This window comes from Lagopus leucura, unplaced genomic scaffold (genome assembly GCF_019238085.1).
Source record: "Lagopus leucura isolate 7727_CA_CO unplaced genomic scaffold, USGS_WTPT01 Super-Scaffold_73, whole genome shotgun sequence".
Lineage (NCBI taxonomy): Eukaryota > Metazoa > Chordata > Aves > Galliformes > Phasianidae > Lagopus > Lagopus leucura.
In genome coordinates this window covers 53769485-53913663 of record NW_024962252.1, presented here as the reverse complement: position 1 = coordinate 53913663, position 144179 = coordinate 53769485, and the positions used below count along the sequence as shown (strand labels likewise).

At 38.5% G+C, this 144179-nt stretch overlaps 2 protein-coding genes across 4 annotated transcripts; one reads left to right on the top strand and one right to left on the bottom strand.

Moving 5' to 3' along the window:
- Nucleotides 1-31497: 31497 nt before the first annotated feature.
- On the top strand, nucleotides 31498-53717 carry OPRM1 (opioid receptor mu 1). 2 transcript variants are annotated; one of them, XM_042884083.1, is made up of 4 exons: nucleotides 31498-31835; nucleotides 45441-45793; nucleotides 46822-47342; nucleotides 53580-53717. In XM_042884083.1, exons 1-4 carry the CDS (start codon nucleotides 31498-31500, stop codon nucleotides 53715-53717), a joined length of 1350 nt encoding a protein of 449 aa, XP_042740017.1. The 2 variants fall into 2 exon arrangements, with proteins under 2 accessions (XP_042740017.1, XP_042740026.1); XM_042884092.1 differs by lacking the exon at nucleotides 53580-53717 and adding an exon at nucleotides 53071-53109.
- Nucleotides 53718-65704: 11987 nt separating this feature from the next.
- IPCEF1 (interaction protein for cytohesin exchange factors 1) lies at nucleotides 65705-127826 on the bottom strand. Of its 2 annotated transcripts, none has more exons than XM_042880170.1 (11): nucleotides 127611-127826; nucleotides 107714-107764; nucleotides 103477-103513; nucleotides 102645-102814; nucleotides 95204-95277; nucleotides 92592-92663; nucleotides 89705-89766; nucleotides 87892-87980; nucleotides 82175-82532; nucleotides 71866-72056; nucleotides 65705-68835 (listed from the first exon to the last, which is right to left on the bottom strand). In XM_042880170.1, exons 2-11 carry the CDS (start codon nucleotides 107735-107737, stop codon nucleotides 68635-68637), a joined length of 1278 nt encoding a protein of 425 aa, XP_042736104.1. In that variant the 5' UTR covers nucleotides 107738-107764; nucleotides 127611-127826; the 3' UTR covers nucleotides 65705-68634. The 2 variants fall into 2 exon arrangements, with proteins under 2 accessions (XP_042736104.1, XP_042736116.1); XM_042880182.1 differs by having other exon boundaries at nucleotides 82175-82529.
- Between the last annotated feature and the right edge of the window lie 16353 nt (nucleotides 127827-144179).

The window sequence follows — 144179 nt, the reverse complement described above, 5'->3', positions numbered from 1 at the left end:
AATGATGGAGGATGCTCCTCAATGATCCTTCAGTAAGATATTCTGCTTTCCTTATTTCTCTGCCTTCTATCCTCCTTGAATCAGAAGCTGACCTAGAAAGACACGTATAATGTGCCAATTGGGAAATGCCTTGGAAAGTCTACTTCTCACTCTCAGAATACTTCTGATCTATTACTTCTATTGGGAACACAGTAGGATGTGTATAGGATCTACATAACTCATATATATCTGTTCTGAAAATGCAGTAACATAATAGCAGAGGCACTGAAAGGAGTGAAGATTGGAATAAGAGGTACGAAATTAAATAAAGCTATTAACATTAGGATGAAAAAAATTATCACAATATGGGAATTTAAACTCTAAGTTCTGCATTAAATATCATTCATAACCCTATTCTAAATGCAACTACTTCCTTCCTATAGAAATCTTCCATCTGAGCAGCATGAAGAGAAATCTCCAGTTATTTTTGTGTTTTCCTTGTGGAATTCTTCCCCTCCATTAGAAATTTCTAACTGCTCATTCAATGACTCCAAAGTTAGTTAACTTCATTTATTGAAAACCTGATGAAAGTGCAGTATGAGAACATCAACCTGGCTTGCTGATTAGCTAAGCAGTCCTCATCTCCAAGGGGAAAAATTATGCTAATAAAACAAAAAATTCAGATAATCTAAACTATTTTTGATAACAAAAGGCAGGTAAATAAGGAGAGTTCATTAACTCTGTAAACATCTCTGATTACTCTTGGGATATTTGATTAGCTCTGTTTTTAATTCACGTACTGATAAAGCGTCACATTTCTATAGTGGCTTATATTACCTATGGAAATACTGTGATTTAGTGTTCTTTTCACAGTAAAAATAATGCACAATGTGTCCTTTAAATGGATTCTGTTCAACATAGCTTTTAAACAAATATTTACATTAGCGATGCTATGTGTACAAAACAACAGTATACATTTCCTATATTTCCAAAGTGATTATTGAAATATCTATTTAAACAGGAACATTTCCAAGAAAAAATATGCATTACAAAACCAACCCCAATCCAAAGCCACACAAAGACAGAAAGCTTTGCACTGCTGCCCAGCACACACATGTTCCCTGGACATTATATGGAGTGCAAACAATACCACAACTCATCCTACCATGAATCCCATTGAACAACGTATCAACAATCAGTGGTGTACCATCCATGTGCTGGAAAGTGAGGGGTTGGGCACAGAATGTTGTATTGGCTTCTACTTGTTTGCAACTAATCCAAAAACATCTTGCTAAATACCTCATGGCACGATAAAAGAAATGATGAAATAAATAAATAAATGGTGAAATAAATAAATAAATAGACAAAAGATGTTCAATACCTCTGGGTTTCTTTGTTGCCTATTAATGATACCTGTGGCCAGACAGACAATGCAAATAATATCTCAACTCTATCAATTTTCCGTAACGGGTAATGTTTCAACACAAAAGCACAAGCAGCTAAGAACAGAAAAATGGATTGGGGATTTTTGTTAAACACTTATCCATTTTTGAAAAGGTAAAAAAAAAAAAAAAAAAAAAAACCACCCTAGAAATCCAGGATAGCTTGTTTTCCCATGAGCCAAAGGCATCAGCTCTTGTCTTTCCATGTCATCTTGCTATCAATATGCTGTTGCTAGGATGTGACTGTTTCCATGGAAATAAGTGAACTCTTCAGCTTCACTAACAGCTCTGTTACCCCCATCCCTTCTCTCTCCTTCCTGTTTATTTTTTCTTATTTCTGGAGCCAATATGGAAATGGAAACAGAACAAGATGGCCAAATCCCAGCACAGCCCAAGGACTTCCTTATGATTTCCCACAATATCACTGATTATGGTCTCAGACATAGTTTGAGGCTGCTTTGTTCTATTTCAGATTTCTGGCATGGAGAAGAGCACTGCATCATGTTCAGAAAATGGCCTGAAATCCGAAATGGAGCAGTGTGTTAAGTGCCAGCACTCTCCTTCTTCTGACGGCCTTGCTGGGTCTAGAACAGTTTGGGAGGCAGAAGCTCTCGTGCAGATGCTCTGCCGAGGTGGAGGCCAAGCTATGATTGCCACCTGTTGGGTATGGTATTGCAATTGCAGGGCTGGCAGCAGGGCTGGAGCCCGGGGAGAGGAATGAGTCTGAGCAGTGCAAGAGCACATGCAGTCATCTGTGTCCTCCTGGTCTGCAGGGGGCAAGGATAACTGCTATCATAATTATTCTAAAATAATACATATGTTAAATATTATTAAAAATATGGATAATCTATCTCCCTGACTGAGGTCAGGAAAAGGCACAGCCAACAAGGCAGCTGGTGCTCCAGACTGGCTGAACAGATTCTGTATCAAAAACCTCCACGCAACTTTCCATGCTTACTTCCTTTCAGAGCTGACTGTTTTCCTGCACAGTTTGCTTGGTTCTGGCTTGCTGTCCCCACAACCTCACACCTACCGTCTGCATCAACAGCAAGTGTACTTCCTCTCTGGGTGAAGAGGAATCACCTGGGGCACTCACTTATCCAGCATTCAGAGTAGATCATGTTTCAGTTTGGTTGGCAGGTGTCAATTATTGTTTGACAAGCTACTCAAACAGACAAACATTGTGTCAGTAGTAGGTGTCAAAAGACAAGCAGTTTCTTTACTTCTCTTCTTCTCTCTATTTTTTAAAGGAGGAAAAAAATCAGAAGGAAGTTCATATACTGAAAATCTTGAGGCAACTGACATAAAGGGCCAAAGCTCTCACTTCTGTCTCTCCTCTTGCTCTATCATCTATAGGATGAAACAGAGGAAGATATAAATGATAAAAAAAGAGAAACAGAAGTAACCCTTCTTGGCTTGCTGCTGAGTGTCTTAAGTACACTGGGAGCAGCAGGCAGCACCATAAGGTAGATCTAAATCCTGACCACATAGCCAACAAAACTTCAGACTGAGTTGCCCTGATACTCCTTTCAGGAGACTTGCAGCCCATCTAAATGCTCAGTCATTATCTTCATCCTGTCCAATTAGTCACCCTTGGTTCAATTTTGAATATTTTTTAGCTGAAGGGTAAAATCAGAAGGCAGATGAAGGTAAAAGCTGACATAAGAATACTACGCACACACACAAAAAAAATAGGAATAAGCTAGAAATTTTGATTTCACATGTAAGCAGTTCTAGATAAAGCAATCAATGAAATTCTGATCTTCTTTGCTTGCATTCATCAGATGACTTGCTAGGAAATAATATATGCCTTTGTGGTCTTCAAGCTGGTGGAGTCCAAGGGCAAAGACCAGCCATTCAAGGAGGGAGACTAAGAAACTAAATAAAACAGAGATCTCTAGGATGGATAACCTTGGTCAAAAATGAGAGGTGCATTTACTCTTTTTTTCCCCCCATAACAGAAGGGAAATATATCTTCAGTGACTAATCCATGAACTTTCTACATCCTATACCTTCTGTCTCAGAATAGTTGTGTTAAAAATTGTGCTAGATCATTAAATACACTGATTTTTGGTTTTGTTTTCATTTGTTGATGATGTTTTGTGCTTGTTTGTAGGTGAGTTTTTTGTTTTACTGTTTCTGTTTTGTTTTAGGAGTCACGTATAAATATTACTGGCACTGAGTACTTTGTTTGCCCAGCGGCTTCTGACAGCACTCCTTGATTATGAGACATTTGTCTTTAAATTACTCCATTTTCTAGACAGCCACCTTAGGCACAGAGTTTCCCACAATAACAAAAAAAAACATCTTTATGAGACTACACTGTTAAAATATTAATGGCCTGATGTTGAGAGTTTGGCTGCTGCCTTGCTTTCTGCAGTCACTTCTGCTCAGCTGAGACACCCCCAGTCAGAGGCTCATCACAGACACACAGCCCGAGCTCTCCTCAGTACCAGTAAATTTATCTCCTGATAACCACTGCCTTCTCTTACTTTGATAAATTTGCCTTTGCACTGAAGATGGTTTCTAGTGCCACGCTGGAAGTTGAAGTGTTTTTCAGTGGTTCATCTCAAGAGGCCAATGCATTAAAAGTACATCAAATTCAGACCCACATTTTCATTTGAAATGTTTATAACCCTGAAAGTACTGTTGCCCAAGCTGCAAAGTTAGCACAGGTGCTGTGACTGTTACCAGTAACAGCAACACTGATCTTACCTGGCCACTTGGCAACATTAATCAATTTCTCATAGGCACTGCCTTTGCAGTTAGCATAAGGCTGTCTATTATGACAAACATCTCCTGAGAATTCAGATTTATACCATCTGCTATTGCATAGCAGATAGGTCATGATGAAGAAAATGTTGATAAGGTAAGTTATATGATGGTGAGGTAGCACATCATGCATAATCAGGTTGCTAAAAATCTGGAAATGCAGATGCAAGATAAATGCAGAACACTCTCAGAATTGCCAATGCATTATGTAGTTAAATGTATTTAGATCCTTTCAACAACTTAGTAAAATTTTATATGCTTTCAGCCAATCTGATCTGAAAAAAGTAGGTCAGTTTAAGACGTTATGTAACTTACGCTCACAGGCAGCCATTTATAGTGCAGATAAAACTTACAGGCTGAAATCTGGTCTAAAATCCTGCAATAGACTTCGATGATCTTTGGAATTCTCTTTACAATGGAATCAGCAGTATTGAAGATAGGAAGAAGAAGACACTAAGCACTAAATTTTTGAAAGGAATAAACCAAAGGCTTATATTACGTGACTAAGCACTAGCTACACATGAAATTCAAATGCAAAAAGCACCAACTTGTCTCTCAAGTCTCTTACCTTTCTGTCAGTACCAGTGATTTTCAGGGGGCAATGGATATCGCTTGACAGTAGATCAACAATGTGAAAGCCCCTCTGGGCCCTGAACCAACTTCATACCCCAGCACACTGGGAAAACAGTTGGGAGAACCCAAAGTTGTCCTTCTAGGCAAAAGATAACAAGTGAATAGCAAAGCAGTTACAATATGCAGTTCCCACAACTGCAGTGCTGCTCCAGATCACAAAATAGTTTCAAGCAAACATGATGAGTGCTTTCAGCTACCACTGCACCACAGGGCTTAAAAATACGACTTTCCATTCCAACTTGCAGTTCTCATCTTTCATCTCCGGAACATGGTGCTAAAACATCTCTTTGTGAGCTAGCAGAACGTATTCACAAAATTGTCTGAGGTACAAACAAAACATTTTCCCTTTGGCTCCCCCAGATCTGTGCCATGTTTTCTTAGCCTCTTAAAACAACATCAACAGAGAGAGAGAGAGGACAAAACAGTATGAGATTTAAAAATTAGCAGTCTCAATGAATTTAGATCAATAAACATTAAAATTACCTCAGTACTATCTTGTAGAATTTGCTCAATATAACTATGAATAAAATCGATATTTCTGCTAGAAGTAGTAATTTCAGTGTTGAATAAAGAAAAAGTGGAAGCATTAGCTGAACTATTTGAAACTTTATTAGTGAACAGGATTATAATCTTTAAACCAACCAAGAATTTGGAAAGGTTTAAAAAGGGAATACTAGCACCCCAGCTCAGTTAAATACATGGTCTTATATCTTCTAATGTTCAGATTCATGCAACCAACTAAAAAATTCCCTTAGTTTCTTACTTATGATTGGAGAATTAATTGCAACAGTTTTTAAATATTTTTAAATGTATTTCAGCTTAAACCACGTTTAAGTTTATCAATGTTTACCAACCTCAGTTTCACTTATATTTTTGCCTGTGGATGTCAAAAAAGCTTGAAACTATTCACAGTACTCTTATTAAGAGATGGAATAATATCAACGTGAATGAAGATAGGCCCAAAAAATAAAAAGAAAAATACAAAGCAAACGTACACAAAACATGTTTCTACTCTACATTACTTTCAGCATTAATTTGTCTTTCTTGAGTATTTTACTTCCTGCAGTCAAGCTAGTTTGTGCAAGATAAATTTAATGTTGCTATACTGCCAAGCAGCCTGACGTGCATTTATTTGTTTTCTGTATATTTACCTCTTACCTGTTTCATTTCCTCATCCAGGTAGCCACTACCTAATAACTCATTTTATCTGTATCTAGGGATATTTATGTCTTGCATACACACAAGACAGTTGACTTCTTACTTTTGTTGCTGCTAATAAAGCTTGTTTTCTTCAACAGCTTTACTCATGAAACATCTTTATTTCACCAATGAGAAATGTAAAGCTATACCTAAATAGGAGGTATGGAACATCAGAAAATCTGGACTGAAGTTTAAATTGAGCAAGAACCAGCACGTAACATGATTAAGCATATGCTGAATGGAAGATTTCTGTCCTTTCAGAGCACTGAGCTCTTCCTCACATTTGAAAGCTACGTTATAATCTGCATTAATTTCCCAGGGATTCATCCCCATCACTTAACATCGTTTTGGCAGCATTTGAGAAGTGATTGTGTATCACGAGGACATAGTATGGAGAAGAGATAGGCTTAGAAAGCTTGTTGGTGGCATCAAATTATCAGAAGAAATTGCCTCTGGGCCAACAAGGCTGGCTGTTGACCCAACTCTGATGGCATCACTTACAAGTGGGAATGGCTTCGGCAGAGGTGATGTAAGGAGTTCCCACAAGCAACAAGGCAGCATCAAGTGATCATAAACTAAATACTTCCTTTCCCCAGGTTATGGCCCTGGAAAGTCAGGTTAGCTTATGAGAGAGCTGATGAGGAAGAAAGTGATGGTCATGACATTATTCTGTTCAACATTCTCTCCAAAGAAGCTGCTCAGCTGCCCCTGTCTTGGCCTTCACCCCATTCTCTACACATTTTTTCATTTTATCTCACAGCTTTCATTTTTTCTGTCTACCCAAGCCAAGCTTTTTCATGCCTTCTCAGTAAGTGTTCTCTCTTACCCTACCCCTCACTATAGTGGTCCCTCTCAGCCCGTGTGAGGACTTTCCAAAATGCAGTATTCTAGAGCAACTCCATAGTGCCTTTTAAAAGGCACTTTTTAATTAATCTGAGAATTACAGAACGGTCGTTGTACTCTGCAGGACATTTTCAATTCATAGTCACTCCATAACTAAGTGGTATAACTGGGTCTTCCTCTGTAATTTCCAAGTGATGAATTCCAAGCTTGTCATGGCAACTCTTTTTATTAGTTCCAAAATTCATGACACTGAGTTTTATATAATTAGATTTCATCATATTTCTAGCACTATACCCTTCAGGCTCATCTAAAATCCTCTGTATGAAATTGTGCTTCCTCCTTGTTTTCATGCTAGGCACAGTCCTGCTCTTTCAGTAGCCCTCTACTTTTTACCATTTGCCCTTACTCAAAATGTAGTTCTGTAAGATAAATAATACTGATTCACCTTATCTTTGGAACTAGGGAAGGTTGGAATTAATCTTACTGCACATTTCTTCTGCTGCTAGTGCAGAATAGCTGATTATGGGAAATTTTAAGCAGTTCTTCTATTCTGTAGAACTGTTTAAAATACAGTACTCTTCATTTGGAAAAATTAGATTTGCTTGATGACTAGAATAGTAGAAACATCTCAGTCTACCCTCTGCTCTACTTGCTACTGACCTTCTACATGACCTCAGGCCAGACAACTCATCACTGGAGATTTCAGAAAAGGAGAGACAAACTTTCAGAAGTGAATTCTGTACATTGAGCTCTGTCTGGAGGCTGACGTTGATGAACTTAGTATGTTCCCAAGGCTTCTTCCAGTCTCAGATATCTGTAGAATAAATCTAATCCTCTGTACACACATTTTCATTCCACTCAGGTCTTTATTATTGTATTTACCTGTAAGCTCTCATGATCAACAAATCTTGTTTACCTATTTTTGGTGCAGTAGTTTACATGCAGACCTATGTGAGGCTTTTAGGCCCTATATTTCAGCACAACCATTTCTTCAGCTCCTGTACAATTGACATACTTTCTATAGGTAACATAAAGTGAATGTAGATTAAGGTAAATAGTGTTTTCATAGACTACTATACAATACTGTACTATTTCAGTGAATCTGGAGTTCTGATGCACTTCAGTCACCAGTATCAGTTTATCTACAGTGACTCAGATAATTATTATGTTTCTCATAGCAGTTCAATAAAAAGACTTATTGTATAAGTTCTTGCTTTGAAAGACATCTTATCTGGATACTGTTGGCAAGTTTGGCTTTTTTCTACTCTGCATTCTATTATTAGTGTAGAAGTCAGCTCTTGCTTTTTATCTGATTCGATATAGTTTGTAAATTGCTTACTGAATGCAATCTCTGGAAAAAGGATATTAAAGATGAATTAGAAGCCAAGATAGAATGTTAGCAAGAATGTGGCTTGGTAGTTTAGTAATTTGAGTACTCAAATTAAAGCAAGCAGCCCAAAGTTCCCTTCTCTGGTTTGTGTATTCTAGCTACTGTCTATTTGATTCAAAATAGGCAAGTGTCTGTTGAAACAGGAGTTCCAAGCTTTTTATCTTCCAGGTAAACATCTTGAACATGTGGCTGAAGATCAGATCATTCCTTTTAGCTTATGTCGCTAGTTCCCTTTGCTCTTTTATGAGTGGCTCCATAACCTGGCACCTGGTAGCATTTTCCTAAGACAAGAGCAGAATTACTGGACAAGGAAAACATTGATGCCTGCTTACAGGAGGAAGGGGCCAGTGATGGCAGGTGATGCAGAACTCCACATACGTGTTGTAACCATGGAGCTCTCACTCAGCAAGAGAATGTCTGCTTAGAGACTGAGCAGCGGTCACTGCAACTCGTCTGCTACCCCAGCAGTGTGATCTGAAATTGCTCACAAGATCAGACCTCTCAGTCTAGACATGTAGAGGAATGCTTACAGTGGCATCTTATATGGACTTCCTTTAGTTTACAGTAAAGTAGAAATTTCACACTGTCTGTAGCAGCACCTTGGCAGAGATAAAAGCTGCTAACAATGCAGGGGTAGCAGTCAGATGCCAGTTTTATTCAGTATTCTCTGGTTGCTATCAACAGGGGTGGCTGCAAAGACAGTAAGCAGCAAAGTTCAACCTCAATTCTTGATTTAGGCATCTGTAATTCTTTTACAGCTCTTACAGCAACCTGGCATTACTGCAATATGTACACCTCCATACAATATAATCTCTGAATGAAGCACAACACCTAATTATAGTGGCCAGCAAGTCTTCCTTTTCCCACTTTTTGGGAACATGTCACAGCCAAAGAAAACTGGGCTTACAGGTGTTTTACAAAAATCAATCAGAAAATCAAACAAATCAAACAGAATGACGTCCTTTCCATCTATAATTTCTGCTACATTAAACAGACTACAAACACTGAACTGCCTGTCAAAAACATCAGCTTTCTCTGATACTAAAATATGAAAAACAACAGCAAATATCTCAGCTGAAACAAACTACTAAGTCTTTATCTTACGTTAGAAAAATATTAATTTCAGATAACTACATGCACTTAATTGTAGGAGCTTAAAAACAGATAAGTATTTAAAGCAGTTTGACATGTAGACAAAGAAATAGTTTGCAAGGTTATCAGTTTTTGTTGTTTTCTTTTTTTTAAACAAGTTTCTCTTGCAGTGAATATAGAATATTATTTGTCTAGCCTTCTTTTTACACACAGAGTAGATTTCAAAGCAGAACTCACAGTTTTCTTTTCATATTTCCTTATTGTTTAGATGTAATGAGGTAGCAATGCACATCTTACTTATGAAGATGCATTTGAAGGACTTTTAGCCTTTGTTATCACACATACCAAAGACCTGATTTGGCAAAATTTTTATAAAAGCTATAATTTATTAAAAGCATCCATTCTTTGTGACAGCTGGAATGTCTCAGAGATGCCTGGTGCTTCGCACAGCAGCTTACAACTTTTGGCAAAACTAAGCTGGTTTCCACAGCTTTATGTATCTTTGAAAAAGGATGGAAGGTTATGGAAATATAAAGAATAAAATTAATGTGTGACAAACAAATAAACCTATTAGCCATTCTTAGGGAAGCAGTTAGAAGAGCTTGATTTCTATACCCAGAATTCTACTCCACTGAAAATATTTTAAGTATCAAAGTATTACGTAGTAAACTTAACATCCTAATTTAATTATATATCTCATCCATCTCTACTGTTCTCTATTTATTAATATAACTGAGTTTATGCTGCATTCTTTGCAGTACTAAAATTTGTGTTTGTTTATCAACCAGTAGAATGCCTTTGAGAGCTCTTCCCCTCTATACAGCCTGGCTCTCAAGCTCATGAATTACTACAACTGAAGAAATATGAAGTCTAATTCCCTTAGAAAAATTAAGGAAACCTATTAATTTTAGATGGTATGTGGAAAGCAGTTATTTTAAACTCAGCTGAGACAAGTCCACAATACTGCCCGAGGCTTTGTGCTTCTCTGGAAATAATAAATGCACCATTCTACCATGAACAAAAGTTTTGCAGAGTGTGATACTGTTAGTTAGATGTTACCAACTGCCATCAGCTAATTACTGGGGTGAAGGATAGATTCAAATCTGGTTCTAAGTAATAATTTCAGTAAGCAGCCTTTCCTTGGGCTAAATCAAAGGAAGAAATAACTCCCTTGACAATATAGTGCAGTAGCTACATGAAGCAGAGCCATCCAGTGCTCAGTGCTAAAGGTGAGTATTGAGAACATCAAGCTCAGGGAGTGGCCAAGGTGATGATTTCTGAACCTTGAAAATTGCAGTGGTGATTCAGCACTGCTGTGTTCTGTAACAGGGGGAATATTTGGTATGAAGAACAAGGGGGGAAAAAAAAAATGAAGCCAAAACTTCTTCAACAGTTGCACATAATCTTATACACACACACACACAAAAAAAAAAAAGTAGTTTAGCCTGGAAGGGACCCAAGGAGGCCTTCTGGTGAAACTGAAGAATTACAGCAGGGATTACTTTAACAACTGACTAGGTTGATCCAAGCCTTGTCCCACCGTTAATTATATTGCATAGCATTAATCTTATTACATCCTTCAAATGGAAAGCATGACACAGTCGAAGAACAAGCCAACTGTCTTGGCCTGAGAGACAGCAATAATGAGTTCTGGTGCTGGATGCTTTTATAATTTTTCTCCAGTGATCTTACATTAATGCACTTTCAATGTGAAAATTTGCTTCCTACTAACAAAACCCATATGAAAAGAAGAAAAAGATGACATATATTTTTAGTCTGCTGAATAAAATGTCATAAAGCATAGGGCATAGTATCAGTATTTCTCTTTCAGATGTCACAGTGTTTAGTTTAACTCTTTTCAAATTTTTCCCCATGTGGAAACTGCATCCCCTGCTACCAGAACAAGGCCCATTACTGTCCTCAATGCTTGGACTGAAACTTCTGGGAAGACTGAACCATCAGTATCTAAAGTCTATATGCTGAAGAAGAAAGAAGGAATCTTTTAATTTTCCTTACCATTTTTCTCTAAATTGTATATGTTTGATGTCATAAAATCTTCAGGCATTGCATATGAAAATTAGAAGTTGGAGACAAAAATCTTTTAAGGTAGTCTATGGTTATCTCTGTTTTTGAGCAACATAAAACCCTACATTATGGAAAACAGGTATCAAAATGACTGAATAGAGGACGAGAGGAAAAAAAAAAAAAAAAAAAAAAAAGAAGATTTAACCAAAAGCAACAGTAAGAACAGAAGCTCTTCTAACATATGCCTCCCTAATCAGGATTAGTTGTTGACTGATTATGGGTGGGTTGCCCTCTAATTGAAGATCCCATGAGTTCCCTAGGAAAGGGAGACACTGCACCTCAGGACCAGAGAATTGCTTCAGCTCCAGAGCATTACTCCGAGATCAGCTTTACACTTTGATACATTATGCACTTTAAAAAGAGATAGGCTATTATAGTATAAATCAGATATGAGATTGGACCTTTGGAACAAAACCAAGTATCCTCCCTTGACCTGTTTGACATCCTGTGTTTGATTCAAGCCTACAGATTAGGCAGGGCTGAAACAAGAATCTCACCATACTGAATGCAGTAAATTGATATCAATTATACCTATGATTAGGCTACTTAAGTGATTTAGTGATAGAGGTAAACTACAAGAGTGTTCCTTCCCTCTTGTTGCGGTTTAACACAGCAGGCAGCTAAGCACTGCACAGCTGTTCACTCACTCTGTCCTTCTCAGCAGGATGAGAGAGAGAACTGGGAACTAAACAGAACTCGAGGGTTGAGATAAAAAGCTATTTACTAAAGACAGAAGAGGAAGATAGAAACAAAAATCCAATCATAATTATATAGTTACATACATATATACCCACAATGCAATTACTTGCCACCTGCCGCTCAGCTAATAATACAACTGCTCACTGATCAATGCCCCACTAGTAATGCAACGTCTCACCACTCACTGATGGATGCCCATAAGTGAATGTGTACATAACCACTGAAGTATGTCTTTTTCTTAACTTCATTTTTGTTTAAATTTAGGAGTCATATTTAAGGTTAACTTCTTAAGGTGAAATATTTTGCCTAAGATCAGGGGAAAGTTTCAAGATGGTTTCTGGAATATTGGGAAACTCAGCATGTATACAATGATCAGAGGAGCAGCACTTTGCCAGAGGACTATTCTTTTCTGATCTAAATCAATAATGTAAAGTAAGCCACCTTAATCTATGTAAAGCAAAATAACCTAGAATGTGTTTGCTGTATCTTTAATAAAGAAAATAGTTCTACTGACATTTTTCTAGATGGAAATCCCTGACTCACTTCGTCATACCTCATGGTTTCCCAGTCATCTGATTTTCAGCATCAGTAAAGCTATGCCGATATAAATCACTTGAAATGGTTGCTCATTGTCAAGGGTTTATGGGCTGGTCCAGCCCAGTTCCGTGACCAGCAGGGCGGAGGGATCTGCGGATCCGCGCCTCTGGGAAAGGGGAAGCAGGGGACCCCAAAATACTTGAAAACAACAGCACTGATCTGAGGTGGAACAAATGATTTTACTAAATATAGTATTAGTAAAATACAATGAGAGAGAGAGAGAGAGAGAGAGAGTCTGTTTGAATTGTATAGACCTCACCACAATGCTGGGGTGAGAAGTGCAGTCCAGTTGAGTGACTGAAGTACAGACGGCGAAGTGCAGATGGCGAAGCGCAGACAGCGAAGAGCAGGCGAAGAAGAAGGATCAGGTGACCTTGCTTGGAGTTATATCCCCTTGCTGACCGCAAAGTCTCCTGGGGAAATGTAGTTCTTCTCCGACGGACGAACATTCGGCAGATATCAAACCCCACCCCCAATGCATACATGATGTTATGGTGTGGAATACTGATGACCAAAAAATCATAAAACCATGACACTCATATATGCTGCTCATCTACATATGCTGTAGTGGTTAACATGTACATACCATTTCCCACATTACCTGACAATAACTGCTACTGTTAAGTCTGATAGAACAATGTTTTGAGCGCATAAATACTGTAAGTGTGTAGTTTATTTTTAGAGCCAGCCCTGATTTTAATTAACCTAAATCATGTAGTTCAAATAGGAAGTGAATGCACGGATAACTTTCAGGCTGAAATGCAAATCAGGAATTCATGTAGTAAGATCACAGCTTTCTCAGCATTCATAGAACATGTCTTCAGGTTTGATTTTAATTCTTCAAACATGACAGCAATTCCAGTAACATTAAAAATTAATCCATCACTGCCTTCTTTGTTCAACACTTCCTGAGAAGAAATCCAGTGAGGTAAAACTTATAGTCCTAAACCAGTTGGTTTAGGTTTTCACAAGCTGTGAGACAAGGACAAAGAAAAAAAATTAAGAGCTCACCTTTCCTGTTTGAACATTGAATACATTTTTTTTTTATTTTTATTTATTTATTTTTACAGCCCTTAGATTCATTGCCTTTCGATGCCTTGTCTCACTAGTTTTCTTAACGAAGAGCACACACCTATGAAGTTTATCCAGGTTCAATGTAGTAAAAGACAATACTGAGCAAAGACTTGGTGCAGCTTTAACAACAAAGGTAACTAACTATCTGACTGCATGAATTATGAAAAAGAGAAACACATTTCCACTTCAGGAACTCTTTACAATGATAGTACTAGCTGCATATGTAAAGTAAGCTAAGGAACTGGATGGATGGGCTGTTTGTGCACCATCACTCAGGAAACTCCTCCATCCTACAAACACCACCTGGAAGCACATCAGCCTGAGCCCTTAGAGTCAGTCTCAGTGGTGCAAGACTCTTCCAGCCTCAGCAGTCTTGTCTGAGCATTTTCAAAGCCAAAACTACCTAAGGAAATAAACATTCTTTCACATCTGCAGTATCTCAGTTCATAACTGACACTGAAACTGTGAATAAGGAGTGGTTCTTCACTGTTACATTCATTACAGTACAAACGTCCTGCAGCACTGCCTTGAAATGCTGGATTTTTATTTTTTTTTTAAACTGCTACAAGCTTGAAGATGTACACAAACCAGAAAATCTAAACACTGGCATCTTTCCAAAGTCAATAAATTAAGTTCAAATTTGACAGTGGCATGACATCAGATTAATCAGAAAACAAATTAAAGGTCAGCAAGTCACTGTTAAGAATGCACATACAGTGGATGGCAAGCTGGCAGAAAAAAAAGCAACGCATCATATAAAAAGATGCTTTAATTTCAGAAAATGTCTTCAGACCTACTATTATAACATTATATATTTAAAAATCATGCAACTCCATCCTCAATTACATTGCCTACTGCTAACTGTGATGCATTGATCGAAGAGGCATTGACATCTGGAAATATTGCATTAAATACAGAAGGGTGTTAAATGTGTTTCAGATAGGACGCAGCAAAATACAAAATGACTACAATACAATTCTGTTATTTACAGCTGACAGTTCATGTGTATATATATATATATACATATATATATATATATATCTTATAACTCCTGCGATTTCTTTTCAAGTACAGTTACCAAGCTCAAAATGAGCAAAAGGACATTTCTCTCATTGCTAAATTACCACTGAATGCTGCAGATGTTAAGAGGTTGCATAGGTTCAATAAGGATCAGAAAAAAAATAAGTCAGAGTTAGCAAATGTGAAGATACCCTTCCTGTTTTGTCAAATCCCCAGGTGAAAAATGAGGAAGTCAGAAGGAACTCTGAGAAAAGACTGGAACTGGAGGCTCTGTGGATGCTAAAACATACCAGAGCAAGATGACTGTGGTGCAAACTGGTTATGATTCCAACTTTTTCTTTTAAAATTACAATGAGAGGTGAGGCAAGGAAAAAGAAGCCTCCTTTTGCTCTATGCAAAATTATTTTTTTCTGAAAATTTTCTTGGGAAATTAAGAGTCATTTGTTATATATAACTAGAATGATAGCAAATTATAAAAACTGTGGAATTTGATGAGAAAAGGAATTTCTGTTGTGTGTTTCAAAGGGATTCTGCACAGGCTTAGAAAACTTACACAAGAACAAGTTATTTAAGGAGACAGGAAAAGTAGCAAGTTAAAGTGCATTACTGAAATTCACACTACTGGGTAATTTAAAACCAAATTGTCTTTCAGCTTTTAACATTTTCCTGAAGGCCAGTTTTGTGGTCAAGATTGAGACAGAGAAGGCAGTAGGTATTTCTGTCTTTTCACTGTCCCACATAACCAAGCCTCCTGCTTCCCTCAAGAGAGAGCACACTTTTCACTTAGACCTCTTTTTGTCACTGAGGTAGATACTTGCAGAAGCATTCACTGAATCTGGCCGAGGACATTACGGGCAACAATTCTATCTCACAGGAATTAATGAAATTAAAATCCGCATTCATTTTGCATATATTTAGGCTTGTAACAGGAGGCATCTGTGTTAGGAATTTCAATGTCCAGTGTAGTCCACCTTAGATACAGTCATCAGAATGATAGAGGATACATCCAGAGGGAGAAATTCCTCTCACACAGAGCAATGTACTTCCCGCTCTGCCACTAGCTATCATTCCTCCCCACTTAGCTTTGTTTTCTGTCCTTCTAATTCATTCTGCAGGGCTTGGACATTTTCTTCAGTGCCATATTGTGATGGGCTAGGATAACAGCAGGTACAAAAAGAGAAGTAACACCATAAATTGCTGCGCTCTTATGATACCCAAATCCCAAAATAACACTTTCCTAGCAAGACCTAGAAGGGAAGAAACAAGTTCACTAGCTTGATGAGTTATTTATTAGAGCCAGATCCTCAGCTGCTATTAACTCTTCTGTATTATAGTTGAAGGACTGTCTGCCTTTGCTTTATTTTTGCTTTTGTGCTGTAACCCTAAATCACTTCTGATGGTACAATGCTGCACTGGGTGCTCGTGTTTTGAGAGCTCCATCAGAAAAGCCACTGACTAATCAAGTGGGCTATCGGAAAGCACAGATCACTGGGTTCTCTGAAACCAGCTTTGTCACACGTGCATATAAAAAGCCTCTATTTATTTAAAGAGAGCAGCCTGACTTCAGCCCTTCTTCTGTGCAAACTATTAATTCCAGAACTAATGAAACTTCAAGGTTTTGGTAATCCATCCACCCACAATGTGCCATATCAAAGGACAAACTTACAGTGATGATCAGAACACTAAATTCATATTCTAATTACTGTGCCTATTCTACTTGATCTTAGAAACAGTGAATGGGCTGCAAAGACATTCCTGCATGACAGATGAAATCTTTACAATAGTAGAATCACGGTTCCTGCCTCTTAGACTTCTTTTCCTTTCTGCTTCTCAGGAATTGTAGGACTGAAAATTTGTAAGATTTTCACATACAATCTTGAACAATGATTTATCACTCTCCCTTTAATTATGAATGATTTTAATAAGCAAAAGACTTCACACTTCCTAAAGCTATATTTAACCACTACACTTGAACAAGTTCAAGTGGTCTTTTAACAAAAAAAGAATACTTTTATCCAAGAGTAATTTGATGAAAGACATACACTCATGAAAAATTATGCATTCAATGGGTAATAACCATTTTGTGTGCTTTCACTGTACATGTCACCTGAGGATTGCAGAACACTTCTCAAATGCCTATTGAACTTTATAATATCCTTCTGAGATACATAAAAGATGTAACAGATGCTTCGGCTCCTCACTAAAATGCAATAGCTTCCAGAGAGAACCTAGACATTATCTGACAGTATATAAGCACTTGAAAAGGAAGTGAGGAATGGCAGCACATAGGAATGGAATAAAATAAAAGAGATTCAGGAAAAGTTTAATCTGAAATTCTAGGGTGTTATCTTGTATCTAGAGACAATGAATCACAAATGAACGCAAGATTGAAAAATCATTTTTCTCTCGTATTAAGCAACTAATATTTAGGTGTCAAAAGTGCCCAAAGGCTCCTTTCGAAGTATGGATGCAGTAACAATTTTGCCAAAAAGCACTGTTCATTGTATCTATTCTCAACTTCCTTTGGCATTTGATAACACTATATCAAGTATAGCTCCTGTACAACCTTCCAAACTTGTGGGCCCTGACATGACAGCAGAAGGCAATGTGGCCCCATGCATCACTAACTAGGTTTGAAGGGCTTCTCGTTGCTGCCCTCCTTTCTCCTTGGCAGCCCCAGTCCATGGGACCAAAGCTCTGGTGACATAATTTGCCACAACCCTTTGCCCTGGTGGCTCCACACAGTCATAAGCCAAAGGAAGATATCTGCCCTACAACTTGAAGTATGAGTAAATCCTTGTACCAGGCAAAATACATTCTCCCAGATAAAGGTGTTTGACAACAAGTCTTTCCTCTATTTCCTGTTGCCCAGTGCAGCTCCACAGTTTCCAGTAAAATTCTGTCTTACTCTAGTAGTATCACAGCCAAATTAAACTCACAATTTCCTTTCTGATTGATTTATATTAGATAAAGCTAGAAGCATCCGCAAAAGGAAAAGTTCTACTGTCTGAATGCAATACTAAGATTAGCATACCTAGAACAGGCAAGGATAAGGTAGCACAAAGACTAATTTGATGGGCTTGAAATGATAGCATATAAGATAAAAAATAATTAGGAACTGTTGTAGTTTCCCTTGTTTGTTCTTAAATTATCTATTATGCAACTTTCCATTGCATTCCCCATGTGCTTAAATCAGGCAAAAATGCATGCATTTCTTCACTCTCTTAATTATTCCAGAGAAAGAAAACGTCAGTCACGCTTCAGAAGTGACAAAATATCAACTTAATACACTACAGCTTTTCTATTGGAGAAAGAAATTAAAACATTTTCTAAAACAATTGTAATACTTTCCATATTATTTTTTTTTTTATCTTTTACAACTCTGAGAACAAAAAAAGAAAAAGTATTTTTTCTTTCACTTCAAATGCCAATGTGCCTCCACAGCTCACTTTCCTGTTGCTAGTTGCTGCTAGCATCCAGAATTTTTGTGACAATTTAATGGTCATCTTTCTATATCTCATCTCCTACTTCAAATCACTTCAGCAATCGCTAATTGATGAGAAATTACAATTGCTTATTATATAGCCAAGTGTGAAAGCTTCAATTGAAGTCATTTTCTTTCTACAATTGCGTTGTTTTGGAAATGAATCATCTCCTATGTTTTCTTTTTAGTAACTGCATGCTACTTATAAATAAGCAGAAAATAGAAAAGGAAGAATGCACAAAAATCAGAAATGTTTATTTCAAATTTTAGTTTCTATGACACTTTAAAAAAAAAAAACATGAACGCAGGACACATAGCCCTTCATCCTGCTATAAGTAGTACTATTATCTATCCAATAGAAATTTGAAAACTATGACTTAGATAAGTTGTGTAGCTGGCTCTGTAATGCCTTTGATAAAAAGGCTTAATAATTCACTGAACAGAGTCTATGCATATTCACATCCATTCACTACACAACTATCTAATGGCACCTTGAATGCAATAATACATCTTCATGTTCCTCTGAAATCCTAAGCCACACGGCATCAATATTACTACATGTTCATAATTTGTCACTTGGGCTTCCTTCAAAGAAATAAGCTGAGAAGGTAAGCCTCTACTGGGGAAAGAGCAAACAAATAGAAAAACTCTTATCTTCCAGCAACATCTTATTTCACTAAGTTCATCATTCAGAACAGAGTAGCAAGACAACAAGGCTACCACTCTCTCCCTCTTTCCTCAGCCCATAAGCTGGAAAGCCACTGTTAAATGAAGAATCATCCTAAAATAATTCTGCTTTATAAGGCAACAAATAGAAGAGTTAAGAAGTTTAAGAACCTTCCTTTGGAGCGTTATTTAGAGACACAATCCTTCTAAGTTGTAACATTGAGCTTTTAATAAAGATACATCAAGGATAAATGCATATAAGTAAGCTCAGAGAGAGAAGTGTTGTGTTTTCTGTCATAAATCTAAACTGAAGCTTGGGAGACTACATCAGCCTCTCAAGTACTCTCTTTAGACAGTGTTAGTACCTGGCAACACTCATCTTTATAGACAGTATGCTGGTTTGAATTCAAATCCAGAAGTTTCCTTATAGCAAGCATTTGGAAAAATTAAAGGAAATCTGAGCACCAAAATCAGCAGTTCTGTTCAGGACTGAAGCTCCCTAACCCTGCACTTCAGAAACATGCCATTCTCCAGACTGAAATTACAGCTCTTACTTCTTCCACTGTTTGGTGTTTATCTCCATGGCATTTCATAAATTGCAGTTGACTGCTGCAATGCTTCTTCCCTCATACATCGTTGCCGGATCCTCAATAACAAGAATACCTGCACAGGTCCAGGAAGGCCTAAACCCTCAGCACTGTATTGATTTAAGACTTAAACACAATTTTTCAACAGAATGCCTGAAGAGTAGAAGCTAGTTTGTGGAAGAGAGGGAGAAAAGAGGAAGTGAAAGCTCTCTCTTTTTGGAAGCTGCTTCCCTTATTTTGTATAAGAAGCCATTCACTTAGCCAGAGCAAGAATTGAACAATAATTCTTAATTCTGCAATTAAGAAGCTTTCCTTTCTCAGATGAACTTAAGTACTAGCTCCTATTCTAGCAAACACTATGTAGATTAAATACTTAACAACAAATAATAAATGAGAGATAATTGAAGTCTGGAACTTCACATTTTTGAAAGGTTTATGATTCAATGATTGAGCAGCTAAATCCCTTGGTCAAACTGACTTCTCATGAAACTGATACCTGACCTTTATTAATTCAAGCTAGGCTGAATTACACTTCTTGGCAATTGTTCCCAGTGTCCACCAACCGGTGACCTAAACCAAGGTTCAGGAGCCAGCACAACTTGCTAGGTGTAACACCATAATGTAACGAAAAGTATTTTAATAATAACAAGGTCACAAAATCTCTGGCTACAGCAAATGAGGGTGAGCCCAAATGCAGCAGCCAATGACACAGAAATGAAAGAAAAGAGCTGCTTACCTTGGGAAGGCCTCCAGTAGACAGGAACCTCCAGCAAGAGGCTCTTGCTTCCACTGCCAACTCTTAAATGAGATCTGGGAAGGGGTGGATCCTGGCTCCACCCCTTCCAGTCACTCAGGTGCATTGCTTGCACCTGAGCTCCCCTGGGTTGGCCCTACCTTCCCACCAGGTGCTCAATCACTATTTCAGGCCTTTTCTTAGCATTTCCACTGCACTGAGGTTCCTATGACTGTATCTGGTGTATATGAGAAGCCAAATCCTGAAGCTGAACAGCTTATGGAATCTTTTCTAGTATGTGTCTTCCTTTTCTGTTGTTTATATTTTTGCTTAGTTTTTAGTCCTGCTTCTGTCTTTCAGTTTATATCAGTTAAGTGCAAGTTTTAAAGCATAGTTCTTCAGTACAGAAAACAGGCAGTCTTTCAAACCAATTTCAAAAGAATCAAGGTATACTGCCTGCAGTATGAGTGCACGCAAATATTTCAAGGAGCATTTTGAGTATTCATCATCACAGAAGACAAATTGGGCAGGAAACAACACTTACTGTCATGAACTGGCAAACAGCTGACTTTTATTTACACCAGTTAATACTTACTGAGAAGACAAAGGAGAGATTAATTCACCTCATAATATCCAGTTACTGTGGAAAGCTTGCAAGGAATTATCTCAGTCATCTTTGTCACTGGTCCCTTTTGCAAGAAATGTTGAGGACACTGCTTTTGTGATTTGTTTGAGTCTCTAAAATTTTCTCCTATAAATCACTGTAAATATGGTGGAGAAGTGTGGATCTGTGTATGCTGAAGAGTAGAGAGATAAAGTCTGTGAGGAAGTGTGCTGAATTTTTATTTCTCATCTCTATCTTGTGCTTAACATTCCTAATATGAGCATGTGAAGGGCTCATCAACAGTTTTCTCTTTATTCCCATTTAATGTATTTCATTCAGCTTAACCTGAAAAGAAAACATGTTCTGAACTTCTCCATAAATGCTAAGAAGAGATCATAAGATTTAAATTTAAAACATTCTCTCTACTAATTATTCAAATCCAAAGGGCTGTTTTAGAGGCAAGATTCAGACGTAAAGACTGAAAACTCTGAAAGACTGACTTAATCACAGAATCACAGAATCACCCGGGTTGGAAGGGACCTCAAGGATCATGTAGTTCCAACCCCCCTGCCTGGCAGGGCCACCAAACATACACATTCAGATCAGGTTGCCCAGGACCCCGTCCAACCTGGCCTTAAACACGTCCAGGGACGGGGCATCCACAACCTCCCTGGGCAGCCCGTTCCAGGGCCTAACCACTCTCCTTGTAAAGAACTTCCCCCTAACATCCAACCTAAATCTTCCCTCCTTCAACTTAGATCCATTTCCCCCTAGTCCTGCTGTTGTCAGCCCTTTTGAAGAGTTTACTCCCCTCCTGGGTGTAGGTTCCTTTCAGGTATTGATAGGCTGCAATGAGGTCACCCCGCAGCCTTCTCTTCTCCAGGCTGAACAAGCCCAACTCCCTCAGCCTGTCCTCATAGGGGAGGTGCTCCAGCCCCCTGATCATCTTAGTCGCCCTCCTCTGGACCCTTTCCAAAATCTCAATGTCTTTCTTGTACTGAGGGCTCCACACCTGGACACAGTACTCCAGATGGGGCCTCACAAGAGCCGAGTAGAGAGGGACAATCACCTCCCCCTCCCTGCTGACCACCCCTCTCCTGATGGAGCCCAGGATCCCATTTGCCTTTCGAGCTGCCAGGGCGCACTGCTGGCTCATATTCAGTCTCTCGTCCATCAGGACCCCCAGGTCCTTCTCTGCCGAGCTGCTCTCAAGGACCACTCCTCCCAGCCTGTACAGGTGCCTGGGGTTCTTCCGGCCCAAATGCAAAACCTTGCACTTTGCCGTGTTGAGCCTCATTAGGTTCACCCGAGCCCAGCCCTCCAGCCTGTCAAGGTCCCTCTGAATGGCATCCCTTCCTTCCACCGTATCAACCGCACCACTCAGCTTGGTGTCGTCAGCAAACTTGCTGAGGGTGCACTCAATTCCCTCATCGATGTCATTAATAAAGATGTTAAAGAGCACCGGTCCCAAGACAGACCCTTGGGGGACACCACTTGTTACCGGCCTCCACCTGGACATAGAGCCATTGACCACCACCCTCTGTCTGCGGCCTTTCAACCAATTGCTTATCCATTGGGTCGTCCACCCATCAAATCCACTTCCCTCCAATTTGGAGATGAGGATGTGGTGGGGGACCATCTCAAAGGCCTTGCTCAGGTCCAGGTAAATGACATCGGTCGCCTTCCCTTCGTCCACCAATGCCGTCACTCCATCATAGAAGGCCACAAGATTAGTTAGGCATGACCTTCCTTTGGTGAAGCCGTGCTGGCTGTCTCGGATCACATGCTCATTCTTTATGTGACCGAGCATGTTGTCCAGGAGGATCTGTTCCATGATCTTCCCAGGCACGGAGGTGAGACTCACCGGCCTGTAGTTCCCCGGGTCCTCCCTGCTCCCCTTCTTGTATATGGGAGTGACGTGACCCTTCCTCCAGTCATCTGGGACCTCACCTGACAGCCACGACTTCTCAAATATGATGGAGAGCGGCTCGGCAACCACCTCAGCCAGCTCCTTCAGGACCCTGGGATGCACGCCATCCAGCCCCGTAGACTTGTATTCATTCAGTCTAAGGAGGCACTTAACTGGTATTAAGTTGATCACCTGGTCCAGTTGTTGAAGCATGAACACAGAGACCAGGGCTCAAGAACAGCAGGTTCCCACTGCACCAAACAAGCTGATTTAGGCTCTTCTGGGTGAGATCCATCAAATTCTACCTACCCCTTAAGGAACTGACCCATTAAATTAACCAACATGAAAATGTGAAGACAATGGTATGACACTGTGCCCTTATCAGTGCCACTGAGATTAAAAAAAAAAATTATGGCCTTCCATCAGTCTTTCGCCTGATCTCTGTTAAGAAAAGATAAGCTTTTTCTTTAAAAATAAAGCTAAAGGTATTTATTTTAGACAACAGATAACAGTTTAGAATGACAATAGAGACAGGTTCAAATTCTTCCTTCACTCTGTGGGATTAACCTCAACAGTACACCAAAGTATGTGAAATAATGGAAAGTAGCCTACTATTTACATGAAGATTCTCAGATCTACAGAATAAAATTAGAAGACTAAGCAGATGAAGAGGAAAGTAGGCACCTAAGCCTATAAACTAATAATCAGATCATAGAGAAAAACCTCCCCTTAGAAAGAAATATATTCTAAGCACTTATTATTTTATACAAAATGTAGAAACAGTCTTTGCAGCAGGACTCACAGCCCAGAAATCTCCTGAGAGCAAATAGTCTTACCAAAGAATCCTCTCTCAGAATGAGGTGTGCCTTAGTACAAGCAACAGATTTCTGAACAATTTTGAATGTGAAAATCTGTGTATCTATGGGTCTCTGATTTCTCCAGAATTAGCTAGCAGCTGTTAGGTTAATAATTTTGAACTTTAGAGCTTGAAGTATGCTGACATCCCACTGATAGAGATCTAGATATTTGCTAGTTTTGTCCATGGTGTGATGCTTTTGGTGTTCATTTAAGATAAATTAAAACTCCTAAGTTAAATGTATTGAAACTGAAGGAGTATATCTAAATGGACTGAGAACACAAAAGACTGAACTCACTAATCTCAGTTAAGCTTGCAAGACATCCAGAGTCCCTTACATAAAAACAGAACTCTTAAATCATTTAAGAACAGAGTATCCACTTATGTAAAACATTATCAGGCTCACCCACTAGGATGCAAAACCTGCTAAAGATCAGAGCACCTAACACTGAAATCTAACTTACCCTTAAAGTCTGTCTTATTTGCAAATGTGAAAAACTCTATATCTTCAATGCAGGTAAGCTGCTGACACTGCACTGTCATCCGTCAGCTTCAGCAGTGTAATTTTTTCAGCACTTTCATCTTGTTTCAGAGTATTTAGCCCTTGTGAATAAACAGCAGCAAAAACACAATAAGGTAGAAATATGATAACAGAAAAAAAGCAGGATGGCAGTATCAAAAGTGGAAAGAAAATTTGGCAAAAGAATATATCAACAAAATATTGCTCTTGAGGGGTAACAGTTCCTCTTATCAAAAACTAAAAATAATTTTGATAGCCAAAAGGAACTTGTCAACTTAGTTTTAATGTGGTCTTTCCATCTTATATAATGAAGCTATTTTCACCATGGTGCTTTTAAAATAATATGATATATGATTTTTTTTCTCCAGTTGCATAAACTAAAAATCAGAATAACAAACAGATACTCAAATCTTGGCCAGCGGAGGGAGGAGTAATTCCAAAAGTCAGACCCATACTGAGAAGTGGAAATTGAAAATCCTCTATGAAAGATGTATGAATAACTGTGACTGAATGGCTTACTGCTTGTGCTTTTTGGACTTTTGACTTCACTGGTGCAATTCAAAAGAGAAGGCTGAGCATCTGAATAAATCTGACTAAAAGAGGTGTCAACAAAGACAAATGTGCTCAGTGATACAAGGGGAGCTGCCCCAGGCCTAAGTTAATTGTCTGTTTATATCAAATCCTGTATCTTCTTCTATCTACATCTCTTCAGTAGCCAAGATTCAAATATTTCCAGTTTTCCAACCCTAGAAGCTTACCACTGGGTTTCCTGAGAGCTGAACTGCACTGAGATTAAGCTGCCACACCGCTATACCTAAGCTTCAGAAAACTGAGATTCATATCTGAAATTACCATTATGGCATCCTATTTTACTTTCACAACTTTAAGTTGTGAAATTTTAGAGATACAAGAAGATGCAGTTCATGGTGTATTGTTCTCAAGTGTATTGTTTTGTTCCCTGCACAAGATTCAGACAAGAAAGGAGCTCTATAAAGGAAGGAAAATGAGCATTGTTTTCTGCATTGCTTTCTGGTAATGCTTATTTAAGACATGCTCCTCTGCACATCCACTGAAATTAGGTACGCTGAGCTTTACAGATGTAAACAAGCTTTCTTTAAGATAAACAATAGCCATAGAATGGGTCTCAGAAAAAAAGGAAAAGAGGATCCCACATGTCATAAGATTTAATGCTCAAGCAAAAGAGAACAATAAAGCTGACATAGCAATTTGTCCTATCTCAATGTAGCATCAGAGCAAAATGCTTTGTAGAGGGGTAGAGGGACAAAACTCCAGCAATGATGTGGATAACCATCCAGCACATCTGTTCCCATGCATATAAATACGCCTGTACAATTTAGAAATAACCCACAATTTCAACCTGCAGTTCTTTGGGCAGTTCTAAGGGGAATTCAGATCCAGATTAAGAGTCTTATATTTCACTATCAATATATGCATTTTGCCTAAGCCTCTATTATAATCAATGGAGATTTTATCCACAGAATCTAAAGAGAGCTCATTTCACACCACACCCCAAGATTTGGTCAGCTGAACCTGTTGATTACAGCAGCACATTGAATATAACGGGTCATTAACAAAACTTCCACATAAAAATCTGAATATATATTGGAATCCCACCCACGCACGAAAACTACTGACTCCACTTCAAAATCATACTTATTAAATTAATGTTAAACTAACACAAAAGCTTATTCAGCATTCCTTGTAATACCTTGTTTTAAATCCTTCCATGCAGGTAATTTTTCTTAAATAATAATAATAAGTAATATTATACATTGTATAACACACAATATATATTATACATTTATATATTTATAGTACATAATATATAATTTGTGATAGATATAATTTATAATATATTTATGTGCATATTTATCTGTTATCCTAAACCTAGATTTCTAGAGTAAATTCATAAGGATTACATTATGAAAGAATTCAAGCATCCAGTGAAGACAGGCAGTCTACTGGACCTCATGCTAACAAACCAAGAACAGGTGAAGGATATGAAGGCAGATAGCTGCATTGATTGCAGTGACCAGAAGATGCTGGAGTTCAGGAGGACACAAAGAAAATAGTAGAATCACAGTTCTGGTCTTCAGGAGAGCAAAGTTGCATGTTCCTCTGACCAACAGTGAGGTTCAGGTCTGAACTGCTGCAGCAACAAGCCTCCCATAATCAAAAATATGGGGAATAAACTGTGCTTGGACAGATGTTTTCAGCCAAGGAACAACTGACTTTTTTTTAACATGAAAGAATTATTAGGATAGTAACGATAATAATAAAATGATGGAAATTTATTTAAGCTACCTTATTATTACTCCCTTACTATTACTAGTATTAAATAAAGAGTTTTCATATTGGAAAGGGAATTATAGCAATTCTATCAGTAGAGTTACATTGAGCACAAGATTTCCCCATGGTAGATTAAATGTACTTTTTCTTAGAACTTCTTATAATTGCTGCAGAAGAAACAAGAAACAAGACAGGATTTGAAAGGATACAGGAACCTGAAGGATGGAATAGGTCATGCAGTCCTGAAAATGATCCATAAAGGCTGCTCAGGCAAAAAGTTTCAGAAATGTAAGCAGGTAAAGACAATTAAACGTTAAGATTTATAAAACTGGTTTTTCAGGAAAGAAAATACCAGACGTAGGTTTTACACAAGGAATTATAAGCTCACACTTCACACAGGACCAAATTCAGAGCATTTTCTTATCTGAAAATAAGCAGAGCTTACAAGATTTTGAATTCTGTAGCTTTTAACTGTTCCAAAAAAATAACAAACATGGGAAAGCACACTATATATATATACATATATATATATATGTATATATATAGTCAATGCCTTTCCTTTGTTTTATTTCTGAAATGAATTTGTTTCTGAAAATAAAATGACATGGAGAAAAAAAAAATTGGCATCACTATGCCCATTCTATAGCAATTTCACTAGTGTTCTTCCACATCAATAAACAAATTCATCTCCTCATTCTGCAATAAAGCATTATTTCATTTCATTAAATAAATAATGCATAGAAATTGCTAAGTATTACATCAAGCTCAACTTTCAGTACTACCATAATGGCATTAAACTGTGATTCAGAAGTTATATCTGTTACAGAACAATTTATTATGGCTCTTAAGAGTCTTCTAGTTAATTCATAACTCTTAGTGGAACCTATGAGTCCCATAACAAGTACTTTACTATCCTATTCTGAGGATTTCCTAAAATTGCATTGCTCTTTAAAAATTGACTATATGAATCTCTTCTCTTACCAAAAGCCTATTGTTTCATCACATACCTAATGCTGTCCTTCTTGCATCTCAGAACAATATTTAATATTTAGATTACCAAAACCACCTCTTATGTTATAAGATAAAAGCTCATCTGCACATCCACAAGGAGCACAGAGTGACAACAGAAGCTGAGTGATCCTAAATAATGCTATGTCAGACTACCGATTTACCTTACCCCTCTGACATTTGCTTGTACTGAACACTTAAACCAAGTTGTTGTTTTTCTTTCACTCCATTAGCACCTGTCCATCTTGCCTTTAATAACGCACACGACCCAAGTCTCTTATGTCCTGGATATTTCCTTCTTTACTACCTCCCCACTTCAGCCTCCTTACATTTGCCCTCAACTCGTCTGCTGGCTATCTCTTATGGACCTGCTGCCGAAGTCCATTTAACTATTTTCTTTCTCTAAAGATAAGAAGCAGAATTTTCAAGAGAATATAGGCCAATGTTAAATATTTTTACAAATCCTGAAGTTATGTAAAAAAAGAGTTGAAATGTACAATTCTAAATTATGTGTATTTGCAGTGTTTATACAGTATCTATATAAAAATCATACCTAAGATCTTTATGCACTGAGCAATGGTGGTTTGGATTTCTTCAGGGAGGAAAAAAGGTTTTGTATAAAACAGTGCAACTGAAACTAAGGAGATGGAGACATGCTGATCTCTATTAGTACAACTTTGGGTAAATAGCTTAAAAAAAAAAAACAAAAAACAGAGAAGTTATCTGAGCTATGTCAGATAAAATAATATCTAATATTGCCAGAGTAGCCCCTTCTGGCCATTGAAATAATATTAATTAAAGGGCTTACCCATAAATTTTAAATTGCATTGTCCATGTCACACATTCCTTGCATTGCATGATGAGTAGAGCTGACTACTCTGACACAACTAGGAGATGTAAGAGCTTAGCTTTCTTTTGTCCATCACCTTATGCTATTATTTGCACATGGTAGAATTCCAGCACAAATTTTGCATAGTTCAAAGTTATGTAAATAAGGAACTAAGAGATGAGGACCACATTTAGTCTGTTCTACACATAAACAGGCTCTGCTCAAACACCAGCCAAAGCTGAAGCCAAGTCACACAGCCTGTTAGTATGCTACATTGATTTAAAACAGCCTTCACAGAACTGCTACCAAAACACTACGACTGTATCACCTAGAGAATGTCTTTATCAGGTGATAGGAGGATCTATCTTTAATGCAGTTCACAGCCAGATGAAGAGAGATCAACTGACAACAACTTCTCCTTGCTCTGCTGGGATATGTGGATGAGTAAAGGCTCTTGGCTAACATTCTGCAAGGAGAGGGAATACTTCCACCAGCAAGGCTAAAGAAGAGGACAGCCTGCATCTAGACTCCTTCTTTGCCTGATCATATAAGAAACAAGTCCCACTGCTACGCTACTAGTATATAGGCTATCTTTATAAAGGGCAGAGTCGATCTCTCAGTCCTATTTGCTAACTAGACTGTATGTTTACTGTTTTCACCCTAAAATTCTCTTCAATTCTTGAGATTTTCTCAAAGTTTGAGCCCATCAATTTTTAATTATAGCCTTGAGAGTTTATCTGTCCTAGTACTAAGGCTAAAAAAAGAGACATACAAAAATCTGTTTTGTGTTGGAAGCTGTGATTCTGGCCCCAGCCTGATGTTAAGGCAACCATTTAAGACGTACATATCTTAAAGCTCTGTATTTCCCTTTTCTACATGTGCCATATTACTACCCACAGGATTACTGATCTGGAACTATGCAAACTTATTTTCAGCAGAATCTTCACAATGCAGCCCTCCATGATCTGAAGTTATCTGTAGAAAGAGTCTTACACATTACTATACTTAAAATGTCCTTCACCATCTGAAAGTATCATTGCGAAGATTTATTGCATGCTGCCTTTGTCCTTGAGCAATAACATCTGTAATAACATTGGAAAGAGCTGCATTTACTATCATTCTCTTACCTCTGAAATGTCACTTAATGAGGCCTATCTTAAATAGGCACAACTCCCAAGGCTTATTGCCAATTCTCTCTGAGCCTGAGTTTTCATCTGCCAGAAGGTTGATTTAATAGGAAAAATAATTCTTCTATCTTTAATAATAAAGCCTTGTATATAACACTAGATTTACCTGGGCATCCTTTTTTAAAACTTTTTGAAGACATTGATTTTTAATCCATTAAAGGTCCTTCTGATAGCTAAAATGGTGCAAAGCTGAGTTCAACACAGGATACATCAAAAAAAGCTGTAGCAGCCTTGATTTTTGGTTCCCATCTGCCCTACTCCTTTCACAGCCATGCACAGGTGTATTCAAAAGGCCAAACATTGACTGTGGCTAGGCTTATATTAAACTATTTTGATGGCTTTGGTGGAACAAAGGGGAAGAAGTGAGAGAGGCTCCTGCATTATGCACAGTACCCAGAGATAAAATTCTTTGGGGATGGTCCAGTTTTAAAGCCCTGTTCCTCCTGTTCTGTGTATGACAGAATATGCTACACTTCAAGAGGCAGTGAATTTCACCATGAGAAGTCTCCGAGTACTTTCATTTCTGCCTGTCCACAAATGTTTTCAATTCTGAACCTTTCTTCTTTTTCTGAATATGATGCTAAATAGCTCTCCCATCAATAAATGCTGAAAATACTCTCTCTAGCCACCAAGTAGTATGTGCTATCTACACAAAGAACCTGTTAACAGCCTTTCTCGATTTTCTTCCTCTAATCCATTGTATCTTGGTGAGATTCAAAAACACGTAGCTTTAAAAATATGAACATCTATTACTCAAATCTACATCCATCTCAAAGTCCAGTGACACTCCATTTTAGTTTTCACTGTTTTCCCACCTCAATGCTAAAGATCAGAGATACTTTAGAAGAGTGTGTGGTCTTCTACTGTTACTCAGCCTAACCAGCACTGGCTGCCATTACTTCTGACACAAAAGCTCAGGAAATCCTTGATCTAAATTGCCTGTATTTTTGCATCTTTCTGGCAGTTTGCAACTCATCTCTTCTTCTTCACTTCTGCCATTATCACTCCTGAAATAGCAGGACATGCTCTGCCTGTGGTAAGCAGAGATATTGAGTACAAGTCTGTGATGAGGCAACAGGGGCAATCACTGCCACTCCATCTGCTTCCTGATCACTGGTATTTCTCCTGCCTTATCAAGGAACCCTTCTGATTTCATTGATGAAGCAGTAAAAGAAACGGGTCCTGGTAATTAGTGATCAGCCACCCTACCAGCAATGTCTCTCTACACATAGAAGAGTGCAAATAAGCAGCAGGCAAGTCAAGCACCTGGTACAGTGTATGGACATTGCCTTCCAGTTAAGAAAACTGGTGTCCATATCTTTCTTTTTTGAATGCTATCACATCTGACAACAATCACACCAACATCTAGGGGAGAGGGCTCTTGTAGGTCTGGAGTGGAAATACCTGTGAAAACTGTGAGGATACAGGAGATCCAAATCATTTCCAAAGCACAATTCTGTCCAGTGTGCTACCACACAGTTTCCCACGTTTTACTTTTAGTGCCAGCTACCCTTTCCCCAAGCCACAGAATCAGGGAGGGCACAGTCTGGTCAATATCCTTGACTCACCACATTAATCAGCTGCACGCTGACCCCCTGCTCCACTCAGGCAACACTGCCAGACATTTCTCCCTACCCCCACTTCCCTGGGGAAGCAAACGCTTTAAGCGCTACCCAGCCCGAGAAGCACAGCAAAGCAGACTCCGCTACAGCCGCGCACCCCTACCCCCAGGAAATGCTTCACTTGACACTTCATGAAGACCTCAGAGGGGAGTGAAGCTCCACCTCCCCCCGCCCGCGTCTTCCCCGCCGTCACAACCCTTCCTACCGCCCCGCCCGCCACACACGTGCCTGCAGCTAGCGCCCGGGCGCGCCGTCGGGGCGGGTGGGAGCCGCCGCCTCCCCGGCACCGCCTGCGCTGCGCGTCGCTCGCAGTCGGACGCGAGGAGCCGGTGGCCGTTCTGACGCCGCCGCGTACCATGGCCGTCGCCTACCTCCTGGGCAACGGCTCCGCGCCGCTCCTCGCCGGCGCCCTGGAGGTCCCCTTCGGAGCCAACGGCTCTGCCGCCGCCGCCTGCCGCCCCGCCGTGCCTCCTTGTGTGGCCGCGCCGCCAGGCTCCTGGGGTAACAACACGGCGGGCTGGAACCGCTCTGAGCCTTGCGGCGGTGCCAACGGCAGCGCGGGCGGCGGGCCATGCGCTCCTGCGGGCGGCGGCGGCCCCTCTGTGGTTACGGCTATCGCCATCATGGCCCTCTACTCTGTAGTGTGCGTCGTGGGGCTTTTCGGCAACTTCTTGGTCATGTACGTCATCATCAGGTGAGTGCCGCCGTCGGGCTGCGGAACGGAATTCCGCCGGCGGCGGGATGCTACGGAGCCGGTGCGTGCGAGGGACTTCTGCCTCCTGAGTGCGGGGTATTTGAATGGAAGAGGTTTTGGGAAGGCGTCGGAGCGAGAGATCGCGGAGGGGAAAAGCGGCGGGGCCGAGCGCCCCGTCGGAGATGCTCCACGGGCCTCTAGGGATGCAGCACCCGGCAGCGCTCCGACAGCGGAGCCCGACTCTCGCAGCTGTCCGCTGCTGAGGGAAGGTGGAAGGGGACCGCGGCCACCGCGTGTGCGAGTGTACGCACAGCATTCAGCACGCGTCTGTCCCCAAACCTGTGCCAACACAAAAGCAAAATATAAATGGCATCGCGGCTTAATGCTTCTCTCTACCTGGAATTATAGATCCTCTATCTTGAGTATTGATATGCGTGTTTTATGCTCGTATACATCTGTGTCTGTGTAAGCGTATATACATCCACGCGTACGCACTGGATCCTGTCAGTTCACCAGGCTCCCAGCTGCGCTGCAGCACTGAGCAACATTGTTACCCGCAGGTCCTTCACAAATGTGCCTTTCACGCACGAGGAATCTCATACCCGTAAACCGGCGGCAAGCGGGTGCCAGCGAGATGAAACAGGCTTCGGCGGGGCCCGGGTCGGGTGGTCGGATTCCGTGGAGGAACAGTGCCACCTCCCGGGGGCGGCGAGTCGAAGCTGCCCTCGAATGCCCCGGTTCGGAGCTGGCCCGGTCCTGACTTCCCCCGGGCAGCTGGCCTTTCCGAGCCATGCTTCTGCAGGGGGGCCCTTGGAGAGTGCTTCTTCCTTGCCGCAGGATTTGCAGTTCCCCCCTGTTCCGCCGGGGAGGCGCTGCGTGGGGCTCGGGGGCGGCTGTAACAAGCTGGGGTGATGCTCCGATGATTCCTTCAGTGTACAGCATAACAGCAGCTTTTGGGGATATCTCTGCAAAGCCCATACAACTAAACCTAATGGGAACACAACTTACATTCACCAATGGTTCAGACTATTCCTACTGCTTTTAACCATACTTTAGAGGCAGAATTGAGAAGATTCTTTGTGCCATGTGGATTTGGAAAAGCTCAGATCCAAGTTGTCTGTGTGAGAAGTGCTCTTGAACAGGAACATGACCGCAATGGTTTGAGCAAGCGGTGAATGCCTTCCTCTGGGAGAAGAAGCAGATGCACAATGTAACAGAACCGGGATGGTTGTCAGCAGTGTGTACGTTACAAGTTTTCCATGGAATTGTAAATTTATACCAGCCATAACCTGTTCTGGGTTCATATTTCTTATATTAATTAATTCAATTATACTTACACCACAAAGCCAAATTGAATGATGCACCTGCATTCAGCTTTCTATCTTGAGACAATCTTTCCCAGAGATTAAAGCTTAATACAAAAACCAGAAGCAATAGAAGGCAAAAAATATGTTTTAATTTACAGAGGAAGACATAAATCAGTTAAATGACCTCCCTAAAACCACTCGAATTCTGCAGCAAAGACAGGATTGAGTCCAGATCGTCCAGATTCCATATGACATAATTCCTTCTCAATTAACATCATACACCTATTTCGCATTTTAGGATGAAAAAAAGCTTGTTATGATTGAATAGAGTCTGTCATTTAAGCATCACAGAAATGCCTTTCCTTTCTGTGCTTCTATATAGGTTTGGTGTGCTTGGGCAGCAGTAAGGAACTTCTTGAGATTTTTCCTGTTGCAGGCTATGCTAACATGAGGGCATTGCCAAATTGTATCATATGCATATATGGAGCAATGAGCTTATATGCTCGTATTCATGAAACCTTAGATCCCACTAAAGATAGGAGGCAAACCTTTCCCTGGATCAAATTTGGCATACTATAAATCACCTTGTCTTTGTCCACCTTTCATACAGCAACTGCTCAAGAAAAAGAAAGTTCTAAAGTTTGTGTTAATTTTAGGTGAATTAATACTACAAGAAAGAAGATTTGAAAGTGATATTGGCAGCTTGTTTACCTTGAAAATGCCAGGAGCAGAGAGGGAAGATGGTTGGATGTCTGAAACTGTCCCTACTCACCTCTTAGAGTCCAGTGAAAGTTTAGAGTGCATGCTAATACATCACACTCAGCTTCTTTGGAAACATTTTTTTGAATAGCTATTAAGTTATTTCTATAAGCAGGCGACTTTAAAGCCCCATCCGGTTGTCCCATCTCCTCCAAGTGAAGCAGATCCGTGGGCCTGGAGCCAGAGCTGTGTAGATGCTTGCCTGATGTGTAACTGTCATTTTCAATATACAGTGTCATGGGCTTTGTACGCCTGTACATGATTATTAACGCAATCTCAACCGCCCTCCTCATTCTCCCAAATGGTTTCTGTTCAGCTGAGTTATTTCTTCCTTGAATTATTATTTACAACACATTGTATCTACAGTGTGTGAAACTGAACCCCATGTTACCAACGTGTTTCCTTTGTGAAGTATGAAAAATGCCTTCTAAGTGACAGCAATAATAGTCAGGTTTTACTGCCAGCCACAGATTTCATTATCTATTTTCCTCGTATGTTTTGTTTAAGCATGAACTACTAATACAAACACAGTGTCATTACGGCTACATTAACAGCAAATGCTACTGCTAGTTGCTGCAGAGTACAAGACAGTGTACAATTAGTATCATCATGTGGCATTGAATTAATTTCACATCAATCTATAGGCTTTTCTTGCTTTCAAGACAAGTCAGTGGGATATGATGAGAGGGGGAAGAAGAATATGTCTTGTGATTAAGGAGGTGTGCACAGTGCTAGTGAGCTGTGATAGATCACAGCTAAACATCTTTGGCATCACAAGAGTGGAGAAGCTGAGGCCCCAGCCCTGCACTGGGTGAAATGCCCTGAGAGGGCTGCAATGTCATCAATAGATGCTGTCAACACTCAAGGCAAGAGCAATGCCTTAATTGCTGCGCTGATTGTTTTGTCACATATCATAAATAAAGGAGCCTGGGGTGCCCCGTGGTCCTTCACAAGATAAGGGAAATGCCTTGTTTCATTAGAGTAAATGATTATACTAGCATTTATATTTTTTTTAAAGTCCACAAAATTAAAATAAGGAAAGAAGTCTGCTTTGTGGTAAAGAGCTTTTTTGCATTTCTCAGGGCAATAACTATGTTTTGGGAAAAAAAAAATTATGATTGAATCATCATCTGATTTGGGAAGATTGCACATTCTACTGAAACCTTTGCTTACTTCAGCCTGGTTCACTTGTGCTTTGGGAATACTTTTTTAGTAAGAAAGGAATTTGGCATGTAATTTCAATTGTAGGAAGAATGGATGTCTCCAGAGGAATACTCTGACTTGTAAAGAAAAGGAAAAGTAAGGAGTTCATAAAGTGGACATAGCACATGGGGTGGAGAGAGTCTGATTTTTGTTAAGTAAGCTGAGAATGACCCACTGAAAATGATCAGAGGTTTAAACAGGCTGAAGCAAAGACTTTTTCCAGAAAAGCCAGAAGCTCTTCTTTGCAAAGCAACATGGAGTTATGGATGCAGTGTGAAAGAAGATCCATGGCACGCCTTGTGTCAGCATAGATTGGGGAATTTAGAAACCTAGAAATCCATAAAATTTGTTTCCTGCCCACAGCAATGTGAATTTCTCTTCATTTGGATGGCACTGCATCTGTCATCTCCAGGGAACCTAACAGTGGCCTTTCAGTATCTGATGGGGGGTTATAAGAAAGGGGACAGACTCTTTACCAGGTTCTGGTAAGGGTTGTGACAGGACAAGGGGAAATGGTTTCAAACTAAAAGAAGGGAGATTTAAAGCTGGCATAAGGAAGAAGTTTTTTACAGTAAGAATGCTGAGACACTGGAACAGTTTGCCCAGAGAAGTGGTGGAGGCCCAATTCTTGGAGACAGTCAAGTTTTGAGGAAATCTGAGGAGGCAAGACCAGCCCAGAAGCTGAGTTCAAAGACAGGTGCAGTGAGATGACGACTCTCAGCACACCACTTTACACAGAGGCATAAGTTTCATTTGCACACTGCTTGCAATAAAAATTTACCAACCTCTAGTAGAGAATAAATGGTTGACTACTAAGGTGCTTCCCTCTCCTCCAGGATCAAGAGGAGTAGATTAGATAAAATGCTATGTATACTTTTATATTTTTGTTTGTTTAAGTTATACTGAAACAGCCATGGTTGACAACAACATCAGAATGTCCCTGGTCTCTCTGAGCTGAAGGCAAGGTCAGGGTGCCCAGCCAGCTCCCACCTGCAGAACATGGGGCTGCCCCTGCAGCACCTCCATCCCTGGGCAGAGGTATGCTGAAAACTTCGCCCCTCACTGAATTTCCTCATAAAAGTCAGTCTAATTGCACTGACTATTCATGGCATCAGTAAAACTAGAACATATTATAAGAGCATATTATTCATATTTCAATCGCTAGCAAACTAATGAGTTAATGTGAGCTAGCATAATCCCAAAATACTATTTTGTTTCATTTTAACTTGCACTGTTTTGTTTTCAAATCATCAGTCATAGCTTTTAATGAATATGGTTGAAAAACTTTTCTTTTTGAATTCTCCTTCAGCAAAAAATGACATACAAAAATCTTAAACAAAACATGATGTAAGCCAAACAGTCTTAAAATCATTAGCTCTTTTCCAGGCATAGACAGTAACTGGTGTATAGACAAAGAGAAGAAGAAAGAGAAGCGTCCCTGTGTGAGACTCCTTCTAACAGCCTATTGTACTGCAGACAGACTTCTGGGCTGCATTTTACATCACCATTTTTTCAGTATCTTTCTGTGGACATTCTTCTATGCAGCAGTCCCAAGAATATCTGAATCTAAAATAAGGTTGGAAATAATATGTTGGAAATACTGTTACCTTTCAACAAAGCAGTTTCAAAGCAGTTATTTTCTAAAGTAAAATTTGAGAATTCTGAAACATTGTTAAAGATTCTAAATTAGTTATTTTTAAGTCTGGATGCTCTGAGAGAGTGTGGTAAGGATTCTGTCTAATGGGCACTTTCATGAAGAAAGATCTTTTTAAATGGGGTTTCCTGTGAAAATGTGTTTTTAATCCTTGATTGTTTTCTTCAAAATGCAAAGCTACTCACTGTATCTATGTTTCAGAAAAATCTGAGAGAAACTATTTAGTGAGTTGTTTTTAGGCTCATCTCAAGCAAACATCTTACAATCATCTGTTTGGCTTATACTGTGGAATTTGGCTTTCCTGTTGTGTTAATAGGGACTCTATCATTATCTTTCAAAGACCTTGCTCCTCTTAAAATTGGCTTCTAAGGGTATTCTCTAGCGTTCCACAGCTTAGCCTAACTGTGTTAAGTACCATTCATCTGCTTAATGTTAAACATTCTTTATTTATATTTCCCTTTGAATTTGAGTGAAAAAAGGTAAAGATGATAGGTGATAAGCTGTAGCTAGTCAAGTAACTGTGAAGGACATGAAATAGCATGTTTTTCCACCTTCTCACTGAGAAGTGTTCAATTATCAGCTATGAGATCTTATGTCTCAGATCAGGAATAAAACTTCAAAACAAAACTGTTTGTGTAGAATGGGATATATGGCACAGAGCAATTCCAGCATGAGAGAATTTGCTTTCTTGAAGGAGAGAGCAGCAGTTATGGTCTTTTCCTCTTCCCCGCTTGCACACTGCTGACCTCCATGTCAGCTCTGGGATGTGCTGCTTCAGTAGAAAAACATCCAAGGAGCCAGTTTCCCAAATTCTTCTCATAAACTGATGATGTCAGTTTCTCCCTCAGAGCCCCAGTTCGAGATGCAAACTCGTTCTTTTCACATGGTACCAAATTCATGTTTGCTAGTACTCTACATGCAGTCTTCTCAAAACATACAGTCACACTTCCTCTTTCTGTCATGCCTTCCTTCTTCACCTCCAGCTTTCCCCATTCTGCCCTCTTCACAGCCGTGTCCTCCTCCCTGTTCATCCTCTCTCCTGTCCCTTTGTCTCACCTTTTTTCCAGATCACACTCAACACTTTCACAGATCCTGATCTCTTACACACAAGAGACTGTACCCTGCATATTTAGCAAAATTCTTCTCTGTGTGGCCTCTGGCATTGCCTTGAGCCCCATGCTGCTGCTATGAAAGCATTTTACCATGGAGGATTGCCACTGCTGTTCCCCATCACTTCTCTGTGGATTCCACATCTGCTAGCAGTAAAACTGTCCTCAAAAGCTTCCCTTCCAGCTTCTTTGCCAAGCAGGGGATCTGTCATGTGCATTCTTCACCTGAGGAGATCAGTCTACAAATCGGGAAGATTTGTGGAAGATCTCTTTATCTTCCGAAAATAGGGAAAATAGCTGTTAACTTCCCTCTCCTGTAAAAATGTATCCTCAGTTGTCACTGATGTAGTCCTGATCACTTCCCTGAATGCACAGGGGAGAAAGTTAAGATGCTGACATCTTTTCTTTGCATGGGCAAAACAAAAAAATTCTGCAATAAGCAGAAGCACTCACTGCTGGATAATGGCAATATATTGGAGTTACCATTTTTAACACCATTGATTTATTTCTCAAAGATGTGTTACACAATAACTGCAAAAACAGCAGCCATTACTGGAGACTCATATGTGCTTCAGTGTCAAACTTGCAGAGATTGATCTAGAGATGGTTTAATAAACAGACCAGAATGAGTCCAGGAATAATTTGCAGATAATGTTTCCTTTATTTAACTAGATTGAGGGGAACAATTCAGTATACCAGCAGCTGACTGCACAAGAATTGCAGCATACATGTTGCTGTCATTTCTTCTTATCATAAAATTGCTCTTTGTGGCTTCTGGGAAAAGAAAAAAGAAATTGGGTTGATAGGAATTATAAAACATTGCAACATCTTAAATATTTGCCTGGCAAGTAGGTATGAATATATTTGAACACCTATCAGTTAATTCCAAGGATATTTTGCATAAACATGTAATTTAAAAAAAAAAAAAAAAGAAAGAAAAAGAAAAAGAAAAATAATGAAAGAATGATGATAATAAAATAATTACCTGTTAGAACTACTGTGGAATTTGTGTGTTCTGTCTAGAATAATCTTCTTGCTAGTAAAATCTTTCAGTCACACCTGAAGTGAAAGGACCAGCTTTCTGCTGGTAAGTAGCTATTTTTTCCCGAAGATGGAAGCTTATTTTGTTTCCTCTGTGGAGGGACTAAGCTCACTAATACAAACCAAACAGCAGAAAAAAGACCTCTACAGAACCCTCTTTGTAGAAAGAAAAAAAAAAAAAGAAAAAAAAAAAGCCAGCAGGAAAAGCCATTAAGGAAAGCAGCAAGTGAGTTTTAGCCCAAAGCCCAACACATTATTGTAATTAATTGAAAACAGGATGAGTCAGACGCCCTCATGACTCTCTGTCACTGGCACCATGTAATTCCTGAAAGGGCTGGTACTGGAACCTCACAGGCTTTTGTTCAGCTTTCCTGCACCATGGCTGAGATCTGAGTGAAGCTGCTATTTGGTTCTGAGTACAGAAGAAACCTGAGTAGATGCGCCTGCATGAATCCTTCCTTCCTTACCTGGTACGTGTAAGCAAATACCACCAAATGGTGGATCTGCAAACACCTTAACATAGACCAATATGGGGAAAAGGCACAGTAGGATGACAAAGATAGGAAGCTAGTTCTACGCTATATATAAATTTTTATATAGTTGCTGCATTCCCCACCATGTATGTCACATAAGTAGGCCCCACAGTGCCAGGCTTAGCACACCACTGCCAAACTATGCCATGCTTTGGCACCTGAAGTGAGGCATGGTACATTCATGTTTTTTTTTTAAATCCTTCTAATTAACCCACCAATGCACTCTTCTGTCTCAGAGCTCTGGCAGTTTTTGCTCACTTACAAATGTAAAATTTGGTGGATAAGCCAGATAAATTTTGTCTTTAGGCAACGGAGATCTTCCTGTTGCTCTGTGTTCACTGACTGACTTCAGCATTTACACTCCAATCTCCTTAACAGCAGTGACTGGCAGAGGCTTCAACAGGAACAGCCACTGCCTCTGTCTGTGTCAATAGCAGGAAATTTTGTACCCTTCTCCAGTTTTTGCCACAAACTGAGTCAGTACAGAATGTAAATAAATGTGCTTGCAGTAGCACAGTTTTACTGTAACATTTTCTGCTATAATTGCTGTACCTGCTAGAGTTGTCTTTGTTTCTATTTGGTGTTTGGATGCTTCTCCTGAGATACTGTTATTTTTGAATTACATCCGTGTATATGATCTCCTATTGAAAGCATAAATCAAAAGCACAAGTTGACTGTTAGCCAGTGTGTCATTTGCAGTCAAGGTGGACTGATTGCATATTAATGCATTGCCCAAATTTATTGTGATATAGAGCTTGTGCTTAATGGCTTACAGCATTCTTGAGTATTCCTGAAAAGGAAAATCAAAGACTAGATCTTCAAGCTGATGAAACTGTGTGCTCTGTGACAGGTAGATTAGGCTCATATGGAATATACATGACTTTCAAAGCTCTAATCAGTAGCAGGCTGTTACAGTACCACAGCTGTGGCTGAGATCCTTTGAAAGTCTTTTACTCTGTAGAGAAAGATGCACTATAGTGCAAAAGAAAAGAAAGAAAAAGGAAAATTAGACAGGATGGCCATCAGTTAGTTCTATTACATGAGACCAAAGGTACATTCCAGGTTATGGCTGGGAGTCAAACATACTCATTGGATTAATTGAGGAAAGAAAGAGTTATCCAGACCAGCGTGAACTGTTGTCCAGTAAAAACTGAAAGTACTAGATATCTTATGAAAGCACACATGAAAAGAACAGTTTTTCTTTCTGTTTTTGGATTGCATATAGAAAATGTACCTGAAGAGCCATGGAAATAAATGTTCATTTAAATTAGTTCAACTAGTCATGCTTCACATGTCTTAATCTTTCCACCCAAGGAGACCTCAACAAATCTAATGCATGCACACAATGATTCTTCATTTGTTTAACAAGTCACTTATGCAAGAAGAATATGAATTTAAATGCTAACCAAATCTCATCCAGAATCAACAAGAATTATGTCGGGTTGTCTGAATGCAAGACCTAATTGCTGGCCCTTGTGTCTTTGAACAGCCAAGCCAGATTCATGAACGACTGCTTTCTGCAATAAATCTCCTGTAATTAATTAGGTTTTCAGATATTTTGCACTGTACATAGATCAATTGTCTCCCAATTAGCTTTGGATGAACAAAAGCTTGTATGCCTTTGTGTTGCTGAAAGTCATTGTTACCAATATATCACTGTTCCACCTGTCTCCTAAGTGCAAAAGACTTGTTTCTGCTTCTCACCGTTTTCAAATGAATTTGTAATGGCATGTATTGCTCTATTCACTGGGCTAAATGTGAACACATCTCTACCTTCTTTGCACCAAAGATGGTACAAATGTGGTGTAAGACTGATGTGTTACAGGACTTAAAAATCTGGAAGAGAATATGTTTCATCAGTCCATATGGATGTAAATGGCTTCTCCAATAAGTGGTATGAACAAGAGTCAGATAGCAGTATATCAGCAATGTCTGTTAGGCTTAGAAAAAGCAACTGTGTACTAAAAATGTAATGCATTGTTTGGTTTTCTTTTTAAGAAAATGTGAGTCATGTTATTTGTTCTTTTCATTTGAGCCATTGAGGCTTAAAACACTTTTCAAAAAATCGATCACCTCCAAAGGTGATCGGCTGAAGACGTCACTTCTGGAGTGGGCAAGACAGAAACAGAACTGTAGTGTGTCTTGCAGCAAGAGGGAGAAGCACAAGGATGCACACATCACTTTCCTCTGGTGTGTCTGGGAGCTAAACAGGGAGATGCTCATGGCCTCTGCTCAAGGTGCTATTACACTTTCTGAAATTGAGGCAGGGTCTTTTTATGTTCTATAATTCAATAATTCTAGTTTGATGATTTTTTTGATGGGTTTGCAAACTACAGCTGGCCCATGGCCTACCAGTCTAAGGCTTTTACGTTTCCTTGAATGTCAGGAACTTAGTGACTATTTCAGTAGAATTGTCATGTTTTTCCTTATTGCTTTCTTCTTACTGCAAGCAAATTCCAGTTGAGTGGATCTTTACAGCTCAAATCTTCAAACTTCAGATATATTTTAAATCTTTGCTGGATAGAACAGTGATAAGACAAGGCTGAATATGACCTACAGAATTAGACAGACTTGAAGCTGTGAATCTAACCTGTCATATCATAGTATATATTAAGAAAAAAAACTTAATACAAATTAGTATTTTATGCTACAAAGTCTACTCTGACGAGATAGAAAACGTGTACTAGTGGGTATCTGAATTATGATGAGCATAATTAATTTTAATATTAAGAGCAATCCAGAGATAAATGTTCACCACTGTATGGTGGCCTTGAATCGCACTGCAAAAGCAGTAATATTTAAAATATTGTATTTATACACACAGTGCTGTTGGTGTTATAAGAAAGTTTTACTGGTAGCCCATGACTTCAGTTGCATAGAATATCCAATCCCCCTGAAGTATATTTCATCACATACACAGCTGTGTTCGTATGATGGAAATGTTTGCTCTCCTTCTTCAAATAGATAGACTGATAACTTAGCAAAAGGTAAAAAAATAGCTAAGATCAAGACTTTGAAGAGCTTCATTTTCAGGACTGTTATTTTTCATGCTGTTAAAATCAGTTCTGTCAATATTTATTTTTTCATACAAAAGAAAAAAATCCTAGCGACACTGATAATCTACTTATTTGGAGAAATAAACCGTCAACAAAATGCACTTTTTAGCAGTAATGTCTTTATAAAATCTTGAAATATTCAGTACAGAGAAATACCCAGATCCCATAAAAGTCACTGAAAAGAATATTGTGAATTGCAATAGGCTTTTGTTCATGAAGCAATTGTGGAGGTAAATACTTTCTAGCACCACAAAAGCTCTACTTCCTTTCTTTGTAAGAAGGGCATGATTATAAATGTGTAGGTTACAAGAGTACATCAAGCAGGATTTTTCATTAATAGTCTCCAGAGCCTATTATGTGAAATTACTATGTGAAATAATGGAAAGCCTCAGAACTTTTAAGCTTAAATTTGTGTAGCAGTAAGTGAAGCCCATGGTAGTATCAGCGAAGAAATGCTATTCCATTTATTTAGAGCTTTTCTCTGCCCTTCCTCTAGCACGCTAAACTGAAAGTGATTTACCTATTGGCTGATATAATTTTTTTGCTATGTCAAGCACTGTCTTTAAAGTATTGGAATGGCTTTAACTGCAGATAAAAAAATCGTTATTATGAGTTGATGATTATGTGATTTCTAGACAGAATTTCTACTGAATCAGATATGAGGGCAGTGACACTGAGCTGCATACCTAAGCTTGTATATTCTGCTCCAGCCGTGAAAACAGTGATCACTACAGAGCTGAGAATGGTCCAGTAGCATGGGTGAGGGTGCTGAGTCTGCATTAGTTTTTTCTCAGCTTCTGAGGGTTCAGAGCCATTGCCACTCTTCAGCCATCATTGCTATTGCTGCCTGAGCCAATCAGGCTGGAGCAAGCTGTGCGTGTCTGCTCACACTGACATCAAACATGCAAGTTTACTCTCTGGATGGAGCATTAGCTAATCTAGGAACTGTTGTAAGGCCTGTAAAAAACACATTCAATTTTGATAAACAGCAAGAGAGATAACAGAGGGCTTAGTGCATCTTTTTTTCTTCCTTAGTAAAGTCACTATTGAAATATTCCTATTTTTATTATCTTCTCCGAGGTTCTTCAACAAATTTCCTTCCAAATATTTTCTCCACCTTCCTAAATCGCTTTTAGAGCTGCAGCTCATTGTGCCTCTCCTTCACTGCAATCCTTTGCATTTTTTTTTTCTAAATTATTCCCAGCAGATAGAGGCACAGATGCTTGTAGCAACTATGTCTTCCTAAATTGCTGTTACAGTCTGTTGGATAAAGGGAGTACTCCCCTAAGAAAAGTTTGCAGGGTACATTAAGTTCAAAGAATAGATTTTATTTAAAACTTGGAAGATCATAGTTCTCAACACAGCAGTCAAGCAGCAGCTCGGGTCTACTCAAAAAACGTTTAAAAGAACACCTTGGTTGTTATTTGTATCCTCATGCACAGTACGATGAGATGAGAACAAAAACAGCATAAACTTCATCAGATGTTCATCATAAAAGTTATCTAGTTGCATCCAGGATGAAATCTGCATTCCCCCACCCCTGACAAAAAGTTACAAAGATGTGCTCCGTTTGTAGCCCTGTCATGAGCTCTTTGCAGCTGACTCGTGTTCTGAAGAGATCAGGGAGAAAAAAAAAAAAAACGAAAACATTTAATACTGTATTTTACACTTTGTCTTCTTTGTCTTCTCCAACAAATTGCCCAAAGGGTCTTTTTAAAGGACTGTTCCATTTGCAAATCTGTCTATACAATATAAAATGTCTGATCAATTACTTTGCAGAATCAAAGGGGAATTTCATCAAAAGAGCAAACCATCTAACCCCCAAAATTTTGGCCTCAGTGCCTAGCAACCTCAGCAGCAATTGGGACAAACTAGCCAGGAGTGATTACTTGGAATGAAATGTTCATTGTGCCATTGGAAAATATATCATCCTCACAGATAGTGGATGTCAGATGCTACTGATGTGACGCAAGGGCTTGAAACTGTAAAGGGCTCTTGAAAAGAAAAAATGGATGAAACAAAGGAATAATTTTAATTCCACATTTAGGAATGCAAACACAGAGCATATAAAGTGTCCCTGCCCAGCTGTGGTTGGTGTGACGTATTTAAAGTTCAGAAAGTGTTTTTTGTGTTAGTGCCACAGACTTAAGACGGGAGTTCAAAACAGTTTGAAGTCTCACCTGTCAAAATCGACACTATGGAGCAGAGCAGTGCATGCATACCTACTTTAAGCAACGGGGCTAAGCATCCACACAGGGCTGGTGGTTTTATTGATGTGCTTAGTTCATGTGGCCGATAGCATCTGTCTTCTCATTCAGTTGGAATATCTATCCAGTTTGTAGAGGAACCTGAGATCAGGGTAGTAGTAACCCTAGTAGTAACCATAATAATGGTAACCATCATAACAAATTATTTTTAAATTATTTGATTACAAGCAGGTAAGTTAGTCTTAAAACAAAAGCCTGAATTTTCACACTTATTCCATAAGTAATTAATCATTACTGTTTCACAACCAAGAAATGCTGTGTGCTCCATTGCTGTAGACTACAGTTCTGATTCTTGACATGTCATGAGAAGATACACAAAATCTGTTCATTTAGTACAGTGACCAGTGTGCACAAACGTTTCTTTCCAGCTCCATTAGTGGTTCTTTAGCAATCATAATATTGTTTCTTCTATGTATGTCCTTTCCGCACAAATTAATTTAGTGTTTTCTTACCCTTCTTATACCTGTTAGGTAATGTCTGACTGATTTATAAACATCATTGTAGATAAACCAGAGCAAGATAATTTGATTTAAAGGTGAGCAGTAGAGGAGATGATCTTTAATACCACTTTGCATGTTATTTCGTGGAAGTAACTTGTAGATGGTGCACTGGCCTCAATTTTGTTTAATGTTGTTAGTTGTAGTCATTCACTTTCTTTGCTGATTTTTTTTTCTAGATACACAAAAATGAAGACTGCCACCAATATCTATATTTTCAATCTTGCATTGGCAGATGCACTAGCAACAAGTACTTTGCCATTCCAGAGTGTGAATTACTTGATGGGAACATGGCCATTTGGTACGATTCTTTGTAAGATTGTTATATCCATAGACTACTACAATATGTTCACCAGTATCTTTACGCTCTGCACCATGAGTGTGGATCGCTACGTAGCCGTTTGCCACCCAGTCAAGGCCCTTGATTTCCGTACCCCCAGAAATGCCAAAATTGTCAATGTCTGCAACTGGATTCTTTCTTCTGCCATTGGTCTCCCAGTTATGTTTATGGCAACTACTAAATACAGACATGGTAAGTCTTGTTTTTCATTCTCAAATTGAATAATTCAATGTTTGAACTCCTTTCTGCATTGTTTCTTTTTATTGTAGAGGTGTTGAACTAATTTCTGACCTGCAGACTGTATAAAGTTATGCCAAAAGCCATCTTTAACAATTTTGCAGCTAGCCCTACTTGACCTGACACAGCATTGCATGTGATCAGTCTTTGATGACTGGCAGCTCCAGCAGGATCCATGAGAATCCTGCTCCACACAATTACTGCTGTGTTTGGAAAAGCATCTGTGCCCACCCTTCTGGACAAGAGGGCCAGTGGTATCTGGCATGCATTAAAAAAAGTGTGGCCAGTGGATCAAGAGATCCTCTTCCTCTCCTCTTCCTTGGTATGGCTGCATCTGGAGTACAGTATCAGTACTGCACAGAAGGCATTGTTATACCCATATTCCTGCTGAATATACCATATTCCTGCTGAATTTGGCAGTTGCAGATAATGGCTGTATATTTTCAACTTTGCCTGGCAGAAGTCAGAGCATGTTCTGGAGCACTAGTGCTCAGAGATCTTCCTTCAAATGACCGCATTTCAACATATATCAAAAACACTCCATGTTTTTGGTATAGTAACCACTAGTGCGTGGTTACCAAGCATCATATCATCCTCTTCCCTTTTGCCCTGAAATGCCCAAATCTGCTGCAGATATGGTGGTTAAATCATCAGCAGGTTTTATATCAGAAGCAAGCCAAAGTTTAGACATTTATGACAATTCAGCTCTTTTTCTTCTGAAATTCTACACAGAATTCCAAGTGATGTAATGCAGAGGAGAACATGTTACTTTTTGGTTTTTTTTCTAACTGAAGCTTCCCGCATGTTTTGCAACACTGTGTCCTATCGCTCTTTGTCCCAATGACAGATATCAAATTGTTTTGTTTTAGTTATTTACATAACAAAAATCTATTTGCTTACAGTATTTAATATATATATATATTTAAAGGAAAGCAAATATAAAACTGACTGTCTTGTTCTCTGCTGTTTTCTTCTTTCCCTAGGATCTATTGACTGCACGCTTACATTCTCTCACCCTGCTTGGTACTGGGAAAACCTACTGAAAATTTGTGTGTTCATCTTTGCCTTCATCATGCCAGTCCTGATCATTACTGTGTGCTATGGGCTGATGATTTTACGCCTCAAGAGTGTCCGCATGTTATCTGGCTCTAAAGAGAAGGACAGGAACCTGCGGAGGATCACAAGGATGGTTCTTGTAGTGGTGGCAGTGTTCATCATCTGCTGGACTCCTATCCATATTTATGTCATCATTAAAGCCCTGGTCAACATCCCAGAAACTACTTTCCAGACTGTGTCCTGGCACTTTTGTATTGCTCTAGGGTATATAAATAGCTGCCTCAATCCAGTCCTGTATGCATTTCTAGATGAGAATTTCAAAAGGTGTTTCAGAGAGTTCTGCATCCCCACCTCCTCAACCATTGAGCAGCAAAACTCCACAAGGGTCCGACAAAATACTCGTGACCATGCTTCCACTGCCAACACTGTGGACAGGACTAACCATCAGGTATGACTAGCAGTGGAAATGTCATCTCTGGATCCGGGCCTCCCGCTTGGAGATGACATGTATTCTGAAGTTACGGTTTATACTGATTTGTAGCTGTTTAAAGGTCTGACCACCTTAGAGGCTACATTTGAAGCCAGTGTATTCATACACAGAGTCCCCAATCATGCACTGTGTCCTTTCTAGTCTAGTTGATGCCCAGAAGCTGAGCACTTTGCTTTCAAAGGTACCTTGCGTGGTTGGGTCCAGTGTGCATGGGTACACGCAGCATCCAAAACAGAGTGTTTCATTTGCAAAATGTTTACAATAGGTGAATGTTTTGAACAGATTTCTCTATTCATACTCCTTGTTTTCTCCTATAAGATGGCTACGTCTCTCTCCTGCTGTTTTATCAGTGAATTGAAAAGAGAAAAAGCTGTGCATATACACTTTTTGATTGGATGGAAGGAAGGCATACAAGCCCTGTTTCTGCTGGAAAGATGTAAAAAGTAGACAAAAGTCTTCTGCATGCAGTTCTTGTGCTAGATCATCATCTATGTTGACTAGTGTGGGTTTTTATATATATATATATATATAAAAATACGCTTTCATGTTAAGGAGTGTTGTACCATTTTGCCATTTAAGGTGTACAGAGCACTCCTTTTCTATGTAGAAAAAGCCTTTGAGGAGTAGAAATTTTGTAGCACAGCAGATACCAAGAGAAAAATATCAAAAATCTCATTTTAATTCAAACTGTATTTTCTTAGCTTTTGCAAAAAAGTTTTTTTGTTACATATTTAACATCCATGGTCCTGTGATAATTCCCAAGTTGCCAAACCACATTCCTCAGTGAACATCAAGCAAAACATAAAAGCAAATTGTAGCATTCTAGCAAAGCATGTATTAGAAAGGGTTTCAATCTTCTTTGGAATTCACTGAAGAGAGGAAAGGCACAAGACTAGTTCATTCCTTGCCACATCACCTTTTTTTTGGAACATCAGCAGTATACATCAGTTGCTCCTACATGAGCTTCTTGGTTGCCCTTTCAGCCACAAACTAAGCACCTTTTTGAGGTGCAGCAGTAGTAATTACACCAGAAAAGAGGAAGTAGCAGGCTGTAGGGAGAAGAATAAGGTGTATTAAGCATTTGCAGTTGTTGATGTCATTCACAAGCACGTGATTCGTACATGGTAGGCTGTGGCCTGTGAAGTCAGTTAGCACCTGCTTGGTCTTTGACAGAAAATATTAAGACTTCACCTTCATTGTCCAAAGAACTGATCCAGTTTCAGATTCTTGCTTTTTCTCACACAGAACAGGTTCTCATTTGGAAATGGGAGTGATTTCACAAGGGAAAGCTGTGATTGTGTTATCAGTCTTACCCACACTTCAGTGGTAGAGCAGTATGGCCAAACGTGTCATGAACCAATACATGTATGTATGTATGTACATAGTATTCATTATATGAAGCAAAAGTTTATTTGATAGGTTCAGCTCTCAACAGTGCATATGTGATCCTCAGTGGAGTCAATTTTGTGCACGTCTGACAACAGAATTCAGTCTTTACCTAGTAAGTGTCCATCATTCTACAGTGTAGCTTAGAGGCATATATCTTCAACATTTACTTATAAATCTTTTTATAAATTTTAGAAGAGCTGTAACCTTCTAAATTTCTACCCTTACCAAAAATTATTATGGTACTGGCAAAGGCTAATTAAAATAAAGCCTGTTTTGGTGTGCGCAGAGCAAACACAGAACAGAAGATGATCCTTCCCAGAAAAATATTACAATCTACATCAAGGAAGGGTGACACCTGAGGTAGGGACAGAAGTTAACTTTTTAATGGCAGTAAGAAGCAAGCTAATCACACAGTTGGAATTTTGGCTGATTGGTTTTACTTGTTAGCATCAGTGAGTAACAGTGGAATTAGTTAAGAAGAGATAAAACATACTGAAGAGAAGTGAAAAGGAAGGTGCTGAAGGGAAATGGAGCTGACCAGAAGAATGCAAAAGAGAGAGGGGAACATCAGGAATAACATCAGAGGCAGAGAGGAAGGAAACTGAAGCAAAGAGATTATGTACATGTAACAAAAGTGTGTTCGCAAGTGTAAGAAACTATGTGACTTCCCAGCTTTCACTGCCTCTGTAACTCTTCCTAGCAACTTACTAGCAGGTTTCCCTGAGGCCACGAAGAATAAGACTTACTTGGAGACTCCTGTCCTCATAGACTTATTTGCATAGTCTGGTATTTGAAAGAATTTGAAGTGGCCACAAATGGGTCCAATCATTTCTCTCACTACCACCCAGCAGTCCTTGCTTTGGCAGATGCTGCCACTGGTTTCTTTCTGCCACACACACTCTCCAGATCGGACCTGAATCTTCTTACTGTGGCACTCCCTGGGCGCAGCACACCAGCTAGCAGCAGCAATATTTTTCATCCTCCACAGAGGCAATGGAATACATGCACAGCAAGCCATGTTCACAGCTGAATATAAATCTTCATTTTTATATTTTCTTCCACGATGAACTTTTCCATAAGAGACAAAATTTTTGGTGTCTCTTATCATCAAAATGACAGAAAGGTTGTAGAACTTCTATTATGAGGAGCTTCTCTGAGTAGTGCTGACAAATGTAATTTGTATTTATTTATTTTAGACAGAAAAAGCCCTAGGGTGAATGCAGCTTTTTCTCTCAGAAAATGTAAAAAAGCACTTTGCTCAAACAGTTGGTGAGCTTCTGTAAATTCTATTGACAGGACATTCTTTTCACAGGTAAGTGCTTTCTGTATGGGCAAGCCTAGCCAGCATATCTGTATTGATCTAAGTATACTGACAAGCTCTCTCTTGTATATATAAGGCCTTGGAGAGCATTTGCTATGAATTCTATTTGCACAACTGTATAGTTGTGGACACAGTTCACGTTATTTTCAAAGAAACAGATGTTCTGCAAGCTGCTTTTTTTGCCAAGTGAGAATTCTTACTCCTGCTAAAGGTAATGAGAATTGCAGACACTCAATTGCAGAACAGCTTGGGGCCTCACACTCTTAAAGCACTTTAAATAACCATTCACTTGTGGAAATAATAGTTGTGTTTTCTATCAGTGCAAAAGCAGGAACAGCAAACGCAAACGTTCATATTACTCTGAGTTTAGATATTTTCCTTTGGCTTATTTCATGGGTCTTTGAGATTGCTGAAAGATTTTTCTGCATTCAGAATTTCATTACTGTTTTATCAGCATTTAGGGAAAGTACAAAACAAGTTCTGACATCCCCCAGAAACAGCACTGATGGTATGAGCATTTATGAAAATTGTACATGCTCAGTGGAGCAACTTGTTCGTGAGGGAGAAAAGACTGGTGGCTAGTCAAGCATTTAGATATAGAAATACAAAGGATATTGGAGTAAAGAAAAACTATTTCTAGGTTGAAACAAGAAAAAAAATTAAAACTGGTTTAACTGAAAAAAAAAAAAAAGGATTCTCTTACAGGTTAGTTTTCCTAATATTCTGTGACAGCTTACAAACAAATACGGGGAGTACTGGTGAGTCATGTGCAGAAACCTGATACAAGCTGTACAGATTCTATAACTTCAATTTTTTTCAGGTTTCGCGTCTACTTGTTTTAATGAAGAGGAACCTTTCTATGTGTTATTAGAAAGTTGGCATATGTCCATTGCATGTAATATGGTGCTCAATGATAAAACATTGATTTCTTATAAAAACTATTTCTGTCAAGAATTCTACAAGCTTGTATTAATTTAGCAGATTCATCCTTTTGTGTCTGAGTTGCACTGGCATGGGACCCTTATAAATCTTCTACGTAGCAGAGAAAACAGAATGTTTTCCACACAATTTAATTAAAGGAGTTTACAAGCATAAACAATGCTATGAGGACTGAAACCAATTAAATCAATCCTAAAGCTGCATATTTTTGTGATGCATTCCTTAAACTGAAAGTCAGAATAAATGGACAGCAGAACATTTCATTTTTTTCCATAAGAGCTGAATATTCTATTACAGTATCACAGAATTGTAGTGGTTGGAAGGCATCACTGGACATCACCTAGTTCTCCAGCCCCCTGCTAAAGCAGAGTCACAAAGGAAACCATCCAAGAACGTTTTGAATGTCTCCAAGGAGACTCCACAACATCTCTGGACAACCTGTTCCAGTACTCTATCACCATCACAGTAAATAACTTCTTCCTCATGTTCATATGAATCTTCCTTTGTTCCAGTTTTTGCCCTTTGCCCCTTGTCCTGTCACTGGGCAATTAAAAGAGTCCAGCCCCATCCACTTGACTCCTGCCCACTAGATATTTATAAGCATTTATCAGAGCTCATCTCAGAGCCTTTCCAGACTGAACAGTCCCGGCTTCTTAGCCTTTCCTCATAAGGGAAGCTTTCCAGGCCCCTCTGTTGGACTCTCTTTAGATAATCCCTGTTTTTCTTGAACTGAAGAGCCCAGAAGTGGACACAGTACTCCAGGTATGGCCTCACCAGGGAACAGAAGAGGGGTAGGATCATCTCCCTCAACCTGCTGGCTACACTTTTGCACCCCATTGGCCCAGGGTATCTCTGGGCTTCTTGGTCATAAGGTCACACTGCTGGCTTATGGCCAACCTGTTGTCTATCAAGACACATAGGACTTTCAATGCAGAGTTCCTCTCCAGCAGGTAATTCCTTTCCAGCAGGTGATTCAACTGAGAAGTGAAATTAAATTTATAATTCAGTTCTGGATCTGGACTTCTCCAAAAGACAGATATTCGGATTCAAAATCAAGTCATTTTCTAATAAAAAGTTGATGAAAAGGAACTTTCTCAATGTAGAATAAAGAAAGCCCCTAAATATATTATGCTGAATTAAACAAGCATTTAAGTTATGTTTTGGCTTTGGATAAATATATCTCCAATTAGTATTTCTAACAGATGTCACTTCTGAAACTGCCTGGAAAACAGAGCAGTTAGAAAATAAACTTTCTCCTCACTCCAAAATCCCTAAACAGATGCAACACGTGGCCCTCTCTTCACAGTTCATCTGTGACTCTGCTTTCCATAAATAAACACCTTACAATATCTCCCTATTTTTGACAATTTCTGATTGCTGAGCAGTAAAAAGGGTTGCAGGTTTTCAGGATGTGATGTATAGTAAGCAGATATTCTTGGTGAAAATTTCTGTATTGATATCATGCCCGTACATGAATAAGCATGGATACTATGGGCATCCAGGGCAGAGGGACAGACAGTTGTGATTAATTCCTGATGTAACACCATCTCACACAGAATGTAAACTGGATTTTTAAATTCAAATCCAGGAGTTAGCCAATATACTGATGTGAACAGAGAAAGCATGCTAACATAGCATCTAAAATACCAGCATCTGCAATTGCTACAAAAGAATACAGGGAGTGAGTTAAATCCTTTTTTACAAGTGAAACTCACAGAGGGTTCCCATCTAGAAGGAAAACAGCTATGAAACAGACTCTCGTGCAAACGTGACAGCACTGAAGATTTGTTTCTGTGTCGTTAAAGGTCAGACACAAATTTTTTCTTTTACCATTCTCTCTTCCTTGTTGTATTATGACAAAAACTCATCCTCACCCTGCTGCCTGGGCTACCAGCTCAGCTTTATAGGGCAGGATAAAGCTGCAAATGAGATGTAAATACCTCTTTAAAAAACACACACTGTAAACACAAACTGGTGGGGGGTTGGAGGTATAAATCAAGTAATTGCTCATTGTATTTGCAATTTCTTTCCTTTCAGTTGGAACTCCAAGAAGCTGAAACCACCCCACTGCCGTGACAGGGTCTGCTGCAGTATAGCTCTCAAAGCAATTACAAACCAGTGTTTCTGTGCAGTCCACTATGGGAAGGCATAGGATACGCTTTCCCTCAAAAAAGAAATAAAAACAATGATAAAAGAATAAATATAGAGGAAAGTGCCTGCTTTTCCAATCTGTCAAAAATTGCTTCTGCAGCACTTCTACATTGCTCATAACAGAAGCATGAAACTCAGTGGCAAGCAGAGCCAAGAGGTATGGGGGCTTTCCAAGCTCCACTGTTCAAAACAGTCATTAACCAGGAATACATCTGTTAGTCTAAAAGCAAAGCTATCTGATATGCTCTGGCAAGTTACAATGGCGTTAAACAGGTTGGAAACAAAAGTTCAAGAGACAGACAACTTTTGAAAAAAAAAGTTGTCAAGCTTTTAAGGACAGGAAATAATGGGAAATGAAGTTGGGTACTTGATTTGCATATAAGTTTTTTTTGTAGAGGTGTTTTCTGTGTGGGCTGTTTGTGTGCCAAAGTCTCACAGGATCATCTAGAACAACACGTTGGAAATTCAAGAGTTCTTCACTTATAAAGATTGCATGTTCAATAACTTCAAAGGGAAAATATTTCCTTCAGTGATCATTTACAGAAAAAAAACCTCCAAGCAACACCATTCTCTTCTACTTCTCACATAAGAACTAGACTTTTACAATCAAAACGATGAGGTATCAGTTCACCTAATAGAGTAAATGTCAGTATCCCATGCTGTTATTGGTAGAATTATCCCCAAAAAAGCATTGACTCTGTTATTGTAAACTCCAGTGCAAATAGATGTACAACTATAAGCTTGTCAGAGCTGGCACAGGCAACCAATGAATTCTCTTTAGATTCCCAAATTTCTACTGCCCTGTCAGCAATATCTCAAACTTGGAAGTCAACAACAGTCCCTGTGTGAAGTGTTTGGAAGAGTTAGCACATCAGAGCTGCTTTAAAAAAAAAAAAAAAAAAGTTACATTTTGATAGAAATATTTTTTTTCTTAACCAAACACATATGTTTGTTTTTCTAACTAACTTAATACAGTCTGCATTTCCATTTTGTGTTAGTTAGTAAAACACATGAAGATTTATGAAAGAAACATCATACTGGAGTAAATATCATCCTAGTAAATGTCATCCTGTCTAGGTTTTAGTATGAAAAATAGAGATATCAGTGTAGATAACTTGTGGTGCAATAGTATTTTCTAGCCATTGTTTGTTACTTGCTTATAAATAAACCATCAGTAGTTAAGTGGGGGGGGAGGGGGGGACAGTATACTAAAGTGTACTCTAAAATACAGTTCTATGGAACAGGGTTTTCTTCATTTTATTTCTTATTTATTTCTTACTTTCACTGTTAAAATCTGTGTAACTGAATATACTTTTAGTGGAAAATCATTTGTCTCTGCCTTGGACTATGTAATAAAGACTGAAAGCCAAATCCTTGTGTGTTGTAAATTGAAGTAATACTATTCTTGTTTCATGAGTGTGATGTGGCTAAATATGTATATCAGCATAATATGAAACTACTCATAGCAGAAGTGCCTTTTTTCCATTTTCTGTTGAAAATTTTGCCATGCTGTCATAGAGATTCCATATTTAATTTTGTATTAGTCTAGCAAGATTTCCTCATGGTCATCATTAAAGTTTAAACCAGATCTGTCATCATCTAACTTATAAAAAAGCATGGGATAGGAACTTGAAAAAAAATTGGATGTGTTATTTTGCACTACACAGCAGTATTATTGAACTAACAAGAAGAACATAAACTAAAGAAGAAATGCAAGTTAAGTAGAGCTGTCCAACAGCACTGATTCTAGCAAGATCTGAACATCTATCATGCTAACATACAACAAGCTGAAATACAGTGAACAAGTATTGCAAAAGCCTTCAGCAGTAAATCAAGAAGAAAACTAAGGTCATAGTTTAATGTCTAGTTTGAAGTACCTTAGCTGTTACAGAATTTGCATAATGAGCTGAAAACATCATTTCTGTACTAGGAACGTAACAAAGCTCATGGGTAAAATCCCTTGATTTGCTAACAGCCTAAAATTTGAAAAGATATTTTAGGCTTCTACAGTCCAATAATTAATTGAGCAACCTGACTGCAAATATCTTTAGTAGGACTAATGTTGTATTGTAGGCATAATGGTCTGAGGATATGAGGAAGCAAATTTTATTAGTAGAACATTAGCAAAAATAAGTTAAATGCTCTGTTTGTTTATCAAAAGACATGGATGTTCGCTGCGGAGAAAGTATCAAGTTGTTACACAATCTGTATATTTTCATTGTAATCCTTTAATAAAAATGTTTGTGTTTCTTGTGTACTTGCACATACTATATTCACATCACAGTATACATTGATCATCATGCCCTTTTTTAATAGCTCAGCTCTAGAAAATGCTGTGCTATCTATCAACCAATACCAACAAATCACCTTGGAGGTTTTTGATTATCTGACTGCATTAAAGAACACCTACCTAAAAAAGGAGAACATGCAGATAGTTCATTTCTTTTTAATAACAGGCATACATATCCATTCCTATGATTCTGTAATGCATACACACAGAATGCATAGTACAGCACAGAGGACCTCAGTGAAGTTTTATATATAGAAGAAAGCAAATAAATCTTCAAAATTAACGGCCCTTCTGTATGTCCCTTATGCATACAAATTTCTTGATGAGTACAAGTGAGCTAAAGCAAGCCAGCAGCTGCTCTCAGCCTGTTCCCAGCCTATGCAAGTCCCTCAAAAACCCTGTTGTCCTCAAGGAATGTATCTGCTGCCACCAGTAGTCCTACTAGCCCAATTACACAAGGCAACAGAATCCCAAAGCAATCCCAAAGCAAAACTGCATCAAACCCCATGTTCCACTTGTCTCATAGACACCATCAAGCCACAAAACAATTGAGATTAGCAGAACACATGCTGATGTCAGGAAAAGACTGGGAGGTAATGTGAACATACCAGAGTATGTTCACTTCCCAGTGACATATTTGGATGTAGAAGACATTCATAATAAGTAAGTTCACTGTGTCTGAACTGTAGAGGCTGACCTGAACTGTGATGGACAGTACTGGCAACTCAGCCAGCCTTCAATCTTACTGCAATTTTGTCTGCAAGGAAGAAAAATGAAAACTCACAATACCAACTTAGAGCTTCCCTGATCACTGTTCACATCTCAGACAGACAGCAGGGCTAATTCTATTTATGATCCTAGGTACAGTGTAAGAACACTGCACAGATCCCCAATAAGATATAGCTGACCACTGAGATGTAGAGCCACATACAGTCCCCAAAAGGCCACAGCAAAATAACTCATCAAATTAAGAGCAGGACCTGATACTTTTCTAAGCACAGGAATCTTTACAGCCATCCCCTATTCCTACTCTCTCTGTTATACTTCACAGTAAGGATCAGCACAACTATGCACGTAGATCTGCATTCAGCTTCTGCACTCAACATCAAATTAATTTCTCAGAAACAAATGCAGTTTTGGGGTGATGTGAAATGGCAAGTTAAATCCCTAAATGCTGCCTTTGTGAGAACTATAAATGTAGCATGAAGATAAAAGACAGACATTTATTGTACATTACTCCAATTAATCACTCTAATTCAACATCCTTTTCTGGAGTGCACACAAATTTGCATATACCCATAGATGCTTAAATAAAAGTATATTATTGAATGTTTACAGTACCTTTTGCTGTACGATACTTCTTAGATAATGTTTTACTTCACTATTATTTTCATCATCGTTACAAAGGGAAAAACAATACTTCTCTTTTCACTTATCAAAATCCCAAAAATAAACATCAGTTACACTAGAAGAAACTATGCATTTAAGAAGAATAATCTAGAAAGGAGCACAAATGGAAAAAAAAAAAAAATTATGCAATAAGCAGAAGATTGTTGTTATTTTGGGCAATAAAGAGCAGTAGGGTAACTGAGTTTTCACCAGACAGGAGGTAATACAGCAACTACAAAGCAAAGGCAGAAATTTTAAAGAAAAAAGCAGGGAGAACATAGGGAGTATTGGAGGAGAGGGAGAAGCTTATTACAGCAGCCTGTGGAGGTAACCCCCTACATGACTTCTGAAAATTTCTATGATGGGTTTTATTCAATTGTAGGTATTTCTGATTTCACTGAATTTCCATACAGTGCTCTGGTTCTTCTGTGGGTTTCTGTGGTTTTGTTTTGTTACTTTTCATTTTGTTTTGTTTTTTGTTTCTTTGTTTGTTTGTTTTGTCTTTTTTCCCCAACGCACTTCTAAGTTATTTCATACTCCTGATGTATGTTTATTCAGGACCTGTAAGAGATTTGCTGAAGTTTTACAGTGATTATATAAATATTTCTGCTATTAGTACTATTTCTTTAAAACAAAAATACTCTGAAGATTTTTCTAACAGGGTTTTGCTCATCCCTTACAGGTAGATTCATCAATCCATAGATTTGAAGGCAAAAAACAAATGCTATGATCTTCTGTTACAACTTTTTACGTAACCACTCTGCTAGATGATTTAATCTAGACCACTGTGTAATGTAATGAAAATAAGTGCATGATGTAGTCTTGATAATTTCTTTCTTTTAATTTTATATTTTATTTTAGGGATGGGAGGGGTGGTGTTCCTGATTTAATGAGTTTAAAGTTCAAAAACCCCCATGATACTTTGGTTCAAAACATATATCTGCTACATATGTTTTAAAAGTGAAGCTACTTGAACTGGGCAGTGCTTAACTTCCTATCTGTTCTGACAATTTCTGTGGGAGTTCAAGGACTGCCTGCTGTTAGAAACCACTTCCATGCATATGGGAATTTTTTTTTAAGTTTGTGCTTGTAAGATACAGTTCTTACAGGGATTAATTTGATCTTTTCCCTTGAGTAAAATCAAGGCAGAGAGGCAGGCTCCTTCAGGCAATCCAGAGCATTTACCAGCTGGGTACTTCATCTGAATCAGGATGACATTCAACATCATTAGGAAAAAAAGAGATCATATCAAAACCTTCCTAATTCTCTGAAGAAATTAAACGAGACATTTTTAATTTCTCAGTATTCTCCATACAAGGCACAGTTTTCACATTTTCTACTCATGATGTATTACTTACTGCCAACTAGCCATCTTTTCAGTGTTGGTGAAGAGAACCAAAGTTCCAAACACATGCATGTCATTTCATTAATGTGTTCATATACTGACCTCTGTCCTTCCTGAAAAAATACATGTATGGGGGCAATGTTCTTCCAAGAGTCGTATTCTCCAAGGGCTTTATTTACTTTTCCGGCATAATCCCAGTAGCTCCTACTCATTTAATTATTTGCTGTTATCTATGAAGGTGTCACAGTTACCTTCCTTAAGCATATATTTTTGTTCCCAAATCCATGCCTTGGTATCTATGTGCATTAAGACATACACAGATAAATTCAAGGAGCATTCAAACATGAGTTTAAACATGAAGTTGAAACAAACTCTCCAATCTCTTTAAAACTATCCTACTATTAAATAGTAAGAAGATATATATTTCAATAAAAAACACCTCAGTTAGCTATTCACATTCAAATTTAAAACTTCCACTGCAGCACATCTAGTAGACAAAAACACAGACAGTGTGTCTGTGAATGTGTAATTATGCTGCTAATTCTCCTAAATACACATTATACAGTGAACACAGAGTGTCTATGCTACCTCTACAGCATAGCTTGTTTAGGAGCAAAAAAAAGCCTTCCCACGTCTGAATTTCCAATGACAGGGATAATGATGGCAATATTAAAAGACAATGTAAATTCTATATCAAATACTTAAAAAAAAAAATTAGTCTTATTGCTCTGTAATGAACTGTATTATTCCAGAGGCCATAAACAGAGAGGGAGATTATAGTTATCAGTGTCAGCAATAGAAGGCCTCCTGTTCAGAATTCATTTATGGACAATGCTTGTCCTCTCTATTAACAAGAAATTCATGTTATTACATAAAGCAAATATTCAGTAAAAAGGTTTAGTATGTACGTTCACAGACCCATTGAACAGTTATATAGAATTGGAAGAAAACTCAAGGAGGGGAGTTGAAAGTTATGGTTCTGTACTAGGTTAAAATTCAGTGAAAATATATGAAAGTACAAGTAGTTTCACCTTTATTCTATTTGCAAGAAACAGATTGAAAAAGAGAATATTTTGATGTTCAGGAGAAATAATTGAGTCAAATTAGAAGCTACATACCAAAGGAGGGTACATTGTCCATCTTGTTTTCTTGATTGCAGACTTCAGTGTTGACAATGTCATATATAATACAGTATAGTATTTAACTTATTTTCTCCAATCGGTTGTCAGTCTGCCACAAGAGCAATCAGTTTGATCCTAGATAATGTAGGTAAAAGGTTTTTTTTTTTTTTTTTATAAAAAACAGATATTGAAAGGAAGCTTGTTAGCTTGTAGTAGAAGGCTCTCAAGAGAACTCAGCAGAACATTAATATCATAATTCTGAGAAAATCAAATAACTTAGATGAGAGTTACCAGTAAAATTATTGAATTGCCTCTGGATAACTGTAGCTAATATTTTTGTATTATTTTTTTCAAAACACAGGCCCTATACCTAAATTTTTTGTTGTTGTTGTTCAAAAAACAGTAAATGCCAAGTAGCAAGAGGAACAGAAACACCCCTAAGGGGACTGTGACTGCAGGCAACCTACATTTGGGCAGAGAAACAACCAAGGTTACCAAGGTCCAAGAGTACTTGGATCACTGTGGTTGTAGATTATTTCCAGAAAACCTGAATCCCAAAATGTAAATTTGCAGTGAAGTAAGCAAAGTATTCCTGAGACTGGAGTTTACACTCATATGGTTGCATGGTTTGTGCAAATGCATTTCCGACTGCACACAGCTATATTTTGGCTTGAGAAGAGACAAAGTCACTCAAGCAATATCTGGTTTATGGACTCTAACTCTTCAGATAGTAAACGGTGGTTATCATCATGTCTAGGATGAAATTCCTCTTGACAGAAGGGATGCTTGAAGAGGAAATCTCTATCTTTCCTCTTGCAGTAGACACCTTTCCCCCAGCAAATCATCAGTCCTCAAGATATGAAAAATACAATGTTATCATTGACTGTCACAGTCTACATTGGCAACCCCATGTCATCACCTGTTTGATTAGTAGAGCGGAATGCTGGAATTAATTCACAAAGCAGCTCTCAGCAGTAAGCACTTATCATCATGTTACAAATGGGGTTGAATCACTGGATAGGAGTGATTTAATCAAAATCATATTATCATCTGTGAATGGAAAACAAGTTAGGTACCTCAAATGTACATTCAAACTACCCTCTAAGCTTTGTCATAGGATAATAATATAGATCAAGGATAAGAAGGGTATTAAGAGGATAATAATACAGATAAAGATACAGATAATAATCTGCACCTTTAGCTCTCATTATGCCAAACCAAAACCAACCACAGGGACAAATTTCAGTCTACTCTGGACCTCCTACCTGGAATTGAACCCATTTGGTCATGGATGACCTATAATAGAGATCCTAAATTATTTTTCTCCTGAATCCTGATATTTTGTAAGCCTGCATTCAAATACCTTCTTAGTAGATACCAGGTTTTGCTAGAAGCAAAGCAAAGATAGGTGCACGATGCAGTGATCTCTGATGTCTGTAACGTCTTATACATCCAGTATTCACTCAAACATTCTCATCTTAACTTTAAAACTGTCACCAAAACCAACCAACATGAGGTACCTGATATATTTCTATATCTGGACTTTGTTCCCAGGAGTTATTTCATGCTCAAAGTTTTGTATGGCTAGTGCTGCCACACAAATTCTATCTTCATCACTCCTCTGAATCCCCAAGAATAAAGAAAGGGTTCTTTGTTTAATAAGTGGGATATCTGCCCCCATTTTCAAGACATTTTTGCCTCCAAAGTGCAGATGTTTTCTTGCTGCCTCAGCCCTGAGTACTCTCACCTGCTTCTTCCAGCCAGTGTCAGCATCATAATTCATTTTTTTTCTTGTATTAGAAACCCATTTTGGAACCAACACATAAGGTGTAGCTACCTGCAATTCTTCAATTTGTCATCAGCGAGTTTACTAGAATAAATAATTTCACAGCAAATAAATAACGCTCTTGCTGAAATATCACATCAATCTGGAAAGGTGATATTTGTGTTTTACAGCAATACGGAATTTTACTTTTACATTCCGTATGCTATTCATCCTTCTGGCATTTGTAGAGTGAAATTCTCAAATCACACAGAAAAGAACACCACCACCTGGGCCATTTTCACCAGTGCTATAATTTATGAACTTAAGTGCTAGCCAAGAATTTACTGCCTGTAATATAAATAGGAGTTAAGAAAATGCACACCTTAGAAATGTACCCTATACTTTAGCAGCAGATGTGTAAGAACACAAATAATCCAGTAGATGATTGGAAGATGGTTTCCTTTGCAAGGACAATGACAAGTGGAGATTCCTCTAAATTTTAATCTGTCTTTGTGTGCCATATCATCACGGCTGTGGTTTTGGATTTTATGAGACTGCACAGATATTACATGCCATTGTCCTTAACATCACCATATGAATATTTTTGACAAAACAACCTATGACTTTTCAACTCTGATTTTTTAGGGTGGTCTACAGAACTAGCTGAAATTCATTGATGTTAAATAACTAGATAATAAAAATCATCCACACTAAGATATGAATTTGATGACAGGTTTTGTCTCCCATTCTAAATGCAATCATTTCACAGAATCATAGAATCATAGAATCACAAAGTTGGAAACGACCTACAAGATCATCTAGTCCAACCGTCCCCTCATCACCATTGCCACCACTAGCACTAAACCATATCATGCTGCACATCATCCACTGAACACTGCTTTCCTTTCCCCTCCCAGAAATATTTTCCCTCTCTTTCTGACATCCACTTCTGCATGGAACATTTTCCCCTTTGGACTGCACTTTGCTTGAATTTACTGCTATTAGCTCAGATCTACAGTGGGCTGGTGTGCCAGACAGCATCTCCACTTTCCCACCTGCAGTAATCACTTTCACCTCATCTAGAACTTGTTCTACAGGAAAGCGAGACCATTACACCTACAGCAGTAATACAATCACTTCCCCTCTCACGTGTAATTGTGCACATTTATATTTTGCTTGCTATCTCACTGACAGCCAGCAGGCTGTGCTGAGGGATCAGTTTTCTCTATCAGAAAAAATGCTGAGAACTATTTTCCCAAAGGCACTGCAGAGAGAACCCGCATGTCTGCCAGAGAAAAGCACCTGTCTGCCCAGGATTGAGAAGAGGAAAGATGTACATTTCCACATCAAAATAAAAGAGCAGCTTGTTACCTTGGGCATTATTCCATGTGCTATCAGAGTTTGTATCACACAATTTTATATACCTCTAGTAGCAACAACTAAAATATTTCTTGAACACAAAATGATAATATAGGTATTTTCCCCTTGATAGCTAGCAGTAAGTACTTACTTACTTCCAGCCTATGATAACGTCAGAAGAATTACAACCCCTTTCCAAAAAATGAAATAATCAAACACGACAATTGAGAAGCCAGGAATGGAATGAGATGGCCATGTCCTCTCTTTGTCACTGGTAAACATCTCATCTTCAACCCCACTGAGAAAGTCTGAATGCCAAGGAAAACCCAGTATTTTTATTTTTATTTTTAAGCTGATATAAAACAAGTACCTGAATCATAATGAGAAATTTTATTTCTCTTTTTATAGAACTTCAGAAACTATTACATATTTTGTGCTACAACAGAAGGTTTCTCTCACTTGCCTGCATATCAGAATTCCCCTCATATCAGAATTCCTGCAGCAAGTATGCAAGGAAAGATCCTAAGGAAACAGCTCTAGTTTTTGTAGGATTTTGGCTTACATATCCAGAAATAAAAGAGGTAGCAGAAACACTTGGTTCTGTGTGAAGCAGGGAAAGTAAAAGCACAGGCTGAGATCAGATTAAATCTCACTTGGAATTTGGTGCCTCATGTTGTTTTCACAACCACATGTTGCAAAGTAAAAGAAAAACAAAACCATCACTTGGTGAAAGTAAAGTTTTGTGGGAAGCAGCATCAAGACAGTGCTCTCCTTCTATGAGGAAGAGATCCCCTTCTTTTCTCCCACTTATTCAGCTCCCTCTTCCTTCTTTGCCTGCCCACACAATATATCTTCCTCCCTTGTAATAGCTCTGGCAGCTACTGAACTTCTCTATAAGCCAATGTTACTCAGTATTGCCATAGAAAGTTATCCATCTTGTTGGGTCTGTTCCTTGCTGCCTGACACTACTGAGTTAACAGAGGTGCTAAGAAATGAGCAGAGCAACATGAGGCAACAAGTGGGAGCATGTAGGATGCTGGGGGAAGAGAAGGTGCACTTCTTTCTGTGCAGCTGTAGAGATGAGCTCACTTCATAGGAAACACCCCTCTGTGGTGCTCTGTCTGCTTGGCCTGGACAGCTAAACTGAAACTTTTTACAAAGATCCCAATTCCTTCTTAATTGAAACTGGCTGCACTGAGAGTTGAAAAAATCCAACCATGCCTCACACCTTTCAGAAGAAAGCATAAAGCATGAGGTATCCTTCCTTAGTGGTAGCTACAGCAAGCAATGGAAGAGAATTAGCTAATTTTAAAACAGAACTCCCAAAACTGCATTGCCAGACAGTGGAAAGCGTTTCTCACTCAAACCACTCTTTGATTCTTCCTGGCTCCAAATTACTCAGTTTACTATTAATAATAGTCCCAAGAAGAATTAACTTGTTTTTAGGAACCAGCAGGTCCTATCTTATTATGTAGCAGCAAATTGAAAAAAATCTGCAGTGAAAAAAAAAAAAATGATAAGCAAAATACTCCTTCGTTTCAACTTTAATTGACAAGTGCAAACATAAGGCTCTCGTTCCCCAAGCTGTGAGCATCGCTACATTAAAATCAAGTCACACATGTGGGCAACAAGCAGGGAAAAGGCAGTGCTGAGTTCAAACACTGTGCCTTGAGTTTGCAAGTAGTGAATCAAATAGATTTAGAAGATAGAGTATTAAATTAGTACCTGCCTACTGTTGCAGGCCCTCTCCCTGCATAGTTGATATCCTTGAGGATATTCCTTTAGGTATGGCTATCCCTGTCTACACAGAGTTTAACGGAGTAGGCTCATCAATTCCTCTTTTTAGCTGTTCTTCAACACTGAAAGCTTTACACGACAGCATTGCCATTATTACGCACACGTGGCATTTCATCAGGAGAGTAATTATGCTAAGCATTCAGGAGTAAAGTACCTAAATATTTCCTAGATTGGCATTAGTCTGCTTTCACATGATAGTGAAATGTTTTCCAATCTTCTTTTCTTTATATTAAGGTTGGAAAAGTAAAACAATCATAAGCAACTTCAAGATCCAGAATAATGTGTGCAGGTCCTAAGGCATCTAGGACCCAGGGAGCACTAAAATTCATACAATTCCTAAGGTACGATCTAATCATATAAGCAGTATGCCCTTTAGAAATGCAACAAACTTACATTCTCAAAATGGACCTCATATGTACCAGATGGGATGGATAAGCCCCTGACACTGTGGTAGCTAGCACAGTTTCCCAAGGAAATGAATTTTCAGTGTTAAAGGCTGAGTAACATGAAATCAGTCATTTCATGGTAATGCATCAAGGATGATGAACTTTCAAGGAATTACATGCGTATTCTATTTTTAAGTTTCTGCCAGCTCATAAGCCACTCCCCTAGATTTTTACCACAAAGAAATAAAATAGAAAAACAATAATTTTTCCAGAGCTGACAGATTTTGCAACTTTACTCACTGCAAATTTCAAGACATTTAGTACTCTCTTTAACACCTATCAACCTTTTCTTCCATATTGGATTGCCTAGCTTTTGGCAAGGTTAGTTCCTGTCAGTCTTATGCACAGAAACAAGAATTTCATAGATCATAGCTGAGAGAATTTTGGTCCTGTTTGCCACCTCAATTTTTATTTCATTTAGTAGAGGACCTAGTTCTTGAAAAAGAAAGAACATGGAAGCTTGGAGCAGATCAAAATAGGATAAGTCAAATGTTCAAGGAATGCTGAATGACATCTTAAAATGTCTGCTGCTTCAAAATGTCTCACACGAAACAGGAAATACCATTCTGGCACTTTAACTACAAGAAAACCACTTCGGTTTCCTGCTAACAGAAAGGCATTTCTTACATAAATAAGGCTAGCAAGGCTCTCATTGCAATTAGTCACTCCTGTGTCACCAAAATATATAGGGAGGTAGGAAGGGGAAATTTCCACCACAGCTCAAGAATTTTCCTTACACGGATTTCCTTGATACTTTAAGAGACAGAAAATACAAGTTTTTATATTAAGTTTGTAGGAGACAACTAAGCTCACAGGCTTCCATATGAGAAACAGCATGCTTATACTTTTTTTTTTTTTCTAGTGAAAACTGATTTAAAATTCCCACATTCTACACAGTTTTAAGCCAAATATCACCTTTTTTCCCCCGCATTCCTGACTGACATAAAGCATTTTTTTTTCCCATATGAACGTTTCCTCCAAAAAGAAAATTATCTCCAGAAAAGGAGGTTATATTACATAATTTATTCCTGTTTCCACTGCAACTCAGTATTGAGTAAATCACCAGAATTATATGCAGAAGCAATTCTCAAACCCAGCACGACACTTTTCCTATCTTAGGCAAAGAAATGTGATCTCAACTCACTCCGGTAGCTCATGAGATCTACAGCCTCAAAACAAAGAGATCTGATTTCCAGAAAAGCTACCAGAGACAAACGTAACACCTCCCCACAGTATGAGTCAGTAATGCAGTCCTTCCAAATTGAGACCAATCAAATATATGCTCAGGTACCAGTTATCCTAAATATGACTGAGCAGAGCAAACAGTTGTCCAAGCTTCTCCTGCTGACAATGGCTCCCTGTCACGTCCACCAGTTACAGCCGTTGTCCCATGTATTGTTCTTCTCCATCTGTGTCTCTCACATTGCTGAATGGATGAATTGATTGATGAATCCAGGTGAGAAATGTTGCATTAATTAATAATGCTAGAAAATTAATCCCATTTTATTAACATTTTCACTTCTTATTTCCCATGCTTTCCATTTGTTTGGGGTCTAAAAAGCAGCCGAAGAGAAAGAAGAGAACACTGCACTTGCATAAAACCCATATATTTTTCTTGAACACACAGGAATTCTCTAAAATAATATCTGAATTAGAAGTAACCCTGATCAATAATTTTCTGCTCTTTTCTAAGAGGGTGATATAACCCATCCTGAGATTTCCAAAAACTCAGTAGCTCAACAATAATTACCTACTAACCAATGAAAAGAGAGTAATTTAAAGTCATTTTAGGCTATTTTAACGAAGTCAAAAAAAAAAAAAAAAAAAATAGTAGAATTCAGGCAGTCTGAGGACATTTGTCTCTGCATTTAAGAAACCCGTTTTGCATATCATGGTATAAACTGTGTGAAAAAACGTTGTATAGGCTCCCTACTTCTTTCCGTAGTGTGATTCAGACGTACTTTAGCAAATGGAGTTGGCTAGGAATTTATGCAGAACTGCAGGGCACTGACTAGTGCAGTCAGCAACAGAGCAGTTAAGCATGTCTTTGTTCATAAGATCTAACTATCTAACTATTGAAGATGCTTTTGAAAAGAAATTGCATTACACGCCTTGCTTCTGCATGGTCAGAAATTATCACTTATACGATGGTTTCCTAGTAATATCAGCTTTTGAATAACCTCAGGTTTTTACCTGCTTCCCCATTTAGTCCTTGCTACCCACTTCCAGGTATCATCTAACTTCTAATCCCCACCAACAAATTAACTAACTCCAGTCATTAAGTCCTATGCCAACACTGTTCCTGACCCTCACATTCCTAAAACCTTTTATAATTGAGGCAATGATGCAATCCTGAGAGCAGCTCTGCATTCAACCAGCTACTATCTGCTCAAGTATCCTTCTCCAGTAATGTCTATATCAAAGGAAATCTGTTGACTGTTAACATTGCAACATTAACAATTGGAATTACTGCTTAGTAGGCGGAAAATATTTCATGTTACTACTATTTGTTTTCTTGATCAAGATACAATAAAATATATCTCTGATAAGAACAGGTGAATATGCTGTATTTTGCTTTAAAAGATAAACCCCATTAAAAACTAATGACAGTATCTTTACAAGATAGCAAACAGAAGAGCAGATTCCCACATTACTTGTAGTGGCATCATTTGGAGTATGGTGGGTTAATTCTTGCTTTTCAAAACTCTGAAAAGTTCCTCCTACTTGCATTAATGCTGAATATGGAAAAGCAAAAAACAAACCCTTGCCTTAAAATACACAGATTTTCTTCATCTGAATCACAAAGCTAGGTTGAAAACAGAATAAGCAGTTACAGTAGAAGTATCAAGGTACTCTCCATTCAAGAGCCCTTTCAGTGATTTATACTGGAACAAAGAGGCATTTCAAGTCAACATGCAAACACTCTCATCTAAGTGAGTCTGGTCCATGTCATCCTATCAACATTAGGAAATTCAGCATATATAAATATATAAATAAAACATATATACAGTACATAGTCACATTCATACAAGCCATAAAATGACATATATTTACAAAAACATTTGCAGCTATGCTTTATGTTTTCAGTTCCACTTAAATCAGGAATTTAAGTTTTTAGCTTCTGCCTTGGAGACTTGATCACCTTGCTTGATTTGAGAGTTTGGAATGAACTTGTACCCTATCTACTCATGCTTCTTTAAAACATGGAAGAAGCAAGTAGCCTTCCAGGAAGTTCTGCCAAATCCATAAGAGAAGTTGAAATATGTTGAGATATTATTTACCTCACTGAAGAGCGATTTACATGTAACCAAACACAGAGAGACCTTCTGTTCTTGAAGAATGGCAGTACTTTGGTCTGGTCCATAAATAAATGTCAGTGTCATACAACATTAGGCATTACAAAACTGGGTGTCTGAGAGTGGTGTGTAGTAAAAATTTATGCATAATTTCTACTCATTTTTTCTTGGTTTAGACTGGTAGAGCAGTCAAAGTGAATGAACGTAGAGATGAAAAAAATATATAAATTTTGAGTTACCATACAGGGTCAAAAGGTAGATAGAAGATTACATATTGTTGGCATTGTTGTAGCTTCTTTTATCAGTAAGTTCAATGATTAATACAACCCCAATGATCTGACATTTATATAGTCCATATTATACAGCACTGTGACTTCCAGGAATTGCACATTTACCACTTCTCCTAGTATGGAAAAATATTTGTTCACTGCTTCATAAAACATTCTTCTTAACCCAGATTCAAGCATCCTTTTTTTGATTTAGAGGAATTTACAAAAGGAAATAAAGTTTTGCAGGAGGGGCTGTTTAACTTATGAAGAACACTTGACAAAAAAATCAACCTCACAATGCAGCAGTTTAAAGTGTCTGTATGTGAAGACTCTTGGGGAAAAAAATCTTGCAGTCAACTGTCAATCCATGGCTTCATATAGCACTTTCAGTGACAGGCAGTGGAGTTGTCTCTTGCTCCTCACTGTTCTCTGTAGACACATCCTGGACCTCCTGCTGCTGATAGATGTCTTGAACTAGCATGATGTTTGTGTTCCTCCACTCTCTGTATTTCATCGCCGTCAACTTTGGGTCCTCTAACAACTGGTTAATTGTAGCCAAGTCATGTTCCTTACACTAGGAAGAGATCAAGAGGTTATTTCTCATAAACACTGTCAAGATCACCATCCATAACAAATCACCCTTGGAACATTACAGAACCATGTCACAGGGAGATGGACAATGATCCATTCTCTTGGCAACTTGTTCTAATTTTTATAATCAAGGTTATTGAAGTCAAGTCCACAGCAAAAATTCCTCCTGGTTGAAGGAGAGATTATGATTTTATGCAGTTGTTTTGTTTTGCTTTGCTTTTATAGGATTCTTAGCAAAACTTTATGAACGAAAAGTTGAGAAAATTAGACACTGGTTCATATGCTGGCAGTGTAGCCTTTAAGTAGTTAGTGTACATGTGGGTGCTAATACATTAGTCACCGGATCTTAACAAATCTGGCCTCTACTTCCAGACAGGAGCAGCCTAGACTGTATAATGTGAATACCCTGGTTCAGTTGAAAAACAGGAGTAGTCATGTCATGATACAGGGAGGCTAAGAGACTTGATGTCACAGAATCACAGAATGGTTGAGGTTGGCAGAGATCATTTGGTTCAACTCCTACTCAAGCAGGGTTGCCCAGAGCAGGGTGCCTAGAACCACGTTCAGGCAGCTTTTGAATAACTTCAGCGATGGAAAGTCTACCAATAATACAGGTAACCTGTGCCAGTGCTGTTACCCAAAATACACTTACATTCACATGGAACTTCCTGTGATTCCTTTTATGTCCACTGTCCCTTGTCCTCTCACTGTGTACCTCTGAAAATAGTCTAGTTCTATCCTCTTTTCATATTTCTTTCTTCTCTATTGCTGAGTGTTTCATCATACCTGAGAAAACTATGCCTACAATTGGCTTCAAAACTCCTTGTCAACACATACATATTCAGAATACTTTCTGACTGTAGCAATAGGCTGCCATCACATCCATATCCCACTGCTATTCTAATCAACAATTTTAACACCTCTGAACTTTTCAAGTAGAAAAAATCATTAAACTGTTGGTTTACATTGGTCCTATCTTCAAAACCAATCCTTGTATGAGAGCTTCTGGCATCAGTGTGTAGATACACTGGTAGCCTAAGAGCTAAAGAATAAATAAGGAAAAAGAAGGGAGGAGTGTTTACAATGCACAGACATGATGGCAAAAAGCCATACTGCAGATTTTTTCTGCAGCACTAAATCTATTTTCCCACATTCATTAAGATTGTGACGCATTTGCACACAGCTTCTTTCTCTTCTTAACAACCCAAAGTATGTCTTGTTAATGATATATCATGGCAGAAACATTTATCTGTCATTTAAAAAAATTGTGTCAAAAGACAAAAATTAAGATTACACTGAATGTTGCATTAATCTTTTGCCTCAAAACTAAGAGGTTTCTGTCTAAAGCACTGTAAATATGGATCAGATGCAAAGCTTCTCTGATCTTGAAATTTCCAGTAGATCATTTCAAATTATCTCATGCCTCACGTTTTATGTTAATATGATTGCCTTTAAAAGCACATCATCCTACTGATGCAAAGAATATAGCACATTCCCACTACAAGCATTTTCTTTTCAGACAGGCAATGACTGCTGTGCATAGAACTCTGTTTGTGTCTGTCAGACACTGCACTATATTTGTCTTGTCAATACTCCAATCCCTTAACTTGAAGAAAGAAAAGAAATCAACACATTTTATGCATTGTGAACAGTCCAAAAATGATTTTTCCATACTAAATACAAATGTTAGACAAGTCTAAGTTTGTAGGCACTGCTAATGACAGTTTATACGATACTCCTGGGTTAAATTGTTGTAAAGCTATTCTCCTTGCTCATGTCTGACAGAAAGGCTTCTAGGTTTGCATTCAGATCCAAACTAATAAAATAGATTACTGCACAGCATACAACTCCATTGTGTACTAACTGGTTCTTATGTTTATTAGGGAGGTTCATATTAGGGAAAGACTTAGATACATGCTTCCATATTTGTTTTCCTGTGTCATAAAATAGGTGTGTTTTTTGAACTTTCTGTTTTATAATAAGCTGAACTGCATTCCTGATGCAGAAGGATAATATGGTTATACCATGTCATAAGAGACTTGTTTATCCTGAGGAGAAACTTCACTAGGTCTCATACGGAGCCTGGAAGTCCTGAAAAAGGCAGGACATCTGCACTCCAATTTGACTTTTAGACTGTGTTTTCAGAAAGTTTAAGACAAGCCTGGTTGCCAAAGCCAAGCCTCTTGTTGAAAGTAATCACTGATTGTGATGATCAGAGAAGTTTTTACGCGAACTTCTTCGGGGTGCTATGTCTGAAGCCAAATACTCTTACCAAAAATATGAAAATCGAATCCTATTTCTAGCAAAGCCCTTATTTGGCATTTATTCTTTCTCTTTAGAACTTAAATGTTACAGCTATGCTTTCTGTTTGATTGAATACCATTCATAAGCAGGTTTTGAATTCCCATGGCATTCAAAATGATACTGGGTAAGCAGTCTCATAAATCTTCATATTCCAGACAAATTTACTGGCCTTTTCATGGAATGTTCCCCTAATCCCTCCACCCCTTCAGTCCACAGTACGCTTGCAACATAAAAGCAGGATGCTTTTGTTATTAAATATATTTGTTATAGGAGGTCTTTACAAAGGCTTTGGCACATCCTGTACATTCCCCAGTAATCACAAAGAAATCTTTTCTGGCTCATGGTCATTTTTGTGTCCATCATCAAGGTACTTTTTCTGCTCTTCCTTTTTTAAGGCTCCCTTGTTTATGGCATTCAGCTGAGCTTGCAGGTTTCCCAGCTAACTAAGAGAGATGTTCTTTATTAAATTCTCCAAATGGGCTGGAATTTATACAAAAAGGTCCCTTCTGAACTATTGCCTCCGCTCCCAGATCAAGTTTAACAACAAAACACAGACCACAATTCTGACTAAAAGAGAAAACAATTTCAGAAACTTAACAAACTCTCTGGAGCTTAAAGTTAGTCTGTAATTAGAGTTTGGCTTTATTCTTTTCTCGGCCAAACTATTTCTTTCTCTCAGGCTTTTCCTTGGCTCAATCTGTAATCTCACCTTTAGTGTGCTGTTCAGCATTCGAATTTTGTGGAGTTTCTCATTAATGGAGGGGTTTTTGCTGCGTTTGATAAATGACTTCCTAAGCTCCTTCTTGGTTGACAGCCGGCGATCACCAATGGGAGACAGACTTGCTTGTTCTAATGACTTGTAAAGTCTCTCCATCTCATCATCATCACATTTTTCATGATCTGCAAAGTAAAAAATAAATTGTGTATGAGAATATGAATATGGCAGCAGATAACAGAAACATTATGTTCAGCAATTAGAAAGACTCAGCCAAGTCAAAAAGTAATGGTACTATAATCAAAACCAAGGGCAGTTCTAAGGGTAATCATGCAGATGAGAATGACATACAGCCAAACTCAAATGTTTTTAACAATCAGGTTATGATTCATACAGATATGAGCATATGTTTTCACTGTTCAAGTGTTTCTTTAATGCTCTATACACACCACAGACTTTGAATAACTGTCAGTAGTGCTACACTCAAATAGCAAGCTAATTTGATAGCATCTACACCGATTTACCTTTCCCTTTCATGCTGCACACAGTTAAGCACACTTCTAGCTAACAATATACATGCCAGATTCTGTTTGGTACACCAACTTCTTGTCAGGTATTGATAATTATTGAAAACACAGCAAAGAAGTGAAACACAGAAATACGTCAGAGGCTACAAGAGAAGATACCTAGGAAACAGATTAAAACAGGACACCTTGGGTCACCTAATGCCTAAATCTCAAGCTTCACAGTGCACAGCACAAAATTTGCTTGTGGTGCCTCAGAGTAAAGCCTTAATTACCCCTCGCTCAATTGCTTTGACAGTTTTGAAGCTGCAGCATCATATTCCATGTCAGACAGGACACAAAAGGAAAAGTTAGCAAGCAGCTGAGAATAGAACAGGATAAAATAAGATTTAACAAAATGAAGCAAAGACCTTTTTTCAGAATAAAACAACTTTAGAATGAACAAGCAGGAGCTCAAAATGTGCCAAGCACTGACTGAGGCTTTTGACAGAAGGCCATTTTCAGCAAAAAGCTGTACCACTTCTTCCTCAGAGCACATTGAAGTTTTTTCTATTCCAATATTTGCTAAAGGAAAATCTTAATGTCATTGGTGTTCTCAGGATGCCAGTGAGTACCTCAAGAGCCACTGGGATGATTTTCATGTTTATTACACTGGAGACAGTGGTTTCAGTTCTTCTTAAATGCAGCCCTCCATGTGCCAGCTGAACTGGCAGCATGTTTTTTCTTTTAATTGAAAGTTAAACATTGACTTTTCTAAAGCATCCTTAGTCAGCAAACATAAGGAAAATGTGCTCCCTCCTATTGCAGCAAAAAGACTTCTCCAGCTTCCAGTGCACTCAGAAAGGAGTCTGCTCCTTATCTTTTCCATATTTTAAGAAGTACAGCATCCTCCTACATTCCTCTCTTTTCTAAATATTTAGGTTACAAGAAAGGTTTATGACATGCTACAAATATTTGCCTTCACTCTGTTGCTGGCCTTTTTTTCACCACTTTGTGATTCTAAAAAGGCTGCTGTAATTTGACAAGGACTAAATATAGCTTCCATCACTGGTACAGTGCAGAGAGAGGAAAAAGAGAACTGTTGTATATTTAACAAGCTGTGGGAAATAGGAAAAAAAAAAAAAAAAAAAAAAAAAAAAAAGTGTAAGGCATAATACACTGCAGTAGTATTTCCTGAAAACTGTTGGCTCATGCCATGAGGCTCGTAATTATAACTAGCTTCCTGCTTTCTTACTTGGGATGAAGCAGCTGTTTGTTCCATTAGCCAGTTCCTGCACAGCACTGGCTCAGTCATGTTGCAGACCTCACCCATCAAGACTGCACACCGTATCATTTGCAAATGTAAGCTGTTCTTTATCAGATATCCAAGAGCATACCAACAGAAAATAATTTATTGACCAGACAAATACAAAGTCAGTGTTCCATTTATTTTTTGAGTCTAACTCACAGTGCTAACCTTAAAAATGTTACAAAGCAGCAGCCATGAGAAAACACCTCTCTGAATATGTTTCTTCTGTCAGGTACTGACAGTAGAGGTTAAGTACTCTTATATCTTCTGTGCATTTGTGGGTGAAGGTAAGGAGGACAGGACACTCAGCACAGAAAAAGAAGCAGGAACTAGTGTAAGAAGAACCTAGCAGAAGGCTCCCTGATCATGCATATGATCAGTACTGTGCACTTAGCTCCTGTATTTTACAAGTTTGCAGCCTCAAACTCCTCTCCTATTACTTATTCTTCCACTACTCCCATTCCCAGAAGGAATCAGGTAATTTCGGAGGGAGAGGAAACTCTGAATTCTTCAGATAAAGTGTGGATTAAAGGAATGACAGTGAAGCCAAACAGAATTTCAGGAAACAGCTGGAAAAAAAGGGTGAGTGAAATCTACAGGCAGAGTGGAACCGGGTGTGAGCCATACAAAGCTTTGGTCTCCACCTTCATTTATACTGGTGGGTAGAAAGCTTCTTCTGTAACAAGTGAAGAATAACAAAACAGTATCTTAAAACTGCTTTTGTAAAGAAGATACTGTTGCATTGACAAAGAGTACATCTGCCAATAAACTGAGGCCAGACTGACACAAATTTAACTCCGCTGCCCTGAGTTCCCCTGAGCTAAATTCAGAAAACAAACACCCATGTTTCACAGGTTTGAAGCCATTAGTGAGTGTACTAGTTTCGTGGTGTGAATTTTAGGGGCAAGGGCTAATGGAGAAAGAAGAGAGGCATTATGTCTAGCAATCAATTAACAAAATCAATAGAATGATCAGTGATTAAAAACAACAAAAAAATCATATTTCTTCTTAATCCTAGAACTGTGCAGTGCAGTACTTTACAAGCCTCTTAATGGAAGGAAACTTAGCAACGCGCTACCCATAGATTGTCCCACAAAACACCTGAAATAAAATTAATGCTTGATAACAGAAATAAGGTAATGTGACTCGAGGTTTAACATGGACTGGGATTTTTTTCTCTGGATTCAGACATTCACAACACACTTGCTCAGAATTCTGTGTTGCTTATTTCCTTCTGCATCTCAGAACAGACCCCTAACCTGTCCATCAGCAAGTCTAAGAGAAAGCTCAGGCATTCCTGTACCTGGTTTGTATTTCTAGTCATAAGTGATTCAGACTCCTATAAAATCTGGCCTGTCTAGACCTACTATTGAATTGTTACAAAATATTTGCTTTCCATCACAAAGTGAAAATTCATGCAAAAAGCACATAGCACTCAAGCTCGGGCATCAGTGTAAAAACAGATTTGTGTGTCAGGCTCCCAAAAAAAAAAAAAAAAAAAAAAAAAAAAATGAGCTGCCCCTTTGCTGAGTTTTATTAATCTCATAAGATTTATGATGATGGATATATATAGTCTGTTAAACAAAAACTTATGTTGCTGTGAAAGTAATTCTTCCTGTTTATTTCCATGGAAACAACAACAGATACAAAGAGCACAATTGCACTATTTGATTAATTCTCAGCTACAAAACACTGTTTCTTGACACTACCACCACCACTAACATTTTTACCAGGAATGTACAAGAGCTGGTATGCCATGCTTACAAAAATCTTAATGGCTGTCTGGAACGTGGCTAGTCTTTCACCTTACTGACACCATTAGTGAAACACAACACTCACTGCCCCACATCCCCCACAGTGCTCACATCCACTGTTCTATCTCCAGAAATGTTCAGTAATGTCAGTGGATGTCAATAGCTGTCAATTTTTTTTCCTCATGGAGGAGTTCAGTTCCACATCTTTGCTTCATATGCACTTCCATGGCAGATACCACTCTGTCATAGTGTCCCTCCGCTGCCATCTGTTCCATGGCAACAAAATTTAATGGAATATTGGCTGGAAGGTTCAACCACTACTGCCATACCATCTGCCTCTGATGTGATGGGCCAACATAATAAGATTGGAGGCATTACTTTCAGAGCAGTCTTAATTAAATGGGCAAGTTGGTCCTCACTAGTACTGCTCTGAAATGAGGTGCTGGAGCAGGTCCAAAGAAGGGCAGTAAGGCTTGTGAAGGACTTGGAGAATATGCCCTACAAGGACAGACTGAAGGAACTGGGACTGTTTAGTCTGGGGGAAAGGAGGCTGAGGGGAGACCTTATTGCTTTCTCCAAGTATCTGAAAGGTGCTCACAGCAAGAGTGGGATTGGTCTCTTCTCACTGGTGACAAGACAAGGGGAAATGGCCTCAAATTGTGCCAGGGTAAGTTTAGGTTGGATATCAGGAAAAACTTTCTTACAGAAAGGGTTGTTAAGCACTGGAATAGGCTTCCCAGGGAGGTGGTTGAGTCACCATCCCTGGATGTGTTTAAAAGCTGTTTGGATGTGGTGCTCAGGGACATGATTTAGTGGAAGACTGTTAGTGTTAGGGTAGTATGGTTAAGTTGTGGTTGGACTCAATGATCTTTAAGGTCTTTTCCAACCTGAGGAATTCTATGATGCAGCTCTCTTAACTTTGTTGAACTCCATAGTCGGGAAAGTGGAAAGGAACCAGGAGTGACCCCAAAAAAGTAAAGTCCTGCGCTGAGGTATTTTAACATTGCAGGGAAACAGTCTGTTTATGCTGAGACAATGAAAATGAAGTGAGATTTCAGGCTGGCCAGAACTTCTTACGAACTCCATTTCAAGAGGAGTAAAACACATCTTGTGGCTCAAAGCCACAAAGGAATTTTCACCAATTTGGAATTTTCCTCTACCTAACAGGAGATACCACAGACAAGAGCATGTTGCCAGAGGCACAGCACATCCGTTTTGCATGCCTCAACTTTCAGCTTCTGCATCCATGTCAGTCAACTTGCCACAGGTGGGCGATATTACAGTATAGAGACTCCCCACTCTGCAGCAGTAACGCAGGAGCCTGTCTGAAAACTTTCAGATATAAGACTATTTAAGCCCAAAAAAGTGAAATTATCCAGAAGTTTTCAGGCAGCAGCTGTGAAAAATCAAGCTGATTGCTTCCCAGTGGTGAAGAAATAGAAATTGGCAATGATTTGCATGAAGAATATTTTGTATTGAAAATCATCCCCAACAGAATATATATTACTAACTCTAATCTGAACCCCAGAAATTTAAGTACTTATTCTTCCATTCTCTAACTGGGATGTCATAGCTCTCCAGCTGTGCATTAATCCCAGGAAAAAAAATCTTCTTCTTTCTCCTGTCTTTGCTATACTTACAAGCTTCTTGTGGCTGTGCCAACTCTCCTGTTCCTGAATCTGCCAGAACATTTGATACCAAGAGCACTGTATAAACTCAGGCTGGAGAGAGGAGATGAAAGCATTACAACCCACTTATGCCCTTACCAATCCCCAGTATACTCCCTATCCATTCTCCATATTAGTAGTCTTTCCAAAGGGAAATGACATGTTAGGGAAATCACATTTCTGAAAGAGCTACAGACCAGGAAATACACAAATTAAAAGGATCTGTCTTTGACCAACTCCTCATTGGCTAATGCAGAACTATAAAACCAAGAGACATGAGAGAGTGGGAGCAGTAATGGGAAAATTACATTAACACTGAGAGCTTTTGATTACAACAATACAGCGAGTTCAGCAGAGAGGGGTGACATTTTTAACAGACTCCAAACTCTTCTAAACTGGAAACAGCACAAATAAGTATCTCTATTTTCAAGGTCAGAAAATGTAACAGCATAATTTTCACTGTGATTCCTAAAGTGTTTTTAATCTGAAGCAAAATGATCATTCAAATACAGCTGTTCTTCCACGCAGCGCAATATAGGCGTGCCTGTTGGATAGTCTCAGCCACAATACAGCATTTACTATAACTTATGCAGAAGGAACAAAGAGGCCAGAGTACACCAGAAGATCTGTTGTGGCTATTACTGGCACAGGCAGACTCAAGAGGGGAAAAGGATGTAAGTTCTGAGAAAAGAAGGAATTGACCACATCTAGTTTCTATGTAACCAACTCCTTCTCGCAAAAACAATCCACATAAAATTCAAATTGTTTTCAAGAAGCTTCCCAGGTTTCCCAAAATATCAGTGCACATCAGCTCTTTCGCCAGCTATTATGAATGAGCCAGAGTGAAATAAATAAACCAGAGGTGGTACCGTAAAATTTTCTTGCCAAGATGCATTAAGATCATGTGATGGTGATTATAAAACCCTCAGGAACCACAAGGAAGAAGGATGTTATTGCTACAGTGGAAGATACCCAAATAAATAAAAACACACATTCCTGTTGACCTCTCAATTTCTACAGCTTCCTTTTGTTATCATTGTTTTTGATGGTAGTGGTGGTGCTGTGTCATGGTCTGATACTTTCTGTTCCAATGGTTGCCAGAAGAAACACAAAAGATGGAGTTTGGCTGCAGTGTGTCTAGCCATCCCGGATGGGGCAAGAACAGCTTCTGTACACAGAGCACGTAGTCACATATTTGTTTGTATTCTTTACTGTTTCTTGTTTACCCGTCAACTTCTTTGTGTCAGCACTGAATCCTCTATCACTGTTCATGTAAAAGGCTGTAACACTGAAGTATTAAATTATTCCCATTAAGTAAATGGAAATACAATCCTTTTTTTCTATACTTTTGTGCCACTCTCTGGTATGTAACCTCTGCCCAGTAATCAGAGCTGAGCAATAAGTCTGAGACTGCTCATAACACTGAGAGCTGCTGGAAAGTTTCTTCAAATATTATTTGGTACATCTCCTCATTCAAGATGTGTACAATTGCTCAGCAGATCTCCCTAAATGATTTTCACTGAGAGAAAGAAAAAAAAAGCCTATAATCACTTAGCTGAACCTGTTGCTTCCTTTACAGGGTTTCACCCATTTTCCTCTTTGAGAAATCTCTGTCTATTTTACCACTACAGGTTCCTTTCTCACAGAACCACAGAATGGCCAGGGTTGGAAGGGACTTCGAGGATCATGAATCTCCAACCCCCTCAGCACATGCAGGGCCACCAACCTCCCCATTTAATACTAACCCAGGCTGCCCAGGGCCCCATCCAATCTGCCTTAAACACCTCCAGGGACGAGGCATCCACAACCTCTCTGGGCAGCCTGTTCCAGCACATCACCACTCTCTCTGTAAAGAATTTCCCCCTGACATCCAACCTAAATCTTCCCTCCCTCAACTTAAAAACATTTCCCCTTGTCTGCAGCTATCAACCCTTTCAAAGAGTTGATTCCCCTCCTGTTTGTAGGCTCCCTTTAAGTACTGAGAGGCTGTAATGAGGTCACCCCGCAGCCTTCTTTTCTCCAGGCTGAACAACTCCATCTCCCTCAGCCTGTCTTCATAGGGGAGGTGCTCCAGTCCCCTGATCATCTTTGTGGCTCTCCTCTGGACCCACTCCAACAGCTCCCTGTCTTTCTTGTACTGGGGGCTCCAGACCTGGACACAGTACTCCAGATGGGGCCTTACAAGAGCAGAGTAGTTAGAGACAGTCATCTCCCTCCTTACTTTACTTGTATTTACATGAAAAGTTCTTCCCACTGAGGCACAGCTATTCTTTCTTCTTTCAAGGTAACAACTTTTCTCCTATCAACTTCCATGCCTGACTTTTGCCAGGAAAAACGCTCTTTGGTTCTTGGAAAACTTCTCCCCTAGGTCTTGGCTGCTAACAGCTACAGCTAACAGCTCCTCATGGGATTTTTCTAAGCAGAGCATGGCTGCTGCAAAGCAGAGTGCATGACAGGAGATTTTCTATTTTTACAAGGAAAAGGAAAGTGTATATACATGCAAAAGCTCTGCGGGCAGAGAGTTCAGAGACCGTAGGATTGTTCTGATACGTCCAGGGGACATGCACTTTAAGAACATGCACCAGTGCAAGGTGTACCCTGCTCCTTCTGGGTGTAATCGCATTACACTGAAACACGAAGAGCTGCAAACAACATACTGTTCAGAAGCACTGAAAAGTAAATAAGATGTACTACACTGGCAAATCACCAAAGTATGCCCTCTTGTTCCACATCAGATAACAGTGGTGTTCTTGGTAGTTACTGTAAATCATGAGGTTTTGCAGATAGATATCCCCCAACTTGAAATTATCTCACAGTATTTGTGCATGTCCTTATCAACTAGCTGCAGAGGGAAATTCTTGAGGTATAAGCCACAGATAGAGAATTATGGGTTCTTTTTGATAATTTCCATTTGGAATTGAATTGCTACTTTAATTAATCCTTTTTTCACCTCAATCTCAAATTGAAATAGCTTAAGTAATCTCCTTACAAATTACTTCATTTAGTATTTCAGCATCCATTACAAGAAAAAAACATTACCAACATTCTCCATCTTCTCATACTATGCAGAGTGATAAAGAATAACAAATGTATGGTATACATCTTACTTGCTCAACAACAGTTATCATGCAGATAGTAACTTATGAGGTTATACAGTTTCTATAGTGACTGTCTCACTAAAATCATCTATTTCTGTAATTCTATCACAGATAAGCAGCATGGTTAAAACTGATGTGTTCTGCAGTCAGGGCTGGCTTACCAGTGAACAGTGAATGAATTTGTTTCCCCAAGAATATTTTTGGAACAATTAAACTATCTTGCAAATGGCAGAAACATACCAAAATATGCCTTGATTTACATTTACTACATCATCATACAAACCTATAAAATTCTTCTTTAAATGATTACGATTGCATCTCACTAAATCTGTCAGCATCCATAAAACTACCTGTCACCCTTACAGTTATGATAGAAAGCTTTAGCCTGAGCATTACTGCAGAAACATTGACAATATCAGAGTATCATATTCTGAGCAAAGGCTGAAGTTTATACTACTAAAAAGCAACCACTGAATCTTTCTCAGTGGGATCGAGAAGCCACCATACTCTCTACGGCTTACAATCCAACAGTCCACCTGAATGCAATCAAATATGAACTCCTGTGTACACATATAACCTGAGACACACACACAAGCAGTGTGTCTCTTGGTCCATTCTAAGAATATTTTCCAAAGAGATTAATTGGTCAGATTTAACCCTAATATTCAAATTACAGAACATGTGCTATATACTTGTCACAGATCTTTTTAGGGTCCAATGTACAGCCTTTTCACTACTTTCAATGCCAAGACAGAAAAATTTGTAATCAGATTTCTCAGGAACTCTTCTAAAACATTTATTTTCTTCAACATCATTGAAATAAGACATTTACTCACTCTCAGTTTTAATTCTTACTGACTTTCATTGCTTCAGAAAACTCTAGCAGGGCAGCTTCATAATTAAGCTGAGTGCAAAATACTCTGACATTAATTTTCACTTTGTCTGAAGCTTCTACTTAGATCAATTTTCAATATCTTGGTGGGTTATTTTCTTTTTTTTTTTTTTTTTTGCTTTGTTTTGTTTTATTTCGTAAAATCATATAACAAAACAAAGGTGTGCTAACTGTTGATAATTGTAAAACAATTGAAAGTGACAATGTAACTGATGTGCCTTACACTACTTTAAGTGATTCAGCTCCTTGCTTTCTGTTCACCTACAAAGATAGGTGAACATAGGTAATGGACTGAGAATCTTCTCATTTTCAGTATGATGTATGCAAGAAATACCTTTTAAACTTCAACAGTTCTTTAAGCATGGAGAGAAGCTTTGTTCAAAAGGCAAGATATACAGTCTTGCTATGACTGTGTTAATACTAACAACAAGCAAATTTTGTTACTGTACCGCGTTTTTTTGTTTGTTTGTTTAACAGTATATTTCAGTAGAAGATACCTATGGAGATACTCACACTCTTAAACAAAATCCAGCCTTTAAGGACTTTCTGATTCAGGACTGCACTTGTTTTCTCTTGTTTACAATGAAGTTCAATGAAATGAATAATGCATACATAGCGGAAGTGAACACAACTGTTGACATTTTTATAGGTAAGGTGATCTAACTTCTCATTTATCACTTCTTACAGACAGTGTTTTTCTCAGAGTTCAGTTTTGTGGCACTGCATATACTGTGATTCCACCTTTATGTCATGAAACTTTCTTAACACTTGGATTCAACTCTAATTAATAAACGACAGCTATCCTGAAACAGATGAAGTTAGTAAAAACACATTAGGATTTTATACAGAGGCTATGATCTTAACCTATATATAAAATTTGAGAAAAATTCTAAATATACTTACCAATTCAATAGTGAGTTGTATATTTAAGGCACAATAAACCAAATATTTGTCGTAAAAAAAAAAAAAAAAAAAAAAAAAAAAAACCATGCCATTTTAAAACTCTTCAACAGAAATATGATGAAAGAGAGAGGAAAGGAAGTTATGGGAAAATCCCAGACAAAACTCTCATTATCTCACCTTTGGCGAGTGTTATCTGTCCTGCTGCATCTGGCACAGTTAGGCAATGTGCATCCAGACCTAAGAAAGTGTTTTCAGGTCCACCACCAGGACAGATCTGACTTTCTGCTTTTTCTCCACAGTCTACTTCTGTCTGCTCATCAGATTGAATCTGTACACAGAAAGTTAAAGGCTGATCACTCTCTTCCATGGCAGAGTTGTTAACGAAGTCAAGCAGAGACTGCCTCTCAGAATAAACCACTTTGGACGTTAAGGAAGATGATGATTCTTGGGAATTGAAAGTGCTTTCAGGAGAGGAAAGAGAACAAGATGCTTCGCTTGACAGAGTTGATGTCAAAGAGGATTTCTGTTGATCCTGCTTTCCAAAAACAAACAAGAAAAAAAAAAAGAAAAAATTTTTTTCCAAGTTATTATTTTTTCCAGGTTCTACACCTCATAGATATACAACTGAAGTGACAACTAACCAAAAACTAACATAATATTATAACATTTCTTGTGTTGTCTATATGTGGTTATGGCATTGGTGGATTTATTGAATACTTCAAAGTAGCTTTATGTTCTATGGTTCAATGCCTCATTTGGGGTTCTTTTGATGAGAGAAATAAAGTGAATGGAAAAACAGTGAAAATGACTATGAGACAAAAAGGATGTGTTCAACATGGTATTATTTTCTTGCTTTGTTGTTTCTAGGCCTTCAAAACTTTTTTATTTTTTATTTCTAGTTTCCTTGTGACTTAGGTTCTGAAGTTGTGAGAGGTTGGTTGCCTTGCTTCAAGTTTGTTTGTATCTGTGTGATAATATGGTTGATTATCCATCCAAACAAATAATAAAATAAATAATAAAAAAATAAAAAAGTAATAAATAATAAAATAAAAAATAAAAAAGTTTTGAAGGCCTAGAAACAACAAAGCAAGAAAATAATACCATGTTGAACACATCCTTTTTGTCTCATAGTCATTTTCACTGTTTTTCCATTCACTTTATTTCTCTCATCAAAAGAACCCCAAATGAGGCATTGAACCATAGAACATAAAGCTACTTTGAAGTATTCAATAAATCCACCAATGCCATAACCACATATAGACAACACAAGAAATGTTAAAGCAGAATTGAAATGACCTCAGCAACCAAAACCATTTTATCCCATCCATTCTAGGGACTAAATATTTGCCAAGAAGGCTGAACAAGTACTGGTGGAAAGAAAAAACAGGCAGTCATGGAGCAGATGGCATAGAAATTGGAATGGTACAAGATCTGTGCTGCTCATTCACTTGCCAAGATTTATATTTGAGGAAATGAATCTGAAAACGGATCCATATTTCATTAGAGATGCATCAGAATTAAGCACATCTTAGGGTTCTTCATACTGTACTCATCACTCTGCCTCACAAATAATGAGGGCACAGAGACAGCTAACCTATGGGAGCAGCAAGTGAGAGAGGGTATAATAGATGCATGATTCCATATAAGGAAAAGTTAGAGAAGAAAAAGTTCTGAGAAATACGTAGTTTCTCAAACAAGCAAATATATCTTTGCTCACAAAGCTCACAGGCTAACAACTCTCTCTACAGCATGCATTTGCATTGACTGATTTGTACTATTATCTGTTAATGAAAATCAACAAGAACTAACACTACTCTGTTTTCTACCTACAAAAAACCACTAGCATATAAGCCAAGATAGTCAATTGCATAAGTAACACACGGACAAGCACATAAATATACGCACAAATTAATTAGAAGATGATCTATTAACAAATAAAATAATTGAAGGCATAAGGAAATAAAGATTCAGATTGCAACCCTTAGTGGAAACCATGAGGAGGTATAAGACAAAAGCCAAATATTTTTTGTCTGCTACTTCAGAAATTTCCTGAAGTAAATTTCCTGCAGATGATCCACTACTGGCCAGACTCAGAATCAGAATACAAAACTTGATGGAGAGTTTTATGTTTGCCACACATATGCAGAATAAATCTCCTTAAGTATTAAAATAGATGATAACTAAACTGGAAGTACTGATAATTAGCAAAATGGTGTTGCTAGGGAAACCCAAACAAGCTGCAAACACAATAAAGGAGCAAGGCTGGAATATCTATCAATAATTCACTGGTAAATTAGAAATAAAATGTATTCATATAAAATAAACCAAGAGGGATTTTTTTTTGGATTATGCTATAAAAGCTTCTGTAATTCATTTGTTGCTGTAAGGTATACTAATTCCTTTCTACATTAAGAAATGTGAGTGCATTTCCCTGAGTTTCTAGTCTAGTAGTCTCAAGTAGCTATTAATCACTTCATAAGATGAGATGACTGTGGCTCACCATTTGTTTGTAGCACATTCTTTATTTCTCTAAATATTCAAAGTTATTCTTCCAGACTGTTGTAAACTCTGCAGGACTACATCTTATTTATATCCCTATTACAATAAGTGTGACACTGTGTTTTAGTTGCATGTTTGATTTTAAAAAGGAATTCTTCACATACTCACTCTAAAGCAGTGGGCAAGAAGGCATCTTTTTGATCTACGCATGATGTAGTTCAAGATGCCCATGTGAGCACAAGTGACCTGTTCATCTATCCAGGAGTTCATACTGAAAAAACAAATTGTTGAATCATAGAATTGTTCAGTTGGAAAAGACCTTAAAGATCATCAAATCCAGCCACAACCTAACCATACTACCCTAACAACCCACTGCTTAATCATGTCTCTGAGCACCGCATAGCGTTCATACAGTCAAATAGACCAAAAATTAAAAGCCGTTGTTCATACGGTGTTGATAGTCTGTCTAATTTCACTTATTTAAAGTCTTAAGAGCAAGATGTTAGATCTCACCTCTAATTTTACTGGCATTCTTACATTAGAAGAAAAAGAAAGTGATGCTGAAATGAAAACTGCCTCAATGAATGGAATTTCTTGTTTCTATTACATATTTTTGTTTTCATTTTCATTTTTTGTTAAATAAAAAAAAAACTGTGAAAGAATAAAACAGACTACCACAACATATTTCCCTTTTTCAACACATTATGTATACATGTTTTTCTTGGCATGACAAATGTTTACGTGAGTGACAGAGTCATTCCTTTGGAAGTTTTGTAATCATACATGTAATAATAAAAACTATATATGGAGACACTTTCAAAAGCAGATGCCTAAGCTGGCAGATCATAAGGATTCCACTGCAGATCAGTGTGTCTCTAGGTATTTATTTAGAGAAAAAAATTATCACCATGAAACACCTCAGCAGCTATTTTGGAGTTGCTGCAATCTATTTACTCAATTGAGCTGCTGATTTTTGAGCCATTCTCATGCAGAGAAATTAACACAGATGATCAGTTAAGCTCTTGTCCTACAGATGTTTAAGTGTATTTGTTCTTCCCTTGCTTTTTTCTTTCCCTACAAAACCTGCAAAAACACATAAAACTAGAAAGCTTATAATCACTACTTTTGCTTTTAAAGTTTCAAAACTGTTTTATCGCAGAGAACTAACAGCAGCTGAAGTTTTTTTCAGGAAGTGCAAAGTGTTTACTGCTCTAAAACGTAATGTAACAGAATCTGCACCTGGATGGCTGTTCCAGACTAACAGTTTCCAAGCCGGAGTGGATCTCAAGAAGCTTGGATGCCCTCCTACTTCAGACATCATACATTTAATTTTCCAAAATGTCCATAGCTCCTAGTTCCTATTTTGCAAAATGCCTTTGGCATTTGGAAGACAGAATTATAACTTATAAAAAAAAAAAAAAAAGAAAAGATATTTCCAGTCTGAGTTTCCAGCATAGATGTGTTTGCCAGTTGCAAATTGCTGCCAGAGCATAGAGCAGAGCAGTGGCAGCTGGAGCTCTTTCCAGTTTCCATTCCTTGGGGTGAAAATTTGACTGATTGGAGATACCAACATTCATCCACAGGAGTGGGGAAAAGGGAAATCAGCAGCTAGACATAGTTACTGTACTATGACCTTCTAGACCTTGACTAGAAGATGACCTTCAAGAGGAAGGGTGGAGGAAACAACACCCCTCAAGCACCTGCACTGTTGCCTGCCTCCCACATGTTCCATGCTAAAACGTTGAAGGCAGCTCTTAAGAGAAGCATACAGAAGGAAGGCAACCAGAGATCACCTCTGCAGCTACAGGCTGAGAAGTAGCAGGAAGCCAGAAAAACAGCAAACTGAAAAATAGCACCTGCTTAAAACTCATCATCTGGAAAGATGCCTGTGTTCACTCCGAGGTGAGCAGATGGGAAAGTCATTTACTGTCTCCTGAAGCCGATCCATTGAGGTATAAATTTCAAGATGCTTCATTATCGGCCTTCAGCCCAGAATAACTCTTGGAGATATATTGTCAAGTTTCCTGTATTCTCCAATATTTATAGCCACTTGGCCACATTTAACTTTCAGTTAATACGGGCAATAAAGAATCCTATTATATAGAGCATCCTCTGAGTGCCAGGTGAACTGTTTTACAGTGATTCATGAAGCACAACTGTTTAAGGAGAGGAAGTGAAGACTGACTTATCTGACAGAAACAGACGGGGCAAATAGATGACAATACAACACAGAGACCAAGCTTAATGTTAGCTATCTAAAAATTGACCGTGTTCATGCAAGCTTCTCCAGCTCATCTATGTTTTTCAGATTTTCTCTTTCTTCACTGCCTACATGACCACCAAACCAATGGATGTCATTTTAAAGTACCATTGCAAGAACCTCTACTACACCAACAGGGTAGCTACTACATTTTTTATTCATCCATGAGATGCAATAATCACAGAATCACAGATTCTGATCAAGAAGATTATTTGGTAACAAGTATATTACTGAACATGCCTAGATTTAACTTTCAGCTGGGAGAGTGAAAGGCTTGAAGTCAGGATTCTTCATTTCAGCTGTATTACCCTCCCAAACTGAATTACTCATGTCCTAATGCAGAATTAGTTAAACCTTGTACCTTGAACAAGTACCTTCATATGAGAAGAAATGAGATCACTGTGAAGAACATCAATAGTAAGGCTAGACTAACAGATCAAGAACTGGCTTATAAATAGGAGAAGCACTTGATTACACACACGAGGGTTCATGCTATTTATTCCAATTTCTGTAAAAAAGCGAGGTGGTAGTGAATATTCTGGACATGCTCCACAATGAGGTAGAAGGACAACATAGATTTTGGGAGTATAATTATTTTCTTTTTTCTAATGTCTTTTTCAGAGTCATAAAAGGAAAGAACTGACATAATCCCTGTTAGAAAACACCTCTTGCCTTTTACCTCTCCTCTTTGCCACAAAAGCATTTTCAAATTCAGTCTTCTAAAGAACAGCTCAGTCGAATACATAAATCTGTTGTATAATGCTACCAACATCACCAAACAAAAGATTTCGGATTGAATGAAGAAATATAAATATTGTGAAGACTAGGTTACAGTTGCATGTTAAAAACCTCATAAAGACACAACACACTTATGAAGCACAGTAACACCTTCCATTCTCAAACAGAGTGAATATGCTTTCCCTTGAAGGAGGTATTCTTGTCAGTGTGAGGCGCTGAGCAGCATGGGCTACAGTGCTTGCATGAAAAATCACTGGGCAGAGGTGAGAGGAAACAGTGCATCCATATCTCACAGGCGCACAGCGAGAAAGTCTCCAGTCTAACTGGTAGCTCACCACCTGGAGAATGATTTGTTTCAACCATTGAGCAAGTAAAACCTAATTATGGTAATACTTACTAACTGAGGAGGTGGTGGCTGGGCCACATATGAGGGAGGCAGTGTGTCTGTTATTTCTGGGTCATCATGTTCACTTTCACTATAGCATTCTGAGGCAGACATGGAAAATAAGCAAATATAAAGTGTTAAACCAAAACTCATTTATTCCTCACAGTTGCTCATCAAAGTTCCCCAAGCAAAATGTTGTGGTCTATAAGATGTTAGTGCCTCCTATGCTGAAAATTAACCCACTCTTGATAATGCTCTGCTGCTTCATAGCAACATTTTCTTCTATTATTTTTTAAATAAACTTGCTATAGATGACAACACTAGGTGTCGCTGCTCCAGATAGCTTTACCACTAAGAAGTGGTTCTTTTTTCGTCCCTTCACAGCCTTTAAATGAAATGCTACACAGTCTGTGACAGAACTTGCAGAGACCTGTTGCATGTAGCAGATGCTGTCTCTTATTCTCTGTAACTAGTAAATTCTCCTGGAGCTGGCAACCAGCACTGGAGTTTTGGCTACAATTCTGGAAAAAATAGATTGCTCACATGATGCTTTGGAAACCATAAGACACCTTCAGGAGACCTTTGTCACCAGAGGGTAATTTGACATACCACGTGGCACAGTGGTACAGTTTCAGAGCTAGCAATAGAAGTAGACACAGTACTCTCAGACCATGCATACCATTAAAACAAAAAAAAAAAAAAGAAAGAAAGAAAGAAAGAAAACCACCAAGCTGACAGACCCAAAATCTCTTGAGAGGTGGCAAAGGGGCAGTCATAGTTTTCAATTGCATGTGTATCAGAGGGAGGTGTCTTCCAGCACTTCTCAGCTACTTTTTAACAGTGGATTACATGAAGTGCTAATTTGATAAAATGAGACACACACAAGAAGGAGAGGTCACAAGTTAGGCATTCTATTCCCAGGGCCTGGCTGCAACCACTGAAAAAGATAACTTCCCTCTGTGAAATCTCCCAGCACACACTAGCCATTCAGACCCATAATATTATCCAATCAGATGTAATTACTGTATCTTCTAATTTAATTATTGGTGGCATGCATGTAATTTCAGGGTTATAATAACCATAATGTGAGGGGAAAAAAGTTGTGAGAGAAAAAGATTTTATACACTGGAGAGAAGTTTCTAAGATGTTAACAAAATGAAACTTTCTCTCAGTACTGCTTGGAGAATCATAGGATTTTTAACAGCAAGGCTGTAGTTTTGTTTAGTGAAACTACGTGCTGGAACATCTTAGCATCAAGGACTGAGAATGGCTACAGTCAGCCCATATCAAATTCTAAGGCTCTGTGAATGATGTGTTCTTGAGGAGCCCTTGGTAACAGCTGTTTCTGATACACTAAAAAGCATCTCAAAGAGTTACAGTGTGTGACACAGAGGGGAAAATCAAGTTGCTGGGAGCAAAAAAGTGGCTTTGTGTAACAGCAGTACCTCTGCAAGGGTGCATCCACACAAATATGTCTGTGGGTTTCTTTTCTGAAACTCTCTCGTGACAGATCCTGGAGCATCTGTGACAAAACATCTGTCATATTTTGCTTCTGTTAATATTTTTTGGCTCTCCTATTTCAAGTCAGGTTTAATGACTCTCAACTCAGTCAATACAGCTCAAAAGATCAGTGGCCTCCTTTCAGCGATACCTTATCTCACCAGTGTTTCTAAAGCTCCTCTGCACCATGTCAGTGTGTCAATAGGCTCTGTGGCCAGACAGACTCAAGGTGACAGTTAAAGAAAAGATCTGACAAAAATTTAGCCCATCAAAAACTGTAAAGGATATCATCTGCTTAGACACAAAAACTGTTCTAGAAACATACCTTCTTCGCTCTTTCCATTGGGTGCCTGAGGATCTACAGCGATCCCCAGCTTGCTTAGCCACCTGTGTTTGAATCAGGGAGGATATATTATTAGTGATATTTACATGCTATTTTGACTATTTCTCCCCTTTCAACATGTATATTCATTAACCCAAAGTCTGAATGTTTCCTTCTGTATTTCAGTGTTTCCTAAGAAAACACCTATGACCTGATTACTAACATTCCCATTCCTTTTAACAACTGTGTAGGATTAAATTGCCAACAGAAGAAGTGCACTGAGCATCTCATAGGCCAACCTTGTAATATGTAATAGACTACCAAGAGGTTTCTTTTTCTATATATGGATTTTTGTCAATCAAATACTATAGCAAGCTGTGTAGTTCTGTTTTACAGCCCTCATGCTCTTCTCAGACTGGACCTGATGAGCAGGACTAGTTGTTTGGGACATTTTTTCCTCCTCATGTTGAGGAAAAACACTACCGATGACCAAAGAACTGCATTTCTGGAAGCTAAAGGAAAATGATTAGTGTCATAACAGAGTATCAGTGACATTATCTTTCATCCAAGGTGATGAAAAAGGCGAAGGAGCCATAGAAGATGATGTCAGCTGCCCTTGATAATACCCTTTGTGTACTGTGTTTGCTTTTAAGTCATTTGGAACTATCCATGTTTTAAGAAGCTAATTATTAAAATACCTCAAGTCTTTCAGATTAAACTCAAGGCCTAAAGAGGGAATGCAAGAAGGGCAGCAATTAAAATTCATAACTTGGAGAAAATATGGTGCTAGATCTTGATTATACTGAAGTACTTGAATATTGAAAAATTGTCTAGTTAGAACAATGGTAATGTAACTGGGTTTTTAGACTATCATATATACAATTGAGCAGCATAAAAATTTCAGAAAAAAAGTGCAATCTCTGTAAAAATTGATTAATTACTTTCTTTTAACAGAAAAATTTTAACAGAATGTTTTTGTTTTTAATCTAAACAAAACAAAAATGCTGCTAATACAAGATTTCAATAAGAGCAAGGTAAGACAGACCACTAGTAATTGTGTGCATTTAAGAAAACAAATTTGCTTTTCATATTTGCATTACTATGACAAATGAATGCTGAATTAATGAAATAAACTACTAAATTAATAAACTCACTGTGTCTTAATCAATATATATGCATGAGAGTTGCAAAAGGTCGTGACCTACCAAGTATTTAAGTACACAAGTAACTCAACATACAGGAATGCCCCAGCAACTTCAGTGGAACCACTCACATACATATGTATGCGTGGGAATGGAGCCAAGCAAACAGATGTCTTTTAGTCTGTTTTGACATATGCGTGAGCATGCATGTACTTTATGTATTAAATCCATGTATTCTATACTTTGCCAAGGAAAACATCATCAGTTACAACAGTAAGGAATTAGGAGTAGTACAGCATAGTACAAGCTGCTCCAGTGCTAGGCTACTTAGCTTTCAGCCAATATGAAATTTACTCTAGAAGTGGAGTTTGAAGAAAATCATTCTGGGGCATAAGAGAGGAGACACCTGTGTAGATTTCAATCACTCACTTACATGAGACTAAACATTTCCAAAATGTCATTAAGACACTGACAATTTCCAGCTGGGCTCCAAACTAGTTGTTAATGTTCACATGTCCTCCATTAGCTCTCTTTTTTTTTTCCTCCCTACATCCATCCTTCTCTCAGTCAGTCAGTTTCTTTACAGAAGTATTTCTGGCCATTTTGAGTCTTCCTCAGCCCTTCTTCCCTTCGACTGTATTGAGGAACTCTGGTAAGAAATGCAGCCATACAGAAATAGACAGTCATTTCCCCAACTGCAAACTCTAGGCTTCTCCAAGTTGCGAAGGGTAACAGGTTCTCACATCTATATTTACATGTATCTATACAGTCCAGATTTATAAATAGATGTGTACAGTTCTTTTCTGTCTCTGAAGTTACTTCAGAAAGTCTCACATATTCTCTCAACATTTTTCCTTTCCATTGTGCTGAAGAGCTATGGGGTCTCTAGGATGAAAAGTCAACTCTTTATGAGGAATCTCACAAAGGTCACCAGTACAGCCAAGATTAAAATTTGGCCCTATCTATCTGTCTTCCTATTTCAACTAAACTGATTTGGACCTGTTTTTTGGCCATTTAATGAAAAAGCATTGTGAACAGAATATGTTCTGAAGTAATAAATACAAAGAAGATACGAATGTATATAAATCAGTCCAATTTGGATCAATTGCAAGTAATATCTGATTCTAATAACTCAGTAGTTCCTAAAAAGGCACTATTAGGTACCCATTTTTACTGCTCTCATTAAAAAAACAGCATGAGTGAATTGTTGTTCCTATAGACATTTGTGGAAAGAAAATGTCTACTCTGGCATAAAGATTGCTTAACTGCAACATAGTTTGGCAGTGAAATAAATGTTTAGTTAAAATAAAAAACAGTTGTTTATATCTTTCTAACTATCCTTGTTAGCTGGCATGCTATTTTGAAAGCAAACAATATTACATTCAAGCACTAGATCATTTCTGGAGCAAAGCTAAGTACATTTTTTCCTCTCTTTCCTCTCTTTCCTTGCTTCTTCCAAGAAGATTAACTTGCTAGAAATCTTTGCACCTCTTTAGTGGAAAGGAATTCCTTCAAATATTTGCAGTCTAGTAACAAAATTATACCAACTACCAGATACTGATTTCAACTCTATTAGTGAGCAAATTAGTAGTATATTCCTTCTATTTAGTGATGTGGAAAAAAAATATATATACTTAGTAATACCCTGAAGAACTTCATCAACAACTGCTCAACAGTGAGAGAATGAACTTTCAAAGTGTTTTCAGATGCAAGACAGGATGAAACAGGGCCAGTCACTCTCTACTCACGTGTTCATTTCCAGAACATTTTCTGCTGCAAAATAAAATGTCTTGATCTGTGGGTGGCTGATCTTAATAGCACTTGAAGGAAAAAAAAAAAAAATAAAAGAGAGATGAGGAAAACTTCTTTACATAAGAAAAAGTAGCTGAATGATTTTAATATTTTAAATATTTATTCATTCCACTTTATTAATCCAGATCAGCTTATCCATCCATACAGTTATTTCCTTAAAATTCAGGATTATTTTTAGCTCATTTCCTAGTCCATGTAGTATTCAGTATGAAATCTATAAATAAAAAATGAAGAAATAAGGAATAAAACAAAGGCTTTCATTATGCCACCCCATAGTTCCATAGTGTGCCAATATCTTGAATATATGTATTCCAACTCGAAAATAAAACAAACTTGAAAAAGGTTCAGAAAAAGTGCCAAGGATGACCCAAGATACAGAATATATTCTGTGTATGACTAATCAAGCTAAGAACCACAACACATAGAACTAATGGTAAAAAGAAGAGAGGTATGATACAGTAATGTCACTCATGGCATGCGCAGTCAAACAGGAACTGACGCTTTGCTGTTTTTTTCCATTATAAGTTGTAGGACTCACCAAAGAGGCAATTGGGTGGAAGATTTGAAAAAATTAAAATGGAGGTAGTGACTTGGATCTTTCTCCTATGAATGCTGTTGCATCAACCTTAATGAATTCCACCTGGTAGAAATTACCGAAGGTTAATAAATACACTAATCCTCTTCTGACTCAGGAAGATTCCAGTTGGTAAATTGTTTGGAGGATGGAGGAGCATTTTAAGTAAATAGCACTGTAAGTTTTCTCTTTTCATTTAATCTTTGCTAGGCACCTGCCTTAGGCCAATTCAGAAGGCAAGATATCAAGTTGGACTGCTTTTGTCTGATCCAGTGTGCTCATTCTTAAAGCTGCCTTGAGAGGAAAGCACCAATTCAGAAAAAACATTTTTACCTCAAATGTTGACCAACATGCACCTCTTATATACTGTTCTAACATACTGTATTTTGACGCTCCTTCAAGAAAAGGAGAAAGAAAAAGGAAATTTACTCCTGATATCAACTGCTCTGTAGGTCACCAGCTACAGAACATACTTAGAAGAATACTTGGCAGTCATAATAGACATGTTAGGGGAAATAAATTAAATAAATAAACTTTAAAAAGCAGGATTGATTTCCTTTAGGAATCAAAATTCCTAAATCCCAGGAACCCAACCCTTAGTCCCTGTATCTTTTTGCCACAACACTCAAGCTCCTGGAGTGCAAGAGTGTCTTTCTTGAGTGAAAGACAACAGGATCCAGGGTGACATATATTGCAGCGCACAAAATTAGTGATCTCTGACTCCCTTTTGCATCCACATTAAAAAAAAAAAAAAAAAAAAAAAAAAAGTAATCAACAATGTAACAGAGAATGATGAAGGATGGTGGAAAAGGAGCTAGCCAACTGAAACATTTTAGCAGTGTAAAATGAAAGAAAAGTCTTCAACTTTTTTTTTTTTCCACTGGCACATTTCCAGCAGGGCATGATCTGTTCTGACCATATACAATGTCCCTTAAACCAGCACTGCTTGCGAATTACATGTGCCGTACCCATTTGTAACACTCATTTGTTTCAGCATCAGACCATACTTTAGTTGAATATCCATCAGTACGACCTTCCAGAGTAATTTTCCTTGTAAAACTTTGTCTGGCTCTGAGACTGCATAGTTTTCTTATGTTCCCTGTGACATGACACTCTCCTGTGGAAGTACAGACTGTTTGGCAGGGCCCCAGCTGACCAAGCAACCCAGTCCTCACAGTCCTCCCCTAACTTACTCCATACCCAGAAAGCAACAAACGTATTTTCATCTCAGTCACAGAGAGCCATCGCTACAGAACTGAAAGAAAACAATTTCTTTTGGTCCTGTGTTTCATGATTCAACCATCTTCCTTCTGACAAAATAAAATAGAGCTCCTAGTATTCAAAATTGTTGAACCCTTTAATCTCAGGAACGCATACAGCTCAGCAGAGCATGTGACCAAAACAAAAAAGGCTTTGGACAGCAGCAACACTCCTCCAAACTCGTGAAGTGTACTCATAAACAGCTGGAAGTCAATGTTGCACATGGGGTTTGGAGGGAGTATTTTTAGTTGCGTTCACTGCTAAACAAAGTTTTCGTTCTCTGCACAAACTGAGACTTTAAGTACATCCAAAAGTTGTACCACAGCAGCCTCACAAATAGTCTCCACTGAAATGTAAGCATCATTATTTGAATCACTGTTGAACTCTCCACTCAAGAGAAGGCATCTAAGACAGACTGTCATTTATTCATGAGCTGTGAACAAAGAAGAAGAAAACAATAATAATAGTAATAATACATTGGCATACTGTTTTACTTTTTAATTGCAGTTTTAGTAGAGCACATCTGCCAGAGAATTTTAAAAAATGTATTTGGTATATGTGTTGGGTTTTTTTCAGAAACACATTCAACATCTCATTATTTATACAACACAGAAGAGCTCCCCACAGTTTCAGTGTCAGGACGAAATACTGAAATACAGTACTTTGCATCAATGTAAAAAACCATGCAAAACAAATGCTAAGTGGTAAACTTACTGCTTTTTTTTGCACTCCGTTGCTCTGTCCACACTGAAGTCTGGAAGTCTGATAAATCCTTCTGCTTTTTCAGCCTGCAGTAAATAAACAAATAAAGACAGATCAACCAATTGGCAAACTAACAGACTTCAATGTTTAACGTTATTTAACATGCAAGTGCTTGTTTTAAGCTTTTTTATACTATAAAAATACATCCTCATCACCATGGGGATACATTAACGCCCTATGTTTTAGCTATCTTTGAGGAAAAGAGCTGTTCCTACACCAGCTACCCTTTGTCCAAGTCCTGTGTACTGGAAAACCACCACTCTTGTCTGTGTAAGAGTGTGAGAATAGGATTTGTTGTACACCTCCAAATATCAAATAATCTGAAGAAGGAAGAATCTTCAACTCATATAACAATTCTAGGGTAGATTGGCCCACTTCGTGACTACAGGGTATTTTTTTTTTGTTTGTTATAGAGCAGCCTTACCTAAGATGTATGATTATGCTGTAAGTCTAACCCAGAGTCTGAAATTGCGATGGGCAAAATCTAGGTTTTGATCAAACCAGGACCAAAAGCAACAGTTAGAAGAACCCAAACCCTATGCAACAATTCATAATCACATGATATGCTTCAACAAAGAGACCAGCCAAGTGTTGTGAACATATGGAAAATGAATCAGTAACACCTCTGTTACTACCTATCAGCCAGACCCTGTCAGAGCAGTATCAGCAATCCCGAAGCTATTTGTAGGCCTCAAATCCATGTTCTGCTGCCTACGGCTGAAACATCCTCTTTTACTACATCTATCTACATTCACCTAATCAGCCACAAGAGACAGACTGCTCCTAAGAGTGGCAATTACACAGACAAAATTCTGCAGCGTATAGTGATATTAAACAGACAAATAAACAAAAAACAACAACAAAAAAGTACATTTTAAAATACAGAAAACATTAACTCCTAAATCAATTCATTACTGCTCCCAGCCTTTATCCTTGGCCACATTACAATTCTGAAAATGTACACTGAGTTAACAGAGGTAAAATATACACAACAATTACAAAGACGGAGGATAAATGGAGATGACTGACAGCAACTGAAGTCAGACTATGCATGATTATGAAAAGACTATAAAAAGATGTTCAAGACAAGCCTTTGATTTTTAACTCCTGAAAGTATAAATCTCTAAAAAGATTTACCATAAGGTAAATCAAAATATAAGAATCATTCATCTAGTTTACATGCATTAAACATTCATAACAGATTTATATTTTACATCTTCACCAGTAATAGCACCTGCACCAGGCTAAACAGACATTCATGAGGAGAATAAGTTCACACACTATGTAAGTATTTATACAAGGATTTCAAGTGTTCAGGTTATGTACTGGGCCATTAAATCAGCTGCACTGAGTAACTCAGTGCGGGGAGACATCTGGGGTGCTCCCATTCATGCAGAGATGGGACTTTAACTTCAATCACTGGCACATTAAATGAGCATCTAATTTAGAAGAGTACTCTCTTAAATTTTTCATGGGAATAGACATGTGAGCCTTGATTTCATTTACTAGTATTACTACAGAGAACTCTCCATTCTTATGTAGCATCTAGCATGTTCCAGTGGCAAAAAAAATTAGATGATGTTCAATGCATCACATTTCAGCTCTGTGTTAATGCTACCCATGATTTCACATTTATTTATAAGAAAATTTTCATGTTTCATTTTATATATGAGAGAAAGAAAGATAACAGCATGAATTGTAGGAACTACTTTTTTTTCCACTACTGGTTGCACCTCAGGTGTGCCTAGGTGTTTGACGTAGCTCCATTATTGTCAGACAAAAGGAAGGAGAGGAAAAAAAAATGGATATAAGTGTTATGGGTTTTTTTCCTTGTGTGTCATTACAGTCAGAAAGTAAAATTTCTAATAAACATAAGGAAATCTTATTGGGATAACCATAATATTTAAAAACACTGAAAGTGCAGAGAATATTTACTTTTATCCAATACGTTATCTTTAACATGATTTTAAGTATGCTGTATTTAACTCACATTTCAGTCAAGCTTCCTTAGGATTTTATTTCCAGGATGTAAATCACAGAATCACAGAATCACCCGGGTTGGAAGGGACCCCAAGGATCATGTAGTTCCAACCCCCCTGCCTAGCAGGGCCACCAAACATACACATTCAGATCAGGTTGCCCAGGACCCCGTCCAACCTGGCCTTAAACACGTCCAAGGACGGGGCATCCACAACCTCCCTGGGCAGCCCGTTCCAGGGCCTAACCACTCTCCTAGTAAAGAACTTCCCCCTAACATCCAACCTAAATCTTCCCTCCTTCAACTTAAAACCATTTCCCCTAGTCCTGCTGTTATCAGCCCTTTTGAAGAGTTTACTCCCCTCCTGGGTGTAGGTTCCCTTCAGGTATTGATAGGCTGCAATGAGGTCACCCCGCAGCCTTCTCTTCTCCAGGCTGAACAAGCCCAACTCCCTCAGCCTGTCCTCATAGGGGAGGTGCTCCAGCCCCCTGATCATCTTAGTCGCCCTCCTCTGGACCCTGTCCAAAATCTCAATGTCTTTCTTGTACTGAGGGCTCCACACCTGGACACAGTACTCCAGATGGGGCCAGATGTAAAAAAAACCCAAAAGTTCAGATTAAAATAAAATTGACCTGCTTGCTATTCTGTCAGGATTTTAAAAAGAATAAGCTGTTACATGTTGTGTTGTTGTTGTTTGTTTTTACATATTTGCTTCACATACAAAGCTAGACTTTTTGCTGTTCTCCACAGTAGAAAGCAAAATGTCTGCAAAAAAACTGCCTTTGTAAATTCTTGGGACAAAAAGAGGAAAAACTCACACTTTTTCAGTATTTAAAATAAATAAATAAATTATATTAATTAAACATAATGAAGGAACCCAATGAAAGAGGTAAATAACATTTTTAGTTTGCTTCTAAATATACTGTATGCATTTTTGTTTATTTAGGAGGTTTGGTAAATCATTTATTAGATCTTATTCAATATTTGAAGTGAATATAAAGATGCAAAACATTTTTAAAAATAAATAGTGCTGAAAAGTGAAAATCCCTAATTATGGCAGAACAGCTCTGATCTGCAATTCAAGGTACTCCTGATGGTTTCAGCCAGAGTTTTAGCACTGACCACAGAAGACCTCGTGGTTGTTGGAGGAATAGTTCAGTCCTCAACATATTTAGACATACTTAGTCTTTTTTTTCTCTGCCACGTGAGACAACCTACAGAGCTGTGAATAATTTGTGTAATATATTGATCAGAGGTCCACTAAGCTCTCAGCACTATCTGCTGACATCAATGGCTTTGTATCATGCATGCAAGCATTTTCTGTGACTCAAAGGTGAAAGGTTCCTACTTTTAAATATCGCAATTATGCAGTTCCTGGCAAAGCTCTGTGAGCGGGGACCAATTTAATCTCAGTAAATGCAGAGGAAAAAAACAAAGAGGAGTAGTGACAGCAGATCACAGCCTGCAACCCTTTGATTTCATATTTATATTTCTTTTCAGTTGTATCCCCATGACAACCATCATTAACACATCTTGCAAAACTGTGTTCAACCTCAATTGGAAAACCAGTCAAGTTGTCCTAGAGGCACATGGAGCAGAGGAGTTTGGTCCTCTGTCCCTTTCCAGTCAGCATTATTCAGGTATCTGCAACAAGCACAAGATCAGCCAGGAACACAGGATTATATTGGCTAAACTTCACCCCTTGTCCTTTTCCATATGCAGAAGTACCGATTCCTTCAAGGTGTTCAATGTGAGTCAACAGGAAAGAACTAAAACCACTGGGTGGACAGGATCACACATCATTCTTTTTAAACCCATTTCCAAGACACATGTGCCTATGGAGAGCAGTAGTGAAAAAAGGGAAGCAAACACTAAGAAAGCAGCTCTCCAAGGAGTCCGGTTTTCCTGAATGCATCCACAAAATCTGACTGCTCAAATTCATTTTCTGATGTTCTTCTGTATCTCCCTTGCAAATTGAGCCCTTCCTTGTTTTCTCCTACACCATACAACTTTCCTTGCCTAGACTGTGGGAATATCCACACTGCAAATAAATTACAGTATGGGCTTATCTATCTCATATGATATCTGTGCATCATAAAAAGATCAAGTTTGTGTGGGAACATGTTTCAGAGAAGTCTACCCAGCGCTGCTGAGCCTACAGATGCCCTAACTTCAAGAATCTCAACACTTTAGATGGAGACTGAAAAGGTTGTTTGGATTTATCTATGTGCTCTACTTTCCTTTCAGTAGATTAGAAGGATGACCCCAGTGTCAGATTTCCGGCCCTTCTCAGCATTTTATTATTTGGGCTCTGGTCTTTTTTTTTTTTTTTTTTTTTTTTTGTTACGCTATTCTGAAAGAGCTACTGTCAGCAAATGTCACCCAAAGTGTCCTATATTGACTCCACCACTCTGCCTAATACGGAAGATCCAGAATCAGTGTGAACCTAAGGCAGATTAAACCCAGGCAACAGAAACTTCAAGAGTTTCAGAAATTGCCTCAAGACAGACTTCACCAAGAACATGATGTCAGCTGAGGTTATCCACCCAAATCTGCAATAGCACGCATTCAGTTAAAAATTCCACCCACTCTTTATTTTCTCCAACTCCATCAGAAAAAAAAAGGTTAGGTCCAGCACCCTGTTGCTATGCTACAGTTGCTAGTGTCTGGTTGACTGCAGTTTCTGCACAGGCACTAACAAAATATTCCTGTTTCTCACAGAAACGAAACTGGTCAGCAGAGCTACAAGCAGTCAGCGTAACCCAGTTTACTTGACCTCAGCCCCGTCCTCCATCACTGCCTTTCACTCCAGACTGAGAGGCCCACCATGGGAAGTCTGAAGTGTGTGAGAAGCAGGGATCCTCCTTCAGCACACCCAGGTGTGCTGTGTCGGTTGCCCTGCTGTGACCGAGGATTAGTTCTACTGAAGATGAAGGTACGAAATGCAGGCCAGGTACAGAAGTAAAAAGAAATAACAAGCAAGCCAGTGAGAATGTAACATTGTTTTTCCTTCATAATTCTGAAGGGAAAAATATTTCTGAAAATACAGTGTGTCAAATTCTCCTGTCAAATTCATTTCTGTGTTTCTGTGATCTCAGATATAACTCCTGCAGTGGTACTAAGCATGGTTCTGGTCTCATCAATTTAAGCAAGTGTATTTTAGCAAAGGACACCTCCCTTACTTTCAGCACCCTACAGTTACTGTGATTCTGCAAATGTTGCCTGAATCTAAATTTGTGCAGAGGCTGTACTTTAAGTTGTCCTTTAGATTTTTAACATAAAATAGTGTGCGAGAGTCAGCAGAAGTTGAAAACAAAGAGGTACTACCAGCAAGCACGCTTCCAAGAAGTACTGTGATAGGTGTAGCTGTGTGAGCTTTTCAGAGTGAATGTAACTTCCTGGAACGAGGCTGTCACCTGCTCTTCAACCTTGTTTTTTTGGGGACAGTCAGTGACAGCAGTGAAGGAGGTGTGGACTAAAAAGATGAGTTCACTTAAGTATCAAATGCAGCCTTGGAGCGCTGGGGTCTGCACAATCTTGGCGTCTCTGTATCCTGAGAGAAATTTACTAAAAGAAAAGGACGAAGAGAACTTTGCACTCTCCTCTTATCACCTTTCTCCTCCAAAATGGAATATATGCCGTATATTGTCTCATCATCTTATTTATTCTATCTTGATTACTCCTCAGAATCATTTCTGTCCCAACACTTCTCACATCTAACAGGCGTGTCAGTCAGCCAGCTCACCTTTCTGTTACAATTGCACTTGGGCTTGAAAGCAAGCTCATTCAGACTACCAAACGCTACAAAAAAATAAAAACAACCCACAACCAGTAGAGTTGCTTTCACTTTACTCCAAAAAAAGAATACTACATATCAATTTTAAATGCTATTTATTTTTTTTAAATGTCTATTAAAATTTTTATCATGATACAGTTGCAGCTAAAGGAAAAATAGGAAATACTTTTCATCAGAGAAAGGATTTTTTTTTCTATTTAATTTGTACATTGAATGAGATATGTTGCTAGATGTGGATTATTGCTATAGGAATAAACTTGCTATAGAAATAAACCCATACAGCATTTAACTTTTTAAAATGCTCTAGGATTAATGCAGGTGTCTTTAATCTTTCATCTTTTGTAAAATGAGGGACATCCTCATTTTCAGTGTAGCATTTTTACATTTAAGAAATCTGAAGACCGTTCATAATCCTGCACTAAATCTTCTCATTTTCAACTAGTGATGTTAGCATTCCCCTAACATTCCGCACACTTCGATTCTGGGCTCTGCCAGTCCATCCTTAGAATATGATGGGAGATTTTTCAGAAGTAACAGTGCAAGAAAGTGAAATGAACAATAATATCTGAATCTTCCTAGGGCACACAAAACATCAAATGTGTTCACGCAAGCGGAGCTATAGCAAACAGCCTGGAATAAAATCGGCTAATCCCTAGGACCCCCTGAGTCTTACACTCAGCTATACGTTTCCATTGACAACCCATCTGAAACCCATGTGAAACACATCTGCAGAGTGCCCTGAGTACTGCAGCCAGGCACAGAACACAGCCATCTACAGAGGGGACTCCAGAGTTTCTCTGAGTTTCTGACTGTGACTCTAGTTTCTTTAATTGATCACATAAATTCAGGGCCTATTGTTCTTTGTCTCAGACTATTCTCCACTCACACTGTAAGTGGAGTAGGCTGTTCAGGCTGTGTTAACAAAAAGAGAAATGCTATCTATGCAAGCTGTCCTGAGAAAAGCTCATCCCTTGAACCAAAAGATGGACCTTTTGTTCAAAATACTGTTTCTTTTTTACTTTTAGCATTGACTCGTTAAAGCAGGACATTAAAAAGCAGCAGAACATGTGAGCCTTTAATTACAGAGTTCCGGATGAGACATCAGTCAAATGAGATGTAAAGTCACTACAAAGAGCCATTGCAAATACCTGCAACCCTACCAGCTCAAACAGAGAAAAGCAATAAACAAAAAAAAAAGCAAGCAAAAAATAAAACAACAAATAGACAAATGAATCTCGCATGGAAGCAAATGCAGAAAGAAGCAGGAGATAGACCTCTCAAAATCAAGCTAGCTAGAAGTTAGGAAACATTCCTGCTCTGAGTCTTGGTAGCAACTATCTACAAACTGCACGACCCAAGAAAACCTTTCCAGATTCAAATACAAGCAGTTCCTGTAAAGATCAGTTCTTCAAAGAGCAGAGCAAGCTGCAAATTAACAGCTCTCAAGTACTCACTGTACTAGAAAATGCAGTTTTCTGAATGTTTCATATTTATATAGACACTTCCTAGATGTCAGGTCTGAGAAACAAAGAATCTAAACTGTGACCCCAGCACCCCTAGTCTTGGTCCCTGCAGATGCCTTGTGTCCATCCCGAGAGCTGGGTAGACACAGTACTCACCAGCTGACTGCTGTACCAATATAACGATGACTCCTTCAGAACACACCAGAACTTCTTCCATTTGTTACCAATGAAAGCTCCTTTTTCCTTCTTTTTGTAGAGCCATCCTTGGCAATCAGCTTGCCCCAGTTCTTTACATGATATCCTTCGTCGACTCATTATAAAGAACCCTGTGCCAGTAAAAATACAGTATTATGTTTGTTTAAAAGTAAATTACCAGGAAAAATGCTGCTGACAATTAAAGATATCAGCCTTATTTAGTGATCTCAACAAGTCATCCAAGCATATCTTAAAATATACTTAGAAGTCTTTCTGTTTTGTAACAGCTGTGACAGTGATACACATGCATTTGAAAAGGCATTCTGATATGCATTAAAAAAAACAGTAAGCCATATATAATGCAGATACTAATTAATGTTAAGGTAACCGTACACAAGTTTTTGTGAATCATATATATACCTCTTGATCCTTTTAAAAGAAACATGCATGCATTTCTCTTCATGCAGCTGTGCTGAAAAGCAATACATCTATTTAAGTCAGGAGAGAAAACTATTATGCCAAGTACATGAAAACCGCTGGTGTGTGTGCATGCATCTGCCTGGTTCTACCTTGTCAATTTCCAGCTTTGAATGAATTAACATACCACAAGGATTTCGTCCAAAAAACCAGCATGCTGTCATTTTTTTTTTCCAGAATTAGTTCAAGAAACAGTAGTTAAAAAGCAGCCTTCTACCAGCCGAGCAGCAGTATAAAATCCTCACCCTCCCAAGATCAAGACATACTAAGAAAATAACAGAAGAGGAAGAGAATAGAAAAAAAAATCTCTAATTACCTTGACTTTTCTTTTTTGCCTTCTGACGCAAGGGAACCTGTAAGAAATGCAGGAAGGAAAGAAAAGAGGAAATATCAGATTGTGTTGCAACATTTGTCTAGAAAGGGGAGGGGGATGCTAGAGAAGGATGTGGTGGTGATGCTGGTGGTGCGTGCAGGATGGAAATACATAAGTCGCTTGCTGCTGAGGGGATGTTAGTAGCTGAAGCAGAAAATGTGTTAATTAGAATTGATGTATGTGTAGTTGAACAAGAGCAAATGTAACTCTATTATACATGTGTCTGTCTGCTAGTGCTTCCTGCTTCACACCCACAGGCAGCTTCTTTGCTATGTTCTTGTCTGAATTGCATTCTATGCAAAATTAAAAAATAAAAGTTAGGACTCCAGCATTTTAAGGCTTCTAGGAGGGGAATTTACAAATATGCAGTGATAAAAAATACATGGCCAAGTTTGATTGTCCTTTAGCACATTCTAAGCAGTCCTGAAAAAGAAAATCATTTTTCACTCCTCTTTACTTTGTCATGTATATTTTTAATACAAAGACTATATTTCTCCATACACGAGTAAGAGTTTAATAAATTTCAAAAAGAAAAGTAAATAAATCATACTAGTTTGGCAGATTATCCAAAACACAATGCATAAATACACCAGGGTCTTGCCATACAGTACATGAAAATATTACTCACTGCAAAAATAACATAATCGAATTACATTTACTCATTTGTAGTGCACAGAAAATGAAATTAAAACAGGAGACCAGAGACTGAGAAAGAGGTCATCAGAAATCTAGGATCTGGGTTTGAGAGTAAGTCCTCTACCAGCAGACTGGCCGACTATAGTTAAAGCACTTCACTTCTCTTGATTTCAACCTTTCCATCTCCAGCATGGAAACAAAAAAATTCACACCGTTTATTTTCTCAGAAAGGTTTTGAAACCTCCAGATGATGAACGCTAGATAAGGTGATGCATGGTTTAATATGCTTGGCCACAACGTTGCTATGCAAAGCTGGTAACTACCTGATCCGCTGCAGAGCTACGCTAGAAACATTCCTAATGCAGTCTCCCAGAGCTAACAAGCAGCCTTAGAGCAAACAAAAGCCTTTTTCATACTACTGTTGAAGGATTTGATAGCTCTTCTCACAGGTGAATTAAAAATGAGTAAAGCTACAGCATCCGGAAACAATATCACAAGAAACCACTGGTATCAGTACTTACAAGAGCTGGAGTGTTCTCTAACCAGTTATCCTTGCAGCATATATTAGAGAGCAGAACTGCATATTGCAAAGTCCTGTGCTTATCTGGCGCTTATTTGAGACGATCTGAGGCTTAACCAGGAATGAATAATCTCAGATTCCTGTTTAATCATCATATATTCTTCTCTCAACTTGCCTATTTTTTTCTTAATTCTACCATGATCTCTCAGTCTCTCCAACTTCTCCATGACAACAGATAAAGAAAAGCAGTGAGAAAACACATCAGTTGTATTGGAACCTCCATTATTTCCCCATCCTATGTGGGCCTACTCTCATACCTTCAATTCAAAAAAAGTAGTGCTTTATTTTAGGGCCCATGGAAATAACACATATTCTCAGTGAATCAATAGATCACGCAGTCACACTAATCACCTATTCCTTTAGTGTGACCAAAGTGGCATTAAGGAAAGCAAATAAGAATTAATTACCTTTAAGCAAAAGCTATGAAGTAGAATGATATTACATCTTTGTCAATACACTACAGAGGGGTCAGTTCATCTTTAACCAACATAAAATTGTACAATGATAAAAGAAAACCTGACACAGGATGTGGCTCACTATAAGCAACTGAGGAAGAAGTAGGTCTTTCCACTAGCCTTATTGATGATCTAACACAACATAGCCTGGCCTATGGATCATTCATAAAGAGAAGGTTAACATCTGTATTACCTAAATCTCTGCTAGACTCTGCTTTATGTATAGGCTGAGGAGGAAAATGATTACTCAGAGATTGGAATAGCAAAAAAAAAAAAAAAAAATATAAAAAAGAAAGCATTCACACAACTATTGCATTTATTATTCAATGACAATGATTGTTTCCTCCTGGCAGTTGACAGGGGGTGATGGATTTCCATCTCTTTATATTTCACTAGAGGAACTGGGAGGCTAATCAGAGGAGGAAGGGCTGTTTCTCAAGACAGCATTACATTTAGTTTGCCTGCATAAAATCAGTGACAAATCCATAATAAAATCATTGCTCAGTGAAATTTCATGAATTAAGTTCAATTTATCCTTTTCTTCATAAGATTCCTGAAAGAAAACATAAATTTTTAACAAATTAATCCAAATATAAGAATTCAACAACTTTATGACATTTCTAGTTCTGCCCAGAAGGTCAAAGTCATCTTGAAAAAATATGTGTCATTCTTCACAAGATGGAATTTCTAGTTGCAGAGCACAGCAAAGAAATAGGCAATGAAATCCAGTATTGTTCATCCAAACTTCCCTTTTAAATTTTGTAGATCTTTAAAAAAAATAAACAAAACTCTTTCTCTACTGCACCAGTGCTTTTAGTTAAATAGATACTTTATGAAATTAAAAAGAAAAAATTAGAAAAAAAGTTAAAAATGAGAATGTTTTTATCCTAAACAATCAGAAAAAAATTCTATACTTGCATTAATCTACCATAAGGTTCATGTAATTCTTCTCCACTTGGATTCAGTTTTCCACAAGAACATCAACACATTTGCAGCTGAAAATCTTTCCTCAAAATGTAAATTAAATGCTCCTCCTCTGAAAATCGGCATACAAGATTTGAAAAACCTTTTCAGCGAACCCTGGTGAACAGAGGTTAAGAGGCACATTTAAGTTTCAGTCCTAGCAAGGGTAGCAAGGGATAGCACCAATTCAGAACAAAGAAAAAAGCTTGAATGTGGAATACAGAGTTACCAGTAAAACCAATACTACCAATAAGGCGCATAGCAGCAGTTTCAGAAGCAAACATACTTTAACTTCTAGACACAAATACTTACTGGAACAACTGCAACTGAACTAAATGTCATGATTTCACTACTGTTCTGACAAAAATTGATGTTTCCCTGTAAAGCTCAATTTCCTGATGGCAAAAAATATTCACTATCACAGGTTGAGCAGGGCAAAATAGAAATAAGAAAAAAATCTATTTCTATCTGCTGAACATGTCTGAAAACAACAATCCTCATACAGGTGTGAAATAAATGCAAAATATTAGAGTTAGTGTAACTTCCGTTGTAATTTTTATGCAGGGCTGTCAATACTGGGAATCTTTATCTATTTATTTATTTTTCTCCTTTATAGGTTTGGGATTGTTCATCTGTTTAGTAATATCCAAAGGCTGGAACAAAATGAGATACTGATGCTGCATGAAAATACAGGCTTTAAGCTCACTGCCCATTGCTTCTCCACTTGGCAAATACACGCATGGGCCAGCTGCAAAAAACTGAGTTTTGTTCTCAACCAGTTCTGTGCCAGGTTGGCTCCATCAGTAAGCAAAAAATGTACAAGAGAAGCTGTATCTTAAATAAGAGATTTTGCCCGTTTAGAGATCCTATATTTGATTTGAAACATCAAAATATTTGAAGTATGTAGCACCTTTGCCATATATTCCTAGCCCAAATAGGAGGTCTTGAGCAATTACCCCTGCTAATGAAGGGCAGCATCCCTTTGGAAAACTGCCAAGAAGCAGTCAATTCTTGCCCAGGTGATGCTTCTTCTTGGAGTCTGTGTGGGCTCCAGCTTGCAAATGCTCCAGAAGAAAGTAGTGGAGTGAAATTGGTGCATGAAGCTGTTTGTGGGGGAAAGAAAACTTGCTCAGTGAGCAAAAGCAGGAGCAGTGCTCTAATACCGAAGACCAGGCTTCATGTCACCTGAAGTTCTATTCATGAATCATGAGTCTGAGAAGACAAAAAGGCTGCAATTAACAGCTGATCTTCTACAGAGCTATACTTTCCTAAAACCTCAAGGGTCCTACAGATGTGTGTCTAAGAAAAATCATTTTCTAAGCTCATGTGCGCTGAATTATTTTTTCCTCATTCTTTAAAAGGTAGGATTGGAAGATAAGGCTTCAGGCCTATGCAACAGACTCCGTTTCACCTGAAGAGTAGAACTGGAACAGCCAGTGACAGTCTCACCATTTGACTTGGCCCATTAGCAAGATACCATTCAAATGTTGATGTTCTATGACCTCTTCCACTGATCAAAAACTGGCATAATTTCAGATATACTTACAGGGGCATTCCCATCAGCTTCCATGAATGGTTTCAAAGTTTAGAGAGAAAGCTGTAAAAAGAGAAGGTTTGTTTACTTTAGTTCCTCATTATATTTTCATCTAATATTAGTCTTGGCAACAGAGTGAAAAAAGGTTTAATGTGATATGTCTTGCCAAATCTTCATCCTTCCTTATTCTCTCGCTCTCTCAAAAATAGATCTTTCCTTAAGGTAACACTATGTTGTGTGAAATAATTGTACTGATATAGAAGTCAACTATCAGTAACAACCACTAAATATTATCCAAGTTTTTCTCTTAAATAAACATACTAAAACTCATCAATATGGTTTGATGGGAGCTGGTTTTAGTTAGTTTATTTGTTTTCAGAGCCTTTTGATTGGTTGGTTAGGGTGTTTTTTTAGGAAATGAATAGAATGTAAATAAATCTTGGAACCCCCCAGTGCGATAGATATCAATAGAATTTTTATTTCCACTTCAGCTGAGTTATTGTGTGTTTTCTGAGAATTTTAATCAATTAGTCTACTCTCTTTACTGAATGCAGAGGATTTAATAGTTCACTACCTTATAACAACTTGTAGCTTTCCAACCTGGACAGCAAAATCTGTGTAGTCCAGTAGCATATGCTAGGGGTTTTATTCCACGGATAAAAAGGTAACATGCTTTGTGTATACAATTTCCTTTAGTACATTGATTGCAGTCAATAGTCTGTTCCTTACATTATTTTCCTTATGTTTGTTATATGTTCATTTTACCAAAGAATCTGTGTAGCAGAGATAGTAAAGGAAAACATGCCAACTTCTTTGTTGCAAGCAAAATTCCTGTAGAACTCATCTCTTTGTATGAAAGAATCTCTCAATGAAAAAGGAGAGAGTAGAAGACTTTGCTGAGGTGAGCAAGAAGGGATTTCTAGAGACACTTCAGAAGATTTTGTAACAAGAACATTTTCCTGTTATTAAAACAAAAAATTTAAGATATGTGCTATTCCTCCTACGTAATGCTTTATTTTGAAAATAAAACATTGGGAAATAAAAACCCACCTACTGGCTTCCAGCAGTGTCAAACCAAAAATAGAAATACAAACAAATTCACATTCTTCTGACTCTCAGCTTCTTCTATTCAAAAATAGAAGGACACACTTTCTAAAAGTGGCTCAAACTAAAGTATTATGAAGATGAGGAAAGATTTTATAGCAAATAATTTCAAGGATGTTTAGAAATAATAGCCATTATAAACAAACAGAGGAAACACCTTTACTTGTACAAGCAAATTAAATAAACTTCAAATGTTGTGCCAAAAAGTAATGGAATAGCAGACAAAATTATACTAATTATTGTGACATGTGGCTTTTTTTCCTGTCAATTCTTCATTTCATGTATGCTTTGAGGTTTTAGGGGCGAGGAGAGTGTGTGTAATTACACAAACTGCCAAATTTGAATCTGCCACTATACAAGAAATGAGAGGAGAAGCATTAGTTAATTGGCAAGGAAATGTTTCCGCCTGTGTGACTTGTGCCAAAAGAGTTGAAATGGCTTCCAGCAGGTCTTTCTCAATGACTTTAACTCAAACTTTTATTTGGTTTCCAGAAACCAGCTTAAGCAGTCTTTGAGCCAGCATCCAGATTTCAAAAGCAGTATTGACTTCTGTCTCATTCTAAGCAAGCATAAAATTTATTATTCCCTGTGTATGGAAAGGTGTAAATATATGTTCACTAAAGACTGGCTCTCATATAGATAACCTAAATTTATTTCCCTTAAATAAACTTATTCTGAGTGAGATAAGTTACACTGTGAAATAACATTAAGATTTTTATGCTTACTCATGTTACTCAACAGCTGCCAAACCAACACTTAGGAAGGGCATGCCTTGTTTATCTCTGCACTATAGTAAAGTGCTTCATTTCAATTATTCACAGCTGTTCCATGGGAAAAGCACCTATCCTTTCTGAATAGATGAATGGATTAAGTGATGGAGTTGGATAAATATAGCCACTAAAGAAGAGCTATGCTATATCCACCCTACTGGATTGGATGGACCACCATGAGTCTACCAGGGCTGTCTCTAGAAACTGTAGTCCACCATCAAAATTCCCTCCCTACATCTGATCTACACTACAGTTAGATCTCCTGCTGAGCCATGTCCATTCCACGCATATGATCTGAGGTGGCCACACCACTCTCCTCAGGCTTCACAGTAGTCCGGGAGCATGCCAGTATTTGGTGGTTTTGCTATTAAAAGGGCTTTCCATAGCACAAAACTACATCTGATCCCAGGAGATTAACAAGCCAGCAGGAGACAAGAACTGATTTTACATCACAGGGAGTCTGTCCTGATTCCTAACTGGAAAAGATGCAGCAGGAGAACAAGTGGCCTGGACCACCTCATTTCATAGCACTTGTTAAAGACTACAGACATGTGCATATCTTTGCCCCAACTCAGGCAGACATTAAATAAGTAGGGTATCACGTGCAAAAGGGTACCCTAACCACCAAGGTGAGAATGTGGTGTTCCAGTCCACCCCTTAAGATTCCAGGATTGCAGTCATCCGTGGTGGATGCTGATGGAAAATGGAGCAAGTCAGAGAGAGAGAGAGAAAATAAAACTAAGCACAGTACAAGTTCTTCCACCTCAAGGGGTTTATAATGGAGAGAACAAACCTTAATCTCCCACACCCCACAGGATAAAATGCAATTAATCTACTGGATTAAATCTAAATAGGAGGGTTTTACATTATCAGTTTGTAAACCTACATTTATTTAGCTTTATTTAGAGATGTCATTTAATTTCTGTCTGAATTGAATAAATTATGCCAAAAGCAGTTTCAGGTAGAAGATTTCCAATTCAATTTTCTGAGGGTTTTTTGTTTTGATTCAACAGCTGAACTACAAATATCAGATTGCATATCTTTATTTATTAGTACACCTTCAATCCTGCTCTTTCAAGAGTAGTAAACAAGTAGGTACATCAGAAATAGATGTTGCAATGAATGTGGAAATACAGTAAGTGACTTAACAGAAATATCTTGCAATCATTTCCATTTGCCTGCATCATCTGTTCTGAAATAAATAGAAATACTTCTGTTAAAGATCAAAGCAAAGTTAAGTGGGGAAAAAGAATGAGAAAAAATAGCTTGAAAAATAACCCACTGAATTTCCAATGATTGTCATTTGGGGAAAAGAAAAAAAAAAAACTATCTTAATCCATTAGTAATACTCCTCTCGTGGAAGTTAAAATCTACATGGCCTGACATTGTCTTATTATGATGACATTGGAGTAAATCTGCCAGACATGCCTTCCAAGCATCCCTCAGATGACATCCAGTGCAGGCATATGCTTTTCTGTTTTTGAGCAAAATATTTGAGATATGCAATATGAGTCAAACCATTTGTATTGTAGAAGCACCCAATATGTGCATAGCTCAGTGTCTATTCAGATGGCATTTAGAAAAATCCTGTTTTTTCCAAGCACCAAGTCAAGGTCATAAGAAAACCTGGAAAATAAATGTTTTGCCTTCCATTTCCCACATTGGTCACTGTCTTTAGCATATCTGCTAACTTTCTGTTTGGCTGCCTACCACAATCTGCACTTCAATGGGCAAGGAATTGACAGGCAATACGAAATTAGCAATGGCACTACAAAAATGTGCCTAGAAAATGAATGATTACTTAATCACTGATCTCACTCAGAAGCATTAGGAATAACATTGCCTCAAATTAATTATAGCAGTGCTCGAAGCACTGTCCTGTGTCAAGGAGACAGCCTTATATAATAGTCCTAAATTATCACATTACTTCTAACTGAGGTTGTTGTAACAATGCAGGGGAAAAGTTATCACAACGATTAGTAATTGCCCTGAGGGTTACTAGAGATCAATTTAATCTGTCAGAACCTTATCATTAGCTACTAATTAATCAGATCTAGTCAGTTATTTAACTGGTTAATTAAATGTCTAAATCAACAGTCCTACTTGCACAATCGATTTGTGATCTGCAGATTTGTTCCATTTCCCAGCTCACGAGGAAAGTCAGGTATTGAGCTGGTGACGTGCAATATGGCAAACAGGAAATGAAGCACTTTACACAAAAGCTCATGGACAATGCCGCCTCAGCTGAGTCTCCATTACTCCATATTTCCAAATGTAGATGAAACTACACCTTCGGTATTGAAAAGAACAAGTCTATTAAGGTATAATTATTAAAAAGTAAGTCGTAATTGTCAAAGAATACTTTCAATATTGACCACAATGGATAAAGTTAAGCATATTAAGTAAAAATTAACCATTGAATAGCTGCATAATTTCTTATAGCAGGCCTAGCAGCAAGGAAATCCATCTGCCACATTATAACAATATCAGTTACAACATTATTTTTAAAGGTATTTGGAAATGATTCACTCCCCCCACCTGCAAGCAATTCAAAAAGGCAACTTCTGGCTCTGTTTGGGTGAGAGCCAGGATAAACTGGAACAAAGTTCACTGTTCCTGCCTCTGAGACAAAGAGGGTTTCCCAAGAGCCTGATGGGATGGTGGCCAGCCATGATCAGTTTGGCCGGGGAGCCAAGAGCGAGTGGCAGGGGACAGGCACTGACAGTTCCAAGAAAGCAGCTGCCTTCTAAAGGAAAGTGGCTGGGAAGAAAGACAAGTTTCAATAGAAGAGAGGAGCTCCAGATGCCTCAGGGTCTCACAGGTGAAAAAAAAGAGAACACAGAAATTAGCATTTCTGCCCCAAACATGAATTTGCATGCAGGCTCGTACAACATTGAGCTGATTCCTAGTGCTGTTCTGCTCTTAGAAAGTCATGCAAATCCCAAACAAAAACAAATGACAGAAGAGAGCGCATCATTCTGCTCTGTTTTTGAGATCAGCCATTCAGCAAACACAGCTTTGATGGAAAATGGCAAGGTCCAAGACTTAAAGAGCAAACAAGAGGGATGTCTCCTCAACATAAAGGACCAGAGCTATATTAATGCTAAATGCGAATGGTGGCAGTGGCAGGAACCTGAGCAATCCTCACTGGAAGTCTGCTCTGAAAAACATTTGCTATGAAGGCATTGCAGAAAGTTTTATGCACTTGTCAGTTATGAAAAGTAAAAAAAAAAAAAATTTAAAAAAGGAATGACAGCAATAGTTTATTGCAAAGCATTTTGTAAATGAGGAGGTCAACATTCAGAGGAAAAAGTGAAAAAAAAGTAAAGGTATTTTCATCAAAATGAACCCAACTTAAACCAGGGATAATTAAAAAAAAAAAAACAACCTTCCAAGAGGAACTGACCAGTTCCTTTGGTGTGCCCCTGTCATTCCTCAGCATCCTTTCACGAAGGGCAGGAAAGGAGTCTGCTTTGCACATCCTAGCTTCCTGCTCTGCCCCATGCCACCCCAAAGACAAAGCAACTTCAGAACCTCCCCCTAGAACACAGTGGAATATTTTTTTCGGATAATTTTTTAATTCTCCTCTGCCCCCCAAATCACCATGCAAATGTAAATTACCCTCAGAGATAAGTGCTGTGGAGAGGGCTCAGATGCCTGTAGCTGCTCTTGCTATGACTGCAGAGCTGCCTGGGGACACCACAGCCTCACACCAGTACCAGCAGAGCCAGCGTGTGTGCAGCCATTATTTGACATAAGGACATGGAACCAAGACTGGAGCAGAAGCCAACTGACCCATTCCATGCATGCAGCTCCTCTCTCTCTAGGGCACGATGGATGGAGTTTTCTCCTATGCTCCAAAACCAGTTATTTGAGCAGTATGATCAGCCCTGATGAGAGGTGAAACAAGGACATTCAGTCCCATTACAGTTGTATGCAGTGAAATACATCAGGATAACAGAAGCACATTTCTGACTCCCATGGTTGAGGAAAAAAAAAGGCTAAAAAACTGCTGCTTTTTGCATACTCTGAAGTTTGGGTGTGAATTTTCTTCCTTTCACCCAGGCAACGCTGGCTGTATCTATACAAAATGCCAACTATTCACACCTTCAGAGAAACATCAAGAGATCAGCTTTTTGAAAAGCAAAGCAAAATCATTATACCGATCTTTATGAGAGTTAAGCAATAAATAGCTTCTTCTTCCAACAAAGACTTCCACTCCATGTATACAGTTCACCAACAAACAAACACATATCATGAAAACTGCCTGATTTTTCATTAAGAGTTCAGGAGCACTGAAGAATTTATATTCCTTCCACCCTTCATAGTATGCAAAACACAAAAGTGATACTCAAGTCACACGAGTGCAGCAGAGCAATCCTAGTGGGAGGTACAGCAAAGTGTTCTGGCGGACTGCAGTGTAGGAGTATGAAATTGCTTCTAGACTACAAAGAAGACTGGCCAGCTATAGAAATGTGCATGCTCTCTTCTTTCTCCAGGAATGAGAGATTGAGGAAAATTTGGTCTGCTCACATCTGTGCTTTACCAGATAAATTTATCTATTATTTATTCCTAAATTCAACACCCAGGTCTACATGCTAGCTAGTAACACGGAGTTTCTAAGACAGGGAGGCCACAAGTTGGGTGTGAGGCTGGTAGCCAGTATAGTACTTCTAAGTTAGACCAAATTTGGACTGCTGAGAGGTGAAAAAATCACCTCTGGGATAGAAGTTCACAGATACGACAAGAATAATGTTCTTATAAACCCTTTGTCCTTGAAATCCAACTTAATCAGCAATGGCTTCCCTGTTTCTAGATGAATTCAGCAATAGATTTCATTTTCTGTTAATCACGTGAACTCCCACTATATGCTCAGAATACTATCAGCTCTTTTTTACTTAAATTATGTTTGCAATGAACAATGGGAGAAATCCACATAAGAAGAGCATAGTAATAAATATCTCCTAGAAATGTCCTCCTACCAGCATAAAAAAGGGTCCTGTCCAACATGAGCAGTACAACCCTAGGAAATGAAATAAAATTTAGAAAAATACAATACTGGTTGCAAATATTTGCTACAATTTTCTGCAGACATCAGCACCTCAAGGCATCCAGGATTTGCTATCACTCTTGCTTCTTCAACACTATAGCCCTCGCCAGAACATCTGCACACAGAAATAAATCATTAAAAATGACAGTTTGATACTCCCTTAAATGTAAGCTCAACTATATTAGACACTTGCATCAGTTTCTTGAAACTTAAACGAGTGAACACTCCCTCACGCCTTTTCTAAGAGGCTGCCTTCATTGCAGTAAAGTCTGAAAGTAAAGGAAGGAACATTTCTATAGAGGAAAGTTTAATGCAACAGAACTGTTTGCAGAAAACCAAAAATTGAATTTTCCACAAGAACAATTTCTAGGTTTTCTCACAAGATTTTGACTTTTAGATGCCACAAACCATATTTCGCCAAATTTTTTTCCCTTCCAATTCCGCAACATTGCGGTTCTCCCAATACTTTAGACAATTTTAAGTCCCAGTCTCTCTCTCCTGTTTTTCTGATGAACTAGTACCATGCACTTTGTCTCCTTTTCTGTTTGGAAGAGTGTAGGCTGACGTAAAGTACCTCCATTTTTGAACTTAACTCCTATACAAATATATTTCAAGTTTTGCAGAAGTAAACAGCCAAAAAAACTATTAGACTTTCCACTGATAACAAATGTTAATAAATTCAAAATAAAAGCAGCAGCATCAAATATTTAGTGACATTTTATGGCTCACAGTAATTGTAGCCTCTATAGTTAATCTGACTTTTATGATCCTCTTTCAATAAATAATTTTTTATTTTTACTTGAGTTTTCCTTCTCATGCCATGTGCCTTTTTGGCAACAAATCCAACCAGGTTAGAATACTAATTAATGAGCAGTAAATGCCTGGAGAAAAGCTACCCCATGCTTAGTATTTCCCTTTACAGAGCTATAATTTATACCAGTTGAAGAGTTAGAGACTGATACAAGAATTTGAAAAGTCCATAATTTGTCCCATTTGAAATCAGCTCACTTGATGACAGAACTTTCAACACACACTTTTTCTGATCTCTCATGCTTTCCTCAAGCGCCACGACACGTCCTGTTTGTGCTCGCAGATTCTTGTGCCTTCTGACCAGATGTTACAACTTAGGACATCAATTTTGCAATCATTATCAAGACCAACATGGTTATAATTCTCCTGCCCTGTTAAAGTCTTTGACAAGATTTGAAAAAAAAATCAAGTCTCTGAAAGATTTGGATACAACTCCTCTATGCGTATCACTGGCAGAATACAACTGAGTTACTACTTCAAAATGAGTGATGGTGCTTTTCAAATACATGAGCACATTCAGAAACACCTCAGCAAGGATACACAGCTCTGAGGGGAGTATCTGAATGTAAAATCTTACATAATACCAGTAAACACCCAATTTCTTGAGAAATCCATTACTCCCCATTCCTTAAAATCTGAACTTATATCCATTACATTACATTCAGTAAAGAGAATTAACTTGAAAGAAGTCTAAATATGAGCAAGATAAGCATCAAATTCAAGCAAACTTAACATGCCAAAATGACAACTTTAAATCCTATCGACTAGTGAGGAAGTATTTTTAAACTAAGAGGTTGACACTGTAACAATGACAACAGAAGATTTTTCATCTTCAAGATATCGTTAGTCCTGTTCTGTACTTCTCTTTCACAGTTTCAGAGAACACAATGTTTTCACTGAATAAACCTGAAATCTTGAAAGATTTAATAAACTTTCTTAAGAGAGTACACAGAAAAAAAACAAGGGCAGGTGGTTTTATCCAGAAACATAGATTAGATTAAATGGTCTAATGACTAAATGACTAATTAAACAAAAATAAACATTTCCAGCTTGTGCATTTCCTTTTCTTCCTGACTTTTTTTCCCCATTTATCTTCCCTTCTGTCAAAATCTGTACCCCAACATAGGGTGACAAAAAACATTAAGTGGAATAAAACTTTAATAATAGAATCTTAGAATGGTTTGGGTTGGGAGGGACCTTAGAGATCATCTAGTTCCAACCCCCCTACTACAGACAGTGACACCTCCCCCTAGACCAGGTTGCTCAAAGTCCCATCCAGCCTGGCCTTGAATGCTTCCAGACGGGGAATTCATAACCTCACTGGGCAACCAGTGTCTCACCACTCTCACAGTAAAGAATTTAACATCTAGTCTAAATCTATCCTCTTTCAGTTTAAAGCCATTTCCCCTTGTTGTCTCACTGCATGTCCATATTAAAAGACCCTCCTCAACTTTCCAGTAGTGCCTCTTTGGGCACTGAAAGGCCACTGTAAGGTCCTCCCCACCACGGAGCCTTCTCTTTTCCAGGCTGAATAATGATGCCATAATTAAATTTCATTACGTCCTTGTTTAAAAATATTCGTATTTCAAAATCTACTGAAGCTTTTAAGTATTAATTTTGTAACTTGAAAACAACTCAGCAATAATGTAAAACAAACATTTGCAAGGTTAGAATAGGGAACCCACCTCTCGTGAAGTAGATAGGACTTTTATCCTCAGTACATGATTTGTTGAGATTTATGAGGAAGAAAAAATCCAAACTATTCCAGCAAGAAAATCAAGGTACTTCAAAGAAAAGGACTCTTAATTTTACCTTAAATGTCTGCTACTTCAGAGTTTAAACTCCATTTCTTAGCAAAAGAAAATGAGCTGACCACATGTATTAGGACAAAGGAATGCTGAAATGTTGAACTCAAGGTAGCCAAGGCTGAAACTCCACAGGGTTTTGTAAGTCAGGTAAGTGGTTGTAATAGCTCTATAAACTGGATGTCAGTCAAGGTTTTGGCATGTTTCCTAAAGTGTTGCTCATGCAGCCAGTATGTTCATACTGTATGAATTCATTGAAAGTAAAAGAATGCATGAGAAACAATGGAGGAAAGGTAGAGATTTTAACTGAGCAACTAATATTCTCACATATCTACAAGGCAGCCATAAAGGGCCCAAACATAATGCAATGGAATATTTTATAAAGTGATGTAATGGACCAAAACAGGATGAAAATAATTTGGTGTGCTGAGTAGCTATCTCTAAAGCACTGCAAGTGTTTCCATCAGGAGGTGAGCAGGCTATCATGCAACCATCATCTCAAAGTTGATCTTGTCAGAAATCTTCGATGTAGGGGAACTGGAGAAAACCCTATGGACTCAGGAATTAGCTGACAGAAGAACAAGGTCTCTCTTCTGTTGTTGCAGAAACCTAAAACCAGGGTTCAATTGCTGTCATCCACTCTTCTAGAACTGTATCTCCACAATGCATCTTTGCTGGCAACTTGGTTTATTCCACATACAGACAATGTATTCAGAATACAGACAACTGAGAGCCTTGCATCCCCCTGCAATTGAGTATGCTATGTGGCACTTAAGAGAACAGCTTCAATCTTAGTCTCAGCAGGAGGGAAAGTGCTTTAAGTGTGCTGATTGTATGCCTGGGTGCAATCCGCAAGACTCCACATAGAGACACAAGACAAAAATCACACCTGAAAAGAACCCCTCCAGTGCACTAAATTGCCAGTACATAATAATAATACTTTCTGCTTCTCCACTCCACCCCCTTTACCTCCTTTCCCAATTTCCTATTTGCTCTTAACTAAAACGATATTCAACAACAAATTCTGGAAATGCAGCTTCCTCCTCACCACAAACATTTTCACAATGTTGCTTTCTGAGAAAATTTGACTATTTGACATCATCTTTGCTCTCCTTTACGAGTTTTATGAGATTCACACATATTATTTGACTGTACTAGGGAGATACAGAAAGCTCAGACGCACAAGCAAATTAGTATCTGTCTGCTAAGACATATTAACTATGGTAGAGATTTAAGCTAAGCTAAATTACCTAGCAGCAGCATTTGCTTTAGATTAGGAGAAAATGAGCACAATTAATATGACTCAGCTCATGCAATACTTTGATAGCAATTTTGCCAAAAAGCTATTCCTAGAGGAAAGCATAGACTTCGATGCACTGAAGAATAAGAGCATGAGTTCTCTTGAGACCTTGCAAGAAGAAATGAGGATAACAAAGCAGCTACACAATGTACCAGAGAAGAGAACTATGTAAAATTATTTACAGTTTTACCACCCAAAATATTGTTAAAGTAGTTTTTTGATGAAGAGTTAGTAATGAGAATTGCAACTTATTTATTTCCATTATAATAGACTGTGTGTGAGGTATTGTAAGAGCATCGTAGAAAAGAGAAGGGACTACTCCCAGTAGTTTCCACTTTAAGACAGGTTACAGGAAAAGGTTATAGACAAAAGCCAGAATTCCAAGATAGCAATGAGACTGTAGTCACCAGAACCATGTGTTCAGGCTTCAGATAGTGTCAAGTTTCATGTTAGTGCCTTAGCAAGGAGCTTAGAAAAATAATAATGGAATAGTTTTAGGAGCATATGAAAGCACCGTAAGAGGGAAAAGGGGGAATTCAAAATGAGAGTTAAAATCAGCTCATGTAAGATACTGTCCAGAAGTGTAAATAGGCTGGGAGACTTCAACAAAGAAGCAGAGAAGAAAATTATACCACTGCAGTGAGTTTCTAAGTTTATATGAGGAGGTGAAACTGTTTTTGTCAAGATCAGAGAATTGGAGATTTCAGTAAACAGAACATGAAATAATGACAACTTAGATAACAGTTTATTCGCGTACATGGAGAGTGAAAATAGTTGAAATAATGTGCAAAATTAACCATACTTGGAAACAAAGATAGAGAACTGAAGAAGGTTCTTGGAACATAATTTCACCATCAGAAGTGAGTGGGATGATTTAGCAGTTGGTCATGCTCAGTCCAGCTAAAAGCCGAGCCACAGCATATCGGAGAGACAGGCTAAACTCTGCCAGAAAGAAAAGATAGCTATTATGTTACAGGAGTAGACCTTCTGTTTATGAATGGAGAATGCAAGTTGATGTTTGTGAACAAAATCACTCGAAGGGCAGAGAAGAAATGGATCAGAGGACAGGATCCTTTAGCAGACTAAACACAATATTTTGGGATATACCAGCACCTCCTGAAAGATTATTAATTTGTCCCAAAAAACAGATGGAGAACCACTGGCAGTCAGAGTCACAGAAAGAAAGATTTTAAGTAGAGATTCTCAGAAAAAAAGTCAAATATAAGCATCAGGATTAAATGATGGCAGAAAGCAGAGGTTTTTGTTGATTGATTGCACTTAATTAAAGAAATAATAATATACTAGTTGAGAAAATGGAGAAAGATTAAAGGAGGTTCTAGGGAAAAGGAATCCTCATCCTCCAAATGAGGAAGCCATATCTGCAGATGAAGTAGAGGTGCTAGTAGGTGGGACAAGGCTATGGCACTTTGTTGATTTTTTCTTCTTGGAAGCAATCAGCAAAACCTGTTTAGAGATGAAAAAGACAAGAACATGGGGACAATTGAAGTATGACTTGGCTATGCCACAGGCAGGGGACAAGGAGGACAGACATGCTTCTATCAGAGGAATTCAGTCTATTCATGGGACATTTCCAGAGATGCCCCACAGCAAAAGCAAAAGAAGCAGATGCTGGAGGGCATTCAGACTGAAACTTGATGAGAGGAAAGAGAAGGGAACAATTAGAGAGTAGAGGAGGCTGCAGAAGAGAAATATTTTTAGAAATGAATGTCACTAAGGCATAAACACATATAGATGCTTTAAGAATGACAGCTAAATGAGCTATGTCTTTAACTGCATGCATTGCTTTTCAGAAAAATCCTTAAAATACAGAAACACGGCTCTGCTTCAACTGAGAGAGAAACAGAGATGCAGAAAGGGGTAATATAAGTGTATTACGTTAGTGCCCATATCCTAGCTCAGTGACTGTATAACCACACGCATCATAATTTCATTAGCAGTAAGTGATGCAGCAAGCAGGACCCTTTGTCCAGGCCCATAAATAGTACTAGCTTCATTAGCCATAAATAGTAGGTACCTTAGCAGATGGCAGAGTGATCCTTCAAAGACATCTCTTTGCACAAAATAATGAGACTACTCAACCTGTCATTTAGCAGCACAGCCCTCTGTGAAACACTCTGCATTACTGCTTCTATGTCCAGAGCCAACAGTATATGAGAATCTGCTTAAACCTCACCATGGCAAGCTGATTTGCAGCATGTTCCATCTCTGTACCATTTATTAGAGGGAGTGTACAATACTTCTTCTATACAGTTTCTTCATGTGTTACCACTGCATCTTTTTCCAAACGTATCTTCATCCCATTCACTCACAATTGAGTCACAATTTTTTTGTTTTGCTAGGGTACATACAGGCATGCAGAAGGGATGGGCAAGATGATCAAGTGGGATCAATTTGCCACCTGGAATTAACAAGGACAAAATAGACCAGAGCAGTTTAACCATCACTGAAGCTCTCTAGCCCATGCTAGCTTAATGCCCAAGTACACTTTGCAGCAAACACACAGATGTAGGAGCGCCTGCCTTGCTGGGCATGCAGTACCCTGCTGCTGCATCCAATTGAGGAAACACACTCAAAATCGAGAAGCAAATTTTGCTTTCTGACCACTGGACAGCCTCAGAAGAAATCAGATCTCCCAGTAAGAATGAGAACAAGCAGCAGGCAGGTTGCACAAGAAGCACACAAGAACATTAGAAAACCCAGTATAACTGACTCTTGCCATTTACAGAACAAAACAGTTTTCTGTCACCCTATTTCTTCCAGGATCCCATGCAGGTGCAGTCCTGGAGCGCATGTTTACGGACAGTATACACTTTAATGTGCTATTTCACCTTCCTGTGCTACTAAATCAGGATAACCTGTAAACGAAAAACAAGTGCTGCGGCACTGAGTACCCACTCCTCCTGCTTTGAGGAGTAAACGGCTGTCTCTTAGGTGGCAGTGAGACAGAATGCTGGGAGAAGTCAAAATGGTGAAGCCTCTGAAAGCAGAGATCCTCAAAACCTCTAACTTGAGGCACAACACAGGACTGCATCCTGCTCAAAGCATGTGTACCCACGTCAGCAGAGTCAGCACCCAGAAGGGGCACAGTTTCCTTACCAGAAAGAGGCATTTTGCCTCTAGAAACTGTAAAAAAGTCACCACAGGGGAAGGTAAAGAAATAACATTTGATCAGAAGATACCAGAACAATTCCTCTCGCATTTATGAGTAGTTGCAAATCATGGAAAAAATGGTGTAACCGGCAGACAAGGAAATCCTATTGAATTAAATTGCAGCTCCTGAGCAGAGACAATGAGTCTTCTGAAGACTGCAATTAATATAACTGACCTCAGTAAGAAAAAAAAAAAAAGTTTTAAACCTACACCCTAAAAAGGACTTATTGAAAGCAAACAGGTAAGGAAAAGATTAAACAAAGTGTTAATCTCAGCTTCCACCAGAGGAGCGTTCTGTGCAGGAAAACTTGAGTCCAGAGATATAGTCAGTATTCTGGGTTTTGTGTTTCAGGGCAAAGGACAGAAGATAGTAATTCCAGATGTCCTATTTTTCATAGTGAGAGTGAACATATTCACATAGTACTTTCTCTGCATCTTTACTGCATCTATTCATGTCTATGACAAAAAGATTAAAATTAATGTATTCCAAGATCTTTTCATATTGAAAACAACTCAATCTACCCAGCACTGTCACCACAAAACATTACATTCTACCCCTGTATTGCACAGTACATACTCTACAAATGATACTAGCTTTGTACAATTTTAAGAAGCTAATATCAGTAAAGGAACTGCTGTTTCCCATATTGAATGCTTCTCTTCTGAACAAAGATTCTGATTTGCTTGATGCAATGATGAGTACACTGTCACCCTGAGCTTTTCTGGATCTCGTTGAAACATGACTGAATTGAAGTTGTTCAAAGTAGAAGTTGTTCATACGCATCCTGACACTTGTCCTCACTCCACAAATACTCACTATTCCTGATGAATTCATAATTTTTAGGTGACCCATTTGCTTTTTTAAACCATAGCAGAGGAAAAGGGGAAGCATAAGATCTTTTACACAGCCATTTATAAAGAACAGCAATTACATGCCAGTGTGAACTTCCCTTATTGCACCAAGTAGATGTTACTTCTCACTGACTAAAACTAGTCTTTTTGCTTTAAGAAGAAAGGGGAAAAAAAAAAAAAGAAAAAAAAAAAGAAAATATATGTCACTAGGCAGAAACAACTACGTCTGTCACTTAAAAGGAAAGAAAGAAGCCACAGCCTTACCAAGAGGGAATTCTGACGAAGAGCCACACTTGTCCTGTCAACTCCCATCCCTCACGAAGCAGAGAGGAAACTCTTACAGGAATTGGTTGCAAAGCCGAAGTTGCCCAAGAGGAAACTGGTATGTCTTTTACAAGTCATGACTATGTAAACCACAAGCCAGGCATCAAAGTAAGTGCTAAAAGCTATGCTTATCAGAGCAATTAACACTGGAACCAAGCTAGGTAGAAGTAAAATTGAGCATGGAACAGAAAAATAAGAAATGTTTTCAGGTAGCTAGTTTTAAACATTTTGTTTCACAAATAGAAATTGGTTAAAAACTTAGAATCAAATACATCTGAAAAAAGGCTCTGAGTGCATCGTAGGAGACAGGAGAGCATGGGATAGGTTCTCTGTAACAAATCCCACTGTGCAAGTCTCAGCACAGTCTCAGTTGCTGACCCATTCTTCAGGTGCCCCTTTAGCTTCGCTCTCCCATGTGTCCTCCAGGGAAGAACCCTGCACTCAGAGGTGCTGAGGGCGCAGGGCAGCCCAAGCCCAGACATGCTGAGGAAAGCCCTTGGGACAAAAGGAAGGATGGGCATGAAGCACAACCGGTTCTTTTTTTCTGGGTCACCTACAAGGTGTGTCCCAGGAAACAACATCCAAATAGGGATGGGGCTGACAGCAAGGTCTGCAGAGGAGCACATGCTTTCTAACAGTTTTGCACCAACTATTTTTATTTCCCGTTTTTCCTTTTTGAGGTACTGACAAATCAAAATGAACGGCCCTACCAAAAAAATATGGGGCAGGTGTTTCAGTAAGTTACATGTTAATTTGTCCTAAGAGACAAAGAAAATAATCAGGACGTGTAGTTTTGGGTACTTTTCTGGCCTATGCATTCAGTAGTATCAGTCATGCATTTTTGACTTACAGAACAAATCAACAGTTAACAGTAGCATAAAAACCTAATTTTTAATTTTGCTCTTTACACCATTCTTTGCCTATTTCACCTATTGAATTAGTCTAGAATAGACTGAATGTGCACTGTTAAATCTTCTTCAAAGTGACAAACATTGTTAGAAATAAGGTAGATTGTCTCATGCTTTGAAGTGAACTTTCCTTTCTACTCTGAAATATTACAGACATGTTTCTTCAAAGCAGCACAGAGTTGTGCTGTCTAGGGATGCACAGGATTTCCTCAGATCTCTCTACTGTGGCACACAAATTCCAGAGTCCACAGGGAGATATAGGAACCACCCAGAGGTCTGACTGCTTTACTATTCAACACTATGAAATTATAGTGCCACCTGTAGGACACCCCGAAGAAATTTAATTTAAGCCTTGCTAATTCCACAAATGACAGTTGTCATAATTATAAGGCTTTCTATTAGTCTTGGCAGAAGCATAAGTACATAGAAAACAGGTGAGTCACATCAGTCTATAGGGAGTAACTGGAACACCTGGTTCACACTGAGTAACACGCACTGTTTTCAGTATATCAGAGCACCCAGACAAAGATATTTTGCCACTGAGATGAATTTTTTGTTGAATGAGAATATACTAGAGCAATGAGTTCATTGGCTATCCACCTGGTACTTCTATAGCCAGGAGGGAATTACCACATTTTCAATAGCAGCCAGCCAATGAACCAATCACCCTCAAACACGCAAATCTGAGGAGCGCTTCCACCAAGGCTGCAAGCATTCTGTCTCTTCTTTTAATCCCCTTTACAAAGCACAAGTAAATCACTTTTCTTTTAATCCACTTTTTAGCTGTCAACCACATAACCATATGCATTATACCTTTGTGACTGGTATTTGTGTTTCATGCAAATGGTATTTTGCATCAACTTTGGGAAGAGCTAGTTATTCCTTCAGAATACAATAATACACTTATATTTTCATCTCTCTTTTTTTCCTGTTTACTACTCATTTTTCCACCTTCTCTAACACAAAAGATGTTGCCTGTAAAAACTTCTCTCCAATATATCATCTGAAGATGAGCAGTAAGACAAAGTTAAATGTATGAATTTTTGTCGTTAAATTTCCATAAATAGCATTTGAAGTGGAAAATACTCAACTGATTAACTTAATGGCTCTGTTGCTGAAAACATCAACTTAGAAGGAGTAGAACACATACAAAGACAGCTTCTTCTTAAGGTGCAGCTGTAGTCAAAAAACAGAACAAAATATTCAGATAAATAGGACAGGGAATGGTGAATAATATAATAGGTGTAGGAATGCTTTTGTGTGAATCAATGACACAGCCCTGTGTAGAAGACAGTGTAAAATAATCATCACAATATCTAACAGAAAGAATATTTTGAGATTAAATATCAGTGAAGAGAATGATCAAAAATTGACAGAAAAAAGGTCTCGAATCAAAATGAACTTAAATATAAGCAGCTTTGTAATAAATAACTGATAAGAGATTAAACAAATATTTCAAAACTATTATTTAGACTGGGAAATACATCTCTTTCCTAGTCGTAAAGAACTAAAAGCAAGGGAGGCAGGGGAAATAAACAGTTAAAGGTGACAAAAAAGACAGACTGAAGGAAGGGGATTTTTGGCACATTTGGAAATCACCACTCCAGTAAATTGAGTGTGAAAGTCTGTGCAAAGTTGAAATTATTACTCTGTGAAACAGAGCAAATAGTGAACAACTGTGTACAGAGTGAAGCAAATAAAGTTATTTCCAGGAACATTAGGTTGACATATACATAGCAGAGGATAATTTTATTGTTATTATTAGCTTTCTCAAAAACACAGTAGAGGTGAAGAGTAAGAGACTGTCACTAACTTCTGACTGATGATGCACATCACAGGAAGAAAAAGTTCAATAGGGTGAGTGATGCAAGGAGTTAAAAAGTGATGCTGAAAATTGTGCGTAAGTATGTTGAAGAAATCACTAGGCTCCTGTCTGAGGGAGTGAGTGGGGGAGACTGAGGCAGAAGGGAGATTTCTGGAATCCTGGGGACCCACAGGGAATCTCATGCTAACATGACTACAAGAACACACAAAAACTTGAAAAGGGCATTGTGTAGGAATTCCCAATTTTCACTAGTCTGACAAGCTCATGCAAAGAAACAAATGACTGAAGAAGCAGAATAACCAGAGCTGTATGTGCCAGGAACATGAGGGCAGCTCACAGATTAATCTACTTCTCTATCATGTTCCTACAGCAGATTTCATGTTTGTTTCATAAGGATACTGCATAGGGGAAACGTCTGTAGGTTGAGAATTCGAGACGTGGTACTTTTATTTTCTCTTTGGGAGGAGAAACACAGGAATCAGAAAAGAAAAGAAAAAAGTGCTCCAAGTCACAGATTTGCAATAGCATCTCATTATATATTGTGCCTTTTTAATTAAAATTACTCTGTTAATCTCTGTTTCTTAGCAGATGGGAAAATAAGGTATCATTTTGGCCTTCCTTTGCCTATTCAGCTAATTAAGTATCCGATGAAGGTACGAAAAGGTACTGGAAAGTCACAGAAAGCAGATTATATATCACTTATTAAAATGTGTATGTATATATCGGTTGTGTGATTTCTGTCTCAGGCCTGAGACTGCAAGTGGGAAGAGTTGCATCTCTGTCAAGGAGTATGATTCATACTTGCCATACCCAACTGTTACCTGCAAACCAGTTGTTGCTGGCACTTAACATCTATGGTAGAAAGCTACCAACTCCCACAACCAAAATGCTTTTCTCTTAAGCAGTAAACTTCTGTGAAGGTATTTTTCTGTTTTAACATGTTTTATAACTAGGTGAATTTGAAGCTGAGAGAACTAGGAAGACCTTGAGCGCTCTGGTGTTGAGAGAATAGTGAGATGTCATATGCATATCACTCCAGCTTTGTATTCCTCTCTCCCCAGGACCACATCAACCTTGTGGGAGGTATGATTTTGCAGAATTACAGGGAAATCAGCTGTGTATTTACCTCTAACCTTGAGAATAAAATGCTGATGGACTGGCTGCCTCTGGGTGGGGGGAGAGGGGGAGAAAAAGCACTAAGAGGCTCCCACCCAGCTCTGACACTGACTCACCTCTTGATTGGAACTGACACATCCACAGCTCTACCTCCATACTTTTAAAAGAGGCATACAGTAATCACCTACGTCAGAGGAATGCGAAGAAAATTCACTGATATCTCTATTTTGGAATTCTCCAAAATAAACATTTCACAGGAGGGCAATATATTAGCTGTCTTTTCAATGATGCTGTTATTGGAAAAGAGAAACTAAACAGTTTCCAGAAAAGTGACCAGAGAATTGCTTAAAGTGACTTGAAAACAGATGATTACCAAAGTTAAACATTATACAATGGTTTTATTGCAGCACTATACTAACCAAGGAGTTTAGCATATGTACAGAATTCTAAATCCTACTATTTACTTAAAGTCATTCCCTGCACAACTTTATGCCACCACTTTCCTTTCATCTTTGATAAAATCCTTCTGCAGTTCCAGTTGTAATAATATTGCTGCTGCACAGAAAGAAAAAGGAACAAGAATCTTTATACAAATTTTCATACAAAAAATCTTTGGGATAAGATGGGATTTGTTGAATGTAATGCCTTTCTTGAGAGGGAAAAATTAACCAGTAGAATACACTCTATAAATTTGTACTCCAAAATTCCTAAGGCTAGCACACCTACATACTTGTAAAGAACACAAAGTAAGTATGTTTCATCCCAAGTGTAAGATCAGCAAGTAGATAAATAGCCAGTGCAACTATCTATCATCACATTTAACAGTTTGCCAAAAATTTATCAATAAGTAATAAACAACTTGGAGGTAACTCACCCAAAATGCACTGAATTTCGTCATCCACTGGGGTCTGCTGCATTTAAAAGTAAAATGCTGTCCTTAAACAGTCATATGAAATGTAGAATGTATTAATTGCCTTCAAGATTTTAACTTGAAAAAAGTCCTTTTATGAAATAGCAGCAAGAAGAGGCTGACCTATTGCCGTATTTTTGCTTGCACACTTATTTTCCAAGCAACGGCGTTTAGAAATGGTACTGTCCCTAGGTGTAAACACACCATCTCTACCATTTAGATCAACTAAATTAAATTCCTTCCCAATGCAGTTTTTATGTGAGTTGTTATGAGGAGAGCAGCCAGCTGCTGAGCCCCCAGGCCCTCAGGCAAAGTGTGTCATGCGGCAATGCCAACATGTTTACCAGGAAGTGCTCCGACCTCAGTTTCGTGCTTGCTTCTCACCAGCATTTTGTGCTGAGGTTGCAGAGCAGTTGCATTTTCTACTTCCTCTTTCTCTCTTTTACGCCACAGCAGTCAACCCATCTATCAGCATGAGAAGGGTGAATGTTGCTCCCTACCCATTCTTTCTATCCAGCTACAACTTTTAACATTCCTCCACTCTCTCACCCTATCTAAGCTTTTCATCATCAGCAGCCAGTCATACTAAGGTGAGATAAGAGAATTAAAGCTTTTTGTGATACATCATCATAAATGTTTGAGTCATTGTGGTCTAGCGAATTAAAGTCTCCCTTTCTATTTTACATAGGCTTCTTATACTAGTATTTAAGCACTAAGATTCAAGAAATCTTGGTAAAAAAACATACTTTTTTTTCCAAGTAATTTTTTCCTATTTTAACATGCACCTCAATATGGCACTTCACTGTGGTACTACATCTGCAAATCTCCAAACAACTTGAGGAACGTAGTTCAGTGTTGAGCCAATTCTATGAAGGAAAGTGAAAAGTTAGGACAAGATTCTACCTTGGTGGTTAAACTGAACAAGTAAGGAAAAAACCAAGAACTTGTGTTATAACTCTACCAGAACTTCCACACTGCTAAATATAGCAAGTCTGTGCAAAAGCGCAGAAAGTTTCCCGTTCAGACACACTGAGGATATCTCACTGGTTTTTGCACAGTGATTGGAGAGCAGCTGCTTAGCTGAGTCTCAAAAAAGTCCTCCAAATCTTCCTTGATTAAGGAGACAGTGTTTTCTACACTATTGTCAAGTCGCTAATTTTCAAGTTCATCACCACCAGCAGAAATTTATTTTCCTTTTATACCAGAATGGACAATTCATTTGGCAAGCTCATCTGAAAGCAGATTAGAAGAGAAGACAAAGAGCCTATCCACTGCTGTCCACCCGCGCAGCCATCATGACTCAGTGCTGTTCCTACGCACTGTCCCCAACATTTCAAGAAGGGCTCAAAGCTCCTCCATCCCACCATCACTCCTACAGAGCTGTTCTGCCACTAGAAACAACTGCTCAGACCCAAACACCTCATGACACAAGGCTTTGGGCATAACAGCACTTAGGCAAACACTTCCAGATCATCTCACGCATTTCAGTATTGGTAGTTCCTGTTAAGCTTTTTGTCTGATCAGAAAAGAGACAACAGGAACAAAAGAGACAGCATGAGTGATGCGCATGGTGCAGCCGGATGCTACAGCAAGGCTCTGCAAGGGAGATTACAGCAGAATAGGAAGGCAGAGGCCCTTCTGAAAGTCTTTACAGCATCAGAAACAGCTCCAAAATTAAAACAAATTTTCTTGAACACTAAAAGCCCGTGTCAGTCTATGCTGACTGAGAAGATAGATGTACAGATTTTGTTCCCAGCACTTTCTTTTACAGAAGCTTGGTTGCTATGTAAAAAGAAGTATGGATAATCCGGATGCCCCAAAGGGATGAAGGAGGTGAAGTATCTGTATCTTTGACAATGAAGAAAATAGATCTTATGGGTTTGAGTTTTTACATCTGTTTTGGTTTTGAATTTTTTTCCTTCCTTCCTAAATAACTTATATGCCTGGTTTGAAAAGGAAATAAAAACAGATTTTTAGTCTAATCTCTGAATTGGATGAGAGTCACAGTAATTCCAAACCTGCTCTTTGACAGTGGCCAAGAGCAGGAGCCAAAGTAGAGAGCAAAGGAACAAAGAAAAACATGAAGTGAGGACCTGCATGAGCATATTTGGCCTTCCATAGTTTTGGGACATCCTGAAGAAAATTTAGCACAGCTTTGTCTGGTGCAACAACTCTTCACTTCCTCTCTTTCCATTTAATTATGCTACTTGCTTTTTAGAAAGATTTTACTTTCAGCAAAAAAAAAAAAACCATACCAAGTCCACATATTTAATTTTGTGGTATGTGAAAAAGTATTTACATTTTATTTAAACATAGTGGTTTTGTTGTTATTTTGTTTGGTTGGTTGTTGTTTTTTTCTTTTTTTTTTTAATTAGGTGGCACATTTTAATTTTTGTATGAGGAAAAGTGAGCATTCATAGCCAGGTGACCATCTCTGTGCCCCCTGATCATCTGTGACTCTCCACTGGACCCTCTCCAACAGCTTTACATCTTTCCTGTATTGGGGGCCCCAGATCTGGATGCAGTACTCCCAGAGGAGCCTCATGAAGGCAGAGTGGAGAGAGAAAATCACTTCCCTATCTCTGCTGGCCACCCCTCTTCTGATGGAGCCCAGGATACCACCAGCTTTCTGAACTGCAAGAGCATGCTGCTGCTGCTCATGTTTGGTTTTTCATCCACAAGGACTCCCATATCCTTCTTCACAGGGCTTCTCTTGAGGAGTTCTTCTCCCAGTCTGTATATACATCTGGGATTACTCTGACCTAAGTGTAATACCTTGCACCTATGTTGAATCTCACTAGTTTCACACGAGCCCACCTTTTGAGTTCGTCCAGGTTCTTCTGGATGACATCCCTTCTTTCTAATGTTCCTACTCAGCTTCGCATCATTGGCAAACTTGCTGAGAATGCACTTGAGCCCATCACTGGATGAAGATGCTGAAGAGCACCAGTCCCAGGTCAGACCCTGGGGGACATTACTCATCACCAGCTTCCACCTGAACATAGCACCATTCATTATGTATATTCACTACTATAATAGTACTAATAATATTCACTATTCACATTTTTGATCTGATATAGCACACCTACAGCACCATATACTCCTTTACTGGACGCACCTCCCCTTTAGGTTTGTTCACAAATCCAAGGAATTCTGGGTTTGTGAAAAATGTCTTCTTCATCCCAGAAAAACAAAGTTAGGATTCCCTTCCTGTGATGAGTGTGAATACATGAATATAGCTGGTTATTAATTTGCCACTACCTATTCTCTTGGTGTAACTTAAATATATAATTAATAACCTTGTAACTAATTCAGTAAATAGATTACATACTACGGTACGTAACTCAGCATTTCTTTTTCTTACTTGCTTTAGGACCTCAAATGAATGCTGCCAAAATCTTTCTGCCCCTTCCCTTAGGCTGTCTGCCAGAAATACACAGTTGCAGCAGTTCAAGATTTCTCTCTAGTCTAAGCCCACATTAAAATTTGAACCAGCATATGACCTGGTCTCCTCCAACTATACAGCTTTTAACTACTATCTCCTCTCTGCATTATGGAAGATATACATTGATGGCACACATCCCGTTCCAGCCACTGTGTCACGGCTGGATTAAGTACCATTTTAAAAAAGTCACTCTCAGGACATGACAGCTGGCAGAGTGACCTCCTAGAGAGGACAAAAAGGGACAACAGGGAAATATGCTTATGTGCAGCGCTCACACTGTGGAGAGCTCAGGTTTCAGTGAGAGGTTCCCTTGAACCTTTGATACTCTGGACATAGGTAAGGACATTAAGGCTCTAATGAGACATCTAGCCTCTGTGCACACATCCATAAACTCCATGCAATCAAAGGAAAGTAGAAGATAGTCAGGCTGGAACATCATTCAGTTGTGTAAAATGCTCCATTAACAGTAGTCAGCCTAGTTATTTAGATGTCCTTTAACAATCTTGACTTAGTACATACATGGAAAAACAAAAGCAATATACAACAAAGCATCTTTTCAGAAATAAGTAGAAAGATTTTTTGAAAGAAGTGCCACAAACAAGTCAAAGACCATACCAAAATCTGTAGAAGAGGACAGGCTTGTCTCAGCATTAAAATCCAGCAGAGCCTCCACCTCCTGCAGCAGTCTGCTCAGCCTTCTACAGCATCAGAAGACAACTGTAAATTTACCTTTCCTTCAGAGAGACTACATGCAATGGAGGAAGGCAGGGAAAACATTGTGAACAACTAATCTTGCACCTCTTTTTACACAACTTATCTGTACCACAGATTAAACCATTTACTTCCTCTTCTTCACTAAGGCATTATAATCCAAGAACTAAACAGAAATAAGATGATCTTGACTGTTTCTTTTACTGTAAGAAGAAAATTAAATCACTCTAACAGATCAAAGTGGTGACTAAAAACCTTGAAAGAAATTTGGAAGACATTTTGGACAGAGAAATATCCAACCAGATGTTTTTCTCAGTAATAACAGCAGACTTATGTTTTTAGTATTCTTCATTAAGCACAATTTTGATGAATTTTCTGCAGACATAATAACCGAAGTAAACAAAGGTAACTTCATTGATCAAATAACTGGTAGATGTCTCACCATGTACAACTGAATAAAAATCAATCTGAACAGTTCAGAGATTGTCAGCAGAGAAGATAGACCATAGGGAGGTGAGCATTTTTTACAGTTCAGGAGCTTCCATTCCTGAACTTGCTTTGCAATTCTGAGCACACTCAGCTGACCTCCATTTCAGTTCCCTTTATCACCCAGTGAAAGTAACAGAGGTTCCCTCCCACATATGGAAACACTGTGAAGAACAAACGTAAATCCACTAAATAATATGAGGAACTTGGGCTGCCCAGCTGTTGTGACTACAGTCTCCAGGCACCACGAAAAGCAAGTAGACCCCAACAGAGGTCAATCCACCTCAGTATCAGCAGTTAACCTTTCGACCGGATACACTACAAAGATGCAAAAACTACTAATTGCTGACCAAAGTCTCATGATTTTAAGTTAGTAAAGATCACAGTGTCACAGTTGCAATTACACAGAATTGAGCTCTCAGTGTGAGACCAGAAGGCACCTTCTTGAAGAAGTCCTTTTGGTCCGGGTGGCACTGTGCTTTAGTTGCCAGGAGCTGCTACATAACAGTGTTAATGCAAACATATTCTTGTCAGCAATTTTCCTTAGGGGTTTATGCAGTGTCCACTTACAACCCCTAACAGCAGAGCCCAAGGACAGATGTACACTTCCCAAATGTACTGATTTATCTTCTTTAACAAGAGTTTCCCACACCGTCTACAGCTTCTAAGCCTTTACAGAATGAACTTACGTTCCCTTTCCAGAGAAGTTGGGTGGCATAGCACAATCCACACGTTCAAATTCTACTTTCACTACACACTGTCTCAAGAAAACATTTGCATTTCTCCCCCTCCACAACCACACATTTAGTAATTTCAGACATTGTTAGATAATAAGGGAGTTTCCCCAGCTCACCTACTGCTTTCCTTTCTCTTCTTCCCTTACATCCTCCAAGCTGATGAAGCAGGGAACGTGGATGAAGCCCCAGGAAGCCTATGTGAGGAAGAGCAGCAGTCCTTGCTCTGCATTTGCCAGCAGTGATGCAGAGCTCCCAGCCTCAGCAGAGAGATGAGGCAAGAGCCAGTCTGCCTCTACTGCCTGGGGATGCTCCACACCACAGGCAATTATACTTCTGCTTGTCTATTCTCTTCAGAGAGACAAGGAAAAGGCAACTCCAGACAGACACAGATGATGCTGTGTTTTCTCTCCTCAGACCTAGTGGCATTCCCTTTCAAACTCCTCAGAGTAAAAGATCGTGTTTTATTTGCTGTCCTTCTTCCGGAGTCCCAAAATCCTTGATCTTAGAACCTCTTCCAAGCCCAGAGCAGCTCAGTCCATGTTGCAAGTGTGTCAGATAAACAGGGAGCTTGCACAAGGAGTTTGCTCTGTTGTAGGCCAAGAGTGGGAGGACTGGAAGAGAACTGGCATACCAATGACTGTATAAGATCTAGTGACAAGTGGCAAATGTCTGGGTGGCTTTATAAGTATCAGTTTATTTGCTCTAGCTCAAGCGTTGCAGAGCGCATTACAAATTTCCTATGGCTGCTTCCCAGTTCAGCATTCATCAAACAGCCAGCACCCTCAGCCAGGATTAAGGCCTCATCCTGATAGGTACAAAAAGTGACATCATCCCATCCCAAAGCCCTGGCAAAGATAAAGAGGGAGTTAGATGATAGCGTTGTTCCTGGAAGGGGAATAAACAAATCCAACCATGCCCCCTCTTGGCCTCTATCAAAATAATGATTATGTGAAAGGGAATGCTTAAAGCCTTGACTGTGCGCAACATGTAAATAAAAATCAAGACTCAGATCAGGAAGATGTTTAGCTAAGTCTAAGCTCCTGCATGTAATAATTTTCTTGCCTTCTGATTAGAGCCAAGAAAATGGCTTAGCATTTTTCTTCTTCTCTAATCTAATAGCCTTTTAAAATGTTTTTCCTTCCTCCTATCTTTCCATTTGGCTTTATTTACGTAGACACACCAGTGTGGTAAATTTCAGATCTGTAATACGTGGCTTTCTGACTTGGGGATTATTCTGAAGGAGTTCTCATGTGGCTGTTACTCCAGCTAGATATTTACACACGTACCCTGTGAATAGCTTTTACTTATGTGCATGGGCAAGAGCTCTGCATAGTCCACATAATTTTTCAGAGTCAACATGTGTTTCCGATCATTACAGCACATTGAAAATATGTGCCTACCAAACACATTTTAAATGTATTTATACAAAACAGTATGTGGTTACCCTTGAGGTGTTTTCTATATATAGAAAAGCTGAAGCTTAAACTTCCTGTTCCCATTTTCTCCCTTTGGAATCTCCTCTCATTATTCATTGTATCCAGGTTTCCATTACGATTCAGATGTACATTATTTTTCGATGGCATTGAATCAACTCAGATGTGAATTCTGATAATACGCTTATGTATGATAAAACAAAAGACTATCCCCTAAAGAGACATCTGGACTCTCATTTTTTAGTTGGTTCAACAGCATTGGTTGTGCAGGAGTGAGCATCATTCTTCTGCTCAGTGTCTTCCTGAGAGATCACAGCTGAAAGTTGTTCAGTGTATCAAAAAAGTGTAACTATACATGACTATGAAAGTTTGTTACTTTCATATTTTTTATGATAAATATTTTCAAATATTTATCATGAATTTATTTTTAAAAATTTTCCTAAAAAAAAAAAAAATTAAAAAAAAAAAATTCAATTTTGCCCACCAAAGTGTTTTTAAATTTTTACTACAAAGTCCTTCTTATAATTTTGTTTTATCTTGTGGATGAGGCCAAAAAGTCTTTCTAAAAGTTCTTCCTGATGGGAAACTCAAAGCTATTTCTTTATAACAAGTTTCACATCCTAACTGTGCAATGAGCTACAAGCACTCTGTCAGTCAAACTACTAAACCATGAAGGTGAAGAGTCATGGCAATTCTTGATTACTCCACAGCATTGAAGTTGCTATTCTTGTAAGTCAGTATAAGAGTTAACAAGATCTTGCTTTTCTTACTGCTGGGATACCTGATGGCACAGGCAGGTGGCAGCAGCCCTAGGTCCTGGGCTCAGAGCTCATAAATTCCCAGTTAACAGCTCTGGGATATCCTTCCTCTTCCTAGGAAACACAAAACATGTATGAGCACAGCCTGAGGATACAAATACATTAAAAATAGATGACTTTGGACTAATCTAATGAACTCTAGCTGTCCTCTAGAAGTCAATAATGCTACATAAATGGATTTCCACACTTACAAAAGCTTGCAGGACCAAGTCCTCAATTAAGTAGATGCCACAAGTCTTGCTATTATTCAGATTTACAGAAGATGATCTATTCAACTTCACATGGTAACGTTCTTTCTCATCGTTACTATCAAGTGGATTTTTACTGACATCCTTTGTATGAATATCGGCATTCATCCACAGGAGAAATAAATCATCTTTATACCACTGTTGAAGTCTGTCAGAGAGCAGAGAGAGACCCATATATCTTAGCTAGCCAATCAAACTCCAAGAAAAATAAATAAAAAGCAATGGAACTAGACGTTTCTGAAGGACTTGTAAATCAGACTTATAGACAAGATAATTCAAGATTCAGAAATTTTATGCAATCCATTTGAGATAAAATACAAGAGAGGGCGGAGCAGGCCAGCAAATCCAAGCTGCTAGTGACCACTCACACTTCCTCAAAAACTGAGTTAACTCAGTACTGTGTTCTCTTACAGCAGTCCATGAAAGACTAACCACCAAAACAGTCAAATGGCAAACATAATCTGCTCACACGGTGATATTTCATAAAATGCTAAATAATACAGCAACAAAACATTGTCAGAAATTCCCAGTGAGAGAAGAGGATGTATAGATCCATCTGAAATAAACTTATAGGAATTAGAGCATGCTGTATGAGCAATCCACATTTGTGTTGACACTGACCTTGTGCTCTCATTAAAACTCCCATCTTGGTCAAAACCACCAGGAGTTCATGTAGGGTTACTGGCCAGGGTTACAAACAGGAGATCCTGCAGTTTACAGAAAAGCACCAGATCTCTTCAACTGGGCCACCAGTGTCTTCATACAGTCTCTTACGGGGTCACATAAAGGATGCAAGCATTTAAGAAAAAAAAAAAAAAAGTATTGCACCTAACAAAGATTTTCCCCTCCTCCAACCTGCTGAATCTTCAGGCTAAAATTACAGGCACAGTGCCTGAGGGCACCACTGCTGAAAATATCAATCAGTGTCAATTTCAGAAGTGAGGAGGCCTGAGTTTCAGCCTCTGTGCTGGCTTCCCATGCATTAATAAGATGTTGTGTGGATTAACCTTGCAGACATCAAACATGTTTCGATGTGCGGAGTCATCTTTGCTCTAATTTACAGAACTCATAAAGGATCTTCAGCAACAAACACTCCAGCTCCTCCAGTCACAGATCATTCCCTGTCATAGCTTAAAGGAGGTACTACAAAGAGCAAGGCCACTTAGATGATGCAGGGAAAAGAGCAGCTCAATGAGAAAAGACTGAAAGAGCTGGGCCTTTTTAGCCTAAAGAGGAGGCTTAGGAGATTCTTATGTACATATGCAGATACCTGAAGGGAAGGTGAAATGAGAGCCAGGCTCATTTCAGTGGTTCCCAGTGCTAGGACAAAAGCACTAGGCTTAGTGAGCACAAAGTGGAACACAGGAGGTTCTCTCTGAGAAACAGGAAACGCTTCTGTATTATGTGGGTGATAGAGCAACGGCAAAGGTTTCTCAGAGAGACTGCAGTGTCCTCCTTGGAGATCTTCTTAAGCCACAGGGGGGGCTGGACCAGATAGACCCAGTAGCTCCTTCCAACCTCAACCAGTCTGTGACAATGCTTGCTCTACCTCCAGCTATACAAACAGGGCCCATCAGCTGCTGCAGCCACTTCCTGAAAAGAGAAGAGCCCAGCAAAGGTCTGTGGACACTGGGAGGACAACAAACCAACTCAGAAGTTCTCCTGTAGCCAAACTCTAGAATATCACAGAATCGTAGGGGTTGGAAGGGACCTCCAGAGACCATCAAGTCCAACCCCCCTGCCAAAGCAGGAATAGACCCTCTCTCACTCATTGACCCTCACCACTGACTCAAACAAGGGGTTGTTTGCAGTGAGGGTTTTATTATCTTATATACTTACCATGTTTGACACTTATTTTAAGTTTAAACTGGAAAAATCAAAACATTTATGTGAATTTTTATCCAAATCTGTAAATTAATTGGAAAAATACGCAGGAATTTGAAGTCAAATTCACAGCTAATGAAACTGAGCTTTCATCCATTGAAATGAAAGATTTTTTTTTAAAAGGGTTAAATGGCGCCAGATAGTCTGCAATCTGTCAAGGTAGGCAAACAAGGGGGAAAATAAAAAGAAACTCCACCTTGTAAATAAGGCAATTGCAAATCCAGTTTCTACAATCTGGAACAGAGCCAGCACCTAAGAGAGAAGGATTGAGAGGAAAATAAGTTGTAAATTCCTCCAAGGTAAAGTTCCTGCTTAAAATGCAAAGACAACCAGTTTTAGGAAGGTCATGAAGTCACAACAGGTTTTCTTTGAAGTTCAACTTTAAATGTCAATTTGACCCCTTTTTAAAAGGGGAGACAGACACAGCTGCACTCCAAGTGCAAGAAAAAGAATAACAATGATTAACATTATGCTCTGCACTGAAAGTTGTTAGACAGCCAATGGGGCAGGGGAGAGAACCACAGAAAAAAAAATTTCAGGACTTTTTACTGGCCCAGTTAAAGGAAAGGGGCAAAAAAGCAAGAGAAATATACCTCTTATACAGGTGTAAAGTTGCCTTTCGTGTAACTTGCGTCAAGAATTTGACTTGAGCCAGATTTTTTTCCTTTCCATGTTAATGGGACTTGCTGTGCTGTCAGGGAAACGTGGCAACTGTCAGATCTATGCCTTGACTTTTCAACTATATGCTCTTCTGAAGAGGCGTAGCAACAGCTAACAAGTCCTGCAATTTCATCTCTGAGAACTCTTACTGAAGAGTAGTTTAAATTTGAGCAGAATTAGAAATGAATGTGTATACAAACATATACCCACGAATATACACATGTAAATGCACTCAGCATATTGCTCAGCAAGTTCCACTAAAACTAGGAAGATAGACTAGAAGATTCACTTGATTCTTCACATTTTATTGATAAATTAAGTAGAGTATGGGTATTCTGACCAGCAGGTGGGGAACTGAGGCACAACATGGTGTCAATAAACCAAGAAGCAAACCGTTCCTTCTCATGATTTTTAATTGAAGGTTAGTTGAACTCTGGCACACTCTACTTTCAACAACTACTGGCACCAGAAACAAAAAGACAAGGCATAATTTCATTAATACATTACTGTAGTCCATCAAATAATCATCACTTGCATTGCCCAGATATATTGCCAGAGGTAATGAACACACATGTATCAATAATAATATACTAATGCTCCACTTCATTGCCCAGAAGAGGCGTCTGATCCTGCTCTCCAAGGGAAGTGGAATATATATATACACCATATACATATACCACCATATTCAAATACATTAAAGATCTGTCTCTAACTCTACAAAGCTCTCTCTTTGCAGCAGAACAAAGTCTTGGTCCTAGCACTTTATTTCTTCTCACCTTTCACATAACTGTATACAGGTGTGTGTATATATATATATATATATATATATGTAACAGTGACTGCTGAGTGTCACTTGCCAAGTGTAAAGCATTCCTATCACTTTGTGTTACTCGCAGTCAGAAAGGTGGCAGATCACCCACATAAAGTCTTTTCAAGAAAGATCTTGGCAGAAAAAGTGATGGTAAGTCCTAACACAAAACTACCATAGAACCATAGATCATGACTCAAACCAGCCAGCAAAGCTGCCATGTTTCAGGCAGTACATACCTGAGCATTCCCAAGATACTCTGAGTTGTAGTGTGGCTCAAGCAGGGATAAGAAGATACAAGTATCTTGTCCGTAGTTCTCAACATGTTTGAAAAACAGATTATTAATTATTAGTTTTTAGCTTAGATTATTATTCTCTTACATTGGTACTTTGCTGTGTATTAATACTCCCTAAAAAACTTAAAACTCAACTCCCCTAATCAAAGGTTTTTCCCACTAATAAATTGCCTATTCCATATTTTTATACAAGTTCTTTTCCACAATATGAGTCATATTGAAATTGCTCCAATTTAAATACTTACATTTATTTGCATGACTAATCATTGTTTATCAGTAACTTGACACTTCACATCTTCAAACATTTTAATTACATATACATCAGATGTCTGAAAACGTACCCGGGAACTAATCTTGGAATCATATGCACACACTCATCTATTGCTTCCTGAAATAACTGATGCTTTCCCATGTGCACTGAATCACAGTCAAGGTAACAGTCATAGGCCTGAAGAAGCATGTGTTACAGAAAAAATGTATGTTTCAGAGAGAAGATGAAGATGGCCAACTAGACTATTTGTGCAAATTTCCTGTGCTTCAATTTGTGACCATTTTCCCTTGTCCTATTTTCACGCCATAGAAAAAGAGTCTGGCGTCATCCCTTTGCATCCTAAACCCTAGATGTTTATAGATATTGATCAAATACCCTCTGAGTCTTCTTTTCTCAAGGCTGGACAGACCCAGGTTGCTCAGCCTTTCCTCATAAGAGAGGTACTCCAGGTCGGTCCTTTATCATCTTCACGGACATCTGCTGGACCCTTTCCAGGAGATCCAGGAGTCTTTTTTATACCAGGGAGCCCCAAAATGGATGCAATACTCCAAGTGACGCCTTTCCAGAGCAGAGGGTGAGGATCGCTTCCCTTGACTCCAGGATGCAATTGGCCTCGGCCACAAGGGCACACTTCTGGCTCTCAGCCAACCTGTATAAAGCCACCAAAATGGAGGCTTTCATCCAAAGGCTTTATGTGCAAATCTGGAGAGAGACTTTGAGGGATCAAGTCTGTCTCTCCCATCAGGTCAATTACATTTGGACTATTCCTGACAGAGGGCCATCTAATCTACTTTTTAATGGCAGCAAGTAACAGAGGGATCACAGCTTCCTTCAGATCTCTAATTCAGTGCTTAATTCTCCTATTAAATAGATTTTTCTACTAACTTTCAGCTTCATGCTCCATTTAAGCCTATTGCCTCTTGTCCTATAAAAATCTGCCCTGTAATTTTTATTTATTTACAGAAATCTTCATGTTTGTTCTTATGACGACAAATCAGTCACTTAAGACTTTTCAACACCAATTTATTCAATATTTTCTGAGAGGCCAACACTCCCTGAGCAAAGAGCCTTTAAAATGCCATTGCCCCTCCTTGTAAAAAATATCTGCTGTGGCAAGTACTTCGTCTTCAGTGATGGGCACTGCCAGCTCTAAAATGATGGTAACCAAAAGGAACAGAAATTCTCCGCTAGTTAGGTAAATAAGAAACATTCTGGAAGAACTTGCTGAAAACAAGAGCCCCAAATCTTTTCACTGTTTTCTGCTTAGAAGTGTGTGTGTTTCTATGCCAAACACAGACACTTAACTTCTGCCACTTAGACTTTCTGAATATTTTTTTAAATTTTTATTTATTTATTTATTACGAACTTGCCTAGAAGCTAATTAAATCATGGATCCAGAGTGCCATGGACATTTACAGATGTACGATTCTGATTGTTACAAAACGTGCATGATCTAAATAAGTAAGAGAGAGTGTAAGAAAGGGACAGAGCATAAAAAAAATCATAGCAAGTTTGCTTGCCAGTATCAACAAAATATCCCAGAGAAAACTAAATGCATCCTGTTATCTGGAAAACTAAAGCTGTCTGATGCATAGGAGAGTATCTGCAAAACTACTGTCTCCCCTAACCCCTACTAACTCCAAAAAAAAAAAAAAAAAAAAAAAAAAAAAAAAGAAAACAAATAAACCACTCACACAATTATCTCTCTGTTTGTCTCATTATTAATTCTCTCTCATTAGCTCTTCCTGTATTAAACAACCCTTCTCTCCTATCAAGATTAGGTTGTTGAATACATACAATTAAGGCTGCATAAGACAGAGGCTGAGTTTCCATTTCCCAGCCAGTGCTAAATCTCCTGATTTTGGGATGGGAGCAGCAGACCATCTCATCTGAGGGATCTCCTGCCTTTGCACAACTCCCACATCCTCCAGAGTGAAACATAACTTACACTAAGCAGATCACGTCTAAAAAATGTATAAAACATTATTACTTTAAAATAAAATAACTTGCATAACTTGGTTGTAATGTACATTGTTTCTTCAATCCTCTGAATACAGTTTTAACTTACCACAAGTCTAGAGATCACTCATAAAGTTTGCATATGTGAACCAAGAGGGCTGCCCAGGCACCTGAGACTTCTTTCCCTCTTCCTTTTCTTACCACCCCCTCAAAACTGCCCCATGAATACAGGAAGAGAGATCACCAGCTGCCTGCTGAAGGAAGAAAACAGCCCCTGAATAGTATGCATCATTCAGATGATTTGGATGATTCAATGTTTCTACATGAACTTTGCTGAAGATGCACACAAATGGTGCTTTGTGCATTTCTGAATCGAAAGCATAATTAACAGTCCAAGTACATATCAAAACAACTTCTATTTGAAGAATAACTTTCCATCTAAAATGCAGCACTGTATCTGTTACCTTATAATGGAGTTCCAGTTCTAAAACCTATTAACAGCTAGGTTCACTTGTGTTTACATACTCCAGCATCTCCACCCTTTATATACCTACATAAAAATTGTTCTCAAAAGTTACAGTGAACAGGGCAATAACAAGAGGATCTAGAGGCAAGCTCATCATTTTGAAAGCCACCTGATGTGATGTGCATTGGTTTTAGACTGAGGGCTGGGAAGGAACAGAAAAGCCAGATGTTGCTTTCTCAGATACTGCAACACAATAAGCAGCTGCTTGTTCCTAAGTATTTCACAGAGTTAACTGCAGCTACATTTTGAAAGTTTAAGATGCTCTCACTGTCTAGTAACTTGTAGGAGAATATCATTACAAATTTCCACATACAAGCTGAGAACAAATGAACACACAAAAGCAAAATTAATACTTTTACTTAGTGTATTGGTCAAAGATGAATAAATAGTTCCTGTTTTTACTAATATTCCTTTGTCATTTGTTCAGAAGTTCACTTGATCACTCCTCATCAACAAAATCTTATTTCTATTTCATATGGCCATTTCCCTGTAGCCATAAATCAAGAATGGCTCTATTAAACCAAACAGATCAGATTAGATACAATAATAATAATAATGATAATAATAAAAAAAAAAAAAAAAATCAGAAGAATCAGACCTTGTGCTGACTGGACCTCTTATCAGATCTGCCCTGTTAACTTTGCAGGAGAAATGCTTGTTTGTCCTAGAGAACAAAAGCAGCATGAGCACGCAGAACACAGTACTGCCTTCCAAAATGTAGAAGCAGCTCAAGGCACCCTCCAGGGGACATACAGTTAGTTGTTGCCTGAGTGCACATGCAGCATCCATGCCACAACAGACCCCTGTGCTTCAGCAAAGGCGGCAAGGGATTGAAGGTTGCAGTGTAGGTAATAATAACAGAATGCTACCAGAGAACCATGCATATCTTTTTCCACCAATGGTTTGTGACCCATAATTTTGTTTTTTAATGCCCTCATAACTGATTTTTGCTTCATCTTAGGATGCAGACATACATATGCAAGCTGAACAGTTTGTGTCAAACTTGTTTGTCTGGTGCAACTCCCATCTTGCAGCTCCTGCACTGAACCAAGATTGTCAGACCGATCCATCCTTGCCAAAACATCTCCCCCCTCACCCAGCTACCCAAGCAGCAAGCTGTGCGAGACCAGAGTGTCCCAAAATCTTCTGAAATTTGAAAATGTGCCAAATATTTCCCTAGCAACAGTGAAATTCATGTTCGCAGGAGTGAACTCAGGGTAGATTTCACACATCACTTAGAAGAGCTAGTTCAGGATTTCTGAAATTCTGGTGGTTGTTTTTTTTGTTCCCTGCCATTTCTTGAAGTATTTTTCATGGCAGCTTCCCACCATACTCCCTCCTTTGGTCAACCACTGGGGAAATGAATCATGATACTGACATTTGGGACTCTTCCATATCCTGCTAGAGGATTCCCCCCCACACAGACCATGTTCATTGTGAGCACAATGGCAAACTTTAATCAGAAGCAACTCAAGCACTTAACCTGTGGCCAGGTTCACTCACACAAGTACCCTCTGGTGTTCGTGCCTCGCCTTGCAACATCTTGCTGCTCATCCAACCCTAGCTTCCTTGTCTTTTTTCCATCGACAAAGGCCTTTCTGCTTAATATTAGTTGAATTAAGCACCCTTTGTACTAAGAGCTAAACTCATAGGTTGCCAAATCTATCTTTTTTAAAACAGCATTTACAAAGGCAATGTGAGGGAGATATTGTAGTATAGAATATCTTCCAAACTGCTTTCAACTCTTCCACAGTTCACTTCTCTTTACCATGTTAGCACCACCGAGATCACCACTGCTTCTTTAAGGTTTAATGCCCAGCCATGTTTTGGCAGCATCCCAAGAAAGCACTCCCCACTGGGAAATAATTAAATGGGCTTGATCCTAGATATTTGTACCTCCTGTTTCTTCCGCTACCAAAAACTTTCTGCACCTCTGTTTGGGGAGCTGAGCCAAGTCCATTCTCAGCTCCTGAGAGGGAGGAGAAGAGTCTGCTGCTGCAGTTGGTAAGTTCCTGCTTGCCACTTCTTCTCTCCATGCTGTGAAGGAAGTCAATAGGCAGCAGGAAAGGAATAGGCTGGAAAAGGGAGGGGGCCTGTGCAGCAGGTCCCCACCCATCTTTCCAACACAACTTATAAAACTCAAGAGCTAGGAAAAAAAGCAGACCTTATTTGCTCTCCAGTGATAAAAGGCCAGTTTGTTTATAGTTTGAGGGCCAGCTACTGCTAGGGGTGGTGCACGCAGCTTCAAAGC

Coding starts and splice junctions, on each gene's coding strand:
- OPRM1 (XM_042884083.1), top strand. CDS start 31,498: ATGGCCGTCGCCTACCTCCTGGGCAACGGCTCCGCGCCGCTCCTCGCC. Junction 45,794..46,821: donor AACTACTAAATACAGACATG/GTAAGTCTTGTT, acceptor TTCTTTCCCTAG/GATCTATTGACTGCACGCTT. Junction 47,343..53,579: donor TGGACAGGACTAACCATCAG/GTATGACTAGCA, acceptor TTTTTTTTGTAG/AGGTGTTTTCTGTGTGGGCT.
- IPCEF1 (XM_042880170.1), bottom strand. CDS start 107,737: ATGGAAGCTGATGGGAATGCCCCT. Junction 95,278..102,644: donor ATTGGTACAGCAGTCAGCTG/GTGAGTACTGTG, acceptor TATTTACTGCAG/GCTGAAAAAGCAGAAGGATT. Junction 87,981..89,704: donor CAATGGAAAGAGCGAAGAAG/GTATGTTTCTAG, acceptor TGTCTGCCTCAG/AATGCTATAGTGAAAGTGAA.